The sequence below is a fragment of the Pagrus pagrus genome (genome assembly GCF_965226575.1).
Source record: "Pagrus pagrus genome assembly, chromosome: 1".
Taxonomy (NCBI): Eukaryota; Metazoa; Chordata; class Actinopteri; order Spariformes; family Sparidae; genus Pagrus; species Pagrus pagrus.
Window position 1 is genome coordinate 10,197,379 of NC_140185.1, and position 144,179 is coordinate 10,341,557.

Genomic DNA, 144,179 nt, shown 5'->3' on the forward strand with positions numbered 1-144,179 from the left:
TGTTATTAGGTCCAGTTTCCTGTGTTCTGTTCCCGACGGGAGGCTGCGAGCAGAATGAAGTGGTTTAATTTCCCTCTTCTTTTATTAGACTTGCACAGGAGGAGAGAGTGAAGAAGAATCATCTGTTTCATAAAAGGTCGTCTCCTATAATTTAGGTACTGCAGCTATTATGATAGTAATAGAAATGGCTTTTAACAGGTTCCCTTTTAAGGTCACGGTAACAAAAAATGGCAAAAATCAAATGTCATGATGATAAAGCTTGTGATCCACAGTGTATTAAAGGATAAGTTCACCCAAAATTCAATCAGACTCATGCTGATAGAAAGCTGGGTGAAGTTTTGTAGTCCACGAAACATTTCTGGAGCGTCACAGCAATAAAGGAGTTGCAGCGTTCTCCTAAAAACGTGAAGATGTGCACTTGTTTTAACACATGAAACACCAACTGAAACAAAACACAAAACACAAAATGGCTCCATACAGCTTGTCTGGTGCAGGGAGCCCAGAGATCCCAAATTGATTTGAAAAGATGTAACCGCCCTACATAGTCACTTTAGTTTCTAGATGTCTTGCCTGCTCTTTTTTCAGTTCCTACCTGTAATAGCTTGGATATAGTATCTGTGATATACAACTACTTAAAATGAGTTAGGGGATATGGTAGGCTATATGGATATGCAATAAAAGTTAAATGAAATGTGTCGCATCATTTTTGGGCAACAAAAATATTCACAAAACAAAATAAAATGTGTTATTCCTTATTTTGGAAAAACAATGTATGCTAGTGAACGGAGAGAGAGACAAATAATTGTGTGATCCGGTTTGAATTGTGCCTTTAAATACACATATGATGTTTGTCAATTAAAAAGATAATTTTCCAATTCAAGAGAGTTGCAGGTGGTCAGGAATAAAAGCAAAATACCATCTAGTTTTGTGTTAAACTGCTCATTGAACTACAGCGTCACCAACATCAACATGGCCGCCAATTTAACACCTGTTGTAGTCTTTATAATTACATATTTTCAGTCTTATATTCATTGTTTCATGACAAACTGAACTCTCTGCACTTGTTCAATTATTTATCACTCTCCATACACTACCATACAAAGGCTTCCCATGAAGGAAACCGGAAAGGGCGTGGCTTCAACAACGCCAAGGCGGAACTAATTACTGCTGCTCCAGTGGTCCGCACGTAATTAATTTAATGAACACTTGAAAGCAAAGCGCCAAGATTAGCTCAGCAAAACTAAATATTAAGCATGTAAAGGCATAAAAAACTAGAGCAAAGAAGACGAGGAGGACTAAATGAGCAAGATTCAGCCTCCGAGGTGTGTTTTGTTCATGTTAAATTGTAAAGAAGTGCAACAATTATACGACTTTGATATTACAGTTGTGATTTGCAGTGACGTAGTTTAATTGTATACGTTAAGTGAGTGTGTGTAGTGTTTAAGTTCACATAATGTTTATAAGTAAATTAATCACTTACAGTCAAGCTACAAGTGATGTTATGATGTGTTGAATGGCTTTAGGGGCATGAACTGTAAACACATGACATGATGAAGCATTTCATTCACTGTATTCTTTATAGGGATGTTGATGATTAATCATTATTGGATAAATAGCCGTTAAGAACTGATAGAAGATGTATTAACTGACAATCAGAGACAGGCACAAATACATCAAAGTATCTTTTTACAAATCACTAAATACTTATCAAATATATCAAAATGAAATCAAAATACTGGTATGTATTATTGTATTTAATTAACACACAAGTAGTTGGTAATTTTAAAAATGCAAAAAGACCTTCGATACCAGCTGATGTTATTACATTTTAGCCATTGAGTCGCCTCAGTCTGGGTTGGATTTTGTTGGGTCAGTGTTATTTCGTTTATTATCTAAGTAACTTGCCTCCTAATGTGGCCTACAAACAATTTTCCAATGGAAAAACTTTCAACATATTTAATATATTAGTTATGATTAATCCATAATCGATTGTTGAGGCAACTATCAATAAAGAAATTGTTTACAATTTGCACCCCTAATTATTTATTATTTGTTTCTCTCTTTAACTCAGTTCCCACTGGTTGGTCTGGAACAAAACCAATTTTTTATCATGACTCGTGCCTGTTACTGGAGGGTCTACAGACGTTATTTACACCCTTTCTGAAGCCAAAATCTTCACTGTAGCATGCACACACCGTCTGAAGCTCGACTGCAAGTCTAAACAATTTATGTGGCTGAGGAAAATGAAGGCAATTACAACCTTTTTGAAGCTGAAATCTCAACTGTAGCTGCTAAGGTAAAAGTGTTAGTGCATGCCCTGACCTAAGTGGGTGCGCAAGATCGACCGCATGGGGAGGGTGTAAATAATGTCTTTATAAATACATTTTGGATCTTGGGGCTTCCTGAGAGTTGGATTACACCAGACAAGCTGCATGGAGCCATTTTAATATTTCTTTCTGTTGTTTTTTACATTTTAAAACGAGTCCCCATCTACTTCAGTTTTTTAGGTGCTTCACTGTTCTCCTGTGAAGCTCCAGAAATGTTTTGTTGACTAGAAACTTCACCCGACTTTCCATCAACATGGGGGTGAGTAGATAATTACTGAAGTTTCAATTTTGGGTGAACTGTTCCTTTAACAACACATTTCGTATCCTTCCATAGCAGGGACCTCTTAATTGCTGCATTAGGGTTTATGATGTGGATGATGTGGCATGTTGCTGTTAATCCGCTGGTTTATGAAAGTCTTATGTGTGGGATTAAAATGCACCCCGGCGGTCAGGGATTTGACAGTTCTTATCTCAGAGGAGTCACTTCACTTCTCAGCACACATTTATTTGTCATAATAACAGTAAACGTGTCAATACCTTTCCCTTTGCTAGCAGAGTAAATGTAGCTGTGACTTAATGTTGTTTACTGTCAGTTGTTCCCCCACACAGTAAGTGGGAGTGATGCTCTGTTAGCTTTCACCCTGTTAAAATTTAGTGTTGTTGTTGCTGGCTGCGTGCCATTAGTGGCTAGTGTGTGAGTGTCTTCTATCTGTTACAGTTCAGCTTGCCTTTAGGGAACATTCAAAAGAATACAATATAATGAGATAATACCATGCGATGCAATAGTTATTTTTCACAGTAGACATATTGGATTGTCATAGTAGGAGAAGCACAAGTGTTACCTTTAGGGCTGCAGCTAACAATTATTTTCATTAAACTATTCATCAGACGAGTCTATGACACGTCATGATCATTACTATTTCTCAGCGCCCAAAGTGACGTCATCAGATTGCTTCTTTTGTCAAACCAACAGTCCAAAACTCAAAGACTCTTCATTTACTGTCAGGAATGACAAAGAAAAGCAGCAAGTCCTCAAAACAAGAAGCTGCAACAAGCAATTATTTAACACTTTTTCTCAAACAATGAGAGGAACGATTGATTGACTGACTATCAAAATAGTTTAATTTTCTTTTGATGGACTAATTGTTGAGGGACCCTGACACCAAAACAGCTAAATGGACTTAAGCCATCGTTACCCTTATTATATATCAAAGGAGCCGTCTCACACACAGGCTTCAATTACTCCTGCTGATAAGGTCAGGCAGACGCTGTGCGAGGTGCAACAAAGCTACCAGAAAAAGTGAAGACGAAGTCAATTAAGCTCAGTTTGGCGCCCACACAGTCCTGAGAGGAGGTCTCATCAAGCAACATAAGTGAAAACATCTCTGTGGGGGAGCTCTGGACAGGTGATGGGACCAGACAATGTGTTGAAACGGTTTTCTTTTGACTGTTTATAACCAGTAGCACATATTTCAGTTTTATTGCTACACATAACATTGCTGACATAACACAACATCCAAAATAGTTAAAAGCAACCACAGTCTCTTTAGTTTCAGAAACTTTTGAATTGTTTGCTTTGCACCTGGATTTCTCCAGAGCTCTGACTGGATATCTGTTGATCGTCACAAAGCTCTGGTTGCTCTGAGCAACTGGAGACATTTCCACCTGAGAGAGAAAAGCTCATTACTTTCAATATTATTCCACACATCCCCTGCTTTCTGACATAGCAGGATTAAGTGTTGGTACCATTTATTTGTTTCTATCAAGCTGGAAAAGGTAGTTGTGATATTATAGCTCTTTTAAAACTAACATGCTTAACCCGTAGTAAAGTACGTTTTAGTTCAAACTGAGTGTTTTTTATGTTGTAACTTTATGTTTGTTTAGGTTGAATTTTCTATTTCGGCCTTGTCACAACGCTGTGCTTATCCCTGGGTTAGTCTTATGCACAAAAAACCTCTTGGTTACGGTTAGGAAAACATCATGGTTTGGCCTAAAATACCTGTTGTGGTTGCCACGATTTGATGGAGATGGTGCGACTTCCTGTAAAAAATAGGCAGTTTTGGTCAACAAGAACTGCAGGAAATGTCCGCACATGTGGAATTGTAGAAATGTTAACTGCCAAAATGAAATCCTGTCTGGCGACTGGCCTGCCGCGCTCATGGTGCCTCCAGTTCCCCCACTTTTAAGGAATATAGCTCAAAATGTTTTTTAATGACCTTTGGTGGCTCTTGGTGTTGTTAGTATTTTAACCTTTTATTTTTTATTGATTGTTTTTATAACCTATCTTGTTTTGCATTTCTGCACATATTTTTGATATGTTGCATTTTTTTCATTGCTTTACTGCTGTTAGTGTGCCTTCTTGCTGCTGATTTGTACACCACCATGGTCATCTCTGTTTGTTGAATGTGCTTTATAAATGAACTTGATTTGATCTGATCTGATTATTCCTCCTGAACATATCTGTACATTTTGCAGTACTGGCTGGACTTTCCTCCCAGGCTTTTATCATTTTAATGTGCTCCCTCTCAGCTCAAGCTTTCCTTTTTGTCTCGTTCTCCCTCTCTCCTGCCCTAAGGAAGGTTTCAGTGGGCGAAGACCAAGAAACAGAATCCACAATACACCCAACATTTATCGAGCAGTAAGCGCTATATATTCACTTCAGGACTGTTAAAAACAGAATACACAATGACGGTTAATTGTAGGCTGTTAGTTTGACAGCCTAACAACAGCTTTCAGACTCATTATGTGTTCACAAAGGACACAGCACATTGAAAGAAACAGTTACAGCAGTGGATGGCATATATACAGATTGCATAGGGGGTGGACAAAATAACGGAAACAATGCAGTCCAATACGGCAACATCAAGGCTTCAAAAATGATCAGAAAGATATTGTTTTACATGAATGTTGTGTCAGACGCAGAATAAACTATTCATTTGAGGATATATTATCAATTGAAAACTCCCATTCTGACACTTCATAATAATATAAAAACTCACTCAGTGTGCAATTTTGCCAACACAGCGAAGATTCTTTAAGATCGTAGAGTGATTTCTGCCCCATCACTGTGCTCCTTGCGCAGTGCAGGATGGGATGTTTGCCACCTCCTGTAGGATGACTGTACTTCCTGTCCTCTGCCTGCCTCAGCAGTCTAAGAACAGGATCCCTGCCAAGATCCCGGCCTATCAGATACTCAGTCTGCTAAGAACACCAAAGGACACCTCTGAGGAATATCATGTAATCATCCAGATCAGTAATGATCAGCGAGAGGGGAAGGAGAGATTCTGAGGATGTGCAGCTGTGCTCATTTCCTCAAGTTGACATAGATTTATTTATTTATATTTACCACCATTCCCTCATATTTGATTTTTCTTGCTGATCTTTTCTATGCCTGTCCTAGTTCAGGATGTCATCATGTGCAAAATGCACATCACTACTGACATCTTGTGCGTGGCAGCTGTAATTACACTCACTCTTTTGTTTGACAAGATGCCAACATGTAAACAAAAAACCCACTATTCACTCCATGGAGAAAAGAGATTATCCATCAGCGTCCAGCCCCTGATGAGAAATGATATTCACAAGAACTTCCTGACCCCTGGAAACTCTTGTAAACAACTGGTTTGGCTGTAAGTGTACGCTTGGGCTGTAATGTATGTTGTCATAGATCAGGGGTCAGTTTGCAGTGGCTCCAAGTGGCTTTGACTAAAATTAGATGGAAATGAACAGGCCTTATGGTTAACATTATTGTTGTCGTAGGGCTAGAGTGATTCTTACATTCTTCTGATGTCCTGTCTGTTCCAGCAAGTTATGATTTTGTCAATGACCTGGGTGACCCTGAGCTAATATCATTGTGGTTCAGTTCAGTTTTGTGTTTTGTAAACAGTTTACTTTATTGCAGGCTAGTTGCAGGCTAGTATTATTGTAATGAAACCACCTAATCGCTTTACTGCAGAGAAGACACATGTGAAGGCTAATTTAGACTTTTTTAGGCCGTCACCATCAGGCTAAAACGTGTTTTGCAGCTCCAGACAGATTTTTTTTATTTTTTATTTTTTGCAAGGGAGGGGAGCAAAAAAGTACTCTTTCGATAGTAAAGGTTGCCGACTCCTGTCATGGATGGTCTGTATTAGCATAGCTATTGAAATTGGACCGTCTCACCATAAATAATACAATTAGATTTACTTTATGTTGTTGTTGTTGTTGTTAGTCAAAAACAACATAATCTTAGCCATGGAAGCACTGTCAAAACCTCATACAGGAGATGTAACTACTGAATTTTAACAAATATTTTATCTTTTGTGTTTGTTTACATGGTGACTTCGTAAAATGTACTACACAGCAGTAGCCAGTAACTTCTTTCTATAGGTGGGATGCTGGCTTGATAGTGGACCCTGATCAGAGAGTAGAACAGAAAGAGCTCATTGGACAAATACAGGTCATGGATGAGCACGAGGTCTGGGTTTGGATGTTTGGGTTTGTGGTTCTAAAGAGAACAGAAGAAATGATTACACTCTCTGTCTTCAATACCATTTAATTACATAAATATATATAACAAATTAATTTAAAACTTGAATAATTAAAGGTGCTGTGTGTAAGAATTGACCAACTGTAACTGTGAGAAACAGCTAACTGCTGCTAACTGTAGTTGCCGGTGGCTACTTAGCTTGGTTAGCTGTGGGGACTTGGAGCAACAGGGAATTGTTGGTATTTACACCATTAGCACAGCAGCTTTGGACTGGGAGGGGCCAAGCAAGACCCCAGGAAGAGCGCCAGGCTTTGAAGCCAACTTTCATAGTGGCCAAACCATGTAATTACAACGTCATGTGATGCACTGGGGCCCAAAAAGACTTTTCCCCATTAGCTTACTTTGTGAAAAAAGTGTCTCTAAAACGGTGGATACATTTTTCAGGATACAGGTTTAATGTAACGTCCTTGGGGCCATGGCTTGCTGGCTGGCTACAATACATAGACATCACAATGTAACACCTGTTATTTCTTCACATTCTGTTGATTATTTTAGCTCATTTTTTGAATTTTCTCAACAAAAATTTGTACATATTGCACCTTTAAATAAAATAATCATTCATTTATAATGAATAAATCTGAAGTATTCTCATATCAGTCTGTGGTGTGTATATATAGTGAGTATACTGCCATCATGTGTTTACTGAATAAAACACAGTTTGTGCTGAAATGAGACTTGGTCAGCTTTTAATAATAATAAAACCTTATATTTCATACAGGTGCACATATTTGGTGCAGTGGTGATTACAAACTACATCGTAGTTATATAGTTTGTGAATAGATTAGGGAATATCACTGATTAGTGAAGACTTCAGTGATAAAAATAAAAATGGTACAGCAGTTGATAACAAGATTCTCCAATTGAATACTTAAATAGCTCAAACAGGATAAGAGTTAAAGTTCAGACAGGAAATGAGTTTATTGTGAATGAAGTATGCAGTAGAGAAGAATCTCCAGCGAACACGATCTAAAGTCCCACCATAGTCCTCAGCCTTGAACGACACTGACTTAGGTGACATCACATATGCAGTCATACCCCTCAAGGGCTGTAAACTTTGAAAACCAAACAGAAAAATACATGAGAATCATTGTCTCTGGCTGTGTGTGTTAGGAGGAAGAGCTGTTGCGGTGGCCCGTTGACTCTGTGTTTATTTGTCTTTTACTGTTGTTTGTAAATGCCATCTGACTCTCTTTTTGGAAGGTCTAAACAGAGTCTGTCTCCAGAGGACACATCAGACCCTAGGGTGAACTGTTTGTATGACTTCAAAGACGGGAGCGCTGCCTCACGGAGTCGTTCCAGAGGAAATTGAGGGAGGGAGGGGCTTTTTGATATTTCATCTACTTACAGCCTTTCAAACACTATACAGAGGACACTTTATTTGTTCAGCGTTTTCCAAGAAATCCTGTGGTTATTTGAGACAGACGACCCTTTGTGTGGACACATTGATCCATTCTTGTGTTCAGATTGCTATCTGTTGCCACCAGGCCATTGTGAATAGTGGTTGATGTTGTTCCTTTTGTTCCATTTGAACATCCAGTTTGACTGAGGAAAACACAACTGTTAAATCTTTTGGATAAACCATATTAGCCACTTGTTTCTCATTAGTTACACTGTTTTTATGACCGCAGTCACAAAGAGCATGAGTGATGTATTAACGTGTGTGAGGAGTCACTTCACCACTAGAGGTCAATGCTTTCCTTTCAAACACAGTGGGGAACAAAGAGTAGAAGGAGATGTTGCATGAAATCAGATAAAAAGGGAAAGAGGCCAAATTAATGAACAAAACGAGCAAAAATCTGAACATCCTATTTTTTTCCCCCATGGAAATTGGTTTAATGAAACTTCACTGTGAGTGAAACACCACTGAACATCTGTGACACTGCCTCATCCTGATTTATAACTTCTTTTTATCTCTTTTTAGTTTGACTAGCTTTACTGTTTTTACCAGCTTCAGGCAGTTACAGTGAATGACCCGGTAGTTCTCTGTAGCGTTCCTCAAAGACGTTCTCAAAAGTATAATGTGCTGCAGCAGGGATCAAACGTGTGACCTCCCAGTGTAGTTATCAACAGTCGGGCCTCTCTCTCTCACCAGCTGACATGAAGTGATAATGCTGCTGACATCTTCCTCGTCCTCTGATCCTCTGGATGGTTCATTAAGTCACAGGCCACTTTAGTCCACCAGCACCAGATATTTTATATTTTGTTTGTGTGTTGTGTGTGTGTGGTCTTGTTTAACTGCACTTCTGAAAGCACTTGTTTAAGTCATCTGTGGCTCTAGAGGAGCTTTGTCAGGTCTGAGAAAATGACCCCTAATGATGTCTTGAGGTTGAAATCTGTGTTATGCACTCAAGCATGGGGGCTTGAAAGATGTGCTCATACCAGGCAGTTTGGCTTTAAAGAAAAGATGCTGCATTATGGGAATTGTAGTATCCAATGTTTTTTTAACTTGATTAGGGAGTAAAAGTCTTTCTTTGACCATTCCTTCTTAAATCTGTCTTGTGCAACACCAATGTAGTGAACTACCCCTTTAAGATTAGGTTTAGGGTGTGGGATGGTTTAAATTAAAGGAAAAGTTCAACGTTTTAGAAAATACACATATTTGCTCTCGTCAGCTTAGATTTGAGCGTGGTGCAGTAATAAGTGACATCATAATGCCTCATATCAGGCTATTTGAGATGGCCTTCTTACTAACAGAGGTTGGACATAGCTAATCAGCGTACTTACCACTGTTGCCAGATCTGCCGAGAGAAAAAAGCAACAGGTCTATAGAAACAAGCTCAAAAGCAACCGGCCTGCCCCAAGCATCTGACCTTGCCTCAAATGCATCCAATTTATCAATTTATACTGTATTTACATTTATGTATGAGTATATTTATTTTCCATTTCAGAAAAAAGTAAAGTAACCCAATACTAGGGATTTTAATAATAACATTACACTGCATTATCACCTGTGAAAACGGGCTTGTTGGTGGTCAAATTCAGTCCTTCAGTACAGTCTCCTTCTCCAAGTCTTTGGTATATTCTTTTATTTGGCCAAACTCCATTTGGAGTAATGTAATGCCTACATTAGTTAACCCTTCACTGGTTGTATTGGGGACCTTGTTGTTGGGTGAAAAAGCATGATAAATCTCTTGCAATTAAAAATGAATTCTAAAACTTTATGGGATCAGTTGATGGCTATGCGGAGAGTTGGATGAGAAGATTGATACCAATTTTGTGTCTGTTCATTAAATATGAAGCTAGCCAGGAGACCACAACAAATGAGAAATAATGTGTTAATTAGTGAGCTTTAGAAGTGCTGGTAGGGGGATTTTTTGACCTTTAGACAAAGCCAGGCGGACTGCTTCCAGATGTTTCGTGCCTCGATGCTAAGCCAAGTCTGCTGGCTTCATATTTACAGTGCAGATCACGAGAGTCGAATTGATCTTTTCAACATATTTTCCAAAATGTTTGTATTATTCTTGTAAAATAAATTGGGTTTGGTACAGAAGCTGCCTCAGAGTAAAATGTTGTTTCACAGTGTGCTGACTTAATAAGATAGCACTACATATGTGATCGATTGATTACTATTCCCTTAATTTACTTGTGTTTGTATCTGCTGTACCACACGAATAGTGTTGACTTCTCTGGCAGACTTTTAAAGGTTAGATAAATAAATTAAATGTTTGTTAGCTTCTAAAATCAGAACAACCTTGATAGATATGTGTGTTCTGTCCCTGTAACACAACTTATCTACATCAATTATGTGTTTGACACACTTTAATACTCCTCATGCCCAAACCATATGATTCAAGAAGCTGTAGCCCAAAGAATAAAGATTCAATAGAAGTCAGTGAACGATACGATTAGTGACATAAATCCTCACCTTTCTCTAGTGACATTTAAATAAACTAAAACTATATAACAAATTGGATGCATGTGAGTCCGCCTGACAGAAAGTACGTGAGAGCAAATGGAGGTCCAACGGCTGGGTGGTCTGTCTGTTTTGTGTCTCTAACAGGAGACAGAGACATAAAACTGGACTTCTTCTCCACTGGCTGCCAAAATAATCCAGTTGGAGTCACACCAAGCCACCAGTAATATGTTTTCCTGGACTGGAGAGCAGAATAGACGAGAGGGCAACTAATGAACCAGAAATGACAAATCACTGATTTTCCTGCTCGTTTCAAAATGAGCGTTGGCAAATTCATGCCTGGCGTGCATGTGGGTCAGATGGACGGGAAAGTGGTTGCTTAATGCACCATTTGTGGCTTATTTTCCAGATCCGATCCACCAGTCCAGTTTCTGTCATTGTGGCTTTTTCCCCCTAGCGAGGCAGCATTCTCTTTAGTTGTTTAAAATATTAATAAACGTGGGTTATTATTGTGAAAGTAAGTGGTTAGCAGGCACGTAAATCATTGTTTGCCTTGCATGTTGTAATGAGAGAAATATTATTATTATGACTGCCAGCTAGACTGCAAAATAACTGCAAAATAATGTTTACAAGAAATCTTTAATAAAAGACAAGTGTTACACCCTTGTAGAGAAGTTTGACACAGATACATAATACATACACACCATGTCATAGTTGGTCTTATATACAAACACATTATTCAAGCGAACCCCATACAAACACATGTGCACACACACGCACGCACGCACGCACGCACGCACACACACACACACACACACACACACACACACACACACACACACACACACACACACACACACACACAGAGAGAGAGAGACTGATTACTACCACTGATTATCTTCCATATCCAAATATACCTACTGTATGTTTTTTGGCCATTGGTACAGTACACGTTTGCACACAAAAAGGATGACTTGGGATGCTACAATGCACACAACATGATACAGGCTGTCCCAGTGTGCAGCGATGATCCACTGAGTGGAAAGACAGTCTGATTCCCTCATTGAACCACAGCAGCAGGATGTTACAACTAGCGTCATGGATATGGGTGAAGAAGAAAGAGGAAGACGAGAGCGAAAAGAAGATAGAGCAGGGGTGAGCGAGTGAAAAGGAAATAGAAGGAGGCAGGAGTGACCAGCGAGAGGTGAAAGGGGTCAGGTGTGAGAGGTTAAAGCGTTCCTTCGTCCAGCAGTTTGTTGATGCCGTTGCAGATCTTCCTCAGAGACAGTCTGTACTCCTCTCCGTCCCCGTACAGCTCGGCCAGGAACTCCCCGTGGGCGAAATGGTTGAAAACGTGATCGATGCGCGCATGTGAGCGTGCGGTCAGGTGCTGCTCGACCAGGGTGTGAAGCAGGTCCCTGCACTCCAGCAGGAGCTCTGACAGAATATTCCTGTCGAAGGTGTACTCCACCTCATAGAACGACACCGCCGTCATGGCCGCCTGGTTCATCTTCTTCTTGAAGCGCTCCACCGTGTCCAGCTCGTCGGGGCTGAACTGGTGGTTGCGGTACAGGATGCCGATCTTCAAGGCGATCTTGATGACGTCCTTGATGATCTTGTGGGCCTCCTTCTTGCTCTTGGTGAACTCCCGGCTCGTCTTGTAGAGCTCGTCCAAGATCTCGCTGCTGGTGTCGTCTGTCAGCATGTTGGCCACCACCATGGTCGCCATCTTGCTCAGGATCTTCTTCTGGGCCTGCAGGGCCAGGGAGCGCGAGTTAAAGCTCTCATGTCCTGAAGGGAGAGAAGAAGACAAGTGGTTTTGGATTACACGTTGGAAGTTACTGGGGAAATGATTATGGGTGACACTTCTGGTGCTCATGGAACTAGTGTAAGTAAAGTATTATAATAAGTGGCAGCACTTTCAAGACTTTAGAAGCATCAGCTATGTGAACTAAGCAATGATAATAGTGTCCACTCCAAGTTGCTAACCTAGATCTTCATGAACAAAAGATACGCTGTACATATCGCTCTAAGAAAGATGATTAGCCTCCTGTTACCATGGAAAACCCACGTACTGGTACCGTTCAGGGGCAGGACATGCTTGAAGTCATGCCCTTAATTCATGCAAGGTATCATGGGGGCTTGGAATAGGGTGGATAAAGTTGACATTTCCTAGCCACACATCCAGTAAACATAGACCAACATTATTATTTGTAGTCTTGTTCGTGTCCAAGTGATCAATCCAGGTCCAATGTTTAGTCTCTTAGTAGCTCTGTTGGTCTCTACCAACCCCTGAGGGAAAGACTTGGCATTTGGTAACCTAACAGATTAAAGGGTAACTCTAACAATTGTACAAATGAAAGTGTGTCTACAGGTCTTGGAGAGCACTACTGCATTTGTGAAAAAAGTAGTAGAAAGCCTTTTAATGTAATCTGATATATTGCCTCCAGTGATTTTCAGTGACAAAACCTGTAAACACACTTTAATGTGTGAAATGGATGGAGTTACCCTTAAACAGACAGTGTGTTGTGCCTTTAAGAGATGTTGAAAGATTGTATTCATGTATTTTTTAATAAATACAGATGACAGATAATTGGAAAAACATGGAGTCCTTTTCCAGAACCTCTCTGTCTATTATTGTGGTGTTTAACCACCGCCCTTAAATTCCAGTACAGTGTGTTTACACGTAACAGCTGACTTTCATGTGGACAAAGCTTTCACAACTCTGTTGACCTATTGTAGGAAAAAATAGGGGTTCTTCCGTTCTCCATTTGTCACTGACTCTACTTTGTCCTTACGTAAAGAACTGTGTGCTCAAAAAGGCTGATTTTAAGTTTTCTTAGTTGTTCAGAGGAGAACTTTTTTTTTCTGTTACACAACTTACTGTTGTGTAACAAGACAACTGGTAGCAGTATTAAATGCGACCTCAGTAAAAAAATAAAGGCACAGCACTGGTGCAAAACACTCTCGGATGATTCAGTGTGTTTGGCATGAACAAAGGCTAAAGCCAATCCATTCCAAACTTGGATACACAGAACTGTTACCGACTAAAACTTTATTTGACGGAAAGCAAAATGTGTATTCATTTGAGGGTTACAGATATTTTAAAAGTTACAAACTCTGTTCAGAGCACAGTCTGAACAGGCTGAGGAGTAGATGAAACGCGGTGCAGCCGCATTCAAAGCAGGGCGGCGTCCTTCCTGGAGTGTGGTTGGCCGACTTTGGGAAGGAATGACTATCTGCTGTGGATAACATCAAACAGCTGTACACCGATAAGAACCCCTTTTGCTGTAACTCTACATGGCCAGAGTGATCACAGTTTCACAACGTTTCCCACTGTAGTCGCAATTTATCATAGAGGAGAACATCAAAGACCACCCGTGTCCTCACGCAGCAACGGCAGCAGCTTAACGCGTGTCTGTGTGAGTGTGTGTGGAGTGGGAGGACGGAAGGGGGTTTTATTTAGGTGCCACCCAGCTACAAATTACACACCAGATAACTCCAATTATGATTAAAGCTCAGGAATGACACCTCACTTTTTCCAAACTGAAGCCTGGGCACATTGTCAGCCTCCTCCACATGTATGTCCACGGAGAGAGAGAATGGATGGGGGCGTCGTTTCTCGGTACAGAGCAGCAGATGAGCCCCGATTCAAAGAGGAACACCTGCTTTGTTGTCATTTTAATTAGATTAAAACAGACAGCTATGTGACCGTTTAGAATTCACACCATCGTCACATCATCTGCGCGTGTGTTTGTCTTTATATGTCCACGTGTGTGTTAATTAAAATCGCACATACACACGAGGTTGCACAACAATTGGGAGAAATCCTATCCTTGGCATTTCATGTGAATGTGTTGAAGTGGCATTTCACGTGTTGGTCTGCAGCTAAATGACATTTCGTACATATAATTACCCAACTATGACATTTAGATCTAATACAGCAAATGTCTTTGTCTACATTCATTTCCCAGTACATACAATCTGATGTAGAGCTTCATGAGAGGGGGGTTGAGTATATATAATCCATGTAAAATAGGCACTGCCAGGAGACGAGTTTGCCTTTGTTTTGTCACATTCGTCATCATGAAAGCGCTCGAAAAACTAAATCCAGATTTTAAACATTCACCTTAAAGACAAAAGCCATATGTTAGCAGGTGTTAGTGGGTTTCTTTTCTTGACCAATATGGAAAAGGCATCATAAAGTTATGGCCAACATATTAGCTAACGATTGCCAATTCACACTCTGCAGACATGGAACAATTTGACTGAAGATTTGGAGTAATTTCTCTGGTGATCTGACGAATGGAAGTCTGTTATTCAATTTTCCTCTAGCTCTGTTTTGGTCTCTACCAACTCCTGAGGGACATATCTGGCTCAATGTTTCACTTTCTTCATCTCTTAGTTGCTAACTTTCTTCATCTGCTTTTTGGTGCCGGGCAGGTAATAAACAAAACTTTTCCCCTGAAAACAGCTGCCTGCAGCAGACAAAAACGAGACTGATGAGAGTGGTGGGACTGAACCAAAGCTTCTAAGTTGCGGGCCATACAATCAAAACAATAAGCTGAAAGATGCTAAAACTAATCCCTTTCTTGCTACATAAAATCATTTCACCTTTGGTGATTCAAAAATATGAATTAGTGCAGCTTGAAGTAAAATAGAATCAAAAAGTGCATCTTCTACACTCGTGGATAAGTAACTGGTCTGTTAGTTATGTGGAAGGAATAGTTTTGCATCACTGAAAGAACAAATCTATCCTCACTTATAATATCCTGTGACCACTAGCAGCACTCAATACAAAGAGTGGCCTCCAGTGACTCCGTACAAATCCTACACTGTCTCATCGCTGCAGGCTGCGGTTTAGAAACTGCTCTTAAAGCCATGAAATGTAAATAATGTGGCCTGGAGTGATGGATAGATAACGCACATGCAAGCTTCACAACAACAACACGGTGGTTTCCATGATATTTGCATTGCAACACCAGGACATATAACTGGTTTTCATTAGGCAGATCTGTGCCTCTCATCAACAGGCTCTCTTTGTCACTGTTATTTCCTGTTTCTCTGAAGCAGCTCTTTGTTCCAGCGAGCCTCTGATATTCAGAAACCCGACTGGATAGATTTCTGAAACCCTGGCACACTAAAAAAGGTGACAGCTCACTCCATAAAGCCGGCCTTGTCAGACCAGTCGTCGTTCGGTCTATCTGGATTTGGATCCAACCAGCGTGTGTGACTTTCTAAATGACTTTCTCTTCTTTTCAGTTTAACATCTGCAGCTATCGCTACAAAGATCAGTTTAGCTCATAACTGAAGAGAGTCCTGCACCGAAGATTTGATCTTTTCTGTTTTTAGTGCAGAGCTAAAAGCAGACTAATTATTCTCCTGCCACCCCTCAACACGCAGCCTGGAGCCAGTTTCTGAGGACCAGCAGGTGGCTGTCGACTCACTTGCCTTGACCCCTGTCTCAAGTCTGTTTGCACATCCCAGAGCGGCGAAGAATGTAAGCAAAAATGAAGGAGTGTGGGGGGAAAAAAAACACTGTGAAGAATGGACGTGAGGCTGCTCGAGGTGTGAGTCAGAGTGCCGGGGAAGGAGGTGGGTGATTCAGAGTCTGGCTGGAGATTTTAGCACATACAGTAAGCGAGGATAGATGAGTAGAAGTGCACACAAGGAGGCTCTGAGAAGTCCAAGCTCTCGTACACTCACATACAGCCTGACACCCAGAGGCTGAGATGAGTGACATGCATGAGCCAGACTGTCAGAACGAGTTACAGAAGAGTCCGAGCTGTCAGGAGAGAAAACTGTCTCTCCTCACTTATCTCCCTCCTGCTTTCACACTTTCTCTCCTGCCTGCTCATTATTTTCTCTCATCACTTCTCCTCAAGTGTGAAGGTTTCACAAAATAAAGTGGCCATTCTGCATGTGAGAATAAGTGACTGAAAACAAACCAGTTCTCCGCCAAAGTTGGGCCAGTCGCAGCAGCCACCGGCCCATCAGAGCGCTTACATAAGAGTGTTTTGGGAGTTGGTGGAGTTTACTTTTAACGTCAGGATTAGTAAGGTGCTTGCTGCTCTCTGGCCGCGGCTGTTGACCAGACAGTCTCTCTTTGTTCCGCCTGATGTTTTTAGAGCGCTGAGTCAACAGTTTCTGCTGCACTGCATCAGAACATACATCCAGTGTGGAACATGGAGACCCGCCAAACCTGCCCTGCTAAGGGTGGCGCTCTGCAAAAAATGCCCATCTGGGCCGATTTATTTTCATTTCAGCCAGAGACACTTGTATCAATGAAGTGATTGTTTATGGTAAATGGCTATTCAGCTGGCAATAAGTCTCCCCTAAAATTGATAGCAGGGAAGAATCAACTTTATTGTCCAAGTAGGTCATGTACACATACAAGACATTTGACTTTGGTTTCAATGTACACAGTTCCATGAATAATTTAGAGTGAGGTAGAAATAAAACAGCTAAAATAAGGGGAACAAAGCTGAACAAAGATATTTTAAAAACTACTGAACATGAGATCCATGTTCACATTATGACCCATGAGTACTCAGTTGTCATTATTTCATTATTAAGTCTCATTTATGCTTCCTTTAAGTCTGAAAATAGATGTGCGCATACTTTCACGTTGGCTGGGATGTTAAGCAATACAACCACAGTCACTAGAGGGCGCCTCTCAGAGCCAAATTGATCTTGCACAGACCTCCACTTTCTTTCGCCACCGTACAACTCGCATTTAATTCCCGTCCAGCCTCCTCCCAGCTGTTCTGTAGTGATTGTTTGTCACTGTGCCTGGGCGAAGTACCATCACACAGATGTTTAAAACTTCCCACCCACTCATATAAAATCTTCTTAAAAACTTCCACCATTTGTAACTATTGGCTACGCTGCTACACTGCCCCCCACAACTACCAGAGGTACTGCTCCGTTGGTCAGTATCTGTCAGCTTTCAGAAAACGTGTAGAAATATGGACAAATTAACGCAGAGTGCAGACAGAATGCTCTGTCTGTATCCGTATGTGTGTCTAACGTGGCACATGAATGAGCCTCTCCATGAGACCTCATCCATCTTTGAATTCTGCATTCATTTTGATCCTAATTACACACCTGTACAGTTTCATGTCCGCGTCTTGCAAGTTTGTGATGCTATCTGTCCACGGAAAGACAGACAGACAGACAGAAAAAACAGGTATTTAAAATCACTTCTGTGGTTGTTCCTGCTACAACAGCTGTCTCCAGGGCTACGATTGTGGGCCAGGGGCATGAGGTGGGGAGGCAGGCACCCCCTACTTCCAGCCCCCTTGCTCATCACACCCATCTTCAAACTCAGGCTTCATTGTGATCTCAACTACACACCTGGAAAGTTTTGTGACTGTCTTGCAAGGTTGTGACGCTATCGTGCTGACAAAAAGCCATAGACAGACACACATATCAACACTTGGCAAAATACTCCAAAATTGTTTCTGTTGGTTCTCGCTACAACAGGTGTTTCCAGGACCACATTTTGCCATGATGATCACACACACAGACTCACAAGGTGAAAACATTATCAGCTGATGCTAATAAGCTTAGAACTACATATACACAAGTGCCTTAACTATTTTGTATGTGTTGTATCGCAACAGATCTGCATGGAAAGCTCATATTTGTTGCTTAGTGCAATATCAATATGCAGATGCAGCCACCAGGTTTGTTACAAAAACCCAGTTTGAGTCTTGTAGTAATCTGTTAGCACTATTATCACTGTAGCTAAAGTGGCAGTTAGTAAAGCTACAACATCACTGGGAGTGGTACAATGGCATCAAATGCAGAAGCGTAGTGCAAGGCCCATGTTTTTCCACTGTAATGCGACTTTTAGATGACAAGATGGTAAATGTATGGCTATAGCAAGAAGCCGTTTATATAAGCTTAGCACAAGGACCTGTAAAAAGGGGAAACAGCTAGCCTAGCTCTGTCCAAAGGTAACAAAATCCACCTTCTAGCAAGCTACTAAAGCTCTTTAATCAACATGATGTCGTGACGGCAGCCTCAGTTGTTTTTATTTTGCTCAGTCTGTCCTTCTGGCCCTTCCTCTAGCCACTTCTATCTCCCCCCAGGTACCACCATGAGTTCCTGAGTAACTTTCCAGATCTGCCGTCCTCCACCTGTCCACCGGATGTCCTCAGAGTTTCCCCCTAATCCTGGTCACCTGACTCCCACATGCACCTGGTCACCTGTTCACTTTCTAAAATCAATACTTAAGCAGATCACTCAAACATCATCAAGAATTTGTTATTGGTGTAAAGCAATTAAACTCAACACTCTATGACATGACTTGCTAATCGGACAATTTTCTGCAGCGTGCTGAGCAGCTGAACTGTGAGACGGGTCATGAAGCTCGTGTTGGTCTCGTTCCAGAGCGACCAGAGGAATGAGCCATTAGCAGGACCAGCAGCTAACAGTGACGAGGGCCGACTGGCCTTTACTGAGTCAACGCTGGAGGCACTTGTGGGCTTATTAGCTGGAACGCTGCAGAACACACACGTCTGACAGTGAGTGTGTGTGAATCCATGTGTGTCTTTCAGAGGCTGTTGGGCTTCATGTCTCGACAGCAGAATAAACAGCTTCGAGATAAATATAATACAGTCATTCATCATCATAAGTTAAGAGGAAGACTGCTTGTTTACAGTGATGATTAAAGATATTCTTCTGTGTTTAGCTTCAGCCGGTCGGGGTAATTATTCATACTGAGATAAAAGATGAGGATGTAGCCTATAAAAGGAAATACAACTATATTTAGTATGTTAAGAAAAGTCCAACCAGCTGGAAAGCAGCTGTTGTGGCATGTGGCTGCACATGACAAAATCAAAATCACATATTTATCATGTCAAGTTGATTTACCTTTATTTTAAAAATGTGGTTCAACATTCATTTGATTGTAAAGAAAGCCTCATACAGTAGTTTACCAATTTAGAAAAAAATGAATGGATTAGTGCTCAGCTCAACTGGTACTTTAAATGATGTAAAGAAAATGACAAAATTCCACTGTGGACATTAATGTGTTAATAAATAAAGTAACTTCATCAGCAGTACATGTCAGGCTGTAATAAGGGAACTTATACAGTATATGTGTAAATGGGTGAGTGTATATATTAATATAGGTGTAGATAAAGTAGTGAATAGCATAACTGGTGAACTGTTTGAATGAACAGTTCACCCAAAAAAGAAAATTCAGTAATTATGTACTCACCCTCATTCATTTCTTTACGTTTTAAAACAAGTCCCCAACTTCTCCAGTTTTTTAAGGAGAATGCTGCAACACTGTGAAGCTCCAGAAATGTTTTGTGGACTACGAAACTTCACACAACTTTCCATCAGCATGAAAGTGAGTAGTTAATGACTGAAAATTCATTTTTGGGCAAAATGCTCCTTTAATGGTACCAAACTCTGCATGTTATAAAATGTGTGCTAGACCTGTGGAAGATTATTGAACTATGAATTTTGAAACGTGGTAATGATACGTACAGTGGGATGTAATAGTGGATATTGGATTATATATTTTTTTGCTCTTTTGTTTTTTTATATATTAATTTTATTATTTGGACATAAAGTGAATTTTCTAAATATGTTCTTTCCTGAGTTTTCTTGTCTGAAGAGCTGGGAGTCATTTACTTCTGCAGCCACTAATTATCATGTTTTTGCTCTGAACCATTCGGCGCTTCTGCAGGACTCCAGATCATGACTGTATCAGGTAACTGAATCACACACACACACACACACACTGAGCACAATGCTTGATCAGTGCTTCCCTGTATGGGGTTGCTAATGACAACATGTTCAGGACCAGGTCACACTCTGCACAGGTGCATGGGACTGTTTTTTCCTTTCTTTTTTTCCCCCCAGATAGACCCGCCTACATGTGTTGACCACACGTGCTTGTATGTGCTCACACAACAGACAACAGGGTTGGATTGGATAAATTCTTGCCCGTTAAAAAAGACAAAGGAAAAGGAAGACGAAAAACATGTGAGCAAAAACTGCTTACCACCTGTCACTCCTTCCTCTAAACATTATTGGTCCAAACAGGAAAGGTCGCTGACAGACGGCCTCGCTCAGAGATGCAAAAAGGCAGGACAGGTTAGGTGTGTTTGTGCCCGAGTGACAAAACAATGAGCTATTGAGCTCTGCAGAGCTTCCTCGTTGCCCAGTTCTGGTCAGAATTCCCCGTTATACATTCACTTTCCACGTGCAACCTATTTTCCATTCACAGTAATAGCAGTAATGTATTTTAATACTCAATAGCCGCTCTGAAATGAGTGGTTGCCAGGCCATTCTTTGCACCCTGTAAATGCTAAAACAGCAATCATTTTCCAGACATTTTCCTTTTCAGATACTCTCTTTTATAAGGGGAACAGCAGCATAGCGCTAATCCCCGTTTGCCTCATGTGTGCTGTAAAGTTAGACTCCTGCTGTAGTTGCATACATTTTTACATCACAGACAGACTGACTTTAAAGTTTGCCAACTTGTGTGCTCGTACTGTAGCAGTAATAAAGTCTGACACCCAACAGCTCCGCCATTTCCCAGCGAACAAACACAAGGATAACAATGCATCAGTGCTCAGAAAATGTCAGGGAAAATGCTCTTTGCTCAGGGGGAGTAAACAGGGGTGACAGCCTGACCTCCACTTCTTTTGCCTTGGCCTTTTCATCTGCTTCTGGTTTCCAATAAGGAGTCGCTGCAGACTCACTCTGGCTGCATTTACAAGGCTTGAGGAAAACAATGGAGTGGGTCATTCAGCAACAGTAAAGGGTTTTTTAATAGCCTGCAGGGTTGGTGTTAAGCAAGCCTGAGAGGCCAGTGGACTGGAGTGGGGAGCAGAGGATGGTGTGTTGTGCCAGCTGGTACCAGAGCTTAACTAGTGGAGCTGGAGGGAGATGTGTTTACTTTCCAGTGTCATTCTACAAGGCTGCAAGCTTTGTGTTTGTCAGTTCGCCGTACCTACCAACGTTAGGCTGTGAAAAAGAGGGAGATTTTCAGGGACACTGGCAAATGGCCTACCCTCAACATAATATAACCTTACACCAAAGAGTAAAAAAAATACAAGAATAATAAATTCACAGTGAAATTAAAAAATACCGAACAATTTAGTCCTTTTTCAGCAGCAAACTGAGCAGAGCGAGGGACTTGGGCAACATGTTCAGTGCTTTCCACGATATGTGTCATAACAGTTCAGATTACAGATGTATACGAGCTGACTTACATGTCAGGAGGAGGATCTAGGCGAGACTGCCACCAGGCTGTTTCAACACTTTTAAGCATGCTGTACATTTTCTATCCATCTTTTTCTCAGCCCCGATGATACTTTGCACAAATTATGGGTGTGACTTTAGTTTAGTGACAAACTACTGTTATCATTGCTTAGCCCACTTAGCGGACACTTGTAAAGCCTGAAGGGTACCACCGGTGTGTCAGTTATCACGCTACTCCTGCAGTGCACTGGGAGTATCACCCATACACGTTTCCCCAGTGATGTCCCCAGGAAACTTGTGGATAGATGTCACAATAATATCGTTATGGTCAATTCTATTAGCCACATAGTGAAAATGTGATAATGTGACAGTCCCGGTGAAGATCCGTCACGATGTAGGCCTTCATAAATGAAGAAAGAGCTGCAGGCGTTGGAACAAACTGAGGCTGTCTTTGTTGCTTCATGTGTCTCCTCCGCTTACTCTGGACCTGCAAAGGCTCCGTACTGGCATATTTTTGACTCCCACTGCTCTAATCAGCAGATGACTCAAACGCACACCACCCCTGCTCACTCTCTCTCTGATGTAGAGCATGTGTGTGTGTTTATATTGAGATGAAAGTCACCGGGGATCATAAAGATTTAGAAAGATATGCTTTCTACTGAGACAGAGAGAGAGAGGGAGACAGCGGAGTGCGTAGTGCATTAATGTGCATTATTCATGACTTGTTAAATCTGACTCGGAGCCAGTTTCCAAAGGGCACTGTGGTCATTCGCCGTGCCATTAACAGCTGCTCAGGATGTAGAGCGGCATCCAGACCTTTAGGGTTAATAAATAACTCCCTTTTAATACCTTAATGACTCTCATTTGTGTGAAGTGGGGTCATAGAGTTTAAAGTTCGCTCCCTTCTGTACATGTGGATCATTTAGTGTCTCCGGCTGAAACTGGAATGTGCAGGTTACAGCTTCCTCATGCTTTACTGGAAGAAAGTGCAACGGCAGGAAATACAGATATATCCTCCACAGCTCCCAGAGGCTCATAAAAGGCACACTGCTGTGTAAACTCTGTGGACAAGACAAATGGATGCTATGATTTATTTGCCCTGGTAATGGTTTGTGCAGGTGTTATCTCTTTCTCTCTCTGATCTCAACTTATTTGTCCTGAATGGGGAATATGGATGGGATGAAACGAAACTGCATCCTCACAAAGAAACTTCTAATATGTGATAAAGTGCCTCATTAATTTTGCTGTTAAAAATGCAACAAATGTTCAGATGAAGTCCTGATCCCATGAGTCGCTTTTTATGATCTTTTGCTTGGAGGACTGTGTGAATTTGATCCTGATAAGAGGATGATGAAGAGCAAACGGCTGCAGTGGTTTCCCTTTGAAAGCTTCGCCAGCGCCGTAATTCAACAGATTTACATTGACTTGATATGTCTGTTGGGTCGATGTATCAGTCAGTATCAGCTCAGCGCAGAAACATGAGAGTCAGCACGTACTTTAGCCAATAACTAAGAAACTGTAGCACAGAAATGTCAAAGATTTATTTGAAGTAGCAGCGACACATCTGCGTAATTCATCATAGAGTTCATAAGTTCACATACTGGTGATATTACTGATTTATCATTATTACACTTTTTTAAATCTCTCATATTGCTATCAGTATTGGCCTTTATAGTCCATGATCAGTGAGGCTCTATTCATTTAAGCTACTGTAGTTACATATGTTAGTCCTTTATATTGATGTCACATATTATACTGTGTACGTTCTAATGACATCACACAAGACGTACAATAGCTGCATATATTTGGTAAGTGGATAATTAGTGAATTTAGCTAGAATTATGAATAGGTGCTGTAAAGCTCTGAAGTGCATGTGAGGACAACTAAGACAAACAGAGTGCTTGTTGGATGGTTGAACAGCATCTGAAAAACCTTTCCAACATCAGAAATCGGGGTTGTTGCTGTGTACGAAACAAACAATCTGACACTCAGGCCTGCGTCATGCAGTGATTGGCCGGATGTGAAGGGTTGTTAGTAAGATTTGAACTTCTCGCTCTCTTTTGAGTGAAAATCCCACAACTACATTAACCAAATTTGTGTGAGCAACGGAGGGCAACACTATGAACGCCTTTGAGGAAAGATTTTCCAATAATACGCACTGTTCCCCTCATTGTTTTGGTGATCATGACTATAACAGCAGGCTTTTCAACTGATCTTTCACTGTGGCTGTTTGTTTTGAGCACACTGAAACCTGAAGAGATAGACGGAGGTCTGGACATTAACAAAGAATATGGTGGAATAAGAACCACAAAGTGAGTCTGTAAGTGGCTGATTGCATAATAAACCCTCTAACATTGTCTTGTCTGGTGATTATATTGGTTTAAACAAACAGTGTATGATTTCTGCCACCAGAGGTTCCTTAATCAAAACAAAAGAAAATATGTAAGTAGCGTGGGATCACGGGTAGTTTTGTCTTCATTGTTGACTGCTATTTCAAGGAAAACTGATCTACATGACTCATGCAGAAATGTTCATGCACGAGGCGATGTTTTAAAGTTTCATTTTCCTCATTTCTTGTCACTACCTCCCTTACTGTCTCTAATAGACGTTACCTTGAGTAAAATTATGAATTTCTCTGGGTTTGATCATCGTTGGAAACATTTAGGATAATGTAGTACACATCTCAACAAAATGTATAACAAACGTCTAGTTGTGTTAAGACATTTAATGTGGGAATGCTACATATTATACCTTTGATATAACTGAATGGAAAAGTCTAAACAGAGGCTTGACAAGCGTCTAAATGAAGATAGAATATGGTAAGTTGGCCATCACACTGAGATATTCACTGTTTATAGTTAATCAGAATTAATGGCAACGGGCAGCAAAACAAGGTTTGACTCAGCCTTACTGGCAGACGCAGAACAGATTAAACTCACTCAAACAAACCTGTCATGAGCCGGTTGATGTAAGTTAATGTACTTGTAATGAAGAGGTCTGTTAATACAGGACGAGACGGTGGTTGGAACTAGAAGTGTGTTTATCCTGGGACCAGTCTAATAGTCTCTACTGTGAGTAACAGTCCAGGGAAAAGCACTTAGGAGTGTCTCTGAATCAGGAGGGACACAAGAACAGATTGCTTCTGGCCGCCGTGAAGCCTTATTTAATGCTCCATCCTTCATCTCTTTCTTTGTCTCTTAGTTTTAATGGCCATGTCCCTGTAGAGCTGAACCAGAGAGACGAGGCGGAATGAGGCAGCAGCCGGTGACGTCTGATTGATTAATGTGCCGCTGGCTTGATCAGCTGTCTCATGGAAAAGGAGGAGAGAGAGGAGATAGACAGAGATCAGCGATTTGACCTCCACCTTTAGCTCTGCCCTTGTCTTTCACTCCTCGTCATGAAGACCACTGGTCCGCAGAGGATGAAACATCCTGTTAGGACACAGCCGGGTGAGATCCCTGCCCTCTGCCCTCTCCTCTGCTTTAAAGCTAATGTCTTCACCAGCTGTGGTTTGCTGATGTGCCATTGTTTAGCTAAGTAAAGAGCCAGGCCACAGCTAGCCGATGAAGCGGGCATGGGAACTGGCTGGAGGCTGTCTCCCTTCTCTGCCTCCCTCCTCTGGGAGCTTCTCTGGAAAACTACTCTGCCACGAACATTCGCTTACAGATCCTGTCAGGTGGGCGTTGGTTGAGGGGAAAAAATGCAGAATTTTACTGTGTGAAGAAAAGGCAGATTTTCAAACTGATCATTTCAACGACACATTAAGGACTCAAACTATAAGATGAGATTCATTACTGGTGACACTCATCATCACTTCTTGTATGAGAAGGTTGGGTGGTCCTCTCTAACAGTAAGACATGACAGACAATGGTTTCTATTTGTTTAGAAAGCCCTTGACAATAACGTGCCATCGTACATCACTTCCTCATTAATCTGGTCCTGCGGTCATCATGTGACCTGCTCATGGGAATGGCCTGAAGTCCTGCGTGCAAAGACAACATTTGGGAAAACTGTTTTAAGCTTTTGTGCTGTAACACTTTGAACATTTTAAACGCGACACAGCTGTATCTTTAGGTCATTTTATAACCATGAACTTACTGTAAACATGTTCTGTTGTTGTTCGTTTTCTTGTTAATAATTGTTGTATTTATTCTGTTTTAAGTCTCAACATCACTGAAAGTGAAGGCATACCATCAAAATCTTTTCAAGATTTAAATAAAGGTTAAATGAAAGAGCCGTGTGGTTTGAAGTCTGTGCACCTGTTTTTTTTTGGCTGAAGTTTTTGGCTGAAGTGTTGCTTTTTTGTCAACACCAACCATGGTTTGTCTAGAGTACAGTGAAGGCTCCATGGCTGGACCGGGGACGAGAAAACTCCACTCCATTTACAGCTGGAATCGGTATCTGGATACATCCGGATAATAAAAGATCCGATCTTGACTTTGCTTTTACACATGGTATTATAAATGCATTCTCGTCTTCCACATTAAGATTGGATCTCTGTCCTCAGAGGTGGTGGGAAATCAGCCCCCAGACTCCCTTACAAAATCACTGAGTTTTGTGACTTGCTGAATAAGAGGAAACTCTATAATCTTTGTCTTTTTTCTGTATGTGTAGATATAGAGTCAGTTTGTCCAGGCGTGATGCGGTACTAGCATGTGGGCTTCTCTGTGACTAACAGCTCTTACTGGCATGTTTTTTCTCTCTGCTTTCATTTTCATGCACTTCTGTTGAGTTTTCTTTCTTCTTTTGGCACTTCCATGGCACGAGACATACGTATACTTTACCAGTAATTAGAGGTGTGTCTCTCAGCCTTCTCGCTTTAATGTTAGCTAAAAACAGATATCTTTATCAATGTCAGTTTGTGTACAGATGTCAGCACGTTGTACAGATTGCAAATCCAAACACAATGGGAGCCAGACTTCCTCCAGATGTGGTCACACATATCTTATATTTCATTTATACCTTTCATTAAAAAGCTAACTGGATAATGTGTCCGGATACAGATCACATTTTAATACCAGGTCTAAATGAGGTATGTGGGACAGCACAAGAAATCCTGTTTAATTAATGTGATCAGCGGAAAATGCAGCTTAGCAAAAAAATCCTGTATTTAACCACCTCAAAATATTATTTGACTCATAAAACGCTGGCTTTTTATCTATTTTTAGAAGGCTGGGTACAAACGTGTGGGTGTGCGGGTGGACTATAATGATAGACTGTGAGTCTGAGGCCTAATAAAAAACAGAGGAGGATAAAATATTGGGGGGTTTTTCTTACTTTATCTGCGCTGGCAAGCCGGCAGAAAGTTCCCTTAACTTCTTCCATCTGAAATAAAGAAACTAAGCTATTTACAGAGAGAGAAAGAGGGAGGAGGTGGGCCGAGCTGGCAAAATGTACATTTCCATTTCACACCATTCAGTCAAGATTAGAATAGAAGTGAGGAAGGAGAATACATTTGCCTGGAAAATGCTTTGATTGAGCACAAATAAAAAATAAAAATACAAACACAGCCAGTCTGAGTGTCTGCAGATGTGTCAGTTCGATTAAAAACAGTGTGGAGGAGTGATGGGAGTGAGGACGGAGGAGGTGGTGGTGTCTGAGAAAGAGAGGTGAAATCATATGTCCATACTGTGATTGTCAAAGTCTCTTTACATCGGACAACATCAAGACATCTTCTCGCCTTCATTCCCTGTTGCATCATGTGCTGCTGTCTTAAAAACTGTCTGTAACGCGTGTCTTTGTCTTACACTCATGAAGCTCTCGTCTCTTTTTGTCTCTGCCCATTTCTCACCAGATCTACGACACTGAGCCGAGCGCCAGTGGCAAGGAAGTAAAGTGTTTTCCGGCCCTGGGTGAAACGCTCCTCTCATAGACCTCAGCCAAGTCTCAGCATGCCGTGGCATCGTTTACAAAGACACACACACGTGCACGCAGACACACACACACAAATACTCGCGTGCACAATCGTCAGAGCCTTGCCAGCTTTCCCCATAACTTTGGCCTCCTGGTTTGTTTACTAGTTCACCCACTCTAGCTGAGTTTACGTAAAGCGAGGCGCTGGGAAGCTTTGAATCACAAGAAGGCTTGTCTGTCAGTGCCCTTATATAGAGCTGAAGCCCCGCCCCCCTGCCCCATGTACCCTCTCTACCACAGGCATCCAGAACTCAGAGGGTTTTCTCATCCATGCTGCTGTCATGAAAAACAGAAGCATTTCCCAGGTTCTCTGTCCAAAATCTATGTTTCATGGGTATTTGCTGTCCTTTCCGGTTAATTTCAAAGACCAGTTCATGTGAGACCCTCCGTCCACATTTCTGCCTGGTAAGAAACGTTCTCATACTACAGCTAAACATGTAGTACAAGAGTATTTTTGGAAAGAGTTTAAAAAATGTTTAAAAAAATCTCCGTCCGGACAAGCGTTTGAAATAATCTGCCAACACAACAACCTGAAAACACATACAGTATCTCAGGGCCATTCATGTACACTGGGCATGCTCAGGCAGTAGTAAACAGGAGGCAGACTGTTTGCTCTCTATACATTTTTTGAGCGTCACAACTCCTGTGAAATCACTCGTTTAACTTTGATCATTTCATCCATTCAGCCCAATAATATTTGGAAAGTCTAGAGCTGCATGAGACATGTTATGCTCATTTTCAGGTTCATAATTATATTTTTGGTTACTACTAGAATAGGTTTGCATTCGCAAAAATCCCATCAGTTTTTCCCCTCTGTCTGAAACGCTCTGTTTTAGCTCCTGTCTCTTTAAGGCCCCTCCTCCTGAATACCCGTTCTGCTCTGATTGGTCAATACACACACGCCTGGCCCAGCACTGCTCACTGTGTCTCCTGTGTAGCTTCACTACTACCACGACTATAGGCGTAAATTATGCAAATGTGTGACGTAGTGATGTCAAGAAATGACGTATTAAAGGCGGGCTATTGATGAGGCGTTTCAGGAACAGTGTTTTCTGTGGGAGAGGGGAGCTCCAGTTGGTGCGGCTTTTTAAATTTCAAGATCTTTTACATGTACAAGAACATGGAAAAAGCATATTCGGTCTCCTTTAAATAATTTTATCTAAGTTACTGGATGCTATCCTGCTCGAAAGGAGCTCACGCTCTACAGTATGTGCCGCACAATGTGGAAGATCTGAGTAATTCTATACCAGGGAGAGTCGAGCATTTTTTGGTCAAAGGAATGAACAAATCTAGATTTACCTCATTAGATCCATGGTTCAGGTGCTTTTTGGCCTGGTTGTTTTTTGTTTTTTGTAAGTTATCAAATTAATTTAAATCAATTTTGTTAAGGAAATTAATGTTTTTTTTTAAAGGAGGTTAATAAAAGAAATACTGAAAGAGAGATGAGTTACATCCTGGGAGCGACTTCAATATGGCATGGATGACTCAAACACAACATTCCAGTGGCGAGCGTCATGTTTTAATTCTAAATGACAAATTGTACTAAGTCTACTTGCCAGTACAGTAGATGTTTCATCTTCTCCAGAGCACAGATGAAATAAATCCTCAATGAGAAAATAACAGTTAGTTCTGACTGTTCAGGGAGCAAAGGTCAGCCAGGACGGGGGGCGGGGCTTCAGCTGTCGATCCTGCCACAATTAAAAGGTTGCTGCTGCTTTGATTGGTAATAAAATTGGACAGACTTTGAGCTCTGGCCTTGAGGGCCTTCACTATGCATGACACGCTTTAGTGTAAAGCCAAAGTGCTGCTGCTCTCTTGGCTGCCAACCCACCACTAACTAATGACCAGGAAATAACTGTGGTTCACTCACACACACACAAGGACTCACACACACTCACATCAACACACACAGGCACACATGTGTAGATCCGTTTCTTACTGTAAGTGACTACATTCCTTCTTTAAGCTTAACCCTCTCCACTACCAGCACGAACCCTAATCCTTCTGTGACTTAATTCCAGTCCAAACCTTTAAGAATAACAGTGTGGATGTTTGGTTCCCAAACCCACAAATGTTAATTGCCACATTTGCTACTTCTGTCTGTTCTGCTGCTTTCTAGCTCCCTGTGGCAAATATTAAAAAAATACGCTAAAAGCAGCTTAATGTGACACACCGCTTCACTAACTGTTGTTATATATCAAGCTAAACATATAGTATATTCTACATATTCTACTTTTCCCCAACATGATATAATTATGCTATAATCAGCACAGTTAGCTCAGTTTTGTCACAGTTAGGCTGTGAAAAGCTTTGTGTGTAATTGCCTCCCACTCAGCCTCGTTTTCTATTGGCTTTTTGTTGCCATAATAGGCACGTGGGAGAGGAAAAGTCTCTTTAAAATGATATGATCTTCATGGTAAAGTTATAAGAAGGTAGGCAAAGCCGCAGCGGCCTCCATAATAAGCACATCAGACCGTAACTTCTAAGTTGAAACCAGAAACCGGACCTGAAACAGCGAAGGACTTTTCTCAACATGAATTTAAATGAACTACAAGGAACTTTTAACTGGTTATGTCTCACTTTGATACTGATGCATCTATATGACCCACATAAGCAAATGAGACCATCAGAGAGAAGATTGGCTACTTTTTTGGGTGACCCTTTCCTTCTTAAAGGAAAAGTTCACCCAAAAATGAATATTCTGTCATTTTTCTCCTCACCCCCATGCAGATGGCAAATGGATGAAGTTTCGTCGTCCACAAAAAACAAATGAAAAGCTGGGGACCTTTAAATCTAAAAAAAAAAAAAAACAACAACAGAAAAACTAATAATCCAAGTCTCAGGAAGCCCGGCGATCTCAAAATCTTCATCTCAGTCGAAATCTTCACTGTAGCTGCTAAGCTAGTGTGCAACCCATCTGAAGTGGATACGCAAGCTCAACCACCCATTGGGGATGTAAATAAAGTCTTTTTAAATAAATTTTTGATCTCAGAGCTTCCAGAGGCTTACGCAGCATGAGCTGTGTGGAGACATTTTATGTCGTTTCTGGTCCCCATCTACTCTTGTGGACTACGAAATGAGTAGATAATGAATGAATTTTCATTTTTGGGTGAACTTATTCTTTAATACCTGTCAGTGAGCCTATTCTGCCTTAAAGCTGCTGTTTGGTCAGTAACCCATGTCCCTCTTCTGACATCCACGCCCACTTTACCCAATCAGAACAGAGAGGTCGATAAAGAGGCGGTCCTGTCTGCTCGTAGAGATCTTTCTGTTTGCAGCTCTCTCTGACGATAACCGCTCTGCGTTCATGTGACGTGAAGAGGAAGGAGGGGATTGCTAACTGCAAAAATGACGACAATGCTTACTGCAGCTTTTAGCAAGTCAGAAGTCATAAAACATTTTTTTATGTTGAGGTAACTTGAGGAGTCTCACAGCCTGAGGAAAGAAGCAGGTCTCAAGTCTGGTGGTGAGGCACTAAAACAAAGTTAACTTTTTTTCACCATCGTCATCTTTTGTCCACAGCGGCTGCCAGAATCAACAAAGAGTGAAACTGGCTTGCAGGACCTTTAAATCAACGTACGTGTTGAAATAAAACATCATACTTAAGGGCCTGGATCACACCAGATGTACAGGATTCACAAATACCTGTACAGGCTCAATGCTCCTCTGACGCCAGCCCTTCCTTCACATAACACACACACCCCTCCTGCCTCAAACAGCTCGCCTCTCACACCAGGCGCCACTAGTGACTGTTTGCTTTGCTCCAACTGGCCCTGCAGGGAAACCACAGCCCTCTCCTCCTCCTGAGAGTGTGTCTGTGAGGCCTTGTCAAAATGCCTCTGTGGTCTAATTCCATGTTTCAGTAATGGCTCAGCCGTGGGGGAAACAATTCTCTCTCCAAATGTCCCACAAACACCATGAGATGCCACAGTATTATTGTGTCAGCGCATGCATGTGCCTACGAGGGAGAAAGCACATACACAGGCACACACACACACACACACATACCGGTCAGAGACCTGGGAGTTTTCAGATTTGTCTTTTGCTGCAGCCAGAGGAAAATCCACTTTCTCCTGAGTCGCCTTTTCCACTTACAGCTTCACTCCTGTTTCTTTTTTTTTTCTCAGTTCATGTTACAATTTTCCAGAACCAGCTCCTGGTGTCTAGAGTGTGTGTGTGTGTAGTGAGCACTCTCCATCTGTGGGCCAGATTAAAGGCGGAGAGGAAAAAAAAAATCCAGGATGCATGTGCTGAGAAGAGGAAGAAGAGCGCGGGCATATTTTAGTATGGGAGTGCTGCAGTGTATGCAGGGCTGGCCCACTCTGCCTGTCTCTCATGTGAAAAGCATGTGGTCAGTCTGCCAACATGGCAATCATGAGGCAGAAGCTCTCCTCTGATTGCTGGGTGCTCCTGGCTCACTCTAATGCAGCGCTGATTTATTTCTCTGAGATCTTTCAAGTGTTTGTGGAAGTGCGGATTAGCGGCAATTAGCGAGGGGCAAAAGAGCTGAAGAGTCGTCTGAATGTGAGTGTGTGAAGATCACCTGGCCGAGGATTAAAATTTCAGTTGTGTCATCAAACAACATCTGCAGCTTTTTTGTTTGTAATGGAAGCACAGCAGCAGCCCTCATGCCCTTATGGATCCCACAGCTGTTATTACAACAGCCCAACAGCTTCTCTTTTCAACAAGTCTGCTTTCCATAGAAAATCTGAAGTAAACACAAACGGCTGGAAATAGCTCCACAGATGGCAGATTGGGTTATGGTGTAAAAGAGAGTCGCATCACCGCGATGATGAATCAGCCAAAAGTAGACCGTGGGCTGATTATTCACCAACACAATGTCACACTAATGTAACAACCAGAAGAGGATTCAAACCAGAATGCAGAAGTATCTGAAAATCATCATGAAGTATCATTGTTCAGTGAAAGTCATGCTTCTTCCGGTGGACCCCATGGGACCTTATTTTGGAAAAACTTTGTATGGTACTGAAGGGAGAGAGACAAATGCCTTTTTGATCCCGTTTGAATTGTGTCATGAATCACACATGTGATGTTTGTCGATTTGGAAGAGAATTTTCTAAGTCAAAAAAATCTCAAATGGTCATAAACCTGATGAAATACAAGGCTGTGAAAATACGTGATTATAAAGACTACACAGCTAACAGTCATGTTGGTGACGTCCTGTTACTTAAACATTGTAGAGCTGCTCCTGTATATTAGCTTGATTCCTGATTGATTTTCATCTTTGTTAATACTTTTCCTGTGCTGAGTTGGCGGCCATGTTGGTGTCGGTGACGTATATTGATGGAGACTATGCAGTTCAGAGGATATTTTACTTTATTGACTTGAAAAATCATCTGAAATGAAACACTGAGCAGCTCATGAAGCATGAAGCAAATAAATTTCAACTTCCTGAGTGTAAAATCACCCATCACTCATTCACATTGTGGGGCCAATGTACAAAATGTACACCTCACACTCCAGGTCTTGCACTTAAATTACAGTATGCGCTGCTGACACTAAAATATGATCCTCGCCTCTGATGTGTCTGAAGTGAAGTGAAGCTTTTCTGCTGTCAACTTTTTAGCTGCAGTATAAATTATTCAGTGCAACAACACATCACGTGTGTGTGTTTTTGTTATCTCACCTCAGAAGTGAAGAAGAACAACAAAAGAACAGTTTCAGGGGAGACGTGTGAATTTTAATTAACGTTTTTATGAGCGTTCATCATGTGAGAGTCAGGCTTTGGACGGTGGCGTGAAACAGAGAATCACTGGAGAGGGAAATAATGCTTTTCTATATTTGCTCCACCGTCCTGTACATTTTGTTGTGTCAGAGCACAAAGACCAGCCTCAGTGCACAGAGCTCAGCTGTAACTACTCTGAGAGAAATACCCTTTTGACCTTACACACAACACACACACAAAGGTTCACATATTTTCCCATCATCATCCAACCATCCAGTCATGCAATGAGCATGCACTGACCATACCAAGACCCACAAACTGATTTACCCAGCAGCCCTGTCCTTCCTTCCTGTGGTGGGGTGGAAACGACTGCACCTCATTATGAGTCAAAGCGCGGCTGACTGTCAACACACCTGTTCGGCTGGAGGGTTGTTTGAGTCACACAATAGCCTCACAATAGAGACTGAACCAATCCTTTTTCCAATTTTAACCCCTACCAATCGTTTTTGAGTGTCTCCTTGGCCCTCAGAACGGATTACAAGGGGTAGTGGTTGAAATCTCCCCCTCAAGACCCTCATATGTCATCAGTAGTCATCTATGGTATTTATGTAGACAGACACGACCGGGTGTTTCCAATATGTCGTCTTCAGCTGTGGTGATTTCTCCTGTTACTGTTACTGTGGCACTCCTGGAATGGAGTTAGAAAAGCATGGGCGCTCGCAATTTGTTCACAACTTCACACTATCAATGAAAGTCATCAAATTAAAAAGAACACTGCTTTATTACCTGGCCACTAACATGAGCAGCCCACTCCTACACTGTGAAAGAAGAAGCTGGATACATTTTTTTTTTTTAAATGACTCATTTCACTGTCAGAATTCAAACCACTCAGAAAGTTTTATTCCTATTCAAGTCAGAGGAAGGTTAGTCTAGAGGAAAGACCGTGCATTCCAGAGAGTGTATATATATATATATTAACTCCCTATTATTGGCATTGCCCCCCGAAAATCCAGTATTATTCGGGCCCTCATCAGAGCTCATTGAGGTTACCGGCACACTAGGTAATGCTCCGGTGAACATTTACTACCTCCATATGTGACGTTTGGAGGTAATAAACATTCATGGGAGCATTATCAAGTGTGTCGACTCTGATGTTATATTTTTGACTCTTGTTTCTGTCCAGGACTTAGTGTTGAATTGTTTTTGGATGTGCGTACTGCTACAAACTTTTTTTGACAATAAAAATGACCTCTGTTGTCTACCCTGCACTTGTTCCAAGTATGACAACAAAATCAAATATGCGCAAAACACTCAGCCAAAGCAATTATCAACAAGGTTATCAATCTATCTATTCTATCTTCCTGTAGTGAGTCATCTATTCACAATATTCTCGTGATTTAAAAGGCTTGAGAGCCAACCGTAATGCTTTTTCTTGACTTTCAATATTAAAAAACACAACTTGAAGGCAGCATAGCCTGCGGCTGACAGGACCAAGGTCAGGCATGCTCGCTGGCTTTTTTCAGAGGGCATTGTGGGAAAAGTATTTTTTAAAAAAGGTCTAGATGGATCAGTCTTTAATTTAAGGGAGCATGGAGCTCTAAGATGTCAGCCTCACTCTCTAACAACAACCACTGACAGCTCAAGGGCAGAGGAGTCACCTGAAACAGAATATCTCAATATTTACACTGCTTATGTTCAGTGCCGGAGTACAAATTAAAAGCACAGATCAATCACATCCACAATACCCCTCATCCACAGTATTAAGGGTCATGTTTGTGTACAGGCTGTTTTCAAAATACTTTTTCTCAGGTTTCGTTGGGCCAGTTGACCTTATAAAGTGAGCAATACCAGTTTTTCTTCACTGACGGCAGACTGAAGAGGAGAATCAGCAGCAGAGCCACAGAGCATGAGGAGTTCTCTCAACCGGGAAAATGTCATTCTGCTTCTGCTCTCATGTTACCGGTTCTTTTTAACACATGATCCTCCAAGAGCTACTTCCTCCACTGTTACAAAGACGCTGCCGGAAGCTTTAGCAGATTAGAGCATGAAGAATGTTTCCGTGATTTACCTCTGGCCCTGTCCCTGGATATCAGTGTACTTCAGGTGAACAGGTTGAGAGTCCTGGTTGATGTTTTGACCTTGAACCGTCTGCCTGAATCAGCAGGTGATACAGACATGTCATCATTTCATCTCTCATCTCGTAATATGACACAAGTGCTGTCTTTTCCTGGTTTCAAAGGCTGCATTGCAGTAGAACGATGTAATTTTCTGAACTTGCCAGCCTGTTCTACTTGTTGTGATACTTTTACCCGTTTTTACTGTCACTATATCCACATAACTGATGATTATTGATATAAAAAATCTCATTGTGTTAATTAATATTTTTCCTACAATATCAGTATTGAGTTATTTGGTTAAGATACAACATTTGACTTAGTCCATCTCATCCATAACACTTCAAAATTGTTTCATGCAATTTAAAACTGCACAATAAAGCATTTATTTCCAGAAAACTATTGGCTAAAATGGACGTATAATTACTGAATCTGTAGAAAATTTTTAAAAAAGACATAATGTAATTATGTCGGTGAAATCAAGTATTTTTGAAGCGCTATAAAGGAGATTTCAAAATATCGAGATATATAATGTGTATTGCGATATAGCCAACACATCCTCATATCTAAATGGCAGAATAGGCTGGTTGCCAGTGACTACCAAAACCACTGTTGTAGAGACAGTTTGGTTAGGTTTAGGAAAACATCATGGTTCGGCTTCCAATGACTACGTACCTGCTTTACTTCGTACCGGTGACTTAAATTATGTAGTGTGACTTAACTTAACTCCATTAGTGAGTTAAAATGACTTAGCATTGACATTTGCTCAGCCCAGTTGTCACCATATAATGTTAGCAGTGTCTGCAAACCATCAGGACGTGGAAGGGGGAATGGTTGTGGTTTTATTACAAGCCAACAAGGCTGCCAAATAGCAGACCACAGTTTGAGCTGCACAACTGGATATTTTTAATGACACCTGCAGAGTTAAGTGGCGACAATAACAGATTTTTTTAAGGAGACGGGGGGATTTTCCCAGCCGTTTTTGTAGTGGCCAAAGTCAACTATTTTTCATGGGACGTCGGACCATCTTCATCTGTAATTATGGCGACTAAAAACAGGTATAAACCATGATGTTTTCCTAACCCTAACCATGTGGTTTTTGTGCCTTAACCTAGCCAGAGCATAAGCACAGGGTTGTGATGAGAAAGTAACAGAAAATTCAACCTAAACAAACAAACAGCTGCAACGTAAAGAAACATCCGGTTTTAAGTTATCTGTGGTTTTGCCGAAATGTACTTAGCCAACATTTATTCTGGTGATTGGGTTGTTTTTGCTTTCACAAGGGACACAAACAACAGTCTTCTGGGTGAAAGTCCTGTGCTTGTTTCCCCCGTCCATCCATCCATCCATCTCCAAGCTCCTCTCTATGCGGACCTTGTCATGCTTCGCCTGACATCTTCTTTTGCTGCCGTAATAAAAACGACGACCACTAGAAGCCGCCTTCACAGTCACAGCTGGATATAGCCTTAATTTAAACTGCAATATTATTTATAAGCCATATCCCTGAGCCCTACCTGCTGATGATGTGGGTAAAACTTGTCATATTTCTCATATGAAGGTCCCTTTCAAATGCACCAAAAAGACAGACAGACAATGGTCCAGATGGACAGACAGATGGGTAGAGTTCAACACAGCATTATTAACACACGAAGCTCTTCAGCGTCAAATAAACTGGCAAACATCCACACCATCATCAACATTAATACATGATTACTAACTGGGGCAGCAACATGCCCTGATAAATCATGTGAATCATATATCTGATCTATAGCCGGTCTGCAGATAGCACCCAGGGACAGTTAATACACGTGACTAATGGAGGATCATTTTAGTATTTTTAGTCCTCTGATTAAGGATAAAATCATTTAAAGCGACACATAAAAAGTTTCAGCTCCTGATGACATACAGAGCCTGTATTTGACATCAGTATGCTGTGCTGTTATGAAAACCTCCCGGAGACTCATTTGATTCATGATCTTTGAACTCCTTGAAGCTTATCTTCCAGAAGGCTGTTTCATCTCCTGGCTTGAATTTTTGCACAAGATCACAGTTCAGTAAATCGCCCACACGCGCAGAAGGCTGGAAAATATCCACCAAGAGACACTAAAAAGTAAACTTTAAGGAGTGTTCGTGTGTGTGTATCTGCGTGTTTCCAACTGTTAACTTTCATCTTAGCAATAAAACTTTGCAGTCCTGTTCTCTTACACCATAAAACGGACAGTATAACAACCGAACGCACCCTCCAATAAACTGCGAATCCGAATATTTTCTCCCTGATTGTGAGATGCACCACAGAGAAGAAGACTGAAGCATTCAGGGAGGCTCTCATCTCTCCCTCTCTCTCTATAGCTGGATGTGTTGATGAACAAACTGGCTGCACGTGTCGGAGCTTGCCTGTTCCTGGTGGCGACTGAGCCGGTTTTCATCCGCACACTCAGCGAGGCTCCGCCAGTCACCAGTGTCACAGTGTGCATGCATCAGAGCTCAGAGCAGCTTGACTTTGATACACGTCAGGAATGAGCCGCAGATGCTGCGTGAACTGACTCTTAAAGTTGAAAATCATGTGAGTCTTGAGTTTGGGGGCATTAAAGAAGTGTTAAAGAAGATATGAGGAGGACACATAATGTGACAGAATGTGTCTGTGTTGAGGGTCCAGTGCCTGATAAAAGTGCTGGAAAACAGGCAGCAGGACCTCACAGATCCTCTAGATAAAGTAATACTATCTAGAATGTATTTGCTTGGTCTGGTCTGGTTACAACAACATGTCAGAAGCTGATGTTGGTTTTCCATGACTGGTCTTGGAGCTTACCTGGAGAGAGGTCTCCGTCACTCTGCTCTCCGGAGTCTGAATCCATCTTCCCCTGCAGGAGGACACTCGGAGGCTGCAGAAGCTCTCTGATTCCTCTTTCTTCTTCTTCCCTCTCCTCTCCAAGGAGTCTTCTGATTTCTTCACCCAGATAAATGAATGAAAAAAAAGAAAAAAAAAAAGCTATTTCTTATTTGTTTTTTTCCTCCTGCTGAGCTAAACTTCCCCTCCCAGCCTGGATCACTGCAGCTGTGAGAGGAACGCTTCTAGGCTGATTTGCTGAGCTGTCCTCCTTTTTTTGCTCTCCTCTCTCTTCTCCTGACTCTCTCAGTTTCCCTCTTGCCTTCTCCCTCTCGTCTACTTTCTCTGATGCTCCCTCCCCTCGCTCACTCTTGGTTCGTCCCCCTCTCGGTTTCTCCCTCCCTTGTCCCTGCCACTCGGTCCCTCCTCCTCCTCCTCCTCCTCTCATTTGGTGCTGTCACACTCAGCCTCTTCACGCTCTCTTCGCTCAAACTCTTTCTCTACCTCTTTCTGTATGCTGTAAGTGCAGTCTCTTCCTCTCTCTCTCTTCCTCTCTCCCTCCCTCCCTCTGTCTCTGGGTAAGAGTGCTGCCTGTGTTTCAGCACAGACTCATTCATTGCAACTTGAAATTCATCTCCAGCAGTAAAAATCCCATGACCCCTTGTTACTGGCTGTTAAAAAATCAGTCACTTACTATCTGCGGTCACATGAAGTCAGGCCAGGTTACTGTTTTACTATCTTTAGTAATCATTGAATGGAGCTGACATGTTTCAGGTTATTTAAATATGAAAGAGAGGAAATGAAATGATGATTCAAATCCATCCGTCATGGATCACTTCCATCCAAAGCCTATTTTATATTTAGAGTCTTTCCTACAGGAATTTCCACTCAGTGACCACTTTATCAGGCACACCTGTAATGCAAATACAACAGTTCAGTGCTATATTCTCCCTTTACAAAGATAGTAAAGTTCTTTTACACACATTAACATACACTATATCACTGTGTTGGTCCTGTTCCCAGAACATCATCATAAATGTTGCTCCAGGACCGTTGCAACTTACAAAACAGCAACAAAGTCCATTTCTAGAGCAAGCTGTTGTTGCTGAAGGGGTTAAATACAGGATCCTCTGCAAGGAGGTGTGGTCTGGAGTTTGTATCCCACTTGGAACATATTGTTGTACTGTTCACTTGTCATTTTTACACCAAGTTCACCTATTATTTCCTGCTTTTTTCAATTGTTGGTCACTGTTTGGTCAGGTTGAGGCAACAACACTACTTGGTAAAGTTTAGGCAGCAAAGTTCCTTTGTTGACTGAACCAAACCAAACATGGAGGCTTCAGGCAACAAATAACTTGGTTAGGTTGAGGCAATAAATAACTTGGTTAGGTTGAGGCATGGTTTGGGCTAAAATAGACCCTTTCACAATGTTAACGTGTAACAAAAGATGGCGTCTCTCATGTGCGCATTTTTCTGTTTTTTTCCCAAGTTGCAAAGCTATGATATTACAAAAATGTGACTGGTTAGTTGCAATGATGAACCTGGTGCAACACTGATAATGATTTTCCAGGAACAACATCAATATGGTGATATTGTGCTGTTTTACACCATTTACGAATGTGATGGGAAAAGATGTCAGAAATACATTTCAATACCATGCAGTCCAGTAAAACACCACTACTAACTATGACCACAGTATACATATATGAGTTAACACCTCTATGAAATTTTAACAAAAACAAATGGCCATTTTAAGCTTTGTGCAGGTATTGCATTGGATTGTATGGGTGTACCTAAAAAAGTTGCTCAGAAGTGTATTTGTTGCCTTTGCTGCAGAGACTTACTTGTGTTTTAAAAATGTTCAGGGATGCTCCAGCCGTCAAACAGAAGCCTTTTCAAAGCAAAAAATAGTATCAAAGCATTATTTCCAGAGTGTCCATATTTTCCCTCTGGCTTTGATTGTCTGATCACTCAGCTTATGAATGCCAATTCAGAAATTCAGAATGGCAGTGTGTCCTTGAGTGCCTGCTTTAAAGTGCATTATTATTCAGATATGGTTTTGGTTCACTCTCACCACTCCATCAACTTGGTTTCCAGCAGCACTAAAATGTCAGTGAATATGGATGGGTGGCCAGAGACACAACCTTTAAATTTAAAATTCCCCCCAAAAATGAAAATTCATTATCATTATCTACTCACCCACATACTGATGGAAAGCCAAGTGAAGTTTTGTAGTCCACAAAACATTTCTGGAGCTTCACAGCAAAAAAGCATTGTAGCATTCCGCTAAACAACTGAAGTAGCTGGGGACTTGTTTTAAAACAGAAAAAATTAATATACAGCTCACCTGGTTTAATCCAAGTCTCCAGGAGCCCTACGACCCCAAATTGATTTGAAATGACGTGATCTACTCCTTCAGACGGGGTGCTTGCTGACACTTATAGCTTCGCAGCTAAGGTGAAGATTTCAGCTTAAAAAAGGATATAACTAACGTCTTGCGCTGGACAAGCTGTATGGTTTTCATTTTGAAACAAGTCTGGACGTACTACGGTTGTTTGAGAATGCTGCAACACTGAATTGTTGTGAAGCTCCAGAAATGTTTTGTGGACTACAAAATGTCCCTTGGCTTTCCAGCTGCATGGGGATGAGCAGACACGATTTTAATTTGTGGGTGAACTGTTCCTTTAAGAAACAAACAAAAAACACCTACTCCAAATGAAAACTACTGTTTTACCTCTGCTCGATTTATATAGTCGACTGCTTGCTAACACGTTGTGTTTACAGCTTGTTCTGACAACATTTTTTGGTCATATCTTTTTACAGTTCTGGGTTAAATCACTTCCATGTTACTGGCAAAGCAACCACAGGCAGCGTCTCTGAGCACTTTCAGCACAGCTGCATTAGATTTTTAGCAATCAATGTTAAGTTTTGGCATCAGAATCAGACAACAACAACAACAGAACCTTTGTTGACTCACCACGTTACACATTCAACAAGCATGCAGAAAGAAGTTTATTATTGAAGAAGATATATAACAGTTTCTCCCACTTAAAGCAGCAAGACGCTGTGTTTTGAGTAAAGGTTGTGACTTGCAGCATCGGGAATCTTACTCTCTTTCTGAAAACAAGAAACAAACAGAGGCATTCTGGGACACGATGTATGAAGTCAGTCACTTCATCACAAACCAGCTCTGTGAGATTCAGCGCGACAGGCCGGTGACGTTGACGATGTGTAAAAACATCTTAGGGTTGGTTTAGCTTGTAATCAACTTGAATTACTTTCTGTCTGCAGCCTGCGAGACGACATTAAGCTCAGAGTCATGAGTGTGGGGGCAGGTGGGCGTTCAGTCGGTGGTCCAACAACAGTTGCAGGCGATACCATCTCCCAGGTGTGGAGCTGACTGTTGCTCAGCGTGAGCACTGGGCACCAGATGGCATTAGCCTGCCTGCCCACTGCCCAAGGCTGACTTATCTTCGACACTGTGTGCATTTGCGTGTACGTGTGTGTGTCTGTGTGTGTGTGTGAGTGTGTATGTATGTGTACTGTCTTATGCAATATTGCAGTGACAAAAAAGATATGCCAGTAATCACAACAAGCTGAGCCACTTTGATCCTAGCAATATAGCTGTGTATTTCTTCAACCTGATGGGAAATAGAATGTGTGTGTCTGTGTGTGTGTGTGTGTGTAGGTTGTATGAACATGAATAAAAACACTGCTATTGCCCTGAGACACAGAAACATAAAAGAGAAGTGAGTCCACGCTATCTTGGTTTACTAGAAAAAAATACATAGACATTTATTTTAATCAAAAGTTACAAGGTCACAATAAAAGTGAAACAGAGTATTATTCTTGCACACACTTCAGTCCCCCTGGCCTTCGCATGAGAGCGCTTGAGTTTTTGTCAAAGCCTCAGTAATTCAGTTTCTGACATAATCACCGTCATCAGCATCTCCGTAAATCTGCCCTCGGTACTTTGGGTCCATTTAGTTTGTAAGTTTCTCTTGCTTGTATAACTACAAGCTACTGTCAAATCTCCATTTCTCTGCACGATAGGACAAACCAACTGCACTGCACTAATAGGAGATAATGACCACAGGGGGAAGAAGGGTTCATTTCCAGTGCCACAATACAAGTCGAGGTCCTGCATTCAGAATCTTACTTGAAGGGACAGTTCACCCAAAAATGCAAACTACATATTTTTATTCTTACCTTGTGCAATTTTACCATTTTGTCTTTATATGAGATGCTGAGTTTGGGAGGCAGCCGTTGAGATGTCTGCCTTCTCTCAAATAGAGATGGCTTTGGGTTTGTTGTACTTAAAGCGTCATAAAAATACTTTTGAAAAACTCAACAGCAATGTGTCTTTCCAGAAATCATGACCCAGTTTGGACGAGAGGCTCTTGATCATGACAGGGCCAGCCTGGTCAGGGGCCCAACACTTTAAAGTCGTAGGTTCCCCTCTGACATCACTTGTTAAAGTTACGTGACTAAGGAACTTACATTTGTTATTTTTAACCCAAAGTATATCTTCCTTACACTGTGTAAGGATTTGTTAGTGTTTGTGAGCACACTTTATTTTGAAAGTCTAACCAGACATTGCATATTAGGCCTATGTTTTATTGCTAACTAGCGTGGAGCCCTGCACGTCCAACACTGAAGGTAGATGGGTAGGTAGAGCGTTATATTTTAAAGCTTGAGGCCACTGACCAAGCTGTCACATTTAACAAGTTGAGAGCGAGAAAGTGTTGGACAGCACAGGATGTAAATATTAATGGCGTCCTCCGGGTCTGAGCTTTAACGTTATGAGGTAGCGTAGTTACTTAGCGTCTCGTCCATGAGTAGATGAACACATCCTTCTGCACAGTGATACAGAAAGAAGATAGTTCCTACATGAAACTGCTCACAACAAGGTCTGTGAATTAACTTGAGTTACTGGGTCATGATGTCTGGAAAGAGACTGTTGAGTTTTTATATTGAGTATTTTTTGGCTCTTTGAGCACCACATCAGGTGCCATTATATTTGAGAAAGGGCAGACATCTCTACAGCAGATATCTATCTGCAACTCACACCAAATCAGTCTGTAGATGAATACAAGGAACTACAGGTAATAAGAAAAAAAAAAATTGGGGATTTTGGGCTGAACCCTCCCTTTACTGGGTATAGATATATAAAGATATATTATCAGCAAAATACTTCATTAACAATTACTGATTCATTCATCAGTATGTAGCTTTTCAGTAGCTAGTCACAGCCAAGCAAATTCTAAGTATATTATTTTCTGTTAAGTAGTAAAATCCAGCGATCCACAATCTATTCCCTGCAGGGTAACATGGGGCAGGAACCTGTGGGCCGGAGGCGGCCTCACTCCTGACAGGTCACCAGTGTGACACACTATAACACCTACAGGCCAGTTAGAGGCACCAGTTTACTAACCAGCATGTCTTTGGACTGTGGGAGACAGAGGTGGAAAGTTTCTACCTTGGAGTACTACTCAAAGTGATGTTGTTGAGTACACCTTTAAAAATATTAGTATTTTCATTTTATGCTGCTTAACTTCTACCCCAATACATGTTGGAGGCAAATACTGCACTTTTTACTTACTAAGTTACTAGTTACTTTGCAGACTTAGATAATTAATGCAAAATATAAACCAACTAATAAATTAGGATATATTATCATATGTTAAGCTAGCCGGCAGTATATAATTTATATAGTATATAGTTTAATAAACCGATCAGATATTTTCACTGTTGTTAGTCTCCAATTCGAGCAACTGATAGCTATAATTATCAGATAGATACAGTGGAGTGAAAGTATATTTTTCTCTTAAATAGTAGAAGTGTAAAGCAGTATATGTAGAAGTAACAAGTCTGCTGGTATGGTGGTACAGTAAGTGTTGGACGAAGTGAAACTTTTTTGCGGAAGGTTTTATTTACGCTGAGACAAAGGAGACAACGTAATGTTATAATTAAGAATTGAGGTTGTTTTATGAAAAAGGTTTCAACACTTCAGCTGTATATTTGGTGTCTTAAGAGTTGATGTGGGCTGGGTGCTACAACTATAAAGTAATAAGAGTCGAGTCAGTATAAAATGTAAATACCTCAAAGTAGAAGTGTCTTTGAATCGTATTCAAGAATAAATGCACCTTTTAATTACTCTGCATCAGTGGTAATGACCCATCTTCAGTGAGACACTAATGTCATTTGATTTCGACATCAAAAGGGTGGGCAGCAAAAGAAAAGACACTACAGCCTCAGACTGAAACCTCCAGGCTGGCTCAAAGGAGGAATAAAAGGAGAAAGAAGAAGAAGAAGAAGAGGAAGCTCTTCCTGTAATGATGAGCGGCACCACCCTCCTCTGATGTTCAATGAGAAACAAATGAGCTGACTTTGCAAAGCGAGCCACATGAGAAGGCCATGAAGTGAGAGTTTCCCTGTGATCCAGTGCCTTTGCTGGCAGAGAGCCTTCCAGTCTGGGCCTCTTCAGACAGACTTGCCCGATGAAAGAGATTCACTTCTGGTTCAAGGGGAGTCAGGCTACTTTTAAAAAAGGAAAAAATATTTCCTTGTGTCCAAAGAGCTGGAATATGAAGCTCATACGAACACACTGTGAGGCTGAGAAACATACCAACAAGCTAAATGTCCCACAGCATCACGAAGATCAGTGTCATTGCCAACTGTAGGAGGTACAATTCACACTGACAATGAACCGACGATGTAGAGAGATGAGTGCTTGTTGACCCTTACTGGTAGATGTTTCCATGGCAACCAAGGCTCTCTTATAATGAAGCAGTAATCCAGCAGGGGACTAAAACAGAGAGACAATATGGCCACTGGCATTTGAGAATTTTAGCACAACATTTGTGTGTGTGAGTGTGAGTGAGTGCGTGTGTGTGTGTGTGTGTGTGTGTGTGTGTGTGTGGGCAGCAAACAGCACGTAATCAATCAGATTGTCTATCAGGGCACGATGCAGGTCAGTCTAAACTTTTTGCTGCGAGGCTCTTACGTCTGAGTTATTTTAAAAGCCGTCTGGCATCCTGCCTCTATAAATCTGTCATGCAGCAATGGAAATAAATGGAACGAGAGGGAAAGTATACATCATGTGACTAGCGAAAACCACAAATGAAGAACCATGGACTTCTTTACGAGAAGGAACAGACTGAATATTTCAAAGAAGTGCACCAGATTCTGCAAGGCGTGCTGTTATAATACCTTAAAGCCTCACAGTGATGCCGCCCGCTGCTCCAAGGAAAATGCACTTCTGTGTTGTGGAGTTGTAGTATGCATATTTCATTTGAGGTGCCCGACCTTAGAATAGTACAGAAAGTGTTTCAAAGTGTGAAAACTCTCACTTTAGAGGACACTGCCATGATTAAACTGCCATCTCTGACAGACACACTGGCGACCTTTCTGCCAGAAGCAGGCAAGGCTGACACAGTTTGAAACCACAAGTGTTATTCAGTTCCCCTTTTAAGAATATTTCCTCCACTGAAACACACACAAATACACAGACACAGACACACATACACACACACACCACAGTCCCCGTAGTAGACTTGAAGTGAAAGTTACCACAGATCTATTTAGCAGATGCCTGATATCCCACAGCTTGGAGCCAGATTAGCTCAGTATGTACTCTTTATACCCGACCTCTTCACATTTTCTGCACTACGCAGCTGAAACTACCTGAATTTTGACAGGCAACACAATGTTTCCTTTTTTAAAGACAGACAGAAAAACTTTAAGAAAGTAAGAATGGATTATTTGCCATGCTAGTAGCATCGTTAGGGATAGGGGTGTCACAATACTTCAAATCCACCATTCAATTTGACTTTTTAAGGTCCTGATTCAGATGGATTTTAAAAAAAGTCCAGCACTGATGGCATTGCTATTGTTAGACTATGACTTTTCTGCCCTGACAATGACAACTGTCATTTACATTTTTTATGAGGTGCACTTGAGCGCACCATGACATCCCTGACAGGGATTCCCTGTTGGCACACATATAGTTTATTTACAAAGCAATGTAGATTTCAGAGTTTAAGACATGCACCTGAATGCACCATGGAGACCCTCTGAGTGTGTCAAACTCAGGGAAATCGTCGATACTGCATTTGATTATGACATCATGAAAGCCATCATTGTCAGGGGTGTTGGTCTGTGGCTGATTGGTCCACCACTTTGGTCCAGAATGAATGATCTCAACATATTTCTGTCTTCATGTGATTTCCTGAACCTCATCAGAAAAATCGACCTATATTTACGTTTATTGTTACGTAGCGACCTCTAGTGGCTGTAGTAATTATGACAGCTGATAAGAAGGACGTGAGGAAAGTCGTATAAGGCAGGAGATTGATTTGCTTTTGTCCACATTGACAACTGGCTGTGTCGTGAACGTATACTCATTTATATACTACGCATGATTCTGGAGGATACCACTAGATGGCACACTTTAGCTTGTTGTCCTATTGACTGACATGCTTATTGACTCCTGATCCTGTGACATCCCTAAGCGAGCCAGCCCTTATGCTCACCCGACTGACTTGTTAAAAGCAAGTTTATCTTCAGCCTCAAGAGTGAAAAGTCCATTTAGGAAGGTCAGGGATGGACGGTCAGGAGACAATTGTTGATGTCCAGTGTGAAACCAGAAGTTAACAGTAAGTTTTTTGAATTCACAAACGTTGTTGTAACAAGGTAATGTAGTAATTTAACCCAAACCAAGATGTTCTCCTAAACCTAACCAAACTTCAAATGCATGACAAAGATCCACTGTAACGCTGCAAAGGTCATGTTGCTTTGGGAACGGTGATAGATGTTATTTTGAGAGACGCTGACAATCACCCTTTTCAGTTATTTTAGGTATGGTGGTATGATGTGTTACATCCACTTCGGTGGACTTTGATTTAGCGCCATCATCAATTAAAACTTTAAATGTTTCCAGTACTTGTATGACCAATTATGTGCAAACCTAATGGCATTCTTATCGGCTTCAGCTTGGTCTTAAGTGCTAATTAGGAAATACTCTCATGCATACATGCAAAACTAAGATGGTGAACATGGTAAACCTCCCTGCAAATGATCAGCATGTTAGCATTGTCATTTTGAGCATGCTGACATTTGCATTTAGCTTAAAGCAACCTCACAGAGCTGCAAATGTGGCCTCAGACTCGTTTATATACAAATGAGCCAAATGTAAAGTGGTAGATATGATGCCCGGCTGAGAGGCAGGTAATCAACATGTACAAGATAGATACAAGGTTGGAAATGTTGAATAGCCAGGTGTTGTGGGGGTGTGTGAAGAGAGTGATCACATTGGTGGGGAATGCAAAAAAACTCAAGGATATTTATTATGGATTAGGGTAAGGATTAGAAATCAAGAAATGAAAAAATCTCACATCTACAATAATCTTTGACACACCGAACAGAGAGCATGCTACGTGACCCAAATCAAACCCAGGATGTTGTGTGATCAACAGGCTCTGCGTCCTCCAGCTGTGACTTCTATATTTAGAACTTTTACCTTCACTGAGGTGTGCACGACCTTTCTGTTGTTTCAGACAGTCTGTGTCACAGCTGTCACTGCAGAGCGCTCATCAAGCTCAAGAGCTTTAGAGCACTTAGATGCTTGGTGAAGAGATTCAGTGGACTGGTTGTATTATGTACAGAGCGGACTGACAAGGACTCTTATGGGCCTTTCAGACAGAACGTCTGAAATCCATTATTTCCAGGCTGAACTTTGGGTGAACATTCTGTCTGAAAGGTCTGTCAGAACGACGTTCAGACCGGTGACTACACCAACGTCACTGATGGGTTTAACTCTTCAAATGAGACCATCAAAAACTATGTGTAGCACTGTCATGTTTGTGTGTGTGGTACTGTGTGTTTGAAACAGCAGAGAAATATTAACACCCCCTAAATCTTTTAACTCAGTGAAAGCTAAAGTCTCAAAACATAAAATAACTACTTTGTCACGAGGATTGGGAGGGTTACTTCAAAAATGTGTTCCGATACACTTACTAGGCTAATTACCTGTTGAAAAATGTAGTCAGTAACAAAATCCAAGTATTACAATATTGAAGTAATGAAAATTGACATTACCTTCCGTTACTTTTGGATTACCTCAAAATCAAACATATGCAAATAAAGACAAGAGAAAAGAAATATCAATAGGATTACTTTTGTTTAATCAGTTTGTGGGATTCATGAAGTGAAGTCATTAAGGATATTTTGTTTGTAATTAAGTACTGTACTTAATTACAATTTTGAGGTACTTGTACATGATTTCATGTAAATTACTGTAAGTTTATTTATTACTTACACTTACATGTAATCCCTGTAAAAGAAAGATAGAAATGTAACTGAGTACTTTGCTTGTGTATTTAGAAGAGTAAACCTGTGACAGAGAGTAATCTGTGTTTATGGCAGTTCCTATGGGTGCACCAGAGTGAGCGACACTTTGTCCTTACCCATGTAACGTGTGTGTGTGTTTGTGTGGGCACGCTTACCACTCAGGCAAACATTATTTTTACCAGCCACGACAGCGTCGGCTTTCACCTTGTGAGTCTGTGTGTGTGTCATCGTGGCACGTTTATATATCTTTATTGATTTTTGCCAGTGTGCTAGCATCACAACCCCACCCCCATATCGCTTATATTCGATAGATCACCCACCCCTAACGCACAGGTTGCAAATGTCCGTCTATAGAAAAGGGAATTTATTGGTGGTTTGGACAATAAGGCTTGCCGGTGCAGATCGTACTCCTAAAAGGCACAGTGTTGTTCCTTTAGTGTATAAACTACACCATTGTCTTCATACACCTCATCCCTCGCAGTAATGTTTACTCTTTACTCACTTTTTTCTTTTCATTTGTATACGAGTCACTTTACTTTAACTTGAGGGAAGTATTCTAGTACTCATCCATCCCTGGTCAGACAGATGGACAGATAGATGGACAGATACTGATGGTGATTGAAAGTGACAGTATAAGGCCCTTACATAAGGAAGTGATAATTAAGGCATCTTTTCACCCGGGAGCATCTCTCAACTGTAGTAAGTGCTAACAAAAATGACAGATGTTGTTGGAAGTGGCACTTTAAAACTTAAATCACCACGTCTGTTGCTCCTCGTTTGACCTTATCAATGATCAGCTCTCAAAGGATTTAAGAATAAGAGCAACATGCTGCAAATGTGAGGAACCTAGTAGCACTCCCACACTGAGTTTAAAAAGCCTGAACTCCCCTCCAGTCAGTTAGAACTGAAGGCCTCTTGGATGAGAGGTGAGACATCTTCAAGAAACTGACACAGGTCCAGCTGCCTACGATACAGCACGTAGAATTACCATGACCCTGATGACTGAGAACCTTCATCAACATGTCAAGTAGCAACAGATTTCCTGGATATTCAGCTCAAAATTTCCCTTTTTTTCTTCTATTTACTTAATGATATTCTTACTCTCAATAGTGGCTTCAAGCTTTACAGGGAGAATTTTGTTAAAATGATTGTTTTCCGGGGAAATCTACAAGATACTTCTAACTAAATGCAGTCGGAGCTGCTGCAGTGAAAATGAGATGATTTCCATCCTCATGGAGCCCAGGGATGAGACTGAGGTTAATGAGAGTAGTGATTCATCCGCTATGTCCCGCGACACCTGCAAACAGCCTGTAACACACACACACACACGCACACGCACACACACACACACACACACACACACACACACACACACACACAAATAACACTTTAAAAACGTTTTGCAGAGAAAAAAACCTAATTATGACAAAGCTTGAGTCTAAAGGCAGACTAATGCAGTATACATACACAAACACACACACTTACGGCTCACACATACAGCCATAACCTTGTTGCAGAGGTGGTGAAACTGTCTGTTGCAGATATTGATTAGCCTACCAAGCACTTGTGTGTGTTTCTCCTAACAGATTCTAATCACTGTAATCAGCACAAGCAGCTTCCAGGTGATTGCGTGTCAGTGAAATCGAGACTCTTGTTTTAGATGTTTCAGTGTGTTGCATCACTGATAGACACCTGATCTCTGGAGGAAAAGCACCGCACAGCCAAAAACCTCCTCTACATGCGTATTTTCTCGTCCTCAGTGCCTCCTCTGTTTCTTTCAAACACACGATTGAGCAAATATGTTTGTAATTGGAGCTCCCATGGTCTGTCTGAATAATCCTTTGAAAGTCTGGGTGTTTAGAGAGTGGAAGCAATACAAATTGAAACATCTGTGGGTGAAAATGTATTGCCACGTTTGCCCACAGGCAGAGCAATAATGAACAGATTGGTTCTATATTTGGCTGTGCTGAAGATCACATCGTGGTGTTGTGTTGTGTCGTGTTGTGTGCTGCAGAGCCCTCTGCTGACTGATGTGTGCAAATACAAAATAAGAAGACTCTCCTTATCTGATATGCATGCTTGCACCATTCCTGCTCATTAATATACGACGTAATGTTTAAAGCTGTAGTTTTTAGTCTTAAAGTAAAAGATTTTAGAAATCCTCATAAACGTCTCATAGGTAAAATACACTTTATTTAAAGAGCACTTTTCAGAGACAAATGCAGCTAAAATTGCATTAAAATAGTCATTGAAAAAGATGGAAGTAATAAACAGTTAATAAAAATAGAATAAAATGGTGAGTTAATTTTTTGAAGTGTGTTTGTGTAGCACAGGCAGATTCAATTACTTCTTTAGAAGTCAAGTACCAAAGCGCCAGACTTTTAGCTTACTTTCACTACGGCTGACCCATAAAGCTTAGAATTGAAATGTTTTAAAACGCGGCACTTTTTTCCCCGTCCTCTTTGTTAATTAGTTTTCACATTTGAAAAAGAGCCGTTGTATACTTAAGTACAGAAAAAAATATCTTTAATCTGTCTGTTGTTAGTTTGATTCTCTCTGCTTAAACAGCCTTGGTTAAACTTTTTTCATGAAATTAGAAGATTTTTGTGTTTAGCTAATGTATGGGCTAATTAGCCTTTAAACAAATGGATCAAAGGGCCATTTTGAGAGAGCATTTGGCCGCGGGCCTCCAGTAGAGTTGGTCTAGTGAAGGATTTAAAAAACAAAGACCAGAGGAATTTACGTTTTGATTTGGAAAATACTCCTAATATTTTCTACTCTAAATATATGTGATTACAAAAAATTGCCTTTAACAGTCGCTTTTAGTATTTTAATTACATTTAAATGTACCATCTTATTCTATTACATTAGTTCAGTGTTAATGGTTTTTCTATCATATTGAGTCAAAGTGTATAAGTCAAATCACTAGATGTGTTATTTATTACAGCAGATTAGAATAACCAGTTTGAAATACATTACTTTTATATAGAATAGTAAACCCTAGAAAAATGCATCTTTATATAGAAGTTCCCATTATCTTTACATGTAATAAAAGATTAAATGCATAAGGTTTCTGTACGAGTCTTAATTTAATGTAATCAGGCTGAGGTATTTATTTATTCAACAACATACTGTAACATTGAACTTATTAGATGGAATTAGATAGAAAATGTATATGCAATTATTATTATTTTTTTGAGTGCACGAAAAAAAGAGAAATGACCCCAAAAAAGGACAAAACAAAACATTGGCACAATAATTTACGTTTACTTCAGTATTAGCATGTCTACATTTACATGTCACGTAATGGATTTCAAATAATACAACTTTAATACATACAAAATATAATAGTTAGCTTTGTACAGTCATAGGATAATACAGATGAAGGGGATAATATAGTGTATGTATGTATTCTGTTTGAATGCGTCGGTACAAATGAGTCTCAGAGTGTTTGCCAGCTGCCTCTCTGTCTGGGTAAGAATCTCATGCTGAGATGAGATTCTGCCTCCTGCTGATGCTCCACAGGCTGCTGGGAGAGGTTGTTGGTCTGTGGGAGGCAGTCCAGGGTCAAGCCCTCATGGGGACAAACAGAGTACTGGGAGAGCAGCGTTACCAGGATGGATTTCATCATCACCATGGCGATGTGCTTACCGACGCAGGCACGAGGGCCTGACCCGAACGGCTGGAAGTAACGTCGAGGAGCCTGAGGGAGGACAGAGGAGAGGGTTGGTTTCTATAACATAAATATTCATGACATAAAGAAATAACTTAGATATAACTTATTATTAGTTTGATGCTTCTGTGCTTCATCAGGACTGTGGTGCAGTGGTCTTATCAGACTTCAGTGTCAGTGGCAATTTAAACAAACAACTGACTAGTTGATCAGATTCTGATTCAACTGTTGCTGGATCCTGATAAGTGCACAGAAATATGTGACATCAGCTTTTTCAGCTGAGCCCCGCCCACTTCAAACCAGTGAGAAAAGCAAGAATTAAATAAGAATAAGTGAAATATCCCGAATTATTCGAACTTTGTCAGAAAATTGTGTCTCCACTCATGTTCCCATTGTTCATAGTGAAAATGTTCGATGACAAAATAGGCTTTAAAGATTGATGAATTTACTCTATCTGGTCAAAAATATACATCAACTCACATTTTTTTCAAAGTTTTCAAGTCTGAATTCGTCGGGTTTGTTGAAAAACTCTGTCCGGTGCATGTGGCCGGTGTTCAGAATGATGTTAGTTCCCTTCGGTACCCTGTAGCCATCTATGATGTCATCAGACAAAGCTCGGCGCATGGTGAAGTCCACCACAGGGTGGAACCGCAAGCACTCGTTGATGAAGCTCTCCAGCACATGCAACTTCTGAGGGTCCCCATTCTGAAGCTGTCTGTCACCTACAATGGTAGAGAGATGTCATTACTGTTGGGCCTCTACAAAACAGCTTCAGCAAGAGCTGACATGACATGATGAAGTTATTCATTATTGCAGGTTTGATGTATTAGACTCCATAAGTTCCAGCTAGCTGTACCTAATAAACTGGCAACTGAGCGTATGTAAGCTGACTTTTATTTGGCCCCTTTGTCTCATTATTATCACACAGGGTTCCTGTTAAAATGCATCTCTGATGTGCCGCAGATCACATGTTAACTCGGCTTGTTCCAGATGTAGAAATCCTGTTCCACATCTGACAAAAAGCCAGTCACATATGAACATGTGTCATTCATGTGTGATCATTTCCATTTCTTATGTGGTGCACTTAATTAAAATGTCACGTTAACATGTGATATTATTTTCTTTTCTTTTCTTTTATTTTAGTTCACATATAAAAAGGCTAAATTAACATTTTCATCAGGGATTTCTTCCAAAAGTCAGTTTTTTTTTAAAAATCTAGCGTTGGTAGACAGCCCTGAATCTTGACTATATATAATAAGTGTCGGTGTCTTAAAGTTCTCCAGCTACTTGCCTATAACTGTGTCTATCTCCTGCAGCAGCTGCAGCTCCACGTCTGGATTCTGTTTGAGGAGCAGCAGCATGAAGAAGAGGCTGACGGACAGAGTGTCTGGTGCTGCGATCACCATCTCCAGCACACACTGCCTCACATTCTCTGCAGACAGTTCACCGTGGTTCTGAAAACACACACACACACACGTAGACATGTGAAAAAGCTGACTGGCAAAAAAATAAAATAATTGTATTTCACCTCAAGAGGATTTCTGATATCTGGGTGAGAGGAAGTGCATTCAATTCTCAGACTAACCTGTGCGAATATGAGCTCTGCAGTGAAGTTGATGTTGTCCAGTTTATCAGCCTGCTCCATATCTCTCCTCTTCTGTTCAACAAGGCTCTCTATGGCATCCTGCAGCTCCTGGCTATGAGATAACAGATATATAACATTTGATTAGAAAACATAATTCAGCCAAAACACATAAGAGTGGGCTTTATGGATGGGGAAGAAATGTATAAAATGACTCACGCTGCTGTCTTGTGCCTCTGGTGAATCCAGCCAAACTTGAAGTAGATGTCTGGTTTGATGAGCACAGTCTGCCACGTGTCGAAATACTTCTGGATCTTCAGCAGCAGCTCTTTCTCTGCACACAGTGATTAACAAAACAGTAGTGAGATAACTTCACTGACCCAAACTAAATGTGTTTGATCCAACTTTCCAGATAAATACATTTACTGATTTACAATTGCCATGATAACATAAATTATGCCTACTCACCATCCACAGGTATCCCCAGGAACAGTCTGTTGGAGATGTCCACCACGGTGCAGCGCAGCAAACTGAGGACATCCACATGATCCAAAGTGTCCAGGTTGTCGAGGTGAGTCTGTGTGGAGGAGACGCAGATCTCCACCGTCTGCTGCAGGCTCGGGCCGCTCAGAGCTGACAGAAAATCAAGGTTTTATGATTCCAGTCAATACTTAGAATATCTTTCACCAAGTAACTGGATTAACCACTGAGGTTGATTCAAAGGTTAGAATTGTACCTTTGGTGAAATAGGTGCGTATCTTTTTCCACAGAGTCACGTTGTTGTTAAATATGATGCCTCGTTCGTTCATGCCGATGCAGCTGAGTCCCTGTCTGCTCCCAAAACGTGACGTATACTGTCCGTTCTTCAGCACATGGTGCACTGCCGATGCCCTTATATGATGAAAAATACATCAAATAAAAATAAATAAGTATGTCGATTCACAGATATATATGAACTTATCCAAACTAACGTTGAGTAGTTACTAAGTAGTCCCTCACTACTTCATGATTACAACAGCTAGCTTCTGAGTTGACTTATTGTGCACTGCCATAATCATGATGTAATGAGGGCTGTGATGACGGCTCTGCACAATTAGCTCCTTAACAAATTAAAGAGTAGGATTCTCATGAACTAATCATTACATAATGATTCATTGACATAGTATCTCTCAGTCTAACTCATCATAATCATCTGTATAGTCTTCAAGTTACATTTATTCAGGAATTACTCATTAACAACTCATTAATTATCATTCCTGAATTGTTGCTCTTTCAAAAAATGTATACATGTTACTCATTAGATGATTGTGTCTTAAATGAAGTGTAATGACATATTTCAACTAGAATTTTTGGAGTTTTTGCAGAGAACAGAATATCAGTTTACACTCGGAGCGACTCTAACTTTCTTCATTAGCATTGATTTGTTACCGACCTGCTGAGTATGAGGGTTTCCTCTCCGTTGATCCAGACTCTCACAATGTCTCCATACGTCTTGTTGTAGTAGTTGCTGGCTGTGCCGATACCGGTCCAGATGAATCTCAGATAAGACAGAAGTGGCCCCAAGCCCAGACAGAAAGAAGGACCTGTTGTGGTAAATGACAATAGATTTATATCAGTAATGGTAAAAGAACCGACAGCAGCTCGAAGAGAAAAGTAGTCAACCCTGATAGATGACTGTTGGACCTACCTGGTACAGATTTCTTCTCTGTGTGGTTCCAGGCAACCAGCAGCAGACAGACGAGCAGTATTAAAGTTCTGGTCACCACGGAGATGCCTGGTGTTCCCACAGCAGTGGCATTGTGGGACATGGAGACCAGGTCTGCCACTGCGGTGTCCAAACCTACTTGAGGCATCACCAGTTCACAAGCAGAGATCAGATCCATAAGAAGGCAGGCTTAAAACACAGCTGCACAAACTTGAAACGAAGTGATGAAAGCTGTCTTCAACAGTCGGGGATTCCTCTTTATATGTGGTCTGAGCTGACTAGCAGCCAGGTCAGGGTAATGCAAACGCCACAACAGAGGAGAAAAAATTATAAACAATACTCGAAACCTTGACGGGTTGGATTTGTGCCTGTGTCCTTGAGCGAACAGGCCGTAGTTCAGTGGGTACATGTTGTGGTGTGATCAAATGTTGGAGCGAGCTTCTATCATGGGTTGTGTTTGACATTTTGGTGAGACTCAAGGTTTGACACTCCTCTGAACATCAAACGAATCTGGTTGGAAATCCTACAAAAAAAAAAACCCATCTGGCCTGTGAGAACAAAGGAAAATCTGTTTTATCACAGTATTATCTGTCTTGTGTAATTAAATTCACTGTTTTTCCACAAAGCATCCACACTTCAGGTTTTCTTTGATTTTTGAAGGGAAAAGCTGGAATTGATCGTTACAATCCTTCCAATGTTCCCTTTGCTCAAGGACAATTATTTGATGGGAGTATTAAAAATGTACAGTATTTGTGATTTTTGCAGGTCAGACTACCAGTAGATGGAGAAGCAGAGCTGTGAGGCATTAATCAGGGTCTTTTAATCTGTGATATAAAATGACCTTTATGATAACATCATCATTAGAGCACACGTTCTGTAGCAGCTCACTCACTCAGGGCTGCTGCTACTCTTGAAACCAGAAAGTTAATTAAAGTCTGTGAGGCCAAGACCAGACGTAAGAATTACATTAACATCACACCTGTTTTAGTTTCTTAACACTGGTTCCCTGTCTGTTTTTGGATTGATTTTAAGATCTTATTGATTACTGTTAAGGTCCTTCATAGCCTGGCACTAGATTATATTTCAGACTTTTTAATCCTTTAAGAATCTTTTTTGACCTGCCGGAGGAAATGAGGTTGTTGGAGTCGGTGTCTTCTTTTAAGTCTCTTCCTTTAGGTGAAAGTCAAAGGTGCAGGCCACCTCCGAAACAAACACTGACTTGGGCTTTTCAGTGACAACAGCATCTGGTGTATTGGCAAAAGATTTGGAAATATATCTTGGTTAATATTGCAATGTTTGACAACTGAATGTTACACCCTCACTGAGGATGGAAGATGGTTTGATACGTCCTTTGTTATGAGTTCCAGGATTCTGTCGTGACGTGGTATGTGTAGTCCTTTGTAAGCATTGTAGGCCATTCAAGATGGGTGACATACATCTAGATTAAAGTGCGTTGTTAAACTTATTAGCAGTTGCTTTTAGCCAGCCTTTTATTACATATCGCTTGCTTCAAGAACTATGAACTCTATGCAGTGCGTCTTCTACTTCAGCTAACTTTAAAATCCAAGCGGATTTATTTGATTTAATTCAATATTATTGAGCAATTTGCGACAAAGCCAGTGCTGTCTGACTTTATCTCTGCCGTCGTTCGTTTGGCTCGTTCTGTATAAAGAACTCTGTGAATTCACTCACCGCCCACGCTCGAGTCCAAGAATGTGAATTGTTGAAGTGACTGACTGTGTGCTGAGGCCCTGCCCTGATAACGATGTCCTGTGTGATGGCTCAGATTGTTCTGCATGATTAAGCAGAGACAGAAGTTAATGTAACCTTGTCTCTGGGCTCTGTTGTTGTGGTCAACCACATCTTTGTCTCAGCCGCATGTGTAGGGAGTTGTTCAGGAGCGAACAAACAAGATTGATAGAAAGCTGAAATGTCAGAAGATGCATGAACAGAGCGCATTAACGCCTCTTTTACCGTTCACTTTCACATCATTGCACCCTGCTTATAGAGAGGGGGGAGTCCCATATGAGGTCTGACACTGTGTAAGGAGTCCCTTAGATGATATGCTTCAGTATATATGCAGTAAAACAGAAACAGTTAACACACTGTGATAGAGATGATAGTTGGCCTTTGTTCTGCCTCTGGATGTGACTAATGAGTCCTCAATACTGAAGTGAAAAGAAATGTATTTGCCGTGACATTAATTTATTTCTTTTAGCAAGCCAATCTCATATTTAGATGTGCAAGTACATTTATCTTAGTCTGGGATACCGATTTTAAGCACGACATGCTGTTTTGTAACAGCATATTGATCATATTGTAGCTGTGCTGGTTTTAAGATAATGTTCCTAATCAAAGCCTCTTTTGCTAAATGTAAGCACATTTTTCTACATATTAAGAAAATGATTCTTAAATATTTTGATATTATAAGTCAAATGTGCTTGTTTTTAGTCTGGACACACTAGTTATAAGATATCTAATAAGATATCTGTGTGCTCTGCTGTCATAGTCACATTTTGCCCATTTTATATCTGTATTCTTGTTTTTGACTCTTTGCAGTGTAGCTTTACTGTTTGTTCCATCAACACGGTTACATAATAAACTTCATAATACACTTATATACTATACATTCCAACTTTCCTAAACTATAATCATTTTATTCAAAAATTTAGATGATCAATAAATAATTTTTTTGTAATTTTGTGTATTTTATTTATTGGCCCTCTTTGATTTTCTTTATTATTTTATTGATTTATTTTCCGTTCTTTATTCCTGATAAGTTTGTTGAATTGTGACATTACTGTAAAATGATAATACATCTGTTAAACTTGGAAACCAGGAGAAGAGGCTGGTGGGAGGATAGAGTTTAACATGAAGACATGTGTGGTCATCAGGCTGTCCTTGGCCTGCAGCAGTAAGACGGACATGGACTTCCCCGCCATGTGGTGAGAAGAGAGATAAGGCTGCTTACCCTGCTGCTGCACCTCAGGATGGAAGAAACAGAACCAGAGAAGGTCAGTCAGAGACCAGAGGTGGAGAAGATTCTGTGGGCATGTGGACTTATTTACACCACATGGTTCATGTTAATGGATTCAGAGCGCAGTGAATGAGAGACAACAAAGAAACGACCTCAGTGCTCTCAGGAATGTACGTACATACACATCTACACATCTGCTGGAGCGATTCAAGCTGTCCAACAACTGGCTGTCAGTGACCTACAGCCTCGGGCAGGAGCCGCACACAACAGACCTCAATCTAACAGTAATATGTCTACTTTTTATGTGTGTGTGTGTGTGTGTGTGTGCGTGCGTGCATAGCAGTTATATGGGGCATAATATGGCTGCAAGAGCATGTACAGTAGGCCACCTACATGAATCACCAGAGAGACTGACTGACATTGAAACAGACTGTATTGTTAAGGAACTAATTATTTGTTTAATAACAGAAAATGGGCCAGCTACATTTACACTTAAAGGATAAGTTCAAATGAAATTAATCTACTCACCTTCAAGCTGATGGAAGGTTTTGTAGTCCATGAAATATTTCTGTTGTTGCAGCATTCTCCTAAACACCTGAAGTAGATGGGAACTTGTTTTAAAATGTAAAAAAACACAAACAGAAAATAGGTCCATACAACTTGTCAGGCCAAACTCCAGTCTTCAGATGCCCAGAAATCCTGAAGTGATTTGAAAAAGACGTAATTTACACCTTTTGACCCCATCTGAAATAGGTGAATGAGCTCCACCATGTGCCGAGGGTGCAGATAACATCTTTTTGACTCAATTTAGGGGGCTTCCAAAGACTTGGCTTATGGCAGACGAGCTGTATGGAGCCATTTTAGGTCGTTTTTTTTGGTTTTAAAACAAGTCCCCAGCTACTTCAGCTGCTGAAGAGAATGCTGCAGCGCTGTTTTGCTATAAAGCTCCAGAAATGATTCACGGACTACGAAACTTCACCCGCCTGTCCATCAACACGGGGGTGAGTAGATTATAACTGAAGTTTCACTTTGGGGTGAACTTTCCCTTTAAGTCAAAAGAGGCAGTACCGACTCGCTGTAACAGTGAGGTTTGCCTTCAATGCCTGCAGCTGGTGTGTTTTCATCTGAACTGTCATTTTTCTGGTGGAATGTCACTTTTCTGGCCTTAATCAAAGCAATGGAAGTGGGTCATTGTTGCAGTTGGTGGATGGAGGCTGTGAAGATGTGACAAGGACGAGCGCCCAGGGGGAGAAATGAACGGAGGATGTACAAGGATTGGATAAGAGAGGGCATGAACCAATGGAAACTATATTGATGTTAATGCAGTTTGATTTCTTTTAATACAAGATTGGCTCTGTTGTCCTAATAACAATAATGTGTAAACATGAGTGACCAGTCAGTTTGTTTGGTGTAATGTATGCGCTTATTTATTATGTGAGTGCTTTTGTGTGCACATCATTCATATGTGCATGTCCCTGTGTGTGTGTGTGTGTGTGTGTGTGTGTGTGTGTGTGTGTGCGTGTGTGATGTCAGTCTGCCCACGGCGGTGCAGTAGAATGGGTCGTGCTGAATATAAATCAGGTGACTGAACAGGCGGGGGTTTCTTCCCAGACAAGCCCAGAAGATTGTGTAATGCCCACTCCTACATTACTGGTTTTCACGGGCACATACACACACATAAACACAGCCCCTTCTCCACTTGGCGAACAACACAACAAGCACTGTATTTACCAGTCTGCCCTCAGATAGACCACCCTGGTGGAGCTCAGACACTGAAGCTGACTGGAGTCCACTTGGAGCTTTCAAATAATCCCGACAGGACCTTGAATATCTTCCTTCCTGTTGGATTTATTTGGCTTTTGTTGATTTTATTTGATTTTTGGTGGCAGCATCTTTGGCCACAAGGTCATAAAACTTGACTGGACTTTCTCCGTCCGCCTTTGACTTTTGTTCTTTTTTCTCTGCTGTGCTGGGATTGTACTCCCCTGTGAATGAGGCTGGTGGGCGACCCTCAGAAAAGAGGAGGTGAAGTGGTAACCATGTGGATCCCGACCCCCAGCATGACTCTCCCTCAGCGGATGGTGCTGTATGGGACGTGCCTTGTGGCACTGATGAACTCGGTGGGCCTTCTGGTGCTCTTGGTCCAGCATAATCAGCAACGTGCCAGGCTGGAGCAGACAGAGCTGAGGCTGACAGAGGTGGAGGAGAGTTCAGTGGTGGAGTTCCTCCAGGAGGTCCCAAGAGGAGCGGCGGGGCTGCAGGCCAACCGTCCCCAGTACCAGTACTCCAGGAATAAGAGAAGCGAAGAGCTGGAGAAGGAGCTGCAGCAGGAGCTTCATCACGAGGAGGGACAGGAGGTCGATCAGCAGGAGGTCAGCCAGGAGGTGGGAGAGGAGACGGAGAAGAAGATGAAGCACGGGCTGAAGCACAAGCACCGACACAGTTACCACAAGGCACACGTGCAGGACGACATGATGATGATGATGACTTACTCCATGGTCCCGGTGAGAGGAGACCTGCTGGTGGAACAAATATGAGAGAGGACAGATTTATAAATACTGTTCACAGTCTGTATCTTGTGTTACTTTTTTATTGCTGACTTATACTCAATCACCAGCTGGTTGAAATGGTCAGTGGTCCTGTGGCATGTGATTGAAGATGCCATGTCCAGTTTGTGGTAATCTGATTACCTGCAAATGTGTGTGTTAAGGCTGTCTGCAGCAGTGCCACAATAAGGGATGTGCGCAACTAGTCGACTAATCGATTAAACTTTGCTACCCTCGCTAGTAACCAGGAGAAATACCAGTCGGTTACAGTGTTTACTTTTTTTATTTAGACTAGTCGAATAGTCTAAGCTCAAACTTCTGTTTAAATGTCAGGCGATTAAGTAATCAGGAACAACCTGAGCACAATGCAAACGGAAGGCAAATCTTCCATTATTATGTATACTAACGAGGTAGACTAACAGTATTTAAAGAAGGTAAATTAGCTTGACCAGCTACATGTTTCTTAAATGTTTAGTTGAGAACTTTTTCTTTTGATATATGTTAAATATATTTTCCTGAAAGTAGTTTAAAATTGTAATTTCACTTAACCTGGACAAGTTTTTTTGCTTTGATTATGAAGTTAATGATTGCACAATGTCTTGGCTATAGTATAATGACGTTTAGATTTGTTCCCTATAAACCTCGCTGCCACTTTGTTGTTTTGTCTGCCACCGGCCACCAAATGTCCCTGGAAAATAAAGGCTGACTGAAGATCCTATCAGGCTGGCAGACTGGTACCGCTCGGTGTTGTGAGGTGCTTCACTGAGATAAATGTAAAACAATCCAGCTGTATTTGTGGCAGAGCCACCAACAAGAATACCACTTCCAACCTTTTTGAAATTGTTGATTTTTTTCTGCTATAATTGAATGCATCACTGTATTTTAATTGTTTTCATATTTTCCCTCCAGATCAAATTATTGATTGACATTTGCAACAGCACCAAGGGAGTCTGCATAGCCGGTACGTCTTTTATATATTAAACTACCAACTCACCTCCAATATATCACTTTCTATTATCTAACATCTTTGAACCTTATGTTCCAGGACCTCCAGGACCGCCTGGTAAGTAAACTCTGAATCCTTCATCCAAATTTAAAATCTGGCCACACTTGATGCCTCCTTTGTGGTGAAGTGACCCATATCTTTGCTGAATGTATTTTCCACTCAGCCCATGATGAAGATTTTTTGTGTTACTGTACTGTAGGTTTGCCTGGTGCGGACGGTATTCCCGGCTACAATGGGACTGATGGCAGCGCGGGACTGAATGGACTGCCTGGGGCTGATGGGAAAAGAGGAAAAAAAGGTAAGGAAATGATGAGGCTCTATTTTGGTTTAACTCACCATTCATTTTTTATTAATACCTCAGGCAGTGATGGCCATTTTAGTGGAGAACTACTGGTACAATGTGACTGTCAAAGGGTTGAGTGTAACCCGGGGTCAAACATACCAAAACACACAGTCACAACAGCACACACACGCAAAGACGCAGCCATACAAACACACTCAGTGTCCTGATCCATCCATGTGTCATAACGACGTCAGATTTGATTCACAGTGGGTTCTTCCTGTAATTCATAAATGACTGAAGAGGCTGAAACAGCTGCCCTTCTCTCATATTTGCAGATAATATTATTCTGCTCTGCGGTTTTGGGCTCCAGCTTAATGATCCGGAAATATTCTCCCACTTCGCTCTGTTCTCCTCCACAGAGGAGGCCATGATTCACCCGAGCAAGTCAATGGAATAATTCATGGTATTAACAATAGGAGAAAGTGAATTGAGTTTATGAATGCAATCTTAGAGCTGTTTTGCATAATGTCCTCCACAGGGCCGCAAGGTGACAAAGGAGAGCCAGGTGAAAAAGGAGAGAGAGGAGAGTCTGGTCCACCTGGAGAGATGGAACAACCATCCAATGAAGTCATTATCGAGGGCAAGTAGAGCTTTACACTCTGAACTTAAAGGTCCCATATTGTAAAAGGTGAGATTTCCATGTGTTATTTTTTAATTATAAAGCGGCTCTCTAGATACTGTGGAAGTATCAAAGTTCAGGAAACTGTATCTTTCTCCAGAAATTGTGCCGTCAAACGAGCTTTCAGGACTTCCGTGAGGTTGTGATGTCACGTGTGAGGAAGTAATGTGTTACCTGTACGTTAAAGCATGTAAACATTTTCTGGTAGACACCAAAAATAAAACTATGAACCCGAAAATGAGAATATGGGACTTTAAATATTCCTCAAAAAATGCCCAGGTCTGAGACATCAGATCTGATCAGAATACATCTACTTTTTTCATTGAGAGAGTTAAGATGTTTTTTCTTTGTACAGGTCCTCCTGGTCCTCCAGGACCTCCTGGGCCCGTGGGCCCTCCTGGACCTCCAGGCCCTCAGGGGCCGTCCAGAACAAGGCACCACAGAGCCAACCTTCAGGCTGCACAGACCCTGGGTGAGAGGACTTTATGACCTATATCAAAAATACTGCACTGCAGAAGGGATTGTTTCATCCTTCAATCTTGACTTCATTCTGAAGCTTTCGATCACATGACATGATAGCAGAAATGTCACACTGTGCATTAAAGGACTTCTCAAACAACTCATCAAACTATACGATGAAGATCATGTAATATGATTGGAAGCTCCAGAACAGATACTACCTTGTGGTGAGATTGTTTTGTTACAGACACACTGAATACATTTGTTTCTAACAGGGCTGCTGCATGCAATCCCGAATGATGAAACCTCGCCTGTGAAGGAGGCTGTGAAACTACATGACAAGCCTGCAAAGAAGAATGGTGAGTTTTCAGAGAAGTGTGTCTACAGTACATGAACAATATTTGCTGTGTGGTAGAGATGTAAAACATCTCAGTTTTTTGTTACTTTTTCCCCCCCAGAGTGCATCATTAAGTCTCTGATCAACCCCAGGAACGTGACAAAGATGGAGAGCACATTTGGAACATGGATGAAAGACACCGCTCGGCTGAACGATGAGAGAATATGGGTGGCAGAACACTTCTCTGGTAGGCTGGTCATAGAGAACAGTGAGCAAAGATATTAATCTCAACCCAATGTCAAGGCAAAGCAGGCATGTTAGACTGCAGGATCTCAAAAGAATTTTATATCAGTGAACATTTTGCTTGTTCTTCTCCAGGTCGCGTGGTGAAGGAGTACAAAAGCATCGCCTCCTTCCAGAACAGCAGCAGTGACATTGTGGATGTTAGAAAGTTCTACCAGGGCTGCGGACACACTGTCCACAACGGCTCCTTCTATTATCACATCGCTGGTACTTCCAGCATCGGCAGGTAAGTCCACAGTGCAATGTTGTCACCATACCAGAATTTTAAACATTGCCCCCCATTGGTCCAGCCATCCAAGTCCAGAGGCCCCGAGTGTCAGAAATGACATATCGTGTTAACAACTTGATGCTTTGTGTGTTCACAGATTCGACTTTGAAACCAATAGGCTTCACACTCTCAGTATAGACAACGCTCTGCACCACAGCCTCGCCTACCTGCTCCACAATTCCAAGACCTACTTCAAACTGGCAGCAGATGAGAACGGCTTGTGGCTGATCTTTGCCTCCAGTTTGGACGAGACCATCACAGTGGCCCAGCTGGACCAGAAGACCTTCTCCGTCACATCCTACATAAACACCACCTACCCGCGCACCAAGGCCGGCAACGCCTTCATCGCCTGTGGCGTCCTGTATGTCACAGACACCAAAGACACCAGAGTCACCTTCGCTTTTGACCTGCTGAAGGGAAAGCCGGTCAATGTGACCTTTGACCTGAGGTCTCCAGGCGGAGTGCTGGCAATGCTCTCCTACAGCCCGAAGGACAGACACCTGTATGTGTGGGACCACGGCTACGTCAAGCTCCACGTGGTTCACTTCATCTCCGACGAGTGACGATCAGTCCGAACTTGACAGACAGACTGTTATATAGTTCACTCTGTCTTTGGACATTGGTACACGTCAATCTCTTTTACGTCAATCAAACTTTATCGTCCTGTGAGCAGTGCTTCTCAAACTTTTTCATGTCAAGGAGCCCTAAACTGACACAAAGTAGACCATCGATCAGGGTAAAAAGATTTAATTCCAGGGTCCCCATTTTGCTTGTATTTTTATTTACAGTGTATGAAGCTCATTACCAAAATAATCAAACTTTCTGTTACTGTATTACTTAAAAACAGACGCAACTTAAGACTCAAAGAAATTGACTTTTCAACTTTCCCCCCTCCTTGTGCTTGTTGCAAAGTTATGGAGTATTCAGACCAAACGTGAGGCGAATCATTCGTGTGTCTAGATTACACACAATGTCAATGAAGACTGGAATTCACTTTCATTTGCTCCGGGTGGTGTGAATGACGCGAACATGCAGTCTTCGCAACATTCGCGTGAGTTGAAAATATTGAATTCAAGCGAAGATTTTGTGCGAGCCTATCGGCGTTGAGATTCACACTGACGTTGACGTTGCTGATGTCCAGACATTCAGGATCAGCAACGGAGGAGAGGATAATAATCACTAATAATGGCCGTTTGTGGCACCCAGAGCTGTACGATAACACATCTACTGGTACCAAGAGAGGACAAAAAAAGGAGCTGGTGTGGAGGAAAGTAAGTGAGGAAGTTGGATGACCTGGTAAGTCATGGAAATATGTCTTAGCACAGCACAGCCCTGATTGATCGGATCCATTCAGGGAACAAGCATTTTAAAAGCTGTTTGTCGTCTGGCCGACAGAAGCATGAATTCAGGCTTTTTACAAGGTGGCATTATGATGTTATTTCAGCGTCCTTCGGATCCATTTATTGCAGTCAGAGAGAAGTCGCTTCATTTTGGGTTCATATGGATGTGGTAAAACAGATTAAATCAGTCTACGTATACTCGCTGGTCACAGTAACTATTAATAGATTTTAACACACCTATTAAGAACCTGCCACTCACCAGAGACAGATGGACGGACGCTCTGCAGCTGGGAACTGGGCACCGGTCAGCCTCAGGTAGCGCTGGAAGCTGCAGTCATCCAGATGCTGCTGCAGACGCTGAACTTCACTAAGCTAAAAAATGAATAATCCTGCAATCAAATTTGCACGTGTAACGTACGGTCAATAGTTTCTTCACGTTTGGTCTGAACGCACCATTAGCAACATGGCTCCTGCTCGCAGCCTGACAACTGTCCAAAGCAAAAAACAACCTTAAGAATCCCAATTTGCCTTTAAATAGCACTGAGACCAAGATTTCCATGTGAGAGTAAAACATCTGGTTGTATTATTAAGCATGCAGGTTTTGTTACTTCCTGCTCCAGTAGAAAGAATGCTGGTTTTGAACCGTCTCAAGTGTTGGTGGTTACGGGGAAACACGTATGAACAGAGTGAATGTCCGTCCCTTCACTCCTGTTTTACCTCAGTTTCTCTCTCTTCACCGTCTCTGCCTCCTCCATCAGTGGGGTGCTATTTATTTAGCAGTGTGAGGTTCCACAGTTGTTTCATTGTGACCTGGGGAGAGTGACCGGGAAAAACAATGCCTCTTCCTGTTTCACAATGGTAAGTCGAAGCAAAAACAGTTGTCTTTTGCCAGTTCAAGTAACACAATGGTAAAATGTGCGATGAATGATTTTTGCTCATGGGTTTCATACCCCTTTTTTTTTTAAAGCATCTAAAAGCAAATGTTTTATCCCTGGGATAAAATCAGATGGGGGACAATGCTCTAATTTGTAAGTTTAGGGGTCCTTGGCATTGAACATTTTAAGAACCGTTGCTCTACAGCATTCTAACATGCGATTGCTTGTTAAGAGTCACCGTTTCACTGAAGGGAATCAGTTTTGGCTAAATAATTTTTGTAGTATTTTATTTCTTCAGGTTATCCATTTTCTTTCTTAAATGTTTTCTCTCCTGTGTTTACGACTTGGTGAATTGGTCAAGGAAAAACAGTTTAGCCAGGATAATTTATCTCAGCTCGTTAATTTTTTTCCCCCCATCTCTTGAAAACCTTTTTCACACATTACATTTTTTTTCTCCCACTCTGTTTCACACATGAAGAGAAGAAGAAAAATGTATTCCAGGGAATTTATTTTTCCACAGATGGAAAAAAACCTTAAGGGTCTTAATGATTATCCTGGCAAACCTTTTTTCCTTACCAGTTCTCAAGTCGTAAACACAGGAGAGAAAATTAAATCACACTTGGATGGATCACCAGAAAAAAAAAAAAAAAAGTCCTCACTTCCGTATATATCTTATTTGTAATGTCAGAATTTGGAGTTACTAATCATGTGAAAACTTGTCATCATTTTGTATCAATCAATTCACAATTTGTACAAATCAAACTTATAATTCAACTTTTGTGGCTGTTTGTGTTGTAAGTTGTTGCATAATTTAGCGTATTTGCATGACGGTCATCTTTGATGTATTTTTATATGGATGTACATGTTATCCCTCCTGTTATTCTGTACATATAGACAGTCCACCCGCCGTTGTCATGAAGCAGCATGGTCCCTCATTCCTCTAAAAAGAAAACAACAGCAGCAAATCACCCTGATGAAATAAAAAGAATTTATTCACTTTACAAAGGTAAAACTCTGACCATGACCTGTTCTCTCACACACCTCCAGGCTCAAGTGCCCTAGTAAGCGTCTACCCATGATATTGGCTTCTTTTGCATTATTACATGCACACGCACATACACACCAGACACCAGTAGGACCATCGGTAAAACACTTAAGATACATACAGTACACATAGTGGGCAGAAAGAGGGAGAGAAACACAAATCTCTTTAATAAATACCATACATACACTTAACAAAAGTTACAACTAATCCAGCTGGTATGATACAAACCAAAAATAAAGAAATGCTTTAATGTTTGTACAAGCTGTTGTGGTATTTCATATATATATATATTTATATTTATATAATTTATATATTAAAACTATTTCAAACGTTTTACTACTAGGCCAAATAAAGCCAGACATTCATTTGTATATAACAGTTTCTTCTTCAATAACCTATTTATTTGAAATAAACTTTTTAGTGTCTCCAGAATTTGAGTGCAAATATCTATTCCTTATGGATGAAACGGTAAAAACAACTAGCGAGGTAACGCACACTTACATACAGTAGACTGTGTTGCACATCTCCCAGTCAGATACAGTAGAACCCCTTACATTCCTAAAATAAAAGGCAATAAGTTAAATAGTTTTAAAAAGGAATGGACAACCAAAACAAACACAAACATATAAATAATTTAAATAATAAAATTAAAAAAAGACAAATTCAAGACTATATTGTGCAAAACCAGAAGTGAACCTTTGTGTTTCTGCTCTGGGTTGGTGGGCGCTCGGGTTCGGACCAGACAAGTGGAAACATTGAAATCACAGTCACAGGAATAAAACACATCATCTTCCAAACAGGAATGTTCTAGCAGTGAGTCTGCCACACAAACAGGCATTTGAGGGCAGGTGGGCGGGCAGGCGTACAGATGGCAGACACAGCAGAGTGGACACACACTCGAGGGCCGAAACGGGCCGGGCTGGGCCGAGCCCAAACCAGGAGAGGCCGGAGTGAGTGACGGGCAGCCAGTGAAATGGGGAGTGGTGGGGGGTGGGGTCACTACAGGAGCAATGCACCATCAACTCTTCCATAGGGGCTGAGAAAAGCCGGGCAAAAAGGCAGGGGGGCAAAACCATTGAAACAAAATGCAGATTCCAACAACTCGATTCACACTGGAAACCACTGACTTAATAACAAACCACAGTGCTGGTTACAGTAGATGCTAAGAGATTTTCAGCTGTGGGCACAAAATGACGACAGTTACACACTTTTAAAATTTTTGCTTGAGCACTTTTACAGAGCACTATCAATAGACCTGTGATTGCACCGCGTAACGAGAACAGGACATGCATAGCTTCCCTATGGACACACTCTAAGAGTAGAGATTCTTCAATAAAATTACAATAAATCTAGCTTTAAAATCAAGTATGATACCTTTTGCTTGTAACTTTTGCTTTCAGCCTTTGGGGAAAAAAAATATTTGCAGCTCCATTTCTCATTCTGGATATGATTTACATGAAGTGTAAACCCATGAACACTGCACGCTGTGGAAGAGGCCAAAAGTGTTGTGATCTTTTGACTAACTCCTCCCCTTCACTTACACTATTAATGCCTAGCGAGTGTTACAAGCTGTATGTGTTTTTTCTTTCTGTCTCTTTCCTCTTTGGACCCTCACAAGTGGAAGTAGGTGTTACAGGATGTCGACCAAGCTGCTGGGGATGTTGTAGCGGTCGGGGAGGACCCTCATCTTCAGGGTGCCGTCTGCTCCGCAGGTGAAGATGCGGTTGCCGGGACGCGTCTCAACCTGCATGACGCCGGCGCCGATGTTGCGGAAGATGGACTGCTTGGCGTGCTCGGTGCTAAAAGAGTGCATGAGGCCGTGGCCGGCTAACTTCCACACCTTGAAATGGAGAAAGCACAGAGAGGACGGAACAGGTGTTAAGTTTCTTTTTTCACACCAGCCTACTGATCTTTTCTTCCGTGATGTAGAGCCTGCTGCTGCGACTGTCAGATTCAATTTGAGAGCTGTGCCACTTTCTCAGTGGTGTAAAAATGATTTCGTACAAAACAAGTCTGTTTCTGTTCTTTATCAAACGGCTCACATTTTATAACAGCCGATAATCAAGCTGACAAATGTCTCACCAGAACCAGCATGGTATAATGTGCACCACTCAGTCGGCACAGTTGTGGCATTTTGATTGAAAATGTGTCTGATGTCTCTGATGTGTCTGATGATTTTCCGCTCGCTGACAGTTTTTGGAGTTTGCCAACTAAAGCCCCCAGATGAGAGGCAAATCATGGTTTTGGTGGTGCTCAAACACTATAAGAGAACTCTTCAAAGTCGTGATCTAAGAGCTCGCCAAGAGCTAGCCGATGCCTTGAAGATGCCCAAAAGATATAAAGCAGCAAATGAGAGCGGAGAAATCGAGAAGGAACGACAGAAGAGGACCAGAGCGCCAAGGCTGCTGAGAACAGACTCAGAAGCATCACTCCGCTGCTGCTTCACTGATTTTATGACCAGCAGCAAACGCACAGAAATAATGGAGCAATGCTTAAAATGTACATTTACAGAAGCCCTGAGGGGCAAGTGAGAGTTTTTTTTCTGGTGATCCATTTGCTAAATCTGATCAGAATTATTTTCTCTCCTGTGTTTATGACTCCTGTGAAAAAGATTTTGCCAGGGCAGTCTGTTAAAGTTTCTTTTTCCCATCTGTGGTTTTCATGTGTGAAACCGAGCGCAATTTCTCCTGAATTTTTCATTCTGCTTCACACGATTTTTTTTCTCCTGAATTTATTATTATTTTTTATTTCACTTGGTTTCACACATGGAAAAAAAAGTCTCCTGAAGAGTTTTGTATTTTTAGGGGGAAAAAGAAGAAAATTAAGGAACGTATCTGTTGTCAACAACTGCTTTATATGGATATAAAAACCTTCTCCTGCTGATCATTAAATCTCTGCCGGGGCAGATGTGTTGATAAATCTGAATCCTTTCATTTAGGCCCAGCCGCCCCAGCTCTGTTCATTAAATCACCATCTAACGGCACCAGGCTGCTAAAAAACTACCTCGTCAACCACTCGAACATCAGACCGATCGGCTTTAGCCCAGTATTTTGCTGTTTATGCATTAGACTTCGGTTTACCGGGCTCATTAGTCACAACCTCCTCTCTAACTTTCTCTTCAAAGTTAAATGTTTTCAGATGTCACTTCTCCCCTCAACTTTATAGAGTGAAAGACGCACACTGTTGTTTTGGTCTGAGATGCTGGTGCTCTAGTGCAATATCTAGGAGAGTGAATGTCATATTTCAGCTTTAACCGTCACTGATAAGTCCAACTTTTTTAAGTGACAATTGACAGCATTATGAGCAGTAAATGTGCGAACTGGGTGTTTGACTCTGACTCGACTTTGTGGCCTCTCTCAGCATGTTCTGATTTTATAAAGAATAAGACATAAATCCTCAGTACAAACTCAAAATGCGACTGTGAGGTGTTGAAGTGTTTTGGCAGATCAGTGAGTGTGTGTGTGTGATGGAGCATGCGTCACCTTCATGTTGCCCTCTGCAGAGCCGGTGACGAAGAAGTCCTCGAAGGCATCCAGTGCGAGGGCCTTGATGGCTGAGTCATGGGCCTGGAAAGTATGGAGCAGCTGCCTCTGGCGGATGTCGAACACGCACACAAAGCCCTTTCTGCCTCCGGTGATCAGCAGCTGCTGTTTGGGAGCGTACTGCAGCACAGTGGCCCCGTTCTCGTGGCAGGGGAACGCTGAAGGGGTGGGAGGGAAGAAATGTGGAATTAGATCACAAAAGATGTCGAAGGGAAAATCATTAAAACAGGCTTATGAAAAGAATAAGTTATTCAAATGATTTCTTACCATGGACCATGGTATTGCTAGGTGAAATCAGAGTATCCCACAGGCAAACATTTCTGCAGGAGAGGTAAAACAAGGGTGATATTAGTCGGTTATATCCAGAGAGATAGAGCTGTTTGTCAGTGCAGACACCGACCTGTTATCATTGGACTGTCCGGCGGTGGCGATGAGGCTGGAGGACGTGATGAAGGCGAAATCACCGCAGGTCTTAGTGTGACACTGCCAGCTCTGTCAGCAGGAACAGAACAAGAGAAACAAACATTTTAATTTTGATGTAACATATTTTGAAGAGAAATGCAAATACTGTACTTAAGTAGATTTTTCAGGTATCTGTACTTCACTTGAGTATTTTTACTGTTCCTCCCTCCATCTGAACACAAGTATCTGAACTTTCTCCTCCTAACGTTTTCAAAACAGGCTCGTTACTTTAGTTTGAATGCATTTGAGGGGAATTATGGATTATTTTTATTTTGCGTCATCAGTGCATATCACGCACGGCAGACGCAGCGAGACGAAATGACGTAAGAAGACGGAAACAGACAGAGAGGGAGATGTGAACGGGGAGAAAAGGCGTGTTAGTGTCTCGTATCTGCAGAGACCCTGCAGCCCTCCGCCTGGATTTTCTTATTTTCTCACTTTGTTGCTGCTCGGGACGCTTTACCAACACAAAATGTGGCCATGTGACGTCCTGGGAATGAGACTCAACAATCAACTATCCTTGTGGTGCGTTTAGGAACAGCTGGGACAAATCCTACTGATTCTACCTTTAAGTTTAATAGTCTTTGAATTACATTAATATGAGGTGAGCCTCAGTTAGCTTAGCACAGAAATGGCCGGTAGAAATGTCTTCAGAGGGAAACTTTTTACTTTGATACTCTGAGTACACTTCAGAGCCTGTACTCTATTACTTTTACTTGAGTAAAGAAGTATTTTTACACAAGTGTCTGTACTTCTACTGGAGGAAAGAATATGTGTACTTTTGCCACCTCTGATATTTTGTTTTTGTCTTTTGTTGTCTAAAGATGTGTATTTGTGTGCTTGGGTGGTGATTAAAGAGGTGAGGGAAGCAGGAAGTGACCTCACCAGGTAGGGTTTGGGGTTGGAGGACGTCTGATTGACCTGCCAGAGACTGAGGAAGCCTTCTCCGTCAGCAACCCCACACTGCAAGAAGAGTACAGAGCAATCAGAACAATCACACCAGATAGACAAAACACAGACGCTGCAGTGTGTGTGAGTGTGTGTGTGTGTGTGTACCTTATTGCCCTGGGAGTTGAAATAGAGCCGGGTGACTCTTGCGTTGCCTGCTTGTCTGAAGCAAATGAGCTGCTGAGGTCTGTTCCATTCAAACATTCTCACACTGCCGTCCTGAGCTCCCGTCATGTCTGACGCACAAACACGCGCACAACAAATACGGGGAGAGATGGAAGCAGACAGAGAATAACGATAAAGGAAAATCATATGAGATGAAATTAACTAAAAGATTTTGAATTTAAAATGTATGCTGGTGACCATGGGCTTCAGAGTGGGCACTTACAATACTGATAGATGGGATGAGACGTCATTCTCTTCACGTTATTTAGGTTCCTCTTCATAATCTGAAAAATAATTTATCAATATAACACATGATGTCCAGAACATTATAGTTAATATAACTGTAGTTTTTAGCAGGGATGAGTGAGTACATCACTATCTGTATCCCTGCTCTGAATGGGCGTGGCTTAACCTGGAAGTGGGTGTGGTTAACACAGGTTGTTAACCTAAGACTGTAATTGTCATGAATTGATCAGAAGTTATATATACACTATTTATATTTACTATTCATTTGAACATCATTTACAGAAGGATAAAAAGAGTGAAACCGAGTGAAATAAAGGTTTGCCAGAGTTTTCTCCTGAAATTTTTCTCCTTCACTCAGTTTTACACATCATTTTTTTTGTCCCCCCTCAGGAGAGTTTTTATTTATTCATATATGAAACCGAGTGAAAAGTTTTGCCAGTTTTTTCTCTTGAAATATTTTTTTCTCCCCAAAAAAAGTTTCTCCTGGAAATGTTTTTGAAGTTTACTGCTTAAACTTCTTAACACGAGGGACAAAACTTAAAACTGAGATAGTCTGATAAAAAAGGGGACAGTAGGAGGTGAATCTGGCCCTTCCTCTTGTGAGGACTGTTGGTGTCTACATGATGTGAAGATGAGGATGCGGCAACCGTCAGTCCAGGTATTAAACGTCTGGATCTTAACTGACCAGACCTGCCTGCAGCCTTAGGAAAGCTCGTTCCGTAACCCTCTGAATCTGATGACACCCTCTGTCCTGTCTTGCTCGTTGTATCACACTCAACATTTATCAACACGGCTGGGACATGGAGAACCCTGACTGCGTGTTAACTGTGACGCAGACGTGTACCTTGGCTCGCCGGCTGTGAGAGCTGCTGTTATCTGTGTTTGTATGCGCCCATCTCTGGCGTGCAAACACACCTCCTCTTTGTATCAGCCTCCATAGACTCAGCAGGCCAGCTGTTTAGTCGGCACGGCTCAGTTTGGCTCAAAGTTGATAAGAATTAAAAATATAAACTTCTCCTGATTATGTGCAGCGCCCACAGACTGCAGAATTAAATGCAAGTAGTCAAATGTCTATTTTACTTTACTAAAGCATCTACTGTGGAGAACAGACTGTTATAAAATACGACTGCAGAGTGACATTCTCTGCTGTCTACAAGCTCTAAAACAGAGCTTAGTTTCCCCCTGCTGACCATCACTGAGAACTACACAGCCATTGCTTCCTGGTTTGGCCGTGTTTGTGTATATATGTGTTTGTAGCAGACAGACTCGTACCACACTGGCTCCCATGCTGGTCTGGCCGCTGCCGAGCCACGGCATGGATGCAGAGACCGGCATCTGTGGTGGTGCAAAGGGGACAGAGCTGGCCTGGGCGATGTTGGTATGAGAGGAGCGATGGTCGATGTCGTCAGAGCTGTGAAACAAAACACAGCCAGAGCACGTCAAACACAGATGTTTATGAGAGATGTCTAAAACATGGATATTGTACAAAGAACAGATATTCACATATATATATACAGTATATAAAAAAGAAAATGTTGGTTTCACAGATGAAATAAAATTGAGGAACTTAAAACGATTCTCCTGGCAAAGCTTTTTGTTTCACCAGTTCTCAAGCCATAAACACCGGAGAGAAAACAATTTATATCAGACTTAGAAAATGGATCATTTATCTCTTGTAAGCAAGACACGAAAATAAAAAATGTAATTGTTTACTGTGTCTGTGCACAAGCAGCGAGGATTGGAACAGGTAATCTGAGGACAGACCAGTGTCAACAATATCTGCCCTGAATCTCACCTGCGGGACTCCTTATCAAAGTCCTCCCCGATCCAGGTGTAGGGCTGGACGGACACCAGACTCGACACGTCCACCTCCTGGACGTCATGAGTGGAGGCCAACACGATCTCGTTGGAGTTGGCCTGGAAATGGAGGGAGAGGGAAGATGGAGGGAAGAAAAGACAATATTGAAATATAAAGACTTTGCAACAGTTTGCTCTGAGGCCGAGTCTGTTGATGCTTTTAAGATGCATCTCAAGACCCATGCAATTTTTCTCAGATGTACTGGTTTTATATTACAGTTTAATAGTTTTGTTTGCCTATATGTATATATACATATGTCTTTTGTGAAGCACTTTGGTAAAACACTTTTGAAATGTTATATAAATGGAATAAACTTGAAACTTAGTTTCTGAGAAAGACACTGATGTGTATTTGTCCATTCAGAGGAAAGTTCCTGTAAAGATGATCTAATCACCCTTTACTTTGTACAAAATTACATTACGAGTAGTTCTTTCCAGGAAACGTCAGGGGAAATAATCACAAAATGATGGGACGCTTCCAACTAATGACTCACCCTATTAATGGCAAATGCCATGATTATATCCGACTCCTTGTGAATGATTTTAGCTTTGCCTCCTGGGTAGCCCAAATCTGCCTCCACCTGGAAAATTCAAAGGAACATGAGACATAAAGGTTTAATTTTTTAATAAAATTAAAGCTGCAGTAAAAATACAAAAATGCATGTTTTTTGAAGCCTATTTTTCAAAAAGACAGAAAACCTCCAAAACACTGGCTTTGGGCCATCAGGTTATTCCCACTTCACGTGAAGGTAGCATAAAGTACAGCTACATTCACAGGGGGAGAGGAGTACTCATATAAAAAGGTACACACTTAAATATTGATCATTCTGACTGTTGGTTTCCCCGGTGAAAAAACCCTGCACGATAAGCAAGCCTTACACAGCCCTGACAGTGAGCATGCATGTTAGTAGATCTACTGTATGTGCCAACTCTCTCAGGAAGAGTTCTTTTTTTGTTTTTTTGCTTTAAGTCCAGCAGAATCAGTCCAGCTAGAGAGGAGAAGGAGTGAGAAACACAGGGAGAAGTGTTATTGGTAGGGATCGGATGTGAGGTTATGTGAGTGGATGTCATAAGTGTCCCAGTGAGAGGGAAAGATTAGACGTTAGGTCTAAGCCTTTAGAGCCTTGAGTAGATTTTATGCCAGAAAAACTGTCGGAGTGGTCACTATCAGGCCGAGCTGGACGGAGACATCAGGAGCTTCGCCCAGTTTGGCGCCAACTGCAAAACTAAACTCTGTGCAAATTGGTGCACAGTAATTCTTTTAAACTTTAATGCACTTGCTCCATCAAGCTTGGCTTAGTAGTGACTCTCCCAGACAGACAGACAGACAGACGGACGGACAGAGCCAGGGCCTGGGCTGGTACAGTAAATGATACTACCTTATAGGGACTGCTAGCTCCTGCTATGCAGTTTGGGCTTATATGGTCCATATGGTTCTCTACAGACTACACAACACACACAGAGGCAATATAGACACACAACACACAAACACGGCACGACACAAAACACATGCACAAACACGGGAAAATAAAACATGGAATGAAAAGAAAATGTAAAAAGGGTCGACAGGATCTTTGATGTCAAAATGTAAAAAAACTCTGAACTCAGTGCACCTCATTAGCATCGAGCTACAGTCGTGTCAGGATGAATGGAAATATCAACTATGGATCTGACTAGTAGAGTTTAATTCCAAGTACTGTAAGGCTGAAATAATGTTGTAATAATAAAGAAACTAAGCATCTCGGGCCATGGTCCCTTTGATTTTTGTCTGATTTTGCACAGGCAGCTACAGTTGCAGTCTGTCATGAGAGCGATTACATAATAATGAATGAATATAATATAATAATATAAATAATATAAAATAATGAGTTCCAGACATCAGAGAAGACCGTGAACCGTCCTGTTCTTTGGTTAACGAAAACAAAAATATCACCAACTACAGATAAATGCTCAGTGAGCGCTTATCTGTGTATCAATGACGAGATGCCCCACAGGCACGTCAGTGTATGTGTCGGACAGTCATGATCAAATTTGCCAGGCTTCTGATAAAAACCTCAACAAATAACTTTCTCAAAGCTTTTGTCTAGAGTCTCGCAGTGTAAACGAGTCTGTGTGTCGATTCTGTTTCCATTCTTATTAGTAAACTACTGTAGACATGCTGCTCAAAAAGAAATAAGGTGCAATTAAATTCAGACTGAATTGGCCCAAATATAATATTCTATATACATTATTGTTCATAAAACTGCATTCATTATATTATATAATATAATATTAGTCAATCAGAAGAAACATACTATTTTGATAGTCGATTCATTGTTTAAGTTGCTGGTTCGTTAAGTCGAAGGATTTGCTGCTTTTCTTTGTCTTTATGATCGTACATGAAGAGTCTTTGGGTTATGGACTGTTGGTTGGACGGTCTCTGTCTTCTTGGGGGACATTCTGATGCTACATGTTGTTTGATGACTATTGCATCTCTCTGCAGTCACGATCATGGGCATCGTGTGATTATTATGTCAAGTTCTTACATATTGCACCTTTAAATAATTATGATATAAATCTGTTTAGGCGGTTTTATTTTTGTAAGAAAAAAAGCTCTTTAAATACAAAGAATTCATTTTTCATTTTCACAATCCGTTGGGATCCTAATACCATTTTGCATCTCAAGAAAATGCTTGTTTGCTTTTGGCCCATCGCTGCTGTAAAGTTTGATTTTTGGCTCTAGCAAGTAAATGCAAGACTAACCCACTTTTAAAAATGTAATGTCTCAGAGAATATGGTCTTATATTTGGGCCAATGCAGTGCTTGTGTGAGGGGAAGTGAACACAATGTAAATATGATCTAACAGGACTTGTTAAATAAAACAATGGTGGGTTTTTTCATCATAGCACATGAAGATGGAACTGAGAAAAAAAAAGCTGAATTTGTTTGATGCATGTGAGCTGCTGACCTCACTCTGCTTCCTTTTCTTAGTGAAGATGTAACGGATCAAGGTCTCCTGAAGAACTTCCTGTTTGACCAGGAAATGCCAAAGACGTCGAGCTGGGAAGGAAAGGTGGTTCTTTGTCCTGGAAGAAAACATATAGACGAAGAGAAGTAGGTCACATTCGAGTGTATCCACTAACAGGTCTCATGTCATGTTTTATTTTCCGTAATACGGAATACGAGATTATGTGATGCTGCATGTGTGACTGAAATTGGCGACATGTTTGTTCTCTATTGTGTGAAAAGCATAAAAACACTACTGATACGGAAACTCCAATATGACTTTTATAGTGGATTTTTCTTTACTTAAACACCCAGCATCTCTCTCAGATTTTTGCTCACTGAAGACCACAAAGACTGTGGCTCACTAATCTTTTATCTGTTGTCTTATGGCTACAACTACAGTTTTTGTCACTTGTTGTTTATTGTTGTCATTGGTATGTTTTTCATTGTGTTTTTTTGCTTTTTACTTTGTATTTTAAAGTTTTTTTGTAAAGCACTTTTGTCAGCGTAAGTTTCCTTTAATGTGCTCAATAAATAAACTTGTTTTTGAAGTCAGTATCAGCCTAGAGATTTGCAACTATTGGCTCAGCAGTACTTGTTACTGTTAAGAAAGGACTTCTGTTTCTCAAAGTCGAATTCTTACTTTGATGATGTAATGCTCTTAACGATTTGATATTTGCAAATTATTTCTTTTCATTTCATCTGTTGATGCATCTATGGAAGCCATGAGGGGCAAATGTAGAAAGTCTGATCTAAATTGTTTTCTCTCCTGTGTTTATGACTTGAAAACAGTTGGAAATAAACATTTTGCCAGGATAATCTGTCAAAGTTCCTTAAGTTTTGAAGAAAAAACTGTAGATATAGATGCTGTTTGAATGCTACTAATCACTGAGCTCTAGTGTTTGAGAGTGTGTCTCCTTTTCTGTATGTTGTATATGATTTCATACTCACTTGAAGGGTGTGTTGTCTGGCTCCAGCATGGCCTTGTGTCGGAGTATGGCTGGGCCACCTCCTGCGCTGAGGTCAGTGGGGTAAGTGTTGATGTAGTTGGGAGGAGGGCCGTCAAACTTGTTCATTCGCTCCAGCAGAAGCTGCTCCCAGTTCTCTAAAGTCTTCAACACAGCGTTGCCGAGAGGGGAGGTGACTGGCAGGTCTGTGGCACAAACACACATAGATATACTGTTTACAGGCAGCAGCAACAACAATGATTAGTTCATTTATATATATTCTTATAAATTACATTAAAATATTTCAATGTATTTCCAAATGGAATATATCATCAGTACCTGTGAAGTCGAGGCCAGTGAGAGGGAGGAAGTTCTTGACGTTGTGATGAGCCAGTTTCACCATGACCACGCGGATCAGAGCCCAGCTACGTATCACACAGACACACATGCAGGAAGATTAAAAGCTGAAGCAAAGGCTCCACATTACAGCTGAGTAACCAGACGAATCTGGGAACTCATGGTTCATTTGCTCTGGCAGTAGCGTCTGGCACCCCTCCTGTTCAGACAGATTTCCATCTGACTCGTCCTGTGCCGGGCCAACCACAACCATTTATCAAATCTGGAGCGGGTTTGATACATTGACTTAATATTTAGTCTCTGGTTTGATACAACGCTCAGTTAGCCAAGGGTGTTCGAGCACGAGTAATAGTTGTTGTCTGAAGCAGGTAAGCAGTTACATAAACTCGTCTCACCTTGGCAGTCAACTAAAATCTGTTTCTGAACAAATTTGTGGTGAGAAATAAACAACCCTTACATTTCACCTATGCTTTGATCTGTGCATGTATCAGCTATCATGTCGACTAGCTCAGCGCTACGTTGTACATTTCGTTGCTCTGATTGGTCTATCCACCTCCATCCAGATACATCGATACAAGGCGATCCAAATTAGGTGGCAGGAAAACCAAGGAGTGCAAGCCCTACCTGTAGGAGTTGGGGTCAGAGTGCTCCGTTATCTGTGTGTCAGAAAGGAAGGCGTCGTCATCGTCTTCATCATCCTCTGCACCGCTCTCGTCTGAGTCACAAAGAGCATTGCTGTCCGACAGTGGCAGGAAGGGCTGAGAGGGAGGAAATAATGATGGAAGAGAAAAAAGCAAATGAAAAAGGCAGATAGGGAAATGATGAATCACCGATCTCATTAGCCGATTCGAAAGAACTCAATGACTTACTTTGGCCACAAAGTAGTCCCACATGCTCAGCTCGGGTGGGATGAACTTTTCCCTGTATGCTGGTCTCTCTGTGGGCACAGGAGGCGGGGCAGCTGGTGTCTCCTTCACAGGGCGCCCAGGAACCAGCATCCTCATGTTGAACCTACGTCTGTATCGATCCACATCCTCCGCTGGGGGCTGAGGGGGAGCCACTAGGGGAAGGAGAAGAGCGAACAGAGATGCTATCTTTCAAAAACAATGAACTCTGATAAGGTCAGTTTGCAGCAGACTGCAGTATGCTGCAGTTCTGAACAAATGACGAGGATGAGCTGAGACTCAGCGTCATTTTAAAGCCAAAAGAAGGTCAAGAAATAGAGCAGGCGGAAGTGAACTGCATCCACAACCTACACAGAAAACAGCATCCAGGATAGAGCTCATACATATTTAACCATTAACTTAACGCTGTCTACAATGTGGTTTCTGTCTACAATATAAGTTTCAGTCACAGCACATGAAAGACAATCGACACATTTGGAAAAGAGAGGAACAGATGCACGAACACAAAACGTTTAGGAATGAGGCACGGGGCAAGACACACTGGGTTGTGCACAAACCTGCACCATTATCGTGGGTGACTATCTCTGACGTCCCACCAGACAAAACAAGACAAGACACAAACCAGAGTAGACAGTGCAGTTAGACACACAGATACGACACGGATCATTACATAATTGGATCAGTTAATATTCAATGCGGTGCGTGGCACAAAATAATACACACATCAAACAACGATGGAGAATTTGTTGAGCAGTCATGTGCGAAACGTTTTCTTGTTTTCGCAGCACTTGAAGGAAGCAAACACGATGAGACTGGTAACTGTGACATGTTTATTTGTTTCAAGATTAATGTTAATTTGAACATTAAAGGGGACATTTGCATGGTTTGTAATGTCTGTATGTTTGTGACATGCATATTAGACTGCAGCTGTGCTCAAGAAGGGTTTTTACATTCAGCAAAGTGATTCCTATCAACATCTGGCATTTATGTTTCCCCCTGAGCAACTCTTCAAAAGGCTCTTGGCTCTGCTGAGAGCTATCTCAGACTCTACACTGATACAGAGTCTAAATGTCAGCCCATATCTTCCTCCCCCACAAATACATTGTGAGCACAGATTACTTTGGCCTAATGAATATGAATGAACTGTGTCAAGTTCAGTCAACATACTTAGACAGCACAGCTACTCAGAAAATGTCTACAAATTTAAAGAATCTGACAAACAGCTGAATCAAGTCACACACCAACTACTATCAGTCTAATAACTACCTCTACTACAAACGACTGATATAAAGTAAATCTGGTCCACTCACATTCTTAATAAACATTTAAAGATGCAATTTGTCAGATATGGTCAGAATTCGAGGGTAGCTCCAAAAATATGGAGGACAGCATATCACCAGTGTAACGCCAACTGCTGCTCACTATACTTTTTGCTGTAGCTAGCTGATTAGCTAATTAGCTCAGTTAGCCATGGAGCTAGTGGCCTTGTTAGCCGACTCCAGTTTGCCTGGACAGCGGCCTCAGAAAGAGTCACCGCAGCCAATGGGGCTCAGCCGACAGCAGGCTGGGATTGAACACAGCCTCCAAGACAGATCGATGTCAGTTTAAAGAAAGGGGACAAGGTATGGAGGCGATTTACAGCGGCTCCGTTCAGGACTATGTCTCTAGGGACGAGAAGATATGGTGGGCAGGGACAAAAGAGGCGTGAAGCAACAAAAAATGAGAGTCGGCAAACAGCAGTGGGCAAAAACGTCACGTAGAGCTGGAAAATTTTCACATCTTACTCTGAATTGAGGATTTTTTTTCAGACCAAACTAGATGCGATCATGGAAAGACAAAAAAATACTGTTTTGGTGAGTTTTATTTAGTTTATGTCGAGTTTTAATGAAATTAAATGTGTTTTACAATGAGTTAACAAGACAATTAAGCTTGTCCTAGCTCGGAGACAAAAGAGAGAGACTTTTATTCAGAAGGTTGTATTTTTCTGTTTACTCATGATAAAGTCAGCCAAACATTTCTACATTTGCTACAAGTCTTTCTATTCAATTAAAGGTCATTTTTAATTTACAATAATGTTTGAATTGTTACTTATTATGGAATAAAAAGACATTTTCTAAAATGTCTGGTGTGATTTATGCATGTTTGTAATACAGAGGGTTTTTTTGTGACACAGTAACAGCTATTTTGCAGTTTGCCTTTACTGATAGCCTACAGTTAGCAAAAGAATAAATAATAAATGTCCAAAATATAAAAACAAATACCTACCCAACAATCAAATATCAGAAGAGTAGAATATTCAGGTCCAACCGTGTTGTTTACTTGTTAAACTAAGTGGCAAACTTGGCGCTCGCATACATTTCCCAAGTAAAACTACAGGGGGCTGTACTGTCAGACAGGGCGGGATGGGGCTAGCTGGTTAGCATGCTAACTTCAGCACACATCTTTGCAACTTGTCTTTGAAATTGACCTTTTTTTTTAATGTTTTAAACAAAAATTCTGGCCATATCTTACAAATTGCCCCTTTATTGTTACCAACTGGAAAAAAAACAGAACTAGTACCAAAGTATTTCGTTAGTCTAATAACTTATCAAGCTGTACCTGGTTCAGCCTCAGATTTAGTCTCAGAGGGCTGCTCAGCCTTGGCCTCTGAGCAGTCCTTGCTAGTCCCAGCTGTTGCTTCAGTGGCACAACAGGAATGAGACGATGAGATGGGGACGTGACAACATGTACATGCAGTGCAGTACACACACACTCACACAGACACACACAGCTGTCTGGTCATTATAACACTGAACACAGATGACTATGTCTTCATAGCATTAGTAAGCTTTGTTGTTTGTAATGGGCATTCAGTAGTAGCTGCGCAAAAGAGGGGGAAGGGGAGGGGGGTAAGTCAAGCATCTGCTCAATGCACACCTGTACAGTTACCATGCACTGCAATCCTGCAAACCAGCACTGCAATCCACCAGCCCAGTTACTCACAGCTGGCCTTAGTTGCTGGTGCCACAGTGCCCGACCCCTCTCCCCTTGAAACGGGAGGAGGGGGTCGTTTGGGGCGCTGGGTTTCAGTGGGGGTGGGAGTGGGGTTTGGGGTGAGGATGCTCTGCTCAGGTCTTCCTGTCTCCTGAGACTCGTCTGGCCTGGCTGCCTCAAAATCAGCTGGCACTGGGACACAGGGCAGAGGGCACACTCACACAAGACACTACACAGCAGCGGCAGCAGCAGCATCTTAGGAGCATCAACAGGATAGGACTTGGTGTACTTCTACGTAACTATGTAGGAAAGCCTGAGGGATGGAAGCGTTGCCTCAGATCAGAGATAAGTCAGGAGGTAAAGAGTCAACAGATGGAGCAGAGGAAGACAACGGCAAGAAAAGAGTATGGTGACAGACGACCAGGGAGGAAGACGAATGACAACAAAGAAGATGGTGATGGAATTAAAAGTATTTGAATTAACTACAAATTAGTCATTTTACCTGGTGGAGCCTCGGGCCTCTTTGGCTTAATGACGACTTTGGCCCCTCCCCCAAAGACGGCAGCCCACACGCGGTTGTTGAGCGGATGTGCTGCCAGACGGAAGAGTTCATTGCTGCTGTGAGTGCCGAGGCCGTGGATGAGCAGTGCAAGATAAACAGCCACGACCGCTTCGCACAGCAGCACGTTGAGCCTCGGCTGGTCCTCCTCTCTGGCAGACGTCAACAGAGAAATCAGGGACGACACACCTGCAGAGAGAGGACACACATGTACAAAACATGGCATTTGTGTAATTTACAAAAACTTCTGAAGCAGAACAAAACACTATCTCTGCACAACACACAGCACATTTATGAAACATTCGCATGATGGCGTGATCAGTCTCTGTCTTTCCGTTTCCTTCCCAGAGGCCATGAAGCTCCTATTATAGAACACCATCTGCCTCTCTGCATAAACACAGACTGCCTGCTCTGCTCGGCCTCTCCCTCTGCTTTTCATATTCTCTCTCAATCATGTCTTTGATGCTCACACATATGCCATTTTCCCTTTCTATGCACTCTGTGAGGATTCTGGAATATGACCTGACTCAGTTTCAAGGTATAGCTGAATCTGGAGAAGCAGGCGCTTTGTTACCTGGCCACTGTGCAGGAGCAGAGTTGGGAGTTATGTGTTCTTCGATGCTTTCTGTGCGGAGTCGTTTCCTCTCACTGAGCAACAGGCCCTGGTACACCATCCCTGTAAACTGGTTGGTCTCCGCCTGGCTGCTGCAAAGCCAACAACAGAAAAGTAAACTGTTAGTTTAACCGTGTCAAAATGGCTTTTTTTTCTGGGATGAAATGAAAAGATGCAAAATCAGGGTGTAGTTAACTTGGCATCGAGGGACATTTTCCAGAAATGTTTAACTACTACTTTAACTTAAAATTGCTGTCTCGGAGAAAGAATTAGTGACTCTAAAAGTCTGTCTGAAGTTGGTGCACAAGCTTGACTGGGGGTCAAGGTTAAAAATAACATCTTTTCTTATCAATTTGGGATCTTGTAGCTTCCAGAGACTCGGATTACCCAGGATGAGCTGTATGGAGCCATTTTATGGTTTTCTTTTAGGCTGTTTTTCTACATTTTAAAACATTTTTTTAAAAAGTCCCATCTACTTCAGTTGTTTAGGAGAATGCTGCAGCTCTGTTTTGCTGTGAAGCTCCAGGAATGATTTGCGAACTACAAAACTTCCACCGACTTGGGGGTGAGTAGATAATGGGTGAACTTTTCCTTTAAGGCATACAAAATCTTGCAGAGACTGTTGGACCTGTGGGCCAGTTACCTGTAGCTGTGGCTGTCACACAGTGCTTGATAGATGCAAGCAGACAGAGATGCTGCGAGTGTGTGCAGAGCATTCACCTGAGAGTGGAAGACAACATCAAAATGAAAGATTTCAGATGACTGCAGAATCTGTGCTTAGTCTATATAAAGTGAGATTCTTAGTTGAGTTCTGACCCGATCATCCATGAAGTCAGGATGCGGAGGAGTCTCCATGAGGGTGACGGTGTGGAGGATGTCGTGAATGTGGTTGCTGAGGTGAAGGACTGGATTAGCTATGACCGTCTTGGTGGTGGCGATGCAAGCAGACAGCAGAGGCAGAGTTGTGGGCAGAGGCAGAGGAGACTGCAGCTGCTTCACTGTGAGTTCCTACAGAGTCAAACAAGAAGTGAAGATTTGATTTTGCTCAAGACAGATAGTTTCACATTAATCCAGAAGAAGCACATATGCATTCATGTATGTCTGAGTGTGTGTGTGTGTGTACCTGCTGGCTCTCCTGCAGAAGGAACAGAAGCTCCATGCGTACAGATGTCACTCCTCCACCCTTGGCTCCGTGCAGGCTGCAGTAGGACAGAAACACCCTCAGCAGGGCCTGGTTCTTCCTCAGCCACGCCTTGCGCCTCTCAGAGTGCTGCTGCTTGGCCTGAAGACGACGTCGCTCCATCTGGTGGCGCTCGTAGGCGCCGGCCTCGATGCGCTCCAGGGCTTCATCTGATATGTCTACTGAAGCTGTGCGTTCTCCCCAACGCTCCACCTCTGACTCCTCCTCCTTCCCCTCCACCTTTGTGTGAACAGAATTTATGGTGTATAACCATGATCAACCACTGAGAAAGAATATAAAGCTGCATAGAATACATCAAATATTATCAAAGTGTACCTTGTAGTTGCAGATCTTATGCATGGCTGCGATCTCTTTCTCCAGCCAACTGTAGAGCTGAAAGCGGAGCTTCCCTCCATCCACCTCGAAGCCTGTGGCCAGCGTACGCAGCTCTGTCATCAGGATCTTCAGACAGGCACGGAACTTCAGCTGCTCTGCTATCACGTCCACCTCCGACTCACCCTGAAAAATATAAGAGATATGAGAGTGAGTTTAAGGTGTAAGATATAGCCGCCAGTTGAAGGTAGAAACCTGCTGCTGCTTAGTTAGCTTCAGCTTAGGGACCCTATTAGATGAATTAGACCTCGAACCAAAGTTGGTTCAGTGTATATTATTTCTACCTGTGAGTTCTCTCGCTGCAGTTTGGCTCCACCACCCTCTGAGCCTCCGTCTGCTTTGGTCTCAGTTTCTGGTTTCTTCATGGTCAGACCACCATCGTCATCCTCATCTTCATCATCATCATCCTTGTCTTCTCCCCAGTCCAGATTCAGCCCTTCATCCTCCACCTTGACAAGAGGCTGGCTCCAATCCAAACCACCCGCACTGTCATTCCCTCCCCAGGCAGGAGCTGCTGCGGAGCCCCAGTCCAAACCTCCCTGGGTGCCATTTTCCAGAGGTTGGTTCGAATTCAAATTGGCCTTGGAGGAGGCTTTGCTGAGAGGTGAGGAGCCAGATTTTTTGGTAACTTTGGGAATCTTGGAGAGAACTTCGAGAGCCAGAACAGGACAGCCCACCTACAGAAGATTTAGAAACAATCAAAACCATGTCTTAACGCTTTCGTAATTTACATTTTCTCAGGCTGTAGAGGGAGGTAGATATAACGCCCCAAGTGCATCAAGAATTGTCTTGGAGTGAGCGGCCATATCATTGATGAGCTCACCTTGAAATGTGCATTGGCAGTGGTGAAGAACAGTTTGCGCTCTATAAGGTTGATCTCATCTGCGCTGCTCTTCTCAGCAGTGAGGCCCACATTTGTCGCTGTGCCCTCTGGTTTTGCAAAGTGGCGACGGATGATCAAAGGGTGTGTCCTCAGGTAGTTATAGAAACTAAACACCACCGGGTTGCAAGATTTTACCATCACATCTAACAGAGGGATGAAGACAAAAAAAGAAAAATGCACATAATGAGCAGAGCAAACAGGTTTTAGAGGATCTTGCTGACTGAAATGTTGAAACCAACTGACCAGGGTTCTCATCATCATCTTTGGGGATCCGCTCCAACAGTGTGTCCAGGGCTCGGGTGTAGTCCTTCATGATCCAGTAGGCTATGCTGCGCAGGAACGGGTCAGGGTGCAGCCTGGAACAGTGGTAACCACTTCCATCCTTGTTACAGCCCAGGACCTTCTCATAAAGGAGGCCTTGGCAGGTGGATGAGTTCTCAAAGTCAGCCTCGTACAGTCTTGCTACTATCATGGCTAACTGGAGATCCTCCATCTTCTCCAACAACACCTACACAACACAGAGCAGCAGAGGAGAGGTGAGACTGGGTTCAAACTGCAGTTTAAATCAGTAAACGAAAACATATTAGAGAGAGCATTCATTCTTTTTGGACTGGAAAGCAAAGGCTTGTGTTTTTTCCGCCTCTTCACATTGTATGCTCATGATGGCGTTGTTTGATGACGTGCAGTGCGAAACCTGGTGACAACTTGTGGTGTTTCCATGGAGTGGTGGAAGAGAAACAGAGAAGCAGGTTGATCGTTGTCGGAGAGAGATTAAGAGAAATAATCAGAGTTCGTAGTGCTCGTAGTTTTGAGCATTGTATTTTCTTGTCATGACATGAAGTGTATTTTGCAACACTTTCCCCTCTTATATTGTCTTTTTTTTGCCTTGATGGCAAAGAAAATATTCTCAGCCAAGGAGGTAGGAGTGTTAAGAAATATTTCAATATTTCATGTTTCTACATTTAGAAAACTTTTTTTATCTTGTATAATAAAAAAAGAAAGAAAACATGGATGATTTATTTGTATTTTTCTATCATAACCTTTTAGCTCAGGTTTTAGGGATATGTAGTATTTGAAGATACTCTAAGAAAGAGGCAGGCCCTGCAGATCGTTTGTATTCTAAAAAGTGCAGAAATTTAAGACATGTATTATTTCCATTGAAACATGGAAGTGAAGCACTCAAAGCTCATGTTTCTGTTTCTTTTTCTTTAACTATCTGTATATTTTGACTGTGTGATATGAAAGCCCAGGCCAAGGAAAACTCTGCAGGCTTTTCAAGCATCTTATCAGTATAATTTAGACTTCTCTCATGTGATTTAAAGGCTGTGGAATACTCAGCTCTCTCAGCAACAGATATCTGCACTATTAGTGATGTACTGATTAAACTCTCATACAGACACATCTTCGTCCTCCATACTGTTTCCATAGAACAAAGCTATGCCAAGTTTCCACTGTGAGGGAAACGGAGTGCTGGAGCAGACTCAACACTTATAAGCCATGTCTGTGTATCTTGTGTGTTGCTGAGTGTAAAAGTGTGTGTGTTGTTCGCACCTCTATGGCGTCTTTGAGTGATCCAGCCAGTAGGAAGAAGGCAGCGGATTGTTCAAAGCGCTGCTTCCCCAGCAGGGAGAAAGCATTTTTCAGAGCTGCCTTTCGCCAGCGGTCCTCAGTGAAGTTGTTTTTGAAGAACTGAGTCATCTTCTCATCATGCTGAGACCTGAGAGAAGAAAAAACACACATCTCAGCATCCCATAAAGGTTATGTGAGAAACTTCAATTAAATTGGACAGCAGCTAAATTAAAAATAATGATGATACCTGAAGAGTCCCCACAGGACAGCTTTCTTCTTCATGGCCAAGTAGAACAGAGCAGCATCTAAAGGGTCATTGTGTCTCTGGAACGCAGCTTTACCTATCTGAATACACACAAACATTACAGTTACATAACAATGTAGAAATAAAATATTAAAACACTGAAAATCATCACATATGCCGGTGCACATGTTCATTTTATTTAGCTACTGTTAAAGACCCACTTACATTAGCTATTTGCTTTAATTTGCATTGATCTCTAAGATAATCATAGCTGCTTATCATCATGAATGCAGACTTCCTGTCGGAAATACATTTCAGCTGGTTAGCACAGAGAAGAACTCATGTCTCCAGAGACAATAAATGTCACACTGCACTACGAATTTTGCAGTCAGTTAGGTTTGATGGCTGAACAACAGGAAGTGTACAAATGACCTGAATAAGCTACTGTATTTTTAAATCGTATAATGTCTTTGTTTGGTTGGACATGTTGCTTCGACTATTTCTAGAAGGTAGCTTATGGCAATGTTCTTACTGACTGCATTATACTGGAAGGTGTTGATGTTTTTGGAATCCAGGAAATCCTGGAAAACAGAAAATTAATATTCTAGCTTTACATAGCTGGTTTTAATAAAAGGACTGTTTTAAAGGATAGTATTGTATTGTCAGGTTTACCTGTTAATGTCAACTAACCCATCCCCAGTGCTAAACTTTCTGCAACTGGTCCAGAATACATAGCTACATCGTCTTGTGGGGGAGTTCATGTTTCCAATTTTAAAAACAAACTCCTGTGAATCTGTTAAGCCCCTTTTACAAATGTACTGCCACCCAGAACCTATCTGAACATTACCCAGAGAAAGTGTATGTGTGAATGTTAAAGTTGAAATCAGCTGGCCCCGACATTAAACAGATTTTGCCCTGCCAACTCCCTGTGAGTACAAAATCTGTGCAATGCGTGTGGTATGCGTAAATAGAGCAAGTCATTGTCTGGAGAATTCACAGCAAGCGAATTGGCAGGTTGATGACGTTGCATGAAGTGTAGCTGCTTCTTACTCTTTTCACTCTTTCACTGATGTTACAATTAAGTCCAAATACATGTAGTATTCATATCAATAAAAAAAGTCATCATTACATAAAAATTCCCCTCTCTCACCTGCATGTTAAACCCAGGTGCCACCCCTCCCCTTCACCAAATGGAGTATTTTTAGTAGGTGAGAATATGTCAGACACAGACAATCTCCTGTTATGTGCTACATGTGTTCATATGAGAAAATGGCTTTAGTCTGAGTTTGTCCTGGTACCTTTTCCACCATTTTCCGCAGAGTGTTGATGTTGCGTATCCACCAACCCACTCCAACAGCTCTGAGCTCAGACCACTGTGGGTCGCCTCTCTGCATGGCTGGGATCATGTTCAGCAGCTCTTCTTCCGCCTCCGAGTGGAAGGCCCATGCAAAGTGGCATGTTGATAGGCCTGCCACAGAGAACGAGGGAGATTAATTTGCAAGATAAAATGCTCAACATCTCATAACCATTAAGTGACAGTATATTGGTGTTACTGTCCTACAGTACAAAACAGCTTTTAATGTGTTTCTAAGCAGTGTGTTTTACCCTGGTGGAGCAGCTGCATGCGGTAGAGTGGGGGCAGAGAGGTGAGCAGGCAGGTGTGAAGACGCATGGCCAGCAGGTACCTCAGTCCACACTCATCGAGAGCCTCAGCACCTACACAAACACAACACCAGGGAGCTGTCAGCTTTGTCATTGTTCTTCCAACGACCAGTTTATTAAAACGGCAGCCAGAGAGCCAAGTTCTTTAAACCTCCAGGATCATTTGAGTTCATGCGATGCTTTCAGAGACAGCAGTGTCTCTTGTCCCTGAACCTTCTTACCCTCTCTGTGCTTACTTATCCCTGGAACAACCTGCTAATGTCTTCCTCTCAAAAGACTAAATAAATAGGATGGAAAATTGAAGAAATAAGACAAAGATAATGGAAAAAGTGCAGCGTCTGTTCACATATAGTTAAAGAGGACAGTGTATGCACTGTTGTTTATGTTAATGAAGATTTGATGGCTGGAGATTAACCTTATCCAGGAACACACAATCAAGAAAAATTATGCTTAGCTTTTATGTCTATAACCTTAAGTCAACATTAATAAAATATTATCTCTTACAGTACCAAGGCTAACAGTCAGTGGACTGGTAGACAATGAGGGGGAGGATTACGCCAAAGGAAGGTACGCAGGTATGTGTGCATCATGTATCTTAAATAATAAGTTCATAATCAAAATAAGGCGAGACTGTCATCAACAAAGGAAAAAATAATCTTGTCACGTGTCCTCATCCCTGAAATATCACAGCTACAGTATGAGGACTCTGCAGCTGGTCAGTTGTCTAGGATACTTCAGTGGGTAAATGGAAACAACTCTAAATATAGGAGCTTGGGTGGCCTCCGGTGTCAGTCACATGGATGCTAGCATTAAAATTATTTTTTTAAGTATGGCAAAATGGCCAAAAAATGATTCAAAACAACCAGGTGTGTCTACTCCAGATAAAGGAGAAGAGCTCAGCAAACTGTTATATTTAGTTAGGTAAATGAAATACTGAGAGATTTATTTTGCGAGTTGTATAATGGAAAGAAAACTGTGAGAAAAATTAAATGGACGCAGGGTGCTACAAATTTACCTTTTTGTCCACCATCCAAATGGCTAGAGAATATTCAAATTCTATCAGCCATTCTGCTACTGACTGTATTCCCTGATCAGACGTAACCTAAAGCTATTGAGGAGAGTTTAACTTATTTGAGTGCTGTGTTACAATATAAGGCAGAATGTATTTTAATGTGATGACTCATGTTCAAGGAAAACAGACACAACAGTCGCTTACCCCAGTAAACCTTTGGGCAACATGTTATATTCACTCTATGTTATATAATCGTCTAAACATATGATACATAACATAATCGTATATACAAACCTGTGTACTGCTGATCAGTGGAGCTGGTGACCTCAGCACTGGTGGTAGCAACGGTATCAGCCAAGGCTACCAAGAACATCTGCTCCAGTCTGGTCAGTCCTGGGAGGCTGGAGTGCATGAGGTGACTGGATAAAACCTGGACACACAAAGGAAGACAGTGATGAAGGAGAGCAACAAGAAAATCAGAATAACAGGCAGAAAATTTGCAAAAACAAAATAAACATAAAATAAACAGATCTGTTTACTTCAGCGTATCTTTGCTCATGCTCAGCAAACCTGACCAAAACTCAAGAAGTTCCCCTGTTTAAAATGTAAATGTGACGCACATGTTTACGTCCATTATCTATCCTCCCTCTTCAGTTTAACATAAATAACTTAGAATAATAGTGCAATTTCCCTTTTTTGGAGCACCTTTTCAACTATACATTAATACCTGAGCATGCTCTGGTCCAAAGTAGGTAGGTCCATATTGAGAGAGGTTGATAACTCGAGACTTCTTCTCTGGTTTGTCGGTGGCAAAGTTCATGAAGTCATCTGTGGTAACTGTTGGTACCTGTTAACACAGGAGAAAAGGAGTTACAAGTATCAGTGGACTACAAATTTAACAACTAAATCAGAGCCCTCCTAACTCTACTTACCTGGAAGAGGTCAGAGTACTGGTCATCTGAGGACTTGTGGGCTCCCTCACCATCTGAAACCTTCGCCCCCTTCACAGCCTCCTCCGCTCCCTTGTACGAGGTGTCCAGGTCAGCCAACATGAGGGAGTAAAGGGGCAACGGAGGGATGGAGTTGATCTCTGTGTAGTCCCTGCCTCCATCGCGGCCAGCCACAATGGTGTCTTTTGCTGTGCTGCCAGTCACACTGATGGTCCGGGACAGATGTCTCCTGGCTCCGCCCTCACCCGCCTCCACATCCCTCACCACGGCAACTTCGCCAGCGATGCACTTCACCAGGTGAGCGAGGATGGCCTGAAGTAGAGAACAGCAGTGAGTTACACAGCTTATAAAATAGATGAGTTAGATTACAACAAATCCTTGTCTTATGGGTGCAGCTAACAATTATTTTCATTGTCAATTAATCCCTTGAATATCTTCGATTACTTGATTAGTTTCACGTCTATAAAATGTCAGAAAATTGTGAAAAATGTCAGTCAGTGTTTCCAAAAGCCCAAGATGAAATCCTGAATTGTATTGTTTTGTCCTCAACCCAAAGATATTCTGTTTACTGTCATTGAGGAGGAAAGAAACTATATTATAATATTCAAATTTAATAAGCTGAAATCAGAGAATTTTTAGCCTTTTTTTGTTAAAAATGTACTCAAACTATTTGATTATAAAAACAGCTGGCGATTAATTTGATAATTGATAACTAATCGACTAACTGATTAATTGTCTTAGCTCTACCCTATTTATTAGGCAGTGTCTGTTATGGAGGACTGAAACTACCAAAATAAAAATGAAATATAAATAAATAAATGGTTCAATTGATATTTCAGCTTATTTTGCTTTTGTATTTATTTCACATTTTAATATATTAATTTGTTAATTTTTAAATGTATTTATTAACTTTTTTATTTCTGGATTTATTTCTGTGTTGTTACCGCTACATTTCCCCATATTTATTTCCACAAACTTCTTTATTTCTGCATTTCCTCTTCATTATGCAAATGAGTGGGCTGTCAATCAAAGTGCGTCACAGGGTCAACTTTTCGACTAATGGTTGACCGCTAGTGTCAGTCCTCCATATCTGTGGCCATCTGTCTTTTCTGATACTGTTGGGCTCACTGTTCTCCAGCCCTCTAGAGATTTTAACGGCTTATCTTTAAATAAATAATTCCAGTTGTGTCACTGAATGAAGAGGGAACAGACTCACCTTGGCACGGCGAACCTTGCCCAGGTCCATGAGCTCCAGCAGCTGTGTGGGATGGTACTGGGGTAGAGTTGGGGAGAGGGAGTGAGCCGCCTCAAAAAGTCCTCCTTCCTGAAGTCCTGTTGGAGCACGAAGGGCCTCGTCCACCGCGGCACTCCCTTCAAACACACTCTTAGACCTGGCTCTACCTTCAAAGGCCGAGGATGAAACTGCGGTTTGACCTCCAGCGATGTCTGCTGACGAGAGGTTGCCCTCATCTCCCTCACCAAGCTTCTTGTCCTGGTGCCACTGGGCGTACACGTGCATCTCACAGTCCATGCCCACCACCAGGATGCCGTCCCTCACCCAGGACAGGGAGACTGGCAGAGACGGTGTTCCATCCACAGAGGACAGGAGGTCCACGGACCGAAGCAGGATCCAGCGTGAGCGGATCCCCTGCTTGATACTGCCCCCTAGAGGAAGGGTGATGACAGCCACCCCCTCCTTGCTGCTAGTCTGCTCGTTCACCATCCCAGAGATCCGACCATACATGAGAATGTTGGATCCAACTCCCACGGTGAGGATGTGAGATCCGTCTTCCTTTGACAGCCAGTCCAGGTGGACATAGTGCTTGATGTTGGGGGAGCTGTGGTCTCTGGTCATGTAGAGGTCAGATCTGGCAAGGAGAAAATGATTATGAGACACCCGTTCTGTTAAACATATAGTGGCTGACAGAATATGATACAAACACACAAGCAGTGCACTCCTGACCTGCTGTACACAAAGAGATTGGAGTCCACACTGACTCTTGGATCCAGGGTCGACGAGGGTCTGGTGAAATCGTCCAGGTGGAGAGTTTGCTCTAAAACCCACTCTGAGCCACCAGTGGACTCACACTCATAGATGGACACGTGCATGGAGAAGTCCTCTCCAGAACCCAGCAGCTGAGGACAAGATGAGCAGCATTCTTACAATGTCTGATTTCTTAGAATATATGTCATCTGTAGATACTGAAGATCAGACTTATCAACTGGTGGCACATGGACTGAATGCGGCTCTTTGATCATTAGATTAGTAGGCTGATTGACCCACTCATTAGTTCTGTCTGTTGCACAGCAGAGAAATACTCTTATTTATTAGTTTTAACCCAGGCTTTTTAGGCAAGGTGAATTTAGGAGAGCCAAACTAACAACCTACTTAGAAGATTAAAATGGTGCATTGTTTTTCCTGCACTTTTGTACACATAATGATTCTTTTTCAGTAGTGAAAACTAATAAACAAAGTGGAGAAAATATAAAAAGTGCATTGTTTCATCACATTTAAATTGTTAGCTATGCAGGTAAGACAAAGTCATAAATGTTAAACACCTTGCCACCTTCTATAAAAGTAATTACATGAGCTTGCTGTAGACACTGTGAATTCAACTACATACTTCAAACTTCTTCTTAGGGCTGCACAATTAATAGAAATATTTACTTAAATCCCAATACGATAGAGTTGAGTGCAATATCCAGATCGCAAAAGCTGCATTTTTTTTTAATAAAAAAACAAAACAAAACAGCATTATAATGAAGTATTGGTGCAGAGATATCATGTCCTACAAATATTGTTCTCCAGATGTAAGTAAACATGTTTGTTTGGTACAGACCACAACAAATGTCACATCATCATGATTCATGTCACATCATGAAAGTTTTTTCCATGAAAATTAAAATTGTTTTGCAAAAAGGATGCCTTTCACTGATTGTGCATCATGTTGCAATCTTAATATCTGTAAGAATAATCTCAATATGATTTGTTTTACCATAACCTTCAGCCCTACTTTTCACCAATCCCCAATGACTGTTTTCAAATGCACCGCAATGTATAATGTATATGTTTATCTGATCTACTTCCTCCCAAACCATTTTCTGCTTTACATAAATATGTATTAATATGCTGATATATGGAATTGTTATCTAGTTTTGGAGGATCCAGCCTACACAGACAAATTATGTTTATTCACTGCATTTACATTTTTATTGCAATTTTCCACCTCAAGTTGATTGCCACAGTTAAATGAATTCCCACACCTCTATAGGTCTCTGGTGCATCAAACTGAAAACACCATTACAAAGCCACATTCCAATTTCCTACCTGTCCTTGTCGTGGCTTTTTAAAGGCCACTGCCAGCCTGCCGATGTAGGAGCAGGACACGGCTACAGGCCGTCCAGACACAGCCACAGCGCTGTTGTTGTCTTCCTCTTCGTTCATCAGGGCCCAGGGCTCCCAGCGGTACACCCGGTTGTCCTGGTCTTCTTCGCTATACCCGTCATCACACTCTACCGCACAGTGCCAGAAGCGCACGCGAGAGTCAGAGCAGGTGGTAACAATCAGGTAGGGAGCCAGGCACACAGGGTAGATAGAGGAGGAACTCAGATGACCTGGCAGAGAGGAGAGGCAGGACGAGGAATTAGAAAAATCCAAGCAGGTTACTGCAAAGCATGTAAACCTGTTCTGTGATTTCTTGCGTTAACGTGATTTCTTGGTAGAATGCAAGAGTGCATTCTACATAACGTGTGGCAAAAAGACTTTCCATGTACTTCCTGACCTCACTAACAGATGGAAGCCCCTTTCACATGTCTCATTTTATTTCTAAACCAAATGAATCCTAAAATAAAGGTAGACCTTTTCAGGACTTGGCCACCTACTCAACCATGGGAAAAAAACAGTCCAACAAAAAGATGGTGTGAGTCATATGTGTGAAAACCATCCCCACCTGCAGAGGGGGTGGCCCTGGTAACCTCGACCCCGTGAGGCAGGTCGAGCCTCTTGCTGTACACCAGCTTGGAGCTGAGGATGAGTTTGCTTGCTGACTGTAAGTTGGCTGTCGAGGCTGACCGTGGGAGGGGTCTGATAGGAGAGGTCTCCGGGGATGAGTCGGCATTCATAGCTTGATTGGGAACCATTAGCTGGCTTTGGAAACTGTAGTCTGGGCTCGGCTCATCATCTGGACACAGAGACACAGGGAATATAACAGATGTAGAGGCAGTTTTGTAGATATATATATTAGGCTTTTACTTTTACTAGCTGTGTGTACCCAACACTTACCAACACAAGCCTGCACAGACTTGAGGTGCAGGTGCCACATCTGCAGCACAGAGTTCCTGTTGAGATCCTTTTCTATCACCACCAGGAAGAACTTCTCAGAGAATGGGGCAGGTTGATAATCTGGATATAGATATTACATTATTATCTTCTATTGACAGTAAGGTTTGAGAAAATATTAGGAAACAGATCTTAACATAGTTTTAATTTGGTCGTGTGCTTTACCTTCACCAGATGGGAAGGCCGGTGTGAATGCTTCTTGCTCTTTCTGAGGCTTGTAACCGAGAATGAAGTCCTCTTGGAAGACATGCAGCAGCTGGGTGTTGGCGCCACACTGGATGCACATGAAAACAGCATCACACAGGTTACTAACGGTCTATTGATCAGAAGGTTTCAGGATTTCGTGCCCTGAATTTCTGTCCATCACTGCCCCAAGGAGGGTGTGATAAACACAGAGCAGCTGCTCACCTGGTTTGTTATGGCGTCCAACTCTATGATACATCCGGGTCTGGCAGTGGACTGCTGGCTGACGATGTTAAACACTTCGCCAACCAGTTTCTAAACAGAGACACACATGAAAAACGTTTTTTAAATAAAGGCAGCATTCAAAGGAAATTATTAAAAAAGCTCACAGGTGTTGAAAAGACGGCACGTAACAAGACTTTAATATCTGAATGATGCGGTTAAATAAGATTTGTAATGTAGATGTTTTAGACTCGTCAGCCTCAAATATGTCTGCTCACTAGCCTACTTTGGATTGGAATCCTGGTCCTTTGTGATAAAAGCTTTAAAGATGCACAGTGTGAGACATGAGGACCCAGATACACAAAATTCACTGAACAGAGACTCTAAACAAAGACTTTCACATCCAAATGAGCAAAAACATTTTTCGTGTGTAGTGCCGTGCGAGTGTGTTCACTTACAGACGTTTCAGGATCTGACAGCTCATCCAGGAGTTTTCTGGCATCCACCACAGCTTGATAGAGGCGCAGGTTTTTCCCATCTGATGCCACGAAACAGGCGCTGGCACTGTTACAGTAAGTTCCTGAGGGACACAACACAGAGTTCATAGGGAAGTGCTGCAGTGCCAACTCATGCAATTATTACTATTTTATCAACACATATTGATCAAAAGACGTTTATTAAATATTTGGTATTTGTATTACAAAGTTGGACAATACTCATAAACTGAACTATGTGCCTTTACTAATACAAAACTCAAAACTTAAAGAGAATTACTTTTAGGGATTATGTTCCTTCCTCAGGCAGCATGGAGACTAAATCCATGTTGGATCTTAATTGGAAAATGATATTATGCTGCTTCCATAGTTCATTAAAGTATTTTTATATCCTGGAAGGCATAATGGCCATGGAGGAAATACTGTACTTAATTTTTTTGTGCAAATCTAGTCTGGCAGTGCCAGACCAATCATCATTCTGCTACAGGGGAAAAAATGCTCTGACTTGTTTGTATTCTTGGAACCAATCACAACCGTCTTGGGTGGCACTCAACAGCGCCCTTGCAAAATAGTGTCGGGTGGAACCTGCTTTGTCCACGGATAGGCCAGCCCGGGCTTTAAAATGGCTAAACCCCCCTAAAGAAATGGTACGAGCTGCTTTTTATTATGTTTATTATGGGTTAGGGTAGCTTGCTATTTTCAGCATGTAGGTTGCTAGCCTGGAGGTTGTTGTTTTTGTTTCCCGTTTAAACAGGGATTTAAAAAACAGTTACATGCAGGTAGTGGAAGCGTGGAGATGGCCAGCTAATTCCAACAGTCTGCATCTGGTGAGTCGGACTAGTGCAAATCCATTTTAGTGGCCGTGATGCCATTGTGTACTGTGTATACATTTAGCATAGTCTTGTCCTGACATTCCAGATCCAGATATTTTGCTGTATGAGATAAAGCAGCGGCTCAGATGATTCAAACTTCCACTTCTACATTAAAGTCCTTGTTAAAGGTGCAATATGTAAGAACTTTAACATTCAAAAATGTACTAAAATTATCAATAGAATGAGAATAACAGTTCTGACCTTATCATGTCTATCTACTGTGTTACAACGATATATACTGCAGTTATCATGCTAACCAGCTAGCCTAACAATAACCCTCCCATGGCCCTCCAAACGCGCAGTCCAGACTGCTAACTTCACGGCTCACTGAGCTAATTAGTTAACGGCAGCAACAGTTAGCAGCCGTTAGCAGTGACTCCAGCGATTTTGTTTTGAATTCAACAGGTGGTCAATTCTTCTATATTGCACCTTTAAGTTCTTGATAATTATTTTCTCCTGACAACAATGTTTCTGCCATGTCCTTCATCACTGAGGTTAACATTTCCACAATATTAAAAATGCATGGTGTGTTTACCGAGTACAGAGCTGGGTATGAGGGTAGGTAGCCAGGCGACATTGCTGAAGGCAGAGGTGTGCAGAGAGTTGATACGGGCCAGTTCAGAGACCCCTCCGGTCCAGGACAGGGGTCCAATGTGGTCCACCCTCCACAAGATCAGTTCACTATAGATGGCGTTGGGGTCATGAAAGGTCCTTGTTGCTGCATTACGAAGCTGCTTCCTGCTAATGGAAAAGTAAGGCATCATTAGAACTGCTTCATGGAGAGGCCAACAAGACCATTGCTAACAGTATGAACGTGTGTCAGTGAGTGCATTTCATTCATGTGCCCCTTGCTATCTATTCCTGAACCTCTATTCCTTCCCTGCTCTATACCTGGGAAGTCCCTTTGGTAGGGGAAAAGTAGGAGGCTGTTCTCCTTCCAGGCTGCCAGGGGCTGAGGGCGGGGTGAGTAGTGCGTTATGATGAGAGGAGGTCAGCAGCAGCGGCAGCACAGTGTGGCAGGCTTGGTCGTTGAGATGGAAGCGGTGGCCGCAGTACCGGAACTTGTGAGAGACGGTCAATACATTGGAGAAGGCAGAACGCTCAGCAAATGTCACGGCCCACTGTAGACAGAGGCAAACAAAAAATTAAGTGAAGTGTTTAGGAACACCTTGATCAACAGAAGTAATTTAAAAACATGAAAAAAATGTGCAACAAGCTCTCAGATGTGTTCCTAACAACCTTTTACCTGGTTGAGAGATCCATCAACATGCTTGGAGACCATCATGACAGCAGGACATATGCCAGGACGGGGGTTGGGGGAGGAGGCCAGGGCGGGTGAGCCCAGGCCAAGCGAGGCTGAAGCAGAGTGGGAGACACGTTGAACCATCCTCCCCTGCTCCCCTGCTCCGCTCTCAGTCAAAGTGAAGGAGTACATCAGGATGTTTTTACTCAGTGAGTTGGCATCACCTGTAGGAAACGCCACTGGAATGCGGGATGAGAAGGACACCTGGTGGGAGAGACAGAGGGAAATATGAGGAACAAAGGCGCACATTCTCAAAGGAAGTTCATACATGTTGTGACCGAATAAGCAATTCATACCAATTTGACACCAAATAGTTCATCAAAAGCAACAACATTAACAATATGCTACATTTTTCTATGATTTATTTTTTTTATTGTACTAAACCATCGATTTTTATATAAGATATTAGAGACTGTTGCTGTTTTTATGATGCCATTTTTAAGATAATTATTTTTTGTTACTTTAGCACTTCCATCCCAACCTTTAATTATTAGAGACACACCTATTTACTATTCTTATGTCATGTATTTTAACCCATGCCAGCGGTAGTTCTTTAGCATATGTCTGTTTGTATGAACTGTCTTTACAATGTCCTTTTGTTTTATTTGTAATTTTTTAAGTTTTGCTTTGAAAGCCACAGACAAATTTCCATGTGAGTGGACAAAAAAGATTTCTTCTGTATACTATTTTACTTGCTAGTTTCTGTTTACAACTGAACCATAAACACACAGAGCTTATTGCTTGTGACAGTACATCCATACTGTTCACTATCAATTTCTACAGTATACTGTATACTGTCTTATTATACAATGCCAAAGTGTGTGTTCACTTATTATGGTCTGATTGATAAAGCTATATCTCTGCATACAGTACTGTATCAGTGAAGCGTATGTAAAGTAATCAAAAATAAAATGACATGCAAACTTCATTGTAGAGATGTCCTTAGCTGATCTCATCCAGGTTGGCACCAGCTAAGAGAGGCCAATCAAATTTTGAACATTCTTTGCTCTGTTTTTTTTGTCCTCCTCAGCCTGCTTGTGTAGCATAGTTCTCATTTAGGACAGCTGGGCTGTACAGTGTAAGCATCTCGCTGCATACCAAGGTGAAAATTTGAGTGTGTGAATGTGAAAAATTATTTGGGCGCAGCAACGAGAATTCAGATTCTGAGGTTACACAGACGCACAGAAATAACTCTGACACCACCTAATCTGTCCTTCCTCTACTACATACAGTATACACATAATTTGGGTAGTGGGGTAGCTTACCATCGCTTTCACCAGTTAAAACTCACATACAACGTCAAGAGCGCATCACACCTGCTGTCACTAATTAACGTCAATTCTGTGAGCAACTAGATGACAGGTAAAAATGTAATTTTACAATTTTAACTGCAACACATCTAACTGTTCTAGCTGATCACATCGTGTCAATTTCTTCTCCAATTTAAATATGGCATTAATATCACATCAATAATTCAGAATTATAAACTTAATAGTATTGGCAATACTATTCAATTAGTTAATGACTAAGATCTGGATTGGGGTCCAAAAACTTGATTTGGACATCCTTATGTATTTGTATACAAGAATTACAGTATTATACATACAGTATATGAAAACTGTCAAGTAATGTGTGAAGCTTCACAAAGCTAAATGTTCACAATTTCATTACATTTACATATATAAAATAAATATTACTCAGGAAAGGCAAGAAGATTTGTAGAAAACAGTTTTATGAACTGTGACATGACAAAGTTTTAAGAGCCCACATGGTCTTTGCCGGAGGGAAAAAAGTCTTACGTAAAGTTGGGGGAGTGCTGAGTCACCTTATATTTTAGAAAAACTTCAACTATAACTACACTGCTGCCACTCTGAGTGTATGAGTGAGTTAGGGAGTGAGTGAAACATGTTTTACAATCAGGATGCAAAAATGTTTTTTTTCCATCATTTACTGCTCACCTGAACCTGTCTGAAGATGCCCTGGTTGAATTCGTCCAAGTACTTCACATGCCACACCAGGAAAGATCCATCGGCAGGGTGGATGGTGAACAGCATGTCTGGGCTCTTGTTCCACTCTGTGGTCAGAGTCTCCATCTTCCTCTCCAGCAGCATGGAGGGCAAAGGCATGCTGGAACTGGATCCCGGAGAGGACGCCTTGGTGCTTCCCTGCTCCCCCGGCTCCCCCTCCTCACCGTGCTCTGAGGAGGCTTTGTCAGACATCTCGTCTAGGTCTACAGGCCAGAAAACAATGTGCTTTGAAACACAATGTTGCTTTTAAGCTAGTATGTTTAAAGGAACTTGTGCTGGCCTGGCTGAGGGTCTTACCAAAGTCAAACTTCATAGGGGATCCTTCGGGGTCCAGGGGGTCCTCAGTAGTCTGCTCCAGCTGCTGTTCAGAGAACTTACGGAGCTGCAGCATGAAGAGGTCCATGGAGGAGGTGAAGCTGAGGTCCTTATTGTTTAGCCAGTGAACAACAAAGCCTCCACCACCAGTGCCATCATCTGGGTTGAACACTGCAGAGTCAGCCAGTGTTGCTGGGATGTCTGACAGAGGAAGAGGGGGGCAGGAGGAGGAAGTTATATATGGATGAAGAGTAAAAGGGGCAAATAAAATATCGAAACACGTCTGATACAGCTCTAACAAAGTCACTCTACCTGTGTTGGGGTTAATACTGGCTGAGATATGGAAGTGACACAGGGCGTTGGCATGATGAGCGATGTGGCGGTGAGTGTGAGCGTCCTGTGTGCCAAGCTGAGAGGGCAGCAGCTCACTGTGTGCCACCAGAGCAGAGGATCGTCGGCGACCCCGGCGTAGATGCTTCAGGTGGTGGATTGACTAATCAAGTGAAGCACAACAATAAAACATGGAGAACAGGTAAATATAATGACCTTTATCAGGAACAGTATATACTTCATGTTTACTCTTATGAGTTATTTCTAATGAGATCTGACTGAATAAATAAATGTACCTCCAAAGCATGCTGGATCTTGTCCTTGTTGCCTGCCAGGCCTGGCAGACTGGAGCTAAAGGAGTGTGTGTTCTCAGAGATCTGTCCTCCGAGCAGGCTGTCTTCAGGCAGCAGGGTCTCTGACCACAACCTACACACACCATCCTCGCAGGATGTCAGCAGCACATTGCACACCGAGCCCCTAGAACACACCGGGAGAATGCTCCTGTTAACCAATCACTGCTTTCTTTATTTTTCGTCAATCTGTCCAATATTTTTACTCTCAAAACATTCAAAGCGCACAAATAATGTTCTGTATATATTATGGAATCAAGACAGAGTTGAGTGTCGAGGCCACAATATAATTGGTAGTGGTATTTGGCATATGAGCAGCGTGATTTACTCTACACAATCTCTACAAGTTATTAGACTATTTTCTAAAAAGCCGGCTGCTTCTTACAACCCTCACTATAGACATGATGAATTTTATTGTAACAAGAAAAATGCTAATAAAGTGAGTGCATGTGGGTGGAATAATTCTAACATCTCCAGATTTTTACTGCATCAGAGGAAATAACCAGAGCGTTCCTTATGTGTAGATCCAATAAACACAGACAAAACTGTTTAAATGGTCTTGTTGGATGCTGAATACAGACAGAATATTTCTGATAAAAAAATGCAACTTACACCAGTGTTTCTCCTATATGCATGTAGCAGCGGCGGTGTTCCTGATTTTTCTTTTTTTTGTTGGGTGTTTTATCCCATTTATCTTCGTGTTAGCCTATATTATTTTGCGCTATGGACACTTCATATAGCTACAGGTCAATTAACACACCTGTGAGTAAAGGCATACAAGCAGAAAAGAGAGGAAGCGTTCTTATAACTTTAGAAACTAACGTTACATCACTTTGTGCGGACACACACTGTCAGTAAAGCATTGAAACTTAAGTTGAATTTTATTCTCACTACTGATGCTTCATATTCAGGTCAATTCACACACGAGTAAAGCATAAACTTGAAGCGCAAAGTTCCTCGTTTATGCCATAAAGGATATAAACGAGGAACTTTGCGTTTACCTGAATATGTCAGCTCAATGATTATGACAACAAGCATCTGGTTGATGTAAAGACTGTCACGAGCAATTCTGAACATGGAGTCAGGATCATCAATCTCGCAGAAAGTAAAAAAAAAAAGACCTGCAACTTTTACATGAGTGGCACACAGTAACGTTACAGCCATCGCAGTCATGTGTTGGGAAAACGCAAGTAAACACTAATTTGTGCAATAAACAACATTTAAGCATGTTGATAAAGACAGTAGGTATTCCACATGATCTGACTGTTTTCTTCATTCTGGAGGCCATTCTGGAGGTCTGCACAGGCCTTTCCCTGTGCACGAGGGGCACTGTGACGCACGACAGCTGTCAATCAATGACAGTTGACAGATTCCCTCACAGATATTAATGATTATTTAGCCAGGATTAAAAAAAGATTGTCAATAATTGCAGTTATTTTATCACTGAAAATGTTGTTGAATTAGTAAATTAGCGCTGTTTGTTATTTCTAATTCTAGAAAAAGGAGAGTTAAGAATGAATCATTTAAGAATAATTGACAGCTAGCTAGCCACACCCAGTGGATGTAAATGATCATCTAGTGGGTGACAGGGGTTACACATAAAATAATAGCTTGTTTGTCAGATCACGAAGGTATAAATCCCAGGGGGGTAGGGGGCGGCACGACCCCATCATCCTAGGAAAAATATGATTTGCCCCCCCGCCTCCCAGCCCCCCAGTATATCACTGTAAACATAACTAGCAGTGTTTGCAGGAGCAATGTAGCTTTTCTTAGCTGGTAGGGAGACACATTTTTCTTTCAGGACTACATTTGGTGTCTCCTTCAGGAATTGCCCTTGAGAAAATGTTATGTAATTTTTCCCTCCAAAGCTGATTTTGCCCCTGTATGTAAATGAGTTTAAAAAACTGGCTCATTACACCTTATATGTACTGGCAGACCAACAGAAGCTTTCTGGACATCGCGCTTTGCGGATGTACAAACATTTTTTTTGCATGGGTGTGACACCTCCACTGCTACAACTCAATCCTAGGGGAAACACTGGACACTGTATACTATTTTTTGCTCAGCCTCTGATCTCTTGCATGAGGGGGAAAGAAATGCAAAAATGAGATAAAAGAAAGAGATTGCATTACATTGATTCAATCACTGATTTACTCAGTGGAACAAACAAACTCCCTCTCTCTGGCTGCTTCCACCACCAATGCAACAGTCGTAGTTTGCAGTCACGAAGTGCGAATGGTACAAAATGACCAGACACATAGCAGCTAGTAGTGCTCATCAGTGACAGGACATTTTTGCAGGAAAATCTACACTTCGTGTAAATAAAAGCATTTTTCAATGTTGCATCTGAGAAAGAAATTAATACAGAAATGTATAGAGGAAAGGATAAAAATACTATAGTCAATATCAAATGACAATGGAAAGAGGAAAATGTCTTTTCTGAGCCAAAAAAAGTGACGTCCTTTCGGAGATAACAAGCATGTGCTGTAGCCATCGAGATAAATATGTTACTGACTGTGGGATTGTGTGTGTGCTTTCTTACTTGGGCATGAACTTGCTGGTCTTCCTCCAGGACATACCAGTGACCGAGCGAGGATGGGCCAAGTAAACAAAGGAGAAGTTAACAGGAGGAGGCCTTTTATCGGAGAGGTCCTGGACCACCACTGCAGAGCGCCAGCCCGTGGTGGGATACCACACCTTAAGCAAACAGTCATCCTGTGTATGCGAACACATGCATGAAAAAACATTACATAACAACATCACCGCAGGCCTTAGAATTACACAAACGTATCCAAAAATGTGCTGTTTTGCAACGTGTTTACATGAATCATATACCTTCCCAACTGTTGCAAAGTACTCCCCATCAGGAGACCACTTGGCAACATGAACAGATGCTGCAGTCCTGAGAGAAACACAAGCATAAACAACGATATCAGCTATATTCACTTCTCCACGGGAAACTCTTAACTCTCCACACACACAATTGGTTCTTCTGTCAGCTGTCACTGCGGTTGTGTGGTTACTTTGTGCATGAGTTATCGCTGGTCTTTTCTGAGCTTGCACTTCCCTGTTCTAGTTTCTTTTCTGGGTATGCATGTGTGTCATCAGTTGACAATTACTAATATGGTATCATGTGTCTATGTCTGTTTACACAGCTTGAAGCAGAGGCCACAGATTCAAAAAAGTGGCTCGCAACAGCACAAACAAACCTTTCACGTGAGTAGTTTGGATAATCAGTAACTGCCTATAAGTTTTAATTAGGAAAAAGTGTAATTCTGCAAGTTTTAAGAGGAAGGTTTCAAGATAATTTTTGTCAGCTCAGGACAGGGATGAACTCTTTACTGCATGAATGTCAGCAAAAAGCCTAAACACAGCAAAAAAGACAAGAGACATTCGGCTCCTGTTTAACTTTCAACTGGCATAAGTGGAAAAAAACAGTGCATGCTTGGAACATTCAACTGTTCTCTCAATGCCCCGACATTATTACCTCCAGTAAGGAGGTAATATTTTCACCTGAGTTCGTATGTTTGTTGGTTGGTTTGTCAGAAGGATTTCACAAAAAAATTGCTGAATGAATTTCCATAAAACTTGGATGGAGGATGTGTCTCAGCCCAGAACAGACCTAATTAACCTTTGGTGCAAATCCAGATAAAGGGATGAATGGAGGATTTTTTTCTCACTTCCTTTTACATTGCAGAATAAGGCGTTTTTGACATTTTCATTTATTTCTCAGGGAATAATGCATGGATCTTGATGGGAAAAAAACAGCGCATTTAGGTGGCAAGCACCTGTGAGTAAGTACAATTTGATGTGGATCCTAGATCTGGTGAGCTGACATGGTCAAGAGGTTAGTGATAGTTTAAAATTTCAAGTGATACAGGGCTACTGAGCTTGATATTGGATTAGGCTTGATTGACAGAGGTATGCACTCTAAGGTACAAAAAGTTTTCGGAATTGGCCCCTTAGATCACCTCAGCCAGCAGCCAGGAACCAGGCTGCAGTGGCTGCCACATGATAAACCATGGGGTCAACTGCTCATATCAAAGTACGCCTACGTGTTTTTGCCACTAAGAGGCTTTGATTGTTATTCTGTGTTTGACAACACTGTGGAATGCAGAAATTTTTACTTCACAGAAACAAAATAAAACTCCCCAAAACCATGTTGGTTAGTCTCTCCACTGCTACAACAAACTCATTAATACTAATACTCGCTAATACACCCTTCATTCACTGAGTTAGATGTGAAATTATTCTGGCTCTACATGCAGAGCATTTCAGTTTCTTGGTTGTTTCGTATCAAAGCGTCCAATATTAGATAAATGGTTATGATTGGACCGACACAGACAAATCTGTCTGAACAGGACGGGTATCAGATACATCTGCCAAAAGACATAAAACACAAGCTTGCAGATTCGTCTGGTTCCCATCCTACTGAATAAAAAATCCATTTCAATTTTCGATCACAAAATTGACAGTACATTTTGGTACTTTCAGAGATGAGCAAAATCATTTTTTCACACTCACTTACAAGTAACATGCTTGGTTAAAGAAAACTGTTACAAGACAACAGATCAAGAGTTGAGGAAATGAAGATAAATGAGGACACAGGTCTGCTGACACTGCTGTCAGAATATTACATGTTTGCTTCTGCACTGGACATAAGAGAACATTTAATGCAATAGAAATTTATGTACTCGGCCCTAAAAAATCTTTGGATTGTGACTCTGCTGCTGACCTAATATACATGACCTCTAAGAAACAAGATTTTTCCCATGTCAGTCATATTAGATGCTTTTACAGTATGTACTAAAGTAATAACCTACTTGCACTGCCAGACACAGTTCCAGTCATTGAGGACAGGGTGGGGCTTGTCGTCATTTATCTGTCCATCCTCCTCCTCTATCAGGGCATCTGTCAGTGGTGGGGCCCACAGCTGGAGCCGCTCAGTTGCTGCTAGGATGCGGTTCCCTGAGGACACAAAAAAAAACACTATGTTACACACCTCACGTCCCACGTTGACAAATGCAGTACACAGAGCCACATGCACAGTGACTATTACATAATGGACATGTTGTTCCAGACAAACCGCAGGGGGGTGTAATAGGAGCAGCGCGTAGTGTGGATTAATTTATACAGACAGTCAGAGAATCAGTTTAACACAGAAAGCATTGGCGTACCTTGTGGGTCCCAGGCCAGGTTGTAGGTGATGGCATCGAGGAAGAACTGTCCTGTCTTTTGCCACTGATAGTTAAGCTGCTGTTAGTGACAGGAGAGCGACACACACCATGCAGTGTTATTGGCACACAAGTGTGATTAAACTCACTAGATACTGATTTAAACCACTATATAAGCCTAAAATACTGACATTCATGCTCACCTTGTGGCGTTTGTTTGGGTTGGTAGAAAGAGGTTCAAAGATGCAGACTGTGTTTCCGTAAGATGCGGCGATCTAAAAATAAAGATCTGTGTTCATCATCACAACATTACTCACCCCATCAGTGCTTCTGCACAGCCATTCTCAAAGGAGAGGGGTAGAGGGGGGTGGTGTTGTGGGAGAGCAGGATGGCAAAGGAGAGGAAAGCATGGGCAGTACAAATGCAGGGCTAAATGGACTTCTTTGTGCTCAGCATAATTGACAATGTCTTCTGGCTACACAGAGAAACTAAAACTGTGTGTGGGAGAGTGTCTGAGTGTGCAGTCAACACTTACCCTGCCAAGCTGGTGGGAGCACTCCACACAGCCCACCTGTATGTTTCCATTCTGAGCGCCGGGGATAATCTGCACACAGTCAAAGTCACTGGCCAAGATCACTACATCACAACCTGAGCCATAGGCCTGGAAAAGAAATGGGCACAGGGGAAGGAACCAAATCAGATTGAGTCAGAATAAACAAATGAAAACAAAGCAGAAATAGAAGAATTAACAGTTTTGACATTTTTTTCAAAGATGTCTATGTACTGTGTTGCAGAGATAACCATTGAAGTCAGCATGCTAACTAGCCAGTCCTGGTCCACCCCATCTCATTTTACCACTTTGTACCATAAGAGGTGACAGTCTGACAATGCAGCTCAGACCTCCAGACGTGGGCATTGACTGATGCCTGACCTCTCGTGCTTCATGCCTGAACCAGCCACGTTTTTGTTGTACCATAGCCAGAGTCTCGATTGAGGCCGCTGCAGACTATTAGCAGCATGGCTAACAGAGCTTACTCGCGTACTTCTTTTACAGTTCACAGTTACTCGGGTGTTGCACTGCGTCTCTACTTGTTTTGAGTGTAAATTCGATTGCCGGCCAAATCTTACATACTGTGACTTTAAATAATACGTCACATTTATTAATAAACTAGGGATATATGTAAAATAGCAGGCTATCCATAAATATCTCTGAAATTATAGACAATAAATAGAGCCGATATTACTTAGTCTACAAGCGCAACATCTACACACTGTGTAGAAGAAAAAGAAGAAAAAGAAGAAAAAGAAAAAGAAAAAGAAGAAGAAGAAGAAGAAGAGCACACAGTTGTTGCATTCATGACGTAAAACTGCTGCAACTGAGTAGAGCCACAGAGTGTAGACTACAGAGCCAAACATGTTGCCCATGTGAATGTTTTCTTACAGTTTCAGAGGGAGATAAGACATTTGCAATTTGCATACATGTTCCTAAAGAAGAAGGAGGAAGAATCTTTTTTTAACAAACTAAATCTTAATGGAGCAATGAAATATTCTTATTATGATGATATTATTATTACTATTATTGCTCAGTACATCCTAGCCTTTCTTACCCTCAGGTGTGTATAAAAGACAGGTTAGAAACCCCAATTTAAAATACAAAAATGCAAAATCATTGGTTATCTTATCGATATTATTCATGAGAAGCAGAAATGATCAGTCATTGGTATCAGGTATAATGAACTTAGTGTCTACTGCTTTATGGCTCGGTCTATTATGTTTCTTACTGCTTTGAATTTCCACATGAATATATTTAAACTGGAAATACAAAATAATGTCATATAAATAACTAAAAGCAGCCCATCATAGCACTCAGTGGCACTAATATGAATATTGCATTAGCAGTGTGAGTTATTACAACAGGATTAGCGCAGCGTGCCATTTCCTTAAACCACCATAGCACTGGCAGGTGGTAAATCGAGCACAGAAGAACATAACAGTAAAACTGATACAAGATGCCATTTTGCAGATCTACTGCATGACAAAAAGTAGACCTACACAGCACATGCTTAATGCCCAAGCCTATTGGGCAGCTCTGTGTTAATATTTGGATAATGGGCAGCGAGGTAAACCGATACAATGGCAGTTGCTGGCATTTGGGAGTCATGTGCAGAATGGCAGCAGTGGCAGCAGCACCTGGGAGACAGGCAAGCTGGCCTCGAAGCAAAGGTACAGTCAGGATGACGGCTCGTGTCGTTCATTATTCAGGAGAACAGGAGGAGAGGCCGGGAACCACTGGGTCACACAACAGGACGACGTTACAGCCAGTGGTATTATATATAGTGACAGGCGGGGACAAGGTTAAAGTGAAGATTGTCATACGATCATACTTCACACATTATTAAATAATACATAAGAGACAGGTCGAAGCAAAAGTAAGGAAGGCGCAGTGTGTGCTTTACTATCACTGCGGCATTTGCTCCTGCACATTACAGCTGGAATTAAAAGCGGTCACCGTCACGCACTGTCTAGGACTGCTCTGCACCTCCCACACACACACACACACACACACACACACACACACACACACACACACACACACACACACACACACACACACACACACACACACACACACACACGAATGTGTAAGTCCGTTTCACTCTCATTGTCAGCTAGGTAATTTGGACCTGGTGGGACATTCAGCCAGGCTGGTAAGCAGAGGGAATCTGCCTTAAACAGGATAAAGCATCGGTACTGCTTTGCTCTTGTGGTTTTCAGCTTCTGTGTGTCCTGTATTTCTTTTACACACACATTTAAAACAATAAGGCACTTAGGAAAAGCAATACAAAGTTGATGATACATTAGTAGTAGCAGCTTAATACCGATACATGGCATCATGGTTAACGTTGACACAACTACAGAAGATTTAACGGCATAAACAAAGAGTTAGGACTAAAATATCAGTGTCTTTATTGACTCAGAAATTTGGAGTCTGCTTACAGATCAGTTGTTTTTATGTTTGTTTTTTGGGTTTTTAGGAAATGAAATATTCAACAGTCATTACGAGAAAATTACATCTCCCATCTCTTGCATCTCAATGATGTTCACAGAAACTCTACGCTTTGGTCTTTATTAAGCAACCGATTTTAAGAGATTGCCTGCACAACTGTGTTCATCTATGGAGGGGGTTGGAGAAAAAGTCTGACAGATATTCAGATAAGAGATTAGAATTCTTATGACCATTAACCAACTAAGAATTTATTCCAATCAAAGGCAGCTCTTCAAATAAACAAGTACATGAGGGTCTGCTGCATGCCCATTCTAATTAATTCAATGTTGCGCCAGCTGTCAAGATTTTTATTTGATTCAGCAACACACAGCATTAAGAAGCCACTGATTCTGTCTATGAATGTACTTGGATCTACACCCAAGTATCTTCAGCTTATAAATCTGCTGACTTAATGAGTGCAACCCTGCAGCAGCAACGCTTCCTTCCTGTCAGTCATGAAAGCTGCTTACATCACGAAGTTGCTGCCTTTGGACAAATATTACCTCTGTAACACATTAACATTGACGAAGCAGTTGAAACTAAGGTGAGCAGAGAAAGGATTGTAATGTGATCTTACTGTTTTGTAGAATCCGAACTATATTTATTTAACTATTGTGTGGTGTAGACGTGATCTTTTGCTGGAATTGCTCTTATCCTGGTATTGTGGGAGCTTACTATTATTTTATATAAGATTTACAGAAGTCCTGATGTTGCAAAATAATCACAATTTCCCAGAGTCCAAAGTGTCATCTTCAAAATGCTTCTTTTGTCCAACCAATTGTCCAAAACCAAAAGACTCTCCACTTACTGTCATGAATGACAAGAAAAGCAGTGAATACTCACATTTAAGATGCTGGAACCAGCAAGTTTCTGACATTTTTGCTTGAAAAAAGAATTTTCTTTCATCTGAGTAATTGATTAATCAACTACTCATTACAAATCTAATCAAAAACATCCCTCACTGAATCACCTTTTTGAGCTGGTTTCTTCGGCCCAACTCTGGGAAACCCTTGTATCGTGCTTTAAAAAGCACACTCAGCAAACTCTATTTCTAGTTTATTAAAAGACAGCACGGTCATCCACATATTCATATAGTATAGTCATATTTTTATTACTGATGAGAGCTACACAAATTGATCCACATCGTACTTGTTAAGAGCATATTAAATGTTATTTGAACACTGTAATGGCGAACATCGTGACGCAGGGACTTAGCTGCTTTTCAGGATAAATGTATTTGGAAAGAAAGGAGTGAATGCAGTCACGTGCTGTGGTAATGAAAGTAGATAAGAGGAAGAGAATGAGAGATCACTTCTGCTAATGCAACTCAGTCCCTGTGCCTAACGCAATCATGCGAGCATGTTCCACTGACACAGCTGCTGCCATGTGTACCATGCTGCCATGTTTGTAGATGACTTTGAGCTGTAGTCAAAAGCCGTAGCTGCAAATATTTAGAAACATGCAATAATCAGTTTTAGCCTGTGTCCCTGTCTCTCTGTAAAATATGTATGAAGAAACTGTCCCTGGCAAACCCTATAGAACAGACCTGTACTTTGATCCCAGTGTCTACAGCAAGTATTAACCCACCGTGACATCAGCCATTGGTTTGTGGACTACTGTTTTGAAGCCTTGACTTTGGCATTATAGCTGTCACCATCTTGTTTCTTTGGAGTCAAAAGTGACGATATTTGGATGAGAGGGTAGATCTGGGGAGGATACATATTGCTAAGATGGATCTGACTGAGAACCTGATAAAGTGCTGTGGTAGTGACTTGCAAATTATAAGGTAGCCAAGCATTCAAGCACACGCTGTTTTATTGTCTATTTTACTCTAAATGGGACCTTAAAGGGTCAACTGTGTAGTAAGAAAGTCAATTTTGGAATCTCATTCCCAACTTGTCAAATACTGATACTTTGGGATGGCGACCGACCCAACCTACAATCCCAAAGTGCAAGTATTTGATGAGTTAGGAGTGAGACTCAAAAATCAACTTTCTAAGAAAGTGGAGCTTTAATTTACAAAATGAACATCATTCATATTGAAGAAGACTTGAAACTATGAATTGAGACCATAAATTAATTAGGAAACTATTTAATGAGGTAGTAAATCAAATCGCACATAGGATCATTTTCTCATAAGCTTACTTTTAATCAGACTTTTTAAAACCAGTGTAGTCGCCCCTGCTAGCCATTAGAAATTACGCATTGGCATCACTTATTCAGTCCAATATTATATGGTCTATGGTCTATATTCACATCATATGGGCATTGTTATTCTTGCTATTCACTGCAGCAAGACTGCAATGAGGCAGTGGGCATAACAGCCAAACTCAACTAAGTACGACTTTAATCTCCATTCTGTCTGTTACATTTCAATTTCCATAACATTGCAACAACGTCATGGATCTCAAACAAAGACAAGAGTGATAATGTTGCGTTAGCATAAAAAACATCAACTACTGAACAGATTTATATGTAATTTTGTGGACAATTATGTCATGACCAAAGGAACAGGTTTTGATCTGGAGCAAACAACTGTACCATGTTGTCATTTATAAAGAATGCTACTTTTGTCTTATAATTCCTGAACTGTACGACAAAAGAAAAAATGTGTGCCCTAGTTCCTTGATTTGGGAAGGGCGAACCCATTTCTGCCAGATTTTGAGCTATTTTGGATTTTGGTATGTAACTAAGGAGCTTGTAAAAGTTTAACCATTCATGTTTTGATATGCCATATGATTGTTGAGTAAATGGTTCACATAAATTGCCATAACTCCATGACTAAATGTACGGTGCATTTTTTACCAAATCTAGAGGGCAATATCTATTGTAGCAATCCAACAACATTTGGTGGGTTTCCACCAACATGTTAAATCTAAAGACCCATTGGTCATGGGTATGAAACACTTGAAATTTTGGAAAAGCCATACTTGTGTAATACAGACACTTGAATATTTTCATATAGGATTTCAGTAGCCTCAGAAAACTGGTATCACTACCTTACATTAAGTCATGATATCTGTATTCTGATGTAGATCAAGATCCACATTCATAAAGAATACTCTCTATTATAAAGATTACAAAATTGAGAGGAATGCAGCTTTGGTGGGTTATGCACTCTCTCTGTGCTTTGTAGTTTACACGTGTATTCTATTTTTAGTGGATCACACATCTGCCGCTTTGCATATCAAACCAGCTAGGCTGTTCATCTAAAACCACAGGTAAAAAAACACCCAAAAAACCCACTATAATACACACAGAAATTGTCTTTCTAACCATGATGTTTACAATTTCTCAAGAGGACATTATCATCTTGTCTTCGAATGACACTTAGCTAAAGGCAATGGTAAACAGTTCAGTCATATTTGTCATTCAGCTAATAAAAGATTCAAGCCATTTTAAAAAGTTCAATAATGTAAAATTATTCATGCAGTGGTAATATATGGATTACTGACAGTCGACCATTACGTTTTCAATTTGATAAAGAATACAATTTCCTTTGGTGTTGAACAGATCTCCTCTTACTTATGTCTAGGGTGCATTATGTGACAGTTTATAGTGTGCTATGGTAGAAATGTGTCCACCGGTAGAGATTTGGCAATACAGTTTCAAAGCGGGAGAGAGTTATAGCAAATCAGGGCTCGATTTTTGCATGATCTTGTGATCAAATCCTACTGCCTCGCAAGGTAACGTGAACTGGTTACCATGATGACCACATGCCATGAGAGTGAAACTCGTTGGTGGTAAGGAACCTCTGAGGTGGTTTGCCAACCACTGCTGAGAAAACACGGAGGAGGAGAGTGATTGTAAATACAGAACAGGAGGCAACCCAACCAAACCAAGATGAGGTTGAAGCTTCCATTTGGAATGAATGTTAGTTTCACTGCTTTGAGCTCTTGGTTTTCAAATGTGATTAAGTATGGCACATTATAGTTATTTTAAAAAAATTCCCTAACTGAATTTACAGAACTGTATTGTTATATATATCGTTACCGTCATGTACAATTACGTAAACCATGATAGACAATTTTGGCCACATCACCCACTCTCTATTTATTGCCATGTAATTCCTTCACATTCTTACTCATAACTCTAGCCATTCTGTCAGTGAGTTCTCAACACAAAACTATACCCACACCTACAGGTGTGGAAATTTCTTGATTCTAAGATGCATCACAATGCAGCTGTGGAAGATTCTGCATCGATGCAGAGACAGAGCATAATCTGGAGATCGCAGCCTACACAAAACTGTAGCCTGCTGATGTTGCTTGTTGATTCTCTAGTCATGGTTTGACAATACAGTCACCACAAAAAATATGGGTGAACATTAGGGCTATATTACAACAGTGTTTCCCACACATTTATTTATTCGTGGCGGTCCGCTAAAACCAGGTAAACCGGTAAAACCAACGAAGAAGAGGAGGAGGACTATTTAACGCAGCAGACCGTAACTTCCTCTGCAAGGAAGACGGCTGGCTTCATCGTCGAAATCAAGCCCCCACAAAGAGCACCAGACCTTGAAGCAAGTTTTTGTCTTGGCCAAGCTGTGTGATCACATCGTCATGTGATGCAACATTGTGAAAGACACATCTGTAAAACGGTAATAAAAGTCTAGATGAGCCGCCCGATTACATTTTATCCCCATTCAAAATAGCTGGGCGCTAAACTGAAAGTTAGCCGGCTCAAGCCCGATGGCACCCCAGCTGGACAGACAACGTCTCAATTAAAGTCTGATTCTGTGAGAAACACTGTACTATAATATGTTGGGAGATATGGCAGAGGGAAGCAGATATCTGCAGTGAGTGATACAAATGCACATTTTTTTTAAAAGTGAACATCTGGTGACATTTAGGAATTTATTAACTTATTGAGTAGCATGAACTGAACGCTGTGTGTAAAATCTCCCTCTCAGATCGTAATCAAATCGAATCTTGAGGCCAGTGAAGAACCACACCTCTACCAACCATCCACCCAAGCTTCAAAATGACAGGGCACGTATATTTTACTGTCTGTCATTCAGAAGCCATTTAATCTTAAACATTTCTCTCAATATTCCAAAGCACAAATTAAGCATGCAACATTGTAGAAACTGAAGCACAGACAAATATATCCAATGAAGCACTAGCCTCATGTTTGCTCATTTGAACTGGTGCACTGGCTGCTGTTGGTTAGGTGTGTGTATTTGTGTGTGTGTGTGTGTGTGTGTGTGTGTGTGTGTGTGTGTGTGTGTGTGTGTGTGTGTGTGTGTGCGTGCGTGGCAGGGTCTGGCCTAGGAGCCCTAGGGGTCAGTGTGAGTGTAACTGCATCGGACATGATGTCTAGTGTTCTTCAAATATCCTCTCAGATGCAGAAAGAAAACACCAGGCATAGAAACACGGGCCCTGCGGCGACATGCCAGGCTTTAGCCTCACAACCAGCTCTGTCCTATGTTGTTGAGCAGATATGACCCTAGGTACAAAGCCCGTCTGTTTACATTCAAACATCCTTGATCTGGGGTTAGTGTAAGGTGCACTATATCACTATAAGGACTGAGAATCAGAAAGGAGGGAGTAAAGTGTGTCTGTGTTTCTGAAAATATATAAAAATAAAACAACGAAGCAGCACCTCACTAATAGGAAGCAGACAGACCAAGCCCAGATTTGGCAGCCATTAGAGAGGCTCACAGTGTTCTCAGCATGAGGGAATGGTTGTGTGCAACATAGCTGCTGAACAATTTACTGTGAGCCTGTATTGGCAGAATCTAATGAACGCAGTCACTTTGCTTTTGGTGAAAACTATAATCAAAAAGACTACATGAATCCGGTCCTGGTGACTGACATGGCGGCTGCTTCCGCTTGAGTCATCAACAGGAAAAAAATTAATTAAAATATGACATTTTCTCAGCTTTCAATCTTTGTGATTGCATGAAAACATGAAAAATAGAACAGGTTACGGTAAACAAACTATGACTTACGGGATGTGAAAGATCATTCAGCTATCATAACAAAATCATCATCTTTCATCTTCCGCTTTCAGCACAAGAGCTGACTCAGGATGCTTAAACCAAAAGAGACACAACATCTGCTTGGGTCACGAACTACTGTGCACTTTTTATCTGCTCTTTTGCCATCACAAAATAGGCTGTAATATTATCGGATCTTCCCACGTCTCGCTGCACAAAAATGGATTATTGACTGTGCTTCTCGGTCCTGTCAACTTGAAGCACCGAGAGAAATGCTGGGAAGTTGCCAGACCTCAGACAGACAAAGAATATGTATAGCTCAAAGAGGTCGATAAATAGCAGACACAGGATTTGGCTGAAGGTAAAAGTGTTTGGATAAATTCATGAACTCAAACTGAGCTACACACCGGTTATATAAATGAAAGGTATTTCTATCTCGCTCAACTTCAAATGATGACAGATGGCACCACGTTTCTGAATGTTATATTCGACACCAACACACTTTCATTCAGCCCTCTAGCTCATGTATCCATATATGGCTCTCTACGTCATGACTGGCGCAGCTGATGCTAGGATGACAGCGAGCTAATGATCCGTGAGGAGGATTTAACGCCAAATGGTAGCAAGCTTAGCTAGTTCTGCAAACCAGACTAAACACAGCTTTTCACGCTGTATCGGTGCGCACTTTTTGTCAAGCCCCTTGCGTCTTCACCTGTACTGTGCACTGCAAAACATCGCGGAGCGTGCCCCTTTTACAAATATTTCCCTATAATGTTATGGCTGCGCAGAGGGATTCCCTTGCAGTAATTCTAACGTAACGAGATGCAGCTAAAGGTCATTTGAGTGGCTAGCGTCTTGGAATGATAAATAATATAACGTTACCCTGAAGGAGTAGATGCAGACATTATCATTGAGCTTCTGAGTGAGGACGGTAGCTTGTAAATGCCCGAGAGACTGTCAAGATAAATGAAAGAGGGGCTTGTGATAAGGCTGCCCCGAGTAGTCTTGGCTCACTGTTTGTGAATCCCTCGGTGCGGCAGATTGGCTAGCACACTACCCGGGTAGCTCGTGCTTTACCCCGCTAGCCAGCCCGTTTACTGCCAATACAGCGCGAGCGAGCGAGCGAGCTAGCTAGCTAACTATCCAGCTAGCTAGTGAGTCGTTAGCTTCAGTGGGTGTCATCTTGAGCAAATACAGCAGTATCAAAATAAAACTCACCGTGAAAGGTATGTCATTAACGCTTCCCACCGAATAGCAGCAATCTCCAGGGTTCACAGCTCCCGTCAGCACCTGGTGCAGATGCATTTTCCTTCTATTTTAGCAGCAGAGGGGATTTTTTAATAATTAATAACGAGTCCACCCTTTCGGTTTCTCCATCTAGCAAAGACTGGGAATTCCATCAGTAAACGTTATCGTTGTCCTCGGCCCGGCAGCGTCGTCTTCATCCACAAAACGGGTCGGGTTCCGGGATATTAGTGTTCGGCCCGTGCGAGTGTAATCTCACCTGGCCCTGTCATCTATTTAAACGGGTAAAACTCGCCGCCCGTCGCCTCTCGCTGTCAACACCATCCCTACGATTAATCGTGAGAGCCGAGGCAGCGGGATCTCTGCAGCGAACCTGACATGCGCGTTCACGACGTTGTCAAGGCACGACTGAATGGCCATAGAGACTTGTAACATAGACCGGGACACACCAACTCCTGGATTGAATTTAGAGCTTCATTGGGCTTATTCATAAATAATAAAGACAGTCAGTTACGATGTCACGTCCATTCTTTAAAATGACTTAAAACCTTCTTGTAATGATGAACCGATATTCTTTCTGGAGAACTGCACAGCAGCTCTAGCACTGATTTTCTATGTTTACGGCGCGCCGGCATGTGGAGCGAGCAGCCCTCTGTCGATGATCTGAGTTCATTGATCATAAATGTGGAGTCTGGGGTTCAACCAAGAGCTGGTGGGGTCCTGATGTTGTCAGTGACCGAATGAGAGGAAACTGTCGATATATACATCGTTAAAATAAAGCTCATGGGGGGGAAAAAGGCTAATTATTGTAAAAATGGCATTTAAAACACATATGATATCCCAAAAAAACAGTGGGCTAAGACTTTGACAGTCCTAAAAGAACCAAACACTGTTTTCTTATAAAGGGATAAAAAGTATTTTATGATTTCTTAAATGTACAGGAACTGAAGGGATTTTATTAAAACCAATACACACACACACACACACACACACACACACACACACAACAAATATCTAATTGGACTGTGGGAATGCTTAAAGAACTTAAACTTTAGTATTCCTGTGAGATTTTTAGAAATGTATGGGAATCCTGAAGGACACTACTGGAAAAGATGAAAGTCCTATAGTGCTTTTTGACTGTCTCAGGGGGCTTTACGATCCTTTACTTTATATGTGTTACTCTAACAGATTTATAGAGCCTTAGTGTATATATATATATATATATAGTATAGGTTATTAAGGTATGTATTTAGAACGAAACAGGTAGTTGGATTATTGGATTGTCACTCTTTTCATAATTTTTCAGGTAAAATGCCAAAAGTTTCATGGTTCCAGCTTCTCACATGTGAGGATTTGTTGCTTTCCCTGGTCTTACATGATAGTAAATCAAATATATTCGAGGTTTGGACTGTTAGTCAGACAGTAAGAGCAATTTAGAGCGTGACACTGGGCTCTGGGTAATTACAATGGGCATTTTTCACTACTTTCTGGTATCTTATAAACCCAATGATTAATAACCAAGCAAAAAAAAGATCATTAAAATAATCATTAGTTGCACTCCAGTGTCAGGGGGCAACAGTTGCTATCACAACTACTACATAAGAAATGCTACTACAATGATGTCCACTACTGTTTGACATACAGAGAACAGAGTGAGTGAGCTCGACCCAGCTGAGGGTTCATCGCAGCTGCAACTCTCCCTCATCTCCTTATCTGCTCTCATTCATCTCACTGATGAGATTTAATGCAGCAAATCACCATTATACTGCTTATCCCCTCTCCCTTTTGTACCCCCTCTTACACATTCATTGTCACTGTGTATCCTTCATTGTCTCTGGATAAATGATGAGAGGACTGACAGGGATCCATGGTGGTGATACACACAACCAACCATCATGGCATTGGCCTAGTTATTTAAGCCACACTGACATCATCAGGCAGGGCCTGCCTGCCAGCCAGCATGACACACAGGACAGCAGAACAGAAAATTGCGAGGCAGGAACCCAGAGAGAATGTGACACATACACATAAGCAGTGTCAACAACAATGGCGGGGCACACTCATCCTGTAGCATGCGTAATACTGCGGCTGTCCATTTAACATTTGGTGACGACCGTTCTTTGAACTACGAGTGTCGGACTTTACAGCTGTTCTGTAATCATAGACAGGACACAATGACATTATACATTATATATCATCAGCAATAGATACGTCACAGGGAGGTACTCGCTGTGCCTGATTGATTTCTTGATATTTTAGTAATGACTGTCATGGAATAACTAAAAGGAAGAGTTCACCCAAAAATGAAAATTCATTCTCACCCATGGTGATGAATAGTCGGTTGAAGTTTCATAGTCCACAAAACATTTCTGGAGTTTCACAGCCACACAGCGTTGCAGAATTCTCCTAAACAACTGAAGTAGGTGGACACGTGTTTTAAAGCTGCAATATGTAAGAATTTTGGTTGAAAACATTAAAAACTTAACTGAAACTATCAACAGAAAGTGTAAAGGAATAACAGTTTTTCAATATGACATCTATGTATTATGTTGCAAAGCATGTTTAGCATGCTAAACAGCTAGCCCTGTCCTGGTCTTAAACTCTTGTGCTGGCAGTGTAAACACCAATGCTTCCCGGTGCTCTGAGCTCCCAGTCCAGACTGCTAGCTGCATGGCTAACTGAGCTAACTAGCTAACGGCAGAAGAAGGTAGCAATTAGTGGTTACTCTAGTGATATGCTGTGTTTCTGAGTATGAATTCAACAGGCGGCCAATTCTTTCATCTTGCACCTTTGAAATGTAAAACAAAACAACAAAAACAAAGAAACAACAACAGGAAAAATACATAAAATGGCTCTATACAGCTCGTCTGGCATCAGGGCTTCTGGATGGAAGCCATTTTGTGATTGTTTCCCCAGCTGTTGTCTTGCATTTTAAAAGAAGAGGTGAAAAAAGACAGTTTGCATGCTAAAACTTTTAGCTTAGCAGCTACAGTGTGCTACAAGTTTTTCAGGTTTAAAAAAGAGTGTAAATAACGTCTTGGGGCTTCTGTGGACTTGGATTGGAGCCATTTTACATACATTATATACAGTATATACACTTTATGTTGTTTTTAAGCGTTTTAAAACAAGTCCCTATTTACTTCAGTTGTTTAGGAAAATGCTGCAACGCTGTTTTGCTGTGTAGCTCCAGAAATGTTTCGTGGACTACGAAACTTCCCCTGGCTTTCTGTTGCGATGGGGCTGAGTAGATAATGACTACATTTTCATTTATGTGTGAACTATTCCTTTAAAGACCAGTGTGAGATTAAGACTGTAAAACCAGACCTTTGCAATTTATTATAAATCAGGACCTAATCCCTGCATGACTACGTAGCATTATGTAACCCAGATAACCATCCAGGAAATTGAAAGTCAGTGAAATCTTGCTTGCGATCTGCTTCTTTCAGCTCCTAAAGGGCTGGCTGCTGCTTACCTCCAAGCAGGTCTCTCTAACTGAAAAAAATAATCTAGCTATCATATCTCAAATGTTTTAGGGCAATTTCTATTCCTCAGCTCTTTCATAACCTCCACAAAAATAGATGGACACGCTCGTGCAGACTCCCAGCAAGTTTATTCATGTGTGCCTGTCCATTTTGTTTATTAATGAGATGATGGAGGGGCATCCACTTTAGAATATTAAGAAACTGGGGATTCATCCCTTAAGTGCCAGAGGTATTGGCCAAGAGTCAAGCGAGAACAGAGCCAGCGAAGAGTATATAAAGATATTCCATTGATTCAGTATAGCTGACCTGTGAAAGAGGAGTGTGTTTAGATCACTAAAAGGAGGCTCATGCATGTGTAGCTGCGTGTGTGAGATAGAGACAGAGATGGTGGACACTGAGTAATAGCTATTGCATGTATAGATATTGCAGTAGGGTTGGAAGAAGGTTGATGCAGTGTTTGTAGTCCCTGCAGTGCCACTGGGAGACAGAATCTTGATCTACAGAGAACAGAATTAAATGCATTATAGATTTTCTCATTTCATGGATGGCTGCTAGCTGGAGGGAGCTCCAGTCTGAGGTCCTGAGGTGCAAGACATTCTGCAACCCCAGAACAAAAATGTAATGGAGCTTCTTCACAAGCTTAAATAATTTAATCAGTGTACTGTTTGAATGTAACTGTCATAAAGTGATAACATTTCCAGCGTGAGTGCCGTAGTTTTTTTGTCGAAGCAGCACACAGAGACTTGAGATAAACAACAGCTTGAGCACAATCTCGTGTCTTCATGTTAAATGAGGTGAAGCAAATCTGACATTTCAGTCAGACTTTGCTTTAAACTAAATAATCAGTTTGAACGTCTGAGGAATCTTCTTTTTAAATCTAATTTTACGACCAAGAGAATCGCTATTCATGCGACGCTGTGTGATCTGGCATTTTTGTGAGTACTGGCACGTGCATTTTGCCTTGTCACTGTTTCAAAAGAAATGGGCCTCAACCACTAGGGAGCAAAGAATAACCAACATAATTATTCAGTGGTTGTCTGAAAATACATGTGGCTGAAAATGAGTTATGTTAGAAATGATGAGACGAACGCATTGTGATGTTTGCAAATAATGCTAATGGGGCCCAGGAGAGCAAGGACAGAATAACTATTACAAGATGCTGATTGTTGCTTTGAAATGTCAGCGTAATATAGAGACGTAATGGGGGAAGAGGAGATTCAAGATAGCTTTCATAACTGCTATTAAATTACTCTATTAGCTCCTAGCCTCTACAAAAAGACACATTGATGGCAGCTATGAGTTATAATAAGATATATTTAATGTCTTTTCATGAAATCAGATGATATAATCAGGTTAGCTTATATATTTAAACACCCTTACAATTTCCCAACACAATCAGGAGACTACACTACTCTTACACGTACACAGTAATTTCACCAGTCGTTCTATTATTTCTTTATTATCTGCTTAGAAAGGAGGTTAAATATGGCGGAAAAGCAGCGCTGCAGTCCAAAGAACAAGACTCTTGAATAGATTGGGCAGGATTCTCATCCATCCACTTGTGAGGAAGCAGGCTTAAAAACGGGCTACTCAAGTGCTACTCCATTGACCCTATTCATGAACAGATGTGTTGCCTCCAGCCTCAGAGCATGCTGCATGCAGTCACTCTTGTCTCCAGCTTCCTCCCTCTAGCATTCACAATGCTGATTATGTTCAAACAAATGATACTAATGAGGACCACCTTGCCTGATTATTGACGAATTAATACAATATGCAAATGGGAAAATCTGTGACATAAATGTACAAAGAATGCATCAACATATAAACATTTAAAACGGAGGAAGCAGCTGAATGAAACTGAATGATGTGCTTTTATACATCTATTATATTTGATAACCTTATAAGTTATTATAGCTTTATGATGATTTGACAAATTCAACATATGGAGAAAAATAGACCCTAAAAGCAGTCATCTCTTTCAATCTTCTCAAACTATCCAATTAAATATGTTGTTTGGTTTCACAACAACATGCTTAAATAAGAGAAGAGCAGAGGAAAACATTTCCTAACAGTGTCAATAAAACTCTTTTATTAAGGTGCAGAGATCACCCTTAACTCTGATGTAAGCTCAGACCTTTTAGAAAGCCTGTAATGACACTTTACCACTTTGTACAGAAGTTTCTGTTACACAGACCGAAAGCTGTGGCCCGGGGCAAGGTCTACTCTGGATAATGTGGAAACTTTTCTGGCTTTTTTTTGTTAACTTTATTTGATATTTGTGTGTGTGTGTGTGTGTGTGTGTGTGTGTGTGTGTGTGTGTAAAAGGGTACAAATGGAGCACTTAAAATATTTAAAAAAGAAATCCTGCAAATGTGCCAACTTAAATGCCCCAATGAATAAACAGATCGTTCTCATTCCAAGGTTGTCAAATGCTGACAGTTATTCATGCCTCCCCAGCGTCTCATACAGACACACAAGATATCTTTAAGTTTCTGAATGAGACGCACTGTGCTTTCAAATCACTTCAATGTAGACCCATCTGCAGCAATATGAGAGTCTTAGAGCAACAGCTCCACAGGACGTATACAATCTAAATGTTAGTGATCTTTTGCTAACCTAACCAAGAAGGTTTTATGCCCCTAGGCTACCTAGCCAAACCTCGACAGTTTCACAACACTAACCATGAAGTGAAACACTTCTCTTTGGCAAGAAGGCTTTGCGCATTGTGAAAAAGCGAAGCTGAAGTGCCCTCTTGAACGCCCCCTATGATGATCAAGTGCCTTAGGGTGTGATAAAGTCTTTTAAGGTGCTCTTCAAGGTAACAAAATGTGATTAAGTGCCCTTAGGGTGCCCTTCCAGTCAAATAGTTAATAGTTCCCTGTGTGTTTTATTACAGAAGTGCAGTAGTTATAATAAAATAATATATGTATTTTTTATTTTAACCAGGGTTTGTGACTATTTCATGATACATTTATCAAGACTTCCTGCACGCTGGTGCCCCACCACATACAGCTGCTGCCCTTTTTTTTTTGCCCCTGCCCCTCAAACAGTTCACTACTGCTAGATTGCAACCGTTAATTACTTACTACTTACAATATACTACAAGGAACAAGACCATCATAACGTTTCTGTAAATCTGCCAGTTTAACTTTAATTCAATCTAATTTAATTTAATTTCCCCTGGGCAGGTTCCATGACAGCTACAATAGACACCTAAAATACATAGGCATTAAGAGGGCCTGTAGAAATAGCCTGTCAAGTTATAAGATTAAAACGATTTTTCATGGCGATGAAAAAGATGAATTGCGGAGTCTCAGGAAAAGAAGAATAATGGTGTTAAAAGGACATCGCTTCTGTCATTCATTGGCTTCCTCAGGAAATGCACAGGCTAGCTAGATCAAGATCTTTAGACATTAGTTGATGGTGCTCATACTGCTTTTGTCCACAGGGGGCACCAGAATCAACAAAAAATGAAAGTTCCTTGTAGCAGCTTTAATAAGACAACAACTAAGTAGTCAGCAGCTGGAGCCTCTGAATGGGCCGATGCTAATGTTTTTTATTTCCCGGAGGAAAAATTACAACCACAATTTGTGATCTTCCCAACCTTTTTATTTGTTCTTTTATCGCCAGGCTTTTACAGACAGTGGTTATTTCTTCCTCCACATTACAGTATTCGATTTTGGTGTGAATGTTTTTAAACCTCTTCGACTTCACCATAGTCTCGTCTCATCTGCTCTCGCTTCCTCTCTCCTGCTTCTCCTCCATCTCTGTCGCACACAGTCGCTGCAATCCTGCTCAGCCTCTCACAGATTTCTGTGTCTGCAGAGATACTGAAGATTGATGACAGCTATTCCAGAGCATCGTCTCTGTCTTTGACACCGCCTCTTCTTTTCCTTCGCTCTCTCCACACTCTTGTCGCTCTCCCCTCCTCTTCCTGCTCCGAGGAAGGTCAGCCTCTTTAACTGTGGTTTAACTAGTCCATCTGTCTCTCCTGATTTCCTGTCCAGCCAGCCTTGGGCTAACTGATGAATCTCTCACACCTGCAGTTGTTTCAGGGATTATTCACTGCCACTGCTGATGTGTATGTGTGTGTCTTTCTCTCTCTGTATGTGTGTGCGTGTGTGAATGATTTCCTTTCCTATTCAGGAGTTCAGAAACCCATTCAGGTCTGTCCCTGAGCTCAATAATGCAATTTAATTGTGTGTGTCTATGTGTGGGCGAGGTCTCTGAGTGCGTTGGCATTGTGAAGTTTCCTCTGCCCCCTTTTGTGCTGTAATGTGATTTCCTGTTATTTCATCTCCCCGTTATTGAGCTTTATTGTGCTTCTCCGTCTCATTCATATTTGAACCAAATATTATTCTATTTTTGGCAGGTGCCCGTGCTCGCAGTGTCTATTTTCCAGGTACCTGTGCATATGAGTGATGTACTGTTGTGTGTAATTTGTCAGACACAAATATGAGTCTGTCTATGCAAAGTACAGTGCATGATAGAGGACCAGATGGTGGGCGTGAGCAGATTTCTCTGAAGTGTGAAGAGAAGATCAAGGGCTTGGCACAATCACGCACGCACACACGCGCACACACACACACACACACACACACACACACACACACACACACACAGACCATACCAAAGCTTATAATCCCAGATGAGTTGCAACAGGTTACTGGATCACTGTGACAGACAGTGATGAGCTCCTGAAACATAGTAGAAGAGAGGACGTATCAGAGAGAGCCTAACAGATGATCATTTTGTTTATATTATGCACTGGCTTTATATGCATGCATGCATCTCAGAAGACTTTACTGGCATTCATTGGTGCACACACATCTGCAAATTTGCTATTTCTCTACATTTTCAAACATTTTGCATTGAGATAGGTCCACACATCTGTTATTTATATAAGCATCATAGGGCTTCACCTTATGGAACAAGCCTATATTGATATATACTGAAAAATATAATGGCATATATTAAAAATACATTTTAATATATGGAAGAAGCCCACATATTTGACAATACATGCTAATATGTTGTCATTTTGCTTCAAAGGTATATTACAAAATAAAATGAATGCACATTTTGATAATACATTTATACTTTATCAGTACTGATGTGTATTTAAAAATGAATTAAAGAGGGTCTGTGGATCTTCTGTGCTGTGCTGGAAGCCAGTTGTTCTAAACTATTGTTAGCTACTGTTCCTCTCTGTTAGCGGTGCAGAGAGAGGCACCGAGAAGAGGCATGAGAATGTACATAAGGTCACGTCATGGAAAATCTGACCCAAGTCCTTCACAAAGAAATCCACAGTCCAGCAGCTTTAAACAACTCCAACAGATCGTCCAAAGGCGTGCATAGGCAACGAGAGAGAAAGGGAAGGTCTCATGTTGAATGTTACCTTACAATCCGCTCACATATGGCCAATAATGAAGTGATTAATACATGAACACTGCTACAAAGTTTTGCATATAGCCCCTTTAAAATATATTGTGCATATCTTACTATTTAACATACTAAAATAATACAAAATATACAGTAATATGCTGGCTCCGGACATCAGTTTGACTTCGGAAAGATGCTGTTTAATTTTAGTTAATGAAAATTGGCTTGATGTCAAAACCCAATGTTGGAAAGACGTTGAAATATGGTTACTTCAGCAACTTAAAACCATAAGTTAAAACCATATTTTATAATATATTGCAAGAACATTATTGATTACAATGTATATTTCAGTAAATATGAAATGACCTGTCCATGGACACAGGCTTATGTTTGTGCACTCTCCATATCTGGGTAATATGTAATGACAAGATTAATTTAACAAATAATAAAAAAAAATGTCTACATATTTCTGTTGGATAAGGGTCTACAGTTTCTTCCTGTGTTATCCCAGCAGCTTTTTTTCAATAAAGGATGCTGGTCACATTACTGTTTCAATACTAGCTTGGGTAAAACCCTGAGTTCATGCAGTTTAATTGTAACAGTTTTTAGATGTTTTAAGGGTGGACACACATCTGTAGACTGCTGGCAATAAGCGACTGGGAGTCAGTCATTGATATTCCTCTAGTTTGCATAGCAGGGTCAAAGGCTTGAGTCAGCCTGAAGCCAACATTGGACATGTTGGCGACACGTCACACTCTGACACACAAGCTTCTAAATATGCATACATGTTACTCTGTGTGCACTGAAGTTCAGGAAAATATCCTTTAAAGAGACAGTGTTTGGAAATACTAAGGAGAGCAAAATTAGGAAAGCACTATTGTGACTATAACTGTGTTTGCGCACAGATGATTGGCCTGCATTCAACTGAGTTACAGGACCTAAAAGAAAAAGTTCACCCAATCATTAGAGTTCAGTCATTACCTACTCACTTCATCCCTTGAAAGGTGAGGGAGCTCTCCTGCAGTCAGCCACTGGAGGTCAGCAGAGGGATCATCACTCCAGTTTCAGCATCAGAAGTAAGGTTCAGTCAGACAGCGTACATAAACTGGTTTATAGTCACTTCTAACTACTTCCATTTTTTACAGTTTACACTGTAAAGCTTATCTTCTTTTTCCTCTGGGAGTCAGTAAAATGTCTCACATGGGGCACCTTGTTATAGTCAGTTTGAATCTCACGAGGGACCTTTGTCCGGAGTCATTACACTCTCTTACTCTTGATATTTCCTGACACCTCTGGACAACAATCTAATAAAGGCGACAGGCCATGAACTAATGTATAAATCTTTTTTTCAAGCCACAAATATGACTATGTCTGAGAGAATTATATTTGATTTCAGCCAAACAGCATCACTGGGATATATGCCACAGTACTATTAATATGATTTCAAATATTATGGCTCCGGTAACCACTTTAAGCTATAGTGTTGCCAAAAAGTGGAAAGGGCGTTGTCCCCCTGCAGTGTACTCTACCTGTAGATGAAGGTTTCATATCTTTTCTTAATTGACCCTGCATTTTGGACGGTTTCCAAGATTAAATGCTTAGTGAATCAGTTCCATAAAATAATGATTTGCTGCCATTTCCTAATTACCTGTGATAGTAAATCACATGTAATAAACCAATTTGGACTGGACTGAGTCAGTGCGCTATCATTCAACTACAATTCAAAATGATTTATACCTTTACACCTTTTTTATTCCTGCCTCCTTGACAGAAAGGTTTATTGTTGTGTGTGTGTGGTGTTCTAACTTTGTTCTTCCTTTTAAGGAAATGTGATGACTGTGGTACTTTTTTCCATTTGAGGCGCCTATGTCACATATAGACAGGACAAATCATACACATTAAAAACAAAGACCAACAACTTTTTAAGTGGGGCTGCTTCGGTCCCTCTGTTTTGTTTTTTAGTGTAGCCGAACAGGAACATTTATTCAAGGCCAAGAAAAATCTAAAGATTTAAAGGTTTATCATCATACCATCTTGGTTGCTCCATCAGCAATGAGTTCCTTTAATGAATCGTTATTTTTCACAGCCTGTTATGGGACATAAAAATTACTTTTGTAACACTTTTTTAATTGTACTCTGATATATTAGCCAGAAGAGGGCACTGTTGACTGGCTGACTGTTTCAGCACTGTTATGAGCATCTGAATAAGATGCAGACGTAGCTGGTCAGGGGCTAGTCTGTGTGGTTTTGGTGTGTGAGTACACCACACAAGGGATGTGAGTTATTTCCTTATCTTGGTTTGTTTCCTGGCGATAGTTCATGTTGGTAGCAGTAGAGTAGCAGCAGCAGGAATTTATTCCTGCTGACTTGTGCCAAATTTGTGCATAAACTGCATTACCGTCTGTTTTTATATATGTGAGGTTGTGTGAGTCCGTGTGCATCTGCTTGTGTGTATTTTCTTGCGTGCACATATGCAGTATGCATTTACACGTGTGTCTGGCGTAGGCAGACGGGTGAGCCCCAGGAATATAGCAGCCTATAGAGCAGGAGGAAATGATAATACCACACGGTGCCACTGTGCCCCCTCCCTCCCCCCCAGCTTACATACGGCTCTGTTGGCTCAACGACCTACAGTGAGATTATCAGGATTATATCATGACACAGACCAAGGTGGCTAATAAAAAAGAAAGCACAGCAGATAGTAAGATTTGGAAACAAAGAACAAAGAAAAATTTTTGCTTTTTGCATTAGAACGCAGGAAGCAAATGCAGCTACATGTACCGAGGTGTATTTCTAGAAAGAAGAAGACGTTTCAGAGTTCCTGTTTGTGTTAGAGTTGGCTGAGAGATAATTAGTGCCTACTTTAATACCAAACATCTGTCACCAATAGGAGAGAATATGGCTCAGATTCAGAGGTGGAAGAAGTACTCAGGTCTTGTGCTTAAGTACAAGTAGAAATACCAAAATGTGGAAATACTTTGCAAGTAAAAGTAACGCATGTACTTTAAGTACCAACAGTCCTCATTATGAAGAATGGCATGATTCAGAATCATGTGTGTTATGTTATTGAATTATAATTACTAATGCATTCATTTGTTCATAATTTAATGTTGAAGCTGATAAAGGTGGGTTAACTACCTTAAATAGATCTGGTGGGTAGGTTGTGAAATTCCCCTCATTGATCAATAAAGTTTTATCTTGAAGGAGATCTACCATGCTTTTCCCCCCTCTCTTTTAGTGTTTCATATATGTTGTATGTGAAAGATCTGAAAAGTTATAAAGGTCAAAGTCCACACCGACAGAAGCTCCTCTCTCCCGAAGCAAACGCTGCTCCTGAAACACGTAAATTTTGTAACTTTGTGACATCACACTACGTCACTATGTCACACATTTGCATAGTTTATGCCTCGTAGCTAGTTTGGCATATAAGAAATAATTTAGCACAGCTGCTCTGTTGTTGTTAGCAGTGCTGGCTCAGGCGTGTGTGAGCTGACCAATCAGGGCAGACAGGGTATTTGGGAGGAGGGGCCTTAAAGAGACAGGAGCATAATCAGAGCGTTTCAGACGGAGGGGAATACAGTGCTGCTGCACTGGACAGCATGAGAGAAATAATGTATTTTAACATAACATTAAAGCATGTAAACCTATTCTATACTACCTGGCCAAAAAAATGTCACCACCTGGATTTAACTAAGCAAATAGGTAACCCTTTTAACCCTAACTGATGCAGCTAAAGGCTAAAGGTGGTCCAATGAAATATTCGAGTGTATGACTGTTTTTTTTGGCCAGGCAGTGTAGTAGTAGTAGCCCAAAATAAAATTATAAGCCATAACATGTCTCTTCCAAATATACATAATCTGCAAGTAACTAGTAACAAAAACTGTCAAATAAATGCAATAAACTTAAAAGTAAGATACTTGCCTCAGAACTATAGTGTTTTATTACGTAAGTATAATGTAGCAGAAAATGAAAATATTCAAGTTAAGTACAAGTACTTCAAAATTGCACTTAAGTACAGCACTCGAGTAGATGTACTTAGTCACTTTCCACCACTGCTCTATACAACAGCCTTTAATAGAAGCTACTTTAGAGTCATGAATTGTATTCAGGTTTGAAAAGGTGTTTCTTTTATTATTTTTTTTTAAATGGAGATTAGATATGAGGGGAAAGGCCTGCAATAATAAATGGTGTTTTTGAATAGTGGCTGATTTTAAAGTGGACTGTTGTAAATGGCTCTGTCTGTGTGAGTCTTTGTACTCTGGCTGATCATTAATCTGAACCATCAGGACTGATAAGATGTCTCTAAAGAAGGAAGCAACTAAAGGATGACTCTTGGACTGACAGGTAAGTGAGAAAGAGAGAGAAAGAGTGTGTAAAGCAGCAGCACTTTAAAAGACCTTGAGTTTGATGATGGTCATACTGCAGGCCTTGTAAATTTTAAAGGAAGCTCATAATGGACTTCTTATCTGAGCTGAGGAGACAATGAGGTCTGTGAAGAGAGGGGACCAAATAAAGGTCTATGAGGTGGAGAAATGGTGGTGGTGGAGACTATAGCATAGCTGTTCAAACAAGAGCCATTACGCTTTGGCAAGAGAAAGCTGTTGTGAGATTCAGTCACAGGTTCAGACAGACACACAGATGCCAATTTGATTTTTAACCTGCACTTATTTCCTTTTTTAGTCACTTTCTAATTAATTCTGTCCCTGTAGCCAATTAACAGTTCGGCTGACGTACAGTACAAGATATAAAGGTCTTGCTTGCCAGGGAACTGGTGAGAAGAAAAGTAAATTTGGAGATTTATTTTCAAAGTCTGGCTTCCACCTGTTTCACAGATGGAAAAAAAAAAAAAAAAGTTAAGAATTAAGAACTTTTCGTTTGCTTTTTGAAAATGGATCACCAGAACATCTTTTCCAACATTTGAAAGGATACGTTCACCCAAAAATGAAAACTCAGACATGATTGACTCAACCACCTGGAAAGTTGGGGGAAGTTTTCATAATCTACAAAACATTTCAGGAGCTTCACAGCAAAACTGTGTTCTGCTAAAAACTGAAGTAGATAGAGACTTGTTTTAAAACGTAAAACACACACACACACACACACACACACACACACACACACACACACACACACACACACACAAAAAAAACCCAACATAAAATAGCTCTAAGCTACAACTTGTTCTGGGTTATCCAAGTCTTCAGAACCCCAGAGATCCCAAATTGATTTAAAAAGTCATTATTTACACCCTTGATACACAGTTGAGCTTGTGCACCCACTTCAGACAGGGTGTGTTAACGCATTTAGAATACAATCTACAGGGAAGTTTTCATCTTAAAAACGGGTGTTAATAAAATCTTTTCCAATCAATTTGAGTTCCCGGGGCTTCTGGAGACTTGTTTAACACTGGACAAGGTGGATGGAGCCATTGCAACACTGTTTTGCTGTGAAACTCCAGAAATATCTATGATGACTATGCAACTTCACCCAACATTCCATCAGCATGGTGGTGAGTAGACAATGACTGAATTTTTGTTTTTGGGTAAACTTATTACATATTGACACACACAGCCAAAAAAGAAAGATATCACAACTGGATGTAATTTCACCTTTTTTGCTGGTACATGTCAATACAACAACCGATATGTTGAAAGAGACGTGCTTAAGTGTTAATGGGATGATTTTAGGGGTGAATTTGTCAGACTGTACTTGAACCATGTGGCCAACAAAATGAATTTCCCTGCAAAAAAAACAATTGTATTGACAGTTAGTCTGTGAGATAGAAAAGGAAACCAACAAGAAAAGCAGGCTCAGTGATACCAGTGTTACTTGTAACTGTCATCTGTGGTTTTAAAAAAACAGCTTAGTGTCATCCCTCATTATCACCTTATTCATTTTTGCATGACACTTAGAGATTGGTGGGACTGATAAGTTTTGAGGCTTAGTCAGATAATTTCCCCTGACAGTGGGTGATATGAAATGAGGGCACTCAGCAGGCACAGCCTCACACATACTGCCGTTCAGCTGACTCAGATATGTCACATTTACGCGTTAAGAAACACTTCTTCCCTCTCATGCCAACACTGCATTTTGTCTAACTGATAAAGCTTTTGCAAAATGCTGTTTTGGGCAGAAAAAGAAGCTTGGTTGACGTACTTACAACGTGATTCATAAAAACATTGCCTTTACGTGACTGTTTTACTCAACATATTGTATTAATAGTATTCCAGTTGGGGTTAACCTTTCCTACTACTGTCACTGTGATCAGAGTGTGCTGTTTTGTTCAGTAGGGGGCAGTAGAGACCAAGACAAAAGCTCAGCTTCATGAACTGGAAGTGCCATTTTAGGCCTCTTAGACCTGAGATCTCCCCAAAATTGATTCATATCATCAATAGAGACAACTCAGTTTTCCTACTCAGACACAGGGAGACCAACTCATTGAAAATGCTTTTGTGAGTCAACCAAAGATGAGAGAATAAACAGTGACCACAAACAACTCAGCGTGTGAGAGAGCAGGCTGGCAGCCCATTCAGCTCTGTTGTTACGTCCTCCTCGTGTGTATTGAATGACACTGTTATGATTGTCTGTAATGGTTTCTGCCAGTGATATATGAGGGAGGGATTCAGCCGCCCCAGACTGTGCTCCACTCCGTCAAATGTGACTCCTCTCCTCTAAATGGCTGCTGTCAGTGATGTTTTTGAGCGTGCACCTGAAAGACTTTCTGCATGTGTGTTTGACGACGTGTGCGACATAAATCCAGATGTTAATAAGAGCAAGCGTTGCCCTCAGAGACTGGCGGCTACTTTGTTTCTCTGACTAGACTGTTGCTGTTCTGTGACTCCCTCCATAATCACCTCATAAACCCCTCCTGCCCACGCCGGCCATCCGCCCCTCCTCCTCTTTCCATCCCTGCATCTCTTTTCTCCCCCGCCACGGCGTCCGTCTGCCCCCCGTCTCTTAATGTAGTGCATCCTCTCAACCTTCCGCCCCCGGTATGTGAAACGTGGTTGCACCTGGCCTATGAGAATGAGCAATGAGTGAGAGGAAACTGTGGAGCGTGTAGTGGCTCAGGGCACACGGTAGCCATTACGGGGCTAAAGCACTGCCAGCGTGCTTGATGAGGGGGAACAACGGAGGCTCGCCCCGGGACACTCCATTAAACTCCCCCTCTTTGTCTTTCTGTCTCTAGCTTATAGGAACACACACACACACACACACACACACACACACACACACACACACACACAGACAATTCCACATAGGTCTCTGGTGTGTTCCTGTACATGACCAAAAGCCATGTCTTTTATCTCCTTTTGCAGGATAACCTTTCACCTGGTGGATGGTGTTCGCAGCTCCAGCTTCTTCCCTGCACCCACCGTTGTTCCATTATTACTGCTCATTCCTCAGCCCCTCACAAGGCGCAATATATTCAAAACATTTCTAATATGCAACAGGGGAAGAAACAGCCTTTAGCTATTTGAGGTTATTGTGGAACAAATCAAACAAAACTGACAAGGATGTATTTCAAAGAGCGAGCTAAACACATAGAAACATTTAAGGGCTTTTCTCAGCGTATGGCACTCATAAAACGAAGACAAAGGATGAATGAAAATCAATCGAGCTTCTGAGAGAAGCTTTGGAGAGGAGGATCACGTTTCATAGTTGCGGATATTGATCATGAGTGATGCTTGTTTGCAAACAGTAAAGCCAGGACCGCTTTAACGCGGCTCCCTCATTACGCTGACAATATCATTTTTCAGCAGCAAGTTGGACATGTTTCACACAATTTGTCTGAGTGAGAAATGGGCCATGAAAAATGTGCCTTAACTATTCAAAACACGTTCCTCGCAGCTAAAATGACCCGGTGGGGTTGAACATCTCTCATCTCTCCATGTGTTGTTATTCGTCGGGAGTAATTAGCATGCTAATGGGTTAATAAAAGTCTTCTGGTCCTGCGTTGCCTTTGGAGTTGAAATATGACAAAGCACTTTTTAATGACGGTGTGCTAGTGTTATTGCTTTTTATTGGACTCATCTTTCATGCTAAAACTTTTATTGAAAAACTTTTGCAGAGGATTTCTATATCTCTTTCTGAGTGGAATAATTGAGTTCGACCAAAGAGTAATCATAGATTTAAATCATACTTTGAAGGAAAACCTTAACAGAGACAGCAAGGGAGCATCTTCAGGTCCTCAGCGTGGGGGTTTGACTGTACTGCAGTGCAGTTTATCATTTATTCTTTAAACCCTTTAATTTTACGCCATGAGACCTTAAGCTTCATTAAATGATTTTTTGTGGTTAAAATTATGGATCCCTGCAGGGGTATATTAAGAGGACTGTCACTGACACTTAAAAGCCTGAATGTTGAGTTGAGAAATGAGGCTGACTCCCATCTCCTCCTGCTTCAAATGCTCTCCAAGGTGTGTCAGTGCATCGTGACACCATTGTTGACACCTATCAGTCATGCAACACATCCTCATATCGAAACGGATGACTAGGTCGATTGCCAGCGAGTCCCAAAACAACATGGCCGTGGTAGCGAACCACCGACACGTGTTCACGTTTGGTTTGGTTTGGTTCAGGGAATAAAACTACTTGGATAGGTTTAGGAAAACATCGTGGTTGGGGTTAAAATCACCTGCGTTACCTTATACGGGAAGTAACTATGTTATTAAAAGAACTTCTGCTTTCACACTGGACACAAACGGCGGTCTCCTGAGTGAAAGTCCTGTGCTTGTCTAACCCGAGCATCCATCCCCGACCTCCATACTATGCCGACTTTTTGCTCTTTATACTACTTCTCCTCTCTCCTCATAATTCCAACAGCCACTAGAGGTCTCTGCCTAACAAGAAATGTTAAGATGGGTCGTGAAAAGCTGATTTAGTAGTCAAAATATAAGGTTGTCTTTCTGATGAGGACGGGCTGCACCGATGCTGTGTTTGCCCAGGGTAGGAGCTAAGTGTTGCTTTTCCGCCCTGTGTTAAGTTACTCTTTAAGGCTGTGGGTGAAATCCTGTTCTCAGCGCTACCATGAGCTTTGTGTTTGTGGCTCCCTGACAAATCACCCGTAAATCATCTAGTGTTAGTCTGCTCCGCCAGCTCCTAAAGAACGTCTCTGGGCCATATAGATATTTAACTTAAAGTTTATAAGTGGGGTTGTGTACATATTTGAGCAGGTTATTCGTATAATGAATAATTCTACTTAAAGATGCCAGAAGTAACTTAATTTTTTAGTTGACTCTGGCAGCCCATGTGGACAAAAATAAAACTTTGTTTTAGTTCTGTAACGTAACAGCAGTCTACAGAGCAGCTTCTTTCCTCAGGCTGTGAGACTCCTCACTTCATCCTCACAACTCCACCATGAAAAACTAGTTTTAATTTTGTGACTTATCCAAACTGGACAAGTCAGGATCTGACCTGGTGACAGGCATTAAGAATGATAAAATATTATATAATCTATAATGAGTAAATTGAAATAGCCAATCTTATTGCTGATGGTCTCATTTGCTTATGTAGGTCATATAGAAGAAACTGTCTTAAATTACAGTTCTTAGTATTTGTTATCACAATTACTGTACTTCAATTTCACACTTCATTCATACAGAGTTACAACAAAAGACTGTAAAACGTAAAATAACGAGGCCAAACGAGCAGCTGCACCAGAGAAGAATACCTTGCTGGTGTGTGTGTGTGGTGGGAAGAGGGCAGAGCTCCATGTCCAGCTGCGTGCCACTCAGCACTCAGCTCACACTCTGGTAAAGTGACACGACGAATGTGAACCTTAACTTTTGGAGTATCGGGGGTGTGAGGTGAGCGGCCACAACTGGGCCAGGCCCGGCAGTTTGTTAACAGTGCAAAATGCACAACAATGCAATAAAATCAGGGATGACGTCATTAGGGTTATGGCTGAGATTAATATAACATCAGTAAAGGCAAACAAAAGGTTACATCTACCTTCATTTATCACTGATTACAATCACCACCCGTCATGCATGTCAAGTGACTGACATCAAACACACCCACCCAGAGCAGATTGTGGAGGACTTTGCATACAAGACTCAGAGTGACGTAAGGACAAGTGAGTTAGACAACGTACTCAGTGATGCTGCTTTGACCGTTTTAACTTTCTAACATGCACAAGAACATACTGTACATAACTCTGAAGGAAAGGAAAAAAACAAAATGCACAGTATGTTTCCTTTAAGATCGACCTGGATTGACGTCAGATTCCTGGCCTGAATTACTGTCCCAGTCTGCCCCCGAGGCGACTGACGGCAGAATAAAGCTCAAACCTTCCTCCGATAGATGTCATAAAAATGCATTCACAACTTAAACATCACACCGAGCTATACCCGCTTCAGTCGTCAGCATAAACAATGCCAACACCCACGGAGCATCAAAAAACAACTTCACACAGGGGTATTTATGTTTGCTCTCATCAGTCTTGTCATACACTCATTGTATTTTCCATATTCTCTGCCCACTTGTGTGCTGGTTTTGATATGAAAACACAACATTGTGATGTTACAATAAAGGGTAACAGAGGTTCCAGTGAGAAAAAAAACAACAGATTATGATCCCCCTCCCCGTCAGCGTGGAAAGACGTGGAAAATGCAAATGGCGCTGACTCATATTCAAATGTGTCTCTGTAAACCGCATAACAGATGAGACCTGAAAGCTGAAACAAATTCCCGATTCAATATGCTGGGCGGCTCGCATTACTCCTGAGGTGACATCCTCAATATGATACTCGTACATCTGTGATCCTAACAGCATTTGGCGTGCAGAAATGACTTTTCAGTGAGGTCTGTGTGGACGAGAGTAGCACATCCAGAACGAGAATAGCCAGCCCGGCAGAAAAAATGTGCTCTCTTTGTGCTGTTAATCATCATCGGACGGGCTTATTGATTTGATGTTGGAACCACCTTTGGTGTGTGTGCGTATCTGTGTGTGTGAGCTTATACTCCCTTGCTTACACTGGGCCTGTGCACTAATTGCATGTGATAAGGAGATATACTTGTGTTGTGGGAGAGCTGGGAGAACGCAGAGGACATCAGAGGACATCAGTGTGCTCTTGCAGGCCTTATCGTCACGCTGTGTGCGCAGCAACAAAATTGCCGCCATCTACCAACACAAGCTGTTCCTCTCATCATAAATAATAAAAAAGCAAGCTGATTCTCGATAAACCTCTACTTGAAGCGACTAGGTATAAACTGGAATGTACGGCGCATGAGGAATGTGTGTGCCAAAGCAGGCCGAAAGCTAAATGTTCTTCCTCTAACACTTGCTGAACCTCATATGAAATTACTCTGCCCGGAGAGAGCACATGATGCAATATCTGACCACGGCTCAGCAATGAAAGCACAAGAAAGAGGCAGAGGTAGTATCTCGCTTCCTCTTCCCTCTCTTACACACTCACTGACAGTCGTTTCTATCCACATCTAAATAATTCTTTATCATGAGTCCACCTGAGAGAGGACGGCCTGCTCTGGGAGGACCCAGCTTGACTCAGAGTTTCTCCCCTCATGGAATATTAACTCGAGGTTAAGAGCGGGAGGACCGTTGATCCCGACCGCGGCTTTGAGATTGCTGCATTTAAAACAGCCCTGCTGGAAATCATGACACGACAGGCATGTTAGCGAGGTTCCACATAAAAGGACACAGCAGAATTTGCATCGTAAAGCACCGCTAGTAGCTTGCTCCCAAATAAAGGGGGAGGGAATCTGTGTTTGGCACATCAAACTGACAGCTCTAGGTGAGACAGGCAAATCCATGTACTGTGTGTGTGTGTGTGTGTGTGTGTGTGTGTGTGTGTGTGTGTGTGTAGAGAGAGACTAAAGAGGAGAGAAGGGCGAGAGAGGTGTCCCCTTAGCAGCTGCTGGCTCAACATCCTCAGGTGTCTAATGAGAGCGCTCCCTCTGATAAAGACACAACAAATATAATGGTTGTTGTACTGTTTCTGCTTCAACGGGATCTTTGATGTGGTTTCTGTGGGAGAAATAAGGGGGGAAAAAATAATTCGTTGTTAAAGCTGTGATTGCAACAGGCGGATCTTGTGGGTACTCTGTGATGTAAGACAGGACAAACAGTTTGGAGATGAGGTTTGTGGGCTAATTGGGATTGTGTAACACAACAGCCCAAAGAGGCTGTCATCCCACTTCACATTGTTTCCACTTCTTTGTTCCTTTCAGTTGGCCTGAGTGTGACCTGAGTTTACCTTTGCCTGTGAGGCTACCTCACTTTATTATTTGGCAGTTCAAATGCTTAAACTATGACCTGTAAATTCCCATGACGGAACACTTAAAGAGGGGTCAGTGCGAGTGGCAGGACTTGTGTGATGATAAAGAGTTCAAAACATAAAAGGAAATGGAAAACTCCTCAGGCTTCTTATTGTAATTCTGCCCTTTTGAAGACAAGGTAGTCATTTATCGTTTATCATGTGCATTGTTGGAGCTGTTCTATAGGTGATTGCAAATCAAAACCATCAGTCACATTTAGTTTTTCTGCAGCGCTCCATTTTAAATTCTAAATTATACATGACATTTAGTGTTTAGATTCAATGCTAAAGCATGCTAGCCCCCCTATTTTCTGAATTCCCTTGACTACAAGGTCCACACTCCTCAGGTGGTAGGTTAGTTATTGTGTTGCGGTTTAACTTTGTACTTTTTACCATGATGTGTGTCTGTATTTGCAGAATTTCTGGATTTGGAGTGGACCTATTTTAACATTGGTGCCTTTACTCTTTTGTTGTAATAACAGCATTTTGATCAGATTTGATTAATGTGTGCTTTTTAAACTTCTAGATGTTTTTTGTCCTTGAAGGGCCACAGCAGCTAGAAGCTCATAAAACATTAGAGGCTGGACAGATGGTAGAGGACAGTTTGTGACTCACAGACAAGAATCTGCTCCAGAAGCGGGCTATAACCAACCCGGTAATACACCGTTGTGTATTGACGTTCAAACCATATTTCCTGTTTTATGGCCTAAATAATTGTCATGGTGAGAAAACGTTAGACACTAATATGGACGGGGCCTTCTGTCCATACTCTACGTTAATTTCAAGACTGAGTGGTGCCCTCTACTGGTTGTTTTGCCTAACATCAATGTGAGGACACATGGAAAGTGTGTGGGCAGTGATGGGTAAATATAAAGGACATATCTATTTTAGTACGTAACAGGAGCATAAATGAGCCTTAATCCTGACTGTGAACAGGGTTGTGCATCAAAATGTCCTAATGCCTTAAATGGAGCTTTTTAAAACACATTCTTTTTAACAAAATATAGCTGATGATTTATTTACTTTTGGTCACCTTGAAATAAAAGAGCAACTTTTTAGTGAGTTAGCTTGGAAACACAAGTGCTTCCTTTCTGTAATGAAACGTGTTTAGTGATTTAATTGCAACTCTTGTTGCAACATATAAGGAGCCCAGTCGCCAGGATATAATGTTAGCAGCCAACACTTCTGCAAACCACAGATATGTCCAGATTCAAAGGCTATGGGCCATATTGACATTTGACAAAACACGCCATATCACGTTCACATAAGATGTGTATTACCAGACTTTCACTTGGAGTGGATGGTGGTGGAGTGAGGGGAACGCAGCTGGAGTCTGCGTTTCGGCATTTGTAAGTGTGACACCACTGGATACTTTTCAGGAGACCTTCGGACAATTCCCAACTGTGTGTGTCCTGACCAAAACCAGGTATTTTAAGCCAGTCTAACTCTAACTAAGCAGTTTTTGTGACTAATTTTTAACCAGAACATGAGCACAGTGTTTTTACAAGAGAGAAATAGAAAATTGAACTGAAACAAATGTAAAGTCACAACATAAAGAAACATAAAGTATTAACTTATCTGTGGTTTTGCAGAAACATACTTAGCGTTAACATTTACTGTGGAGATTGGGTTGATATATGTCAGTAATGAGGTCCAATGAGGTTTATCATTATGAGTGGCACGCTGAATATTTCTGTTTGACTAGTATACTTTACGTTTGTGAATGTCAAATAAGTGTAAGTTCATATTTTATTATGTCTGAGTGTGACAAAACCTCTCCGACTGTACATATTCCTTTGTGCTCTATCTTTCTATCTGTACTCTGGTTCCCCTTTGTCTTCTATCTGAACACACCCACACTCTCCGGTGTAAACTCGTGTACACCCGTGTTTTAGTACATTCAAACACACACACGCTCTCAAACTCACACACACACACACACACACACACACACACACACACACACACACCTATCAGCCAAATGTGGCCCAAAGTGTTTTATTGTGTTTTTCTGCCTAATCTAAACCATCTGGTGACTGTAAAGACCACTGCAGGCACCGGAGCAGAGTGGCTTGGAGAGAATTTACAACTTTGTGCATTAGACATGGTTAAATTCACCAGGGTTTAGATGTGAGCTGCAGCCTGCTGGATAAATGATGACTGCAGGCTATTCTTAGATAGGTTAGGAAACAGTCTTATTTGTGGCGGAGGGTGTCTCAGCTGCAGAAACAGAGCAGGGCAAGGTCACAGGGACCCAATTTCACCCTTTAAGTCAAACTCGAGGAATCAGAAACAGAACCAGGATGGAAAACGTTATGTAGAGACAGTCATCTTAAGAGTCAGGGGTGAAATAGTTTGGAGACCATTAATAGAATCGGCAGATGTTGTCCAGACATTTTAATACAGCAATTTCCTAAGGTTATAATTTGCTCTGCTTGTGTAGTCTATTCATTTACCACAGCCACTGCTATTACATTTAAAACCTTATCTTATGGCAGCATTAATAGACTGGAAAATGTACTCTCCATGTGAGATGGCAATTAAATGTAGACTATCGGTGAAATAACATCAGTGTATATTATTATTATTATTATTATTATTATTATTATTATTATTGTTGTTGTTGTTGTTGATGATGTGGATGTGGCTCAGGAGGAAGAGCAGGTCCCCTATTAAACAGAAGGTTAGTGGTTCGATCCCTGGCTGCATGTCAAATCCTTGGGCAAGATACTGATCCCCAAATGGCTCCAGATGGCTGTTCCATAGCTGTGTGAGTGGATGTGTGAATGGTTGAGCATAGAAATATCATGAAGCGCTCAGGATAAGAAGCACCGTATCTTTTCTGATGAGCAGGTGGGCACCTTGAATGGCAGCCGCTGCCATCAGTGTATGAATGGCTGAATGTGACGCTGTGTTGTTACTGTAGGTGCTTTAAGAGGTTGGTGAACCAGAAAAAAAGTCCATATATATCCATATATTGGCTGATACACACATTTTTTTTTTTGCAATGACCCCTTAGATCTGGTTATCAGACACTTGAGATGAAACAGAGGCAGAATATTGTACAGTTTAACAAAATACATTTTATCGTCCAAAATCAAATCAAATCAAATCAAATCAAATTTTATTTGTATAGACCAAATTCACAAATCACAGTTTGCCTCAGAGGGCTTTACAATCTGTACAGAGACGACACCCTCTGTCCTTCGACCCTCGATTCGAGTGAGGAAAAAAAAAAAAAAAAGCCCTTTTAACAGGGAAAAAAAATGCGGAAGAAACCTCAGGAAGAGCCACAGAGGAGGGATCCCTCTCCCAGGACGGACAGACGTGCAATAGATGTCGCATGTACAGAGCAGATCAATGAGATCACAATGTATACAATTATAATGGATGGTTGACAGGACAGAAAATGACATCAGAGCACTGACACTGTCGACTTCACTGGGAATTAAAGCAATATGAATCATCCCACGCATCTTCATCTGGACTATAGTCTCTAAAAAATACGTTTTCATATTGGCGCATATCGGACATCCTATCTGTGTATCTTATATTTGACCTTCTTGCAGAAGGAAACACAACTTTGGAGTGCATGGAGCCATAAAATCCAGGTGAAGTCCAGTTTGTATTTTCCTGTTAAAAAAGAGCATGGATTAGCAGCCCAGTGGCCAGACAGAGGACGAATACAGTGCTGCACCACTGGACAGTATGAGAAAACTGATGTGTTTTCTGAGCATCAGAGCATGTACACCTGTTCTAGTAGTAACTCAAAATAAAACTAGAAACCAACCCTCACCAAGCGGCTTTTGTGCCTTAACCTAACCAGAGCGCAAGCACAGTTGTGTCACAAGATTTCATGAGCTCCACGGTGTTTGAGTAAAACAAACCAAACTCAACTTACAAGAAGATACAAACATTTCTAAAAGCTCACACACATTTCAAAAAGGTTAAGTCACATTCATCCATTTTCTGCTAGACTGAACCATAAACTAGAAGAGGTCACTGCCCTTTAATCTCTCCAGGTCAATGATCATACCATTGATAACTATTTATCTCAAGCAGAGCCAGGCCAGGGTGTGTTAAGCGACGGTTTATTGCAACGAAAAAGCTTTTGGTTTAAACAAATGATCTGCTCAGTGACAAAACACAGACTTTAACTAAGTCTGCCTTCACCTCCCTCATCACCTCAATTATTTTCCCTAATAACCTCCTGACTGTGTAGGCTCCCAACACTCACACACACATGCACACACACTCCAATTAGTTCCTTCGACACATTTTCTATTGCCCCTTGACCCCTTTCCCTCCTCGCTAATAAAACGGCGCGACCCGGCAGAAGTACAAAATCTGATGTAATCAGAAGTTAGAGAGCAAAACAGTCTGGTGTGTGATGAGTTTCACAGAGAGAGAATTATTTAATCAGCAAAACTAAAATTAGACTGAGAGAATACAGAATGAAATATCTACAGAACCTCATTTCGTTTCTCATGACGTGGTGGACGCACTGTGGAAAAGATAAGCGTTGCAAGCTATTTTATCTTGTATTCACTTTTTGCAGACTTATTATAACAAAATATTTAAGTGTAAAATATCACACTGCGTTTGCAGTTTTTGCCCGATTTGAGAAAATGCTGCGTGTTTCATCACAGCTAGAAGTGAAAAAAAGCGTCTGCAAAGCCTGAAAAAGTTTCTTCAAGAGAGGTTCCCCTTGTTTTGAATAAATCCTTTACAAGCGAGGAGACAGAAACGTGTTTTGAGACAGTGCCACGGTGAGGCTTTTCTGTTTTGTTTTATTCTCTGTTATCTCCGACTGTAACAGTTGCCTGGCTCTTCTCTCTGTT

At 41.4% G+C, this 144,179-nt stretch overlaps 4 protein-coding genes across 9 annotated transcripts; 1 reads left to right on the forward strand and 3 right to left on the reverse strand.

Moving 5' to 3' along the window:
- Positions 1 to 11,328: 11,328 nt before the first annotated feature.
- tnfaip8l3 (tumor necrosis factor, alpha-induced protein 8-like 3) lies at positions 11,329 to 38,844 on the reverse strand. The gene is made up of 2 exons (XM_084374944.1): positions 38,460 to 38,844; positions 11,329 to 12,499 (listed from the first exon to the last, which is right to left on the reverse strand). Exons 1-2 carry the CDS (start codon positions 38,503 to 38,505, stop codon positions 11,937 to 11,939), a joined length of 609 nt encoding a protein of 202 aa, XP_084231070.1. The 5' UTR covers positions 38,506 to 38,844; the 3' UTR covers positions 11,329 to 11,936.
- Positions 38,845 to 52,074: 13,230 nt separating this feature from the next.
- Positions 52,075 to 56,291, reverse strand: cyp19a1a (cytochrome P450, family 19, subfamily A, polypeptide 1a). The gene is made up of 9 exons (XM_084357509.1): positions 55,770 to 56,291; positions 55,515 to 55,665; positions 54,819 to 54,973; positions 54,551 to 54,715; positions 54,302 to 54,416; positions 54,086 to 54,197; positions 53,792 to 53,954; positions 52,981 to 53,222; positions 52,075 to 52,530 (listed from the first exon to the last, which is right to left on the reverse strand). Exons 1-9 carry the CDS (start codon positions 55,963 to 55,965, stop codon positions 52,270 to 52,272), a joined length of 1,560 nt encoding a protein of 519 aa, XP_084213635.1. The 5' UTR covers positions 55,966 to 56,291; the 3' UTR covers positions 52,075 to 52,269.
- Positions 56,292 to 60,512: 4,221 nt separating this feature from the next.
- gldn (gliomedin) lies at positions 60,513 to 67,729 on the forward strand. The gene is made up of 10 exons (XM_084362075.1): positions 60,513 to 61,268; positions 62,220 to 62,271; positions 62,356 to 62,373; positions 62,516 to 62,614; positions 63,138 to 63,239; positions 63,634 to 63,750; positions 64,013 to 64,096; positions 64,196 to 64,321; positions 64,453 to 64,603; positions 64,743 to 67,729. The coding sequence occupies exons 1-10, from the start codon at positions 60,756 to 60,758 to the stop codon at positions 65,206 to 65,208; spliced, it is 1,728 nt and encodes a 575-aa protein (XP_084218201.1). The 5' UTR covers positions 60,513 to 60,755; the 3' UTR covers positions 65,209 to 67,729.
- Positions 67,730 to 67,829: 100 nt separating this feature from the next.
- dmxl2 (Dmx-like 2) lies at positions 67,830 to 118,576 on the reverse strand. 6 transcript variants are annotated; one of them, XM_084362025.1, is made up of 54 exons: positions 118,172 to 118,576; positions 108,502 to 108,627; positions 108,170 to 108,241; positions 107,970 to 108,045; positions 107,616 to 107,760; positions 105,628 to 105,694; positions 105,335 to 105,507; positions 102,739 to 102,919; positions 102,425 to 102,605; positions 102,095 to 102,313; positions 101,729 to 102,000; positions 99,714 to 99,974; positions 99,359 to 99,588; positions 99,003 to 99,205; positions 97,560 to 97,681; positions 97,105 to 97,194; positions 96,862 to 96,970; positions 96,640 to 96,759; positions 96,308 to 96,538; positions 95,686 to 95,972; positions 94,321 to 94,493; positions 93,574 to 94,225; positions 92,340 to 92,669; positions 92,135 to 92,254; positions 91,702 to 91,837; positions 90,339 to 90,449; positions 90,032 to 90,201; positions 88,737 to 88,834; positions 88,472 to 88,637; positions 87,164 to 87,428; positions 86,861 to 87,063; positions 86,322 to 86,714; positions 85,981 to 86,163; positions 85,588 to 85,884; positions 85,281 to 85,472; positions 85,108 to 85,184; positions 84,426 to 84,556; positions 83,795 to 84,040; positions 80,284 to 80,474; positions 80,039 to 80,172; positions 79,397 to 79,482; positions 79,062 to 79,263; positions 78,073 to 78,190; positions 76,505 to 76,570; positions 75,620 to 75,706; positions 75,064 to 75,185; positions 74,541 to 74,679; positions 73,246 to 73,306; positions 72,966 to 73,093; positions 72,795 to 72,872; positions 71,848 to 71,939; positions 71,715 to 71,767; positions 71,388 to 71,605; positions 67,830 to 69,745 (listed from the first exon to the last, which is right to left on the reverse strand). In XM_084362025.1, the coding sequence occupies exons 1-54, from the start codon at positions 118,256 to 118,258 to the stop codon at positions 69,536 to 69,538; spliced, it is 9,180 nt and encodes a 3,059-aa protein (XP_084218151.1). In that variant the 5' UTR covers positions 118,259 to 118,576; the 3' UTR covers positions 67,830 to 69,535. The 6 variants fall into 6 exon arrangements, with proteins under 6 accessions (XP_084218151.1, XP_084218150.1, XP_084218149.1 ...); XM_084362024.1 differs by having other exon boundaries at positions 99,003 to 99,208; XM_084362023.1 differs by having other exon boundaries at positions 107,970 to 108,048.
- Between the last annotated feature and the right edge of the window lie 25,603 nt (positions 118,577 to 144,179).

Coding starts and splice junctions, on each gene's coding strand:
- cyp19a1a (XM_084357509.1), bottom strand. CDS start 55,965: ATGGATCTGATCTCTGCTTGTGAACTGGTGATGCCTCAAGTAGGTTTG. Junction 54,974..55,514: donor GAAACCCTCATACTCAGCAG/GTCGGTAACAAA, acceptor TCATCATATAAG/GGCATCGGCAGTGCACCATG. Junction 53,223..53,791: donor GGAGATAGACACAGTTATAG/GCAAGTAGCTGG, acceptor CTACCATTGTAG/GTGACAGACAGCTTCAGAAT.
- dmxl2 (XM_084362022.1), bottom strand. CDS start 118,258: ATGCATCTGCACCAGGTGCTGACGGGAGCTGTGAACCCTGGAGATTGC. Junction 99,975..101,728: donor GCATCTTCAGACAGGTTCAG/GTGAGCAGTAAA, acceptor CTCTCCCACCAG/GTGTCCTTCTCATCCCGCAT. Junction 84,041..84,425: donor TGCTCCTGCACAGTGGCCAG/GTAACAAAGCGC, acceptor CTCTCTCTGCAG/GTGTGTCGTCCCTGATTTCT.
- tnfaip8l3 (XM_084374944.1), bottom strand. CDS start 38,505: ATGGATTCAGACTCCGGAGAGCAGAGTGACGGAGACCTCTCTCCAG. Junction 12,500..38,459: donor TGACGGAGACCTCTCTCCAG/GTAAGCTCCAAG, acceptor CTCTCCCTTCAG/GACATGAGAGCTTTAACTCG.
- gldn (XM_084362075.1), top strand. CDS start 60,756: ATGAGGCTGGTGGGCGACCCTCAGAAAAGAGGAGGTGAAGTGGTAACC. Junction 61,269..62,219: donor TGACTTACTCCATGGTCCCG/GTGAGAGGAGAC, acceptor TTTTCCCTCCAG/ATCAAATTATTGATTGACAT. Junction 64,097..64,195: donor CAAGCCTGCAAAGAAGAATG/GTGAGTTTTCAG, acceptor TTTCCCCCCCAG/AGTGCATCATTAAGTCTCTG.